Source organism: Lichenostomus cassidix, chromosome 2, assembly GCF_008360975.1.
Source record: "Lichenostomus cassidix isolate B80296 chromosome 2, HeHo_3.0, whole genome shotgun sequence".
In the NCBI taxonomy this organism is placed as follows: Eukaryota; Metazoa; Chordata; class Aves; order Passeriformes; family Meliphagidae; genus Lichenostomus; species Lichenostomus cassidix.
Window position 1 is genome coordinate 97,077,223 of NC_139482.1, and position 144,179 is coordinate 97,221,401.

Here is a 144,179-nt window from a genome sequence, read left to right on the forward strand (position 1 = left end):
TAAGAAAAATGTAATTTGTACCAGAAAAGTGTGACAATGATTCTCTCAGATCAAACTCCGTGATGTCTCACAAGATAGCCATGGAAAATGTCCTAACTGAACAAATTGCTAGTTTAACAAAACTTACTCAGAGCTAATCTGGCAGGCCACGTACAAAAGGGAACATTAGTACTTTCTCTGCGTTGCTACATCTCTGTTTTCTCTTACTGGCATGTTTTTATTGAGTGACAGAAAATTTTTGGTGGAATTGCAATCATTCAGTTTATTTCTTCCTTAGCCTTTATCTTTTTTTTACCTTGAATCTTATATTGACTTGGCCTGCCATGACCCATATTTTCTTGATTACAGCATCTGGGACATTCTAACTTCTCACATGAAATACACTTTCCTCCCTCTTTGATGCTTTTGATGTCTTTTTGAAGGTTTAGTTTCATATGAATAAAATGGTGGTGGGGACAGTTAATATCTTTATTTTTCTCAATTATTTTTAGTTTCTGCCTAAAAATTAACTAAAATATTGAACATTTTATTTTTTTTTTCCTGAAATGATAAATGTAGGAGCTGATTAAAATTCTCATGATCAGGATATTCATCCAGATGAAAATTAAAATTACTTGTAATTGTATCTTATTTATGCACAACCAGTGCAGTGAAAACTTGGTCTTGGTTTAAAATCAGGAAAATGTTATGATTTCTGCTGCAGCTGATAAAAGAAGCAAAATTTCTTAGATAAATATTGTATATAAAAAAAAGCTATACCTCTAATCACACATACTTTAAATTAATTTAAGGTGTCTCATTCACACCTCAATCTATCAAAGTTTTGTGCATCACTTCTCAGCCCAGCATCTCTCAGTCTGTTATCACTTGCTACCATGGCAGCATGTCCACCTGCAATTTGTGGCTAAGTACATTTGTCTTGTGATGTCCCCTAGCTATGCTGCTGGGAAGAAAAACAGTTTTAAGTTTTTGTTGCTTCATCAACAATACCAAATCCCATACTACATAGTTTATCTCTAGTGGAATAACTTAGTTTCTGAAATCATGGCATTGTTTAGTTCCTAATTTAGCAGATCTCTAAACTCTACAGATGCTGGAATTGCCTTGCCAGTGGGAACAGGCAGGAAAGTTTACAGATGACTTAAAGAATGGGTACATCATTGAAGAACAGTCTGGTACTCTTGATTACGCAGAACTGGAGGTTTCCTTCAGACACTTGCTCTTGAAATTCTGATAGACAGAAACTGTCAGAAAGAAAAGATGATCATCAGTAGTTATGAGTGCTGAGCAAGCCTTAAGAACCTGATGTTTGTACGGGGATACCTAATGTGGCATTTAACCTTACACCCTTGTGCCCTTTGACATTCAACGTAAAGTTTAAATATCATCAGAATAAGCATTTTGCTAAGTAATTTCCTTTCCCTTCTTAAAAGTGAGGAGAGAGAAACTGAACTGGCAGAAGATTTTTTTTTTTCACTTTGGCTCTTAATGGTTGTTTCTGTGTCATTGTCAACATAATGAATCTAGATTTCTGTCTTCAGCATACAAGTTTATGATCATTTCAAGAAAAGTCAGGCACTAATTCCTTCACATTCCTAAACACAGTTCTATTTTTCTTTAAAAAAGGCAGTATATATTTAAGATAGCTTTTTTTTCATAGTAGTAGTAGTATTTCCAAGCAATGAAAACTATTTTTCATCTTGCAGAAAAGAGCAATATTTTTTTCCATTTAAACTGCTGTTATCATAGTGATGCCATGAGGACTCAGCTACAGTAGTATTTCTATAAGACATGACTTTCAGAAAATTTTCCTTCTTGCCAAGTTTTATGAGATGTGGAAGATGTAGAGGTACCATGCACTGAAGGATACCACACTGAAGTACATTCACATATATATATATCTACAAAGGAAAAATGATATAAAAACAGTGTATGAATTATGACCAAGGAACTAAAATATATATTGCTCTAGAAAAAAAAAAGAAAAAAGAAAAAAGAAAAAAAACAACTTAATCAAAACATGCATTTAGAATCCAGAATATGCATACATGTATATAGGAGGAAAAAAAAATTGTCTTAGAGGAAAATGCAAACTCTTTTGCCCTAATGATACACTTAAACCTTCAAGATTTACTCCTGTTTGCTTTGGAAGAATACTAATGATTTGACTCTTTTCTTCTCTTTTCCTTCTTTTTTTTACTTCTTTGAATAATGTGATGAAGAAGTTTTTCTGCCACTACAAAGCAATACATGATAGATAAGATACTGTTTTATAAATTCAGGGAGCTCTTTTCAAAAACTCCTACTATAATAGATATTGACCTTTTATCTGTGATAGCCCAAGTGAGTAACTAACAGTCATGTATTACGAACACACAGCCTTGAGTTGCTGGAATTTTCATAATTCATGCCAAATGATTAAACTATACACTGGACTAGATAATCATTACAAGGAACATAATTTAGTCTTGCAGTTCTGATATCCAAGAGAATAGAAGAAAACTGACAGTTGAGTTGCTTATCAGATGGCAAGATTAAGACACAAACACCCTAGAAAAACTGTTGACATTATGTTAAGAGCATACATTTCTTTATTATATTATATATTATCTATAATTTTATATAAATTATAGATAAAATATATAGATCATATATATAATTATATATAATTTATATATAAATGTCTCCACTTTAAATTTCTATTCCAAATTTCATTTCAAAGACAGTTTTTTAAGTTACATATTTCTCTCTTTGAGTGAAGTTGTGGATATGTAAAGAATATTTTAACAGAATATTTTCACAGACGTTCATCTTGACCCTGCATGCTATATGCTAAGAAAAATGTTTCGCAGTAAGTGAAGTTCCTGACTGCCTTTACTTACCTTTAGATGCATATATGTACAAAAAAGCACTCCATGAGTGAGATATTGTCTTTAGCAAAGCAGAAAAAGGGCTGTCAGAATAATGCAGCATGAATATATATAAAGTTTTGTATGTATTCTGTCTAGAGTGTTTTATCTCTAATGTTGCAAACACAAGGACAGCAAGCTTGCCCCTTACAATAAAATAGGGTATGCCTCCACCTCCTTTTTTTTCTGAGAAAAATAGCAGGAAAGATTCTGATGGCTTTATGTCATTTCAGTGTTTCACTTTGATTAAGAAAAAAATCCCACAGTCAAGGAAAACAACTTTTATACGAGCTTTGCGTCAACACATAAGCACAGCACTCCACAAATGTGAGGTCTTGGACACTCTATTATCTACTGTTATTCTTTTCAGGTGATTAAAAAGAAAATTTTTTTACAGTTCTGACATTGTGTCAAAGAAAAATTGCTAAGTTTTGTGGGTTTCTTTGTTTAAAGCCAGTAATAATTATGAGCATTTTTATTTTTATTTAAGTAAAATAAAAGGAGATTAACTTCCAACTACTATTTTCTTGTTCTTTCTTTTGGTGTTCGTGGCAGGCATTAAAAACAAAATATAAAGTTCTGATAATAGGCATAAATTTTTAAAAATATTTTTCTAAAATAAAAAATAACAATAATAATAATTTATTATAAATAATCACTATTATTAGTATTAGTATTAGTATTGGAATAATTTTTATTACTGCTACTGTTGATGAAAGGAACAAGGCTGTAATTTCCTACCTGCTTATCTCACCCTTAAATCAAACATTTCCTTTTTAAAAACAAAATTATTATTCCCTCGATATTTGTATTCACAGCACAAGTGACTATAAAGCCATTGTTAGCTGTATGATTTAAAATATAATAACAGGAAAACACTGGAACTCAGAGTGTTTTGTCCATATGTTACAGAGAAGCAAATGACATTGGATATAGCCCTCACAGTATCACCCTCACAATAATGGAATTGACTGATTGCTTATTGTCATGCTCTTGACTGCACATAGAATGTAATTATCTACACAAAGCTTCTGGGATTTGAAGGTGCAAGCAGAATAAACAATATTTTTTTATAGGAATGAGTCATAGAACTGACTGACAAAAAGTTTTAGCACCAAGGCTTAATATTCACTTTCTAAAAGAAATTAGACCAAATAACTGCACCTTGCCCTCTCACCTAAATAACAGGATAAGAGTCAAGGGAAAGTTTCTGTAACAAAACCCACCATATGTCTGCTGGGAATATAATACAGCAGAGAGGAAAATGTCTAGGCATTTCCTGAAGTGTGTGGACAATTTGTGACACAGCTGGTGAAGTAGCCCACTAGGCAAAACTCCCCTCTGGACCTACTGTTTGTGATCAGAGAAGGACTGATGGATGATGTGATGGTTGGAAGCCAACTTGGGCACAGCAATCGTGAAATTATCATTTTTGATTCTTGGAATAGTCAGCAGAAGTCCAGACTTGGAAGTCACCTTGGACTTCCAGAGGGCAGACTGGTTGAGAGAGTCCCTTGGGAGGCAGTCCTGAAAGGGAATGGAGAACAGGAAGGCTGGATGTGCCTTAAGAAGGAAAATTTAGTTACAGGGACAGGCCATCCTCATGTACCTGAAGACAAGCCAGTAGAGAAGACCAGTCTGGCTAAACAGAGACCTAGGGTTGCAACATTCTATTTTAGTTTCTGTTATAGATTATTTTGAAATTATTCTTACCCTGGTACAATACAATTCTAATATACAGTCTGATTTTTTTTTTTTTTTAGACAATATTCAGAAGCAAATATGAGGATGATTCTTGGAGAAATCTGTAAGTAGTGCTAACACACATTCAAGATATATCTTAAAATCCTCAAATATTGTGACATTATGAATACTCTTCGAGAAAGCCATGGCCTTCTTTTAGTATTCTACAATAACTTTTGCTTTCATTGATAGATGACTGCTCACTTTTGGGTTTATATCTGAGCAACTTGAAGTCCAAGACCTATGTTAAATCACCCATTTTTAACTGTCTTTTAATAAGATATTCCAAGTAATCAGTACCACAATTTAATAGGTAGTTATTCATTGCCATGTACACAATGTGGCTGAGATGGCTGGCTCAGAACATTAAGTTTTGAAAACCATTTTTAGAGTAAAATTTAATTTAAAAATATTTACATGGTACAGGCACAACAAAAATATTTATTTCAGCCAATAATCATCATAGAGTTATAGCATGATTTGGGTGGGAAGGGACCGTAAAGATCACTTAGTTGCAATCCCCTGCCATGGGTACAGACACCTTCCATTAGACCAGGTTGCTCAATGTCCCATCCACTCTGGCCTTGAATGCTTCCAGGGATAGGGCATCCACAACTTCTCTGGGCAGCCTGTTCCAGTGCTTCATCACACTCCCAGGAGAGAATTAATTCTTAATATCCAATCTAAACCTACTCTCTCCTAGATTGAAGCCATTCCCTGTTGTCATATCACTACACATGCTCTTATAAAAAGTACCTCTCCAGCTCTCCTTATGTACTGGAAAGCTCCTCTAAGGTCTTCTGGAGCCTTCTCTCCTCCAGACTGAGCAACCCCAGCCCTATCAGCCTGTGTTTGTAGTAGTGGTGCTCCACCCCTCTGTTCATCTTTGTGGTCCTTGTCTGGACTCACTCCAACAGTTCCATGTCCTACTTATGTTGAGATACCCAGTCTGGATGCAGCACTTCAGGTGGGGTACCATGAGGACAGCAAAAAGGGGCAGAATTACCTCTGTGAACCTGCTGGTCATGCTGCTTTTGATGCAGTCCAAGATGCAGTTGGCTTTCTGAGCTTCAAGTATGCACTACTAATCTCCATGTAATGCAAAATATACTCCCACCTTTTTTTTTTTTTAAATACTTATGAAAAATATATGGGTTCTGCAGAATGTCCTAAAGATGCACAAATTGAGGAGGCTAATGACTAAGAAAAAGAAGGTCTGAAAAGGAGATTATATGAAACAAGCAATGTACCATAAATTGTGATAATTTTAGTGCTAGATATTGTGAAAGAGTAATTTCTTTTAAAAAATCATATTAAATTATTGAGGAAGAGAGTTCAAAAGGGTCAAGGAACAGACACCTATTTTCTGTTGAAAGGCAACAGGTTCTTTTACTCATTTTCTTGGATTCAAAAATCTACACTTCTGGGAGAACTGGGTCAAAACCAATTAACTTGTAAAAACTCCATAGAAACTAAGTTAAATAAGTGTGGATGAAAGAACACAAGTATAATCCCTTAATAAATTACAGCAGCTAATAACTAACCTTTCTGAATTTGAACAGCTACATTTTTCTAAAAAGCATTGAAATCCATCTTGCGTAGGTCATTAACCCAGAAATAAGGTGGGCAAACATGACTGTAGCAAGATCTTTATCATAAAGTAATTCTCATTTCAGACAGGTAAATGAAAGGAAAAAGAGAACGAAAAGGGAAAAAAAAAAAAAAAGAACACTTGACCAGTACCAAGCACTAGGCAGAAATCTAACCAGTTTTCTACATTTCATTTTTAAGTAAATTTGCACACCCTCATCCAGCTGTGAGGCAAATGCTTTGATTCCCTGAACATCTTTTTCCTTCTACCACCCCTTAGATAACACTCAAAGAGCTCTATCTACCAGCTGTGCATCAACTCACACTTGACAATGGATGACAATGTCAACAGCACCAAATGAACATGATGAAAGAGAGGCATTCAGTGTGAAGGTCCTTTCCTTTGGAAATGCAATGAAGATGTGACCAAGAAACTGGTGAAGGAGGAAGAAGGGCAAGAAGGATGTTTATGGGTGGCCATGCAGGAGGTTCCTGAGTGAAGAAAACCAGCCACCAACTTGCATGTCAGAGAAATTTCTGTCTTTTAAAATGAATGAGGGCACAACCAAACTTCTGAGTAGCTCTTTATGCAGAAATTAAATGAATAAAGACTATTTCCACTGTAATAGGCATATCTGAATCATCTTGATTGTCAGTTGTTATCTACATGAAAAATAAAAAGATTTTTCACCACTGGCCCAAACTTCTGACATCTGAGGAATCATCTGCCATGAATTGTAACAATTGCCAATGTCAAAGGACCAAAATTCAAATGATCATTTAATGTTGCTTGACATGAATGAAAACATAATTGAATTCCAAATAAGTAATGTCACATTCTGTGAAATTGCTGCTGCCTGGATGTCAGCAATAACCCCCCAAAGAGTTACTGCATTTCATACAGAAAAATGAGCTGGCAAATAAATTATATGTATTTTTGTTTAAATATTGCATTAAAAAAGCCAAAACAACAATTTTAAAAAACCTTCTTTCTTTTCTTGTGCCTTTTTTCTTCCTTTTTTTTACAGAGAAAAAAAAATTAAATGTATGGGCTGAAAAACAGGCAATTACATACCTGTAACCTCCCTGAATATTTAAAATTTTAAAACAAATCAAGAGATCAAGAGGTCTCTTCTTTTATACGGGAGGTCTCTCTAGGATAATAGTAAGATCTTGACTCACATAGCAACGTTATTAAGAACTATGACACTATTCAGGCCAAATAAGTATGTAAAATGATGCTACACTGCTTAAGGTCTTTGGTATAACCCAAGTGTTGAGATCCTTTGCTTTGCATTAGAGTAAAATTACACTGAACTCCTGCTGTGAACAATCTGATAATTTATAGGTAAACCAGGCAGCCAAAAATACATTGATTTTTGAGGCTGATAATTTGTAAATATCCATTATAACAAAGGTGAGGCCATCTATTTTTTGTAATATCCCAAAAAAAGAGAGGAAAAAGAAATAAGAAACTTAGATGGAAAAAACCCAAAAACATTCAAGCATGTAGAATTTATTAGGAAAAGACTAATTTACAGTAAATTCAATATAAATATCCCTTGCATTGGCTAAACATGATCATACATAATGTTTTACTTTCTATGAATTTCCTTATTTAATTAAACCTGGTCTTTCCTTCCATATCTCTTTTTCATATTATTTTTGTTATGATGGACAAGAAGGGATAATCCAAGGTTAATGTGAAGGAATAATTTAAAGGGTTATGCTTGCAGTTTTAGACGGATTATGTTTTAATGGCTTGAATGACAAGCTATCTTAAAACTAGAAATTTTTGTGTCATCATCATGACTTTTTGACCATTGCAGTTCTGCATCAGCTTTTCAGCTCAATATGTCTTAGTGGTGACTTCAATTAAAGTTAATATGTTCTCATTATGCTTAGAACAAAACTATCAGAGACAGTTTCTGTTGTATCAAGATAAAATTTACTTCAGAATTTTGCTTGATCTGAAAACTATCTATGAAGAAAAAAATGGATTTTTAACCAAAAATCATACAGTTAAATGGATCATCATCCTCAGGACATATTATGGCACTGACTCTGAAAAGAATCTGGAAAGCACATAAATTGACATGCACTCAAATCAGTTTAAGGAATAAAGAAGTCAAATGCTAAATATAAGTTTCACACCCTGTATTTTCTGAGATGCCAAATCCAAAAGACCATTCTCAAAGCATTATGGCTGTGTACAGATTCAATGCTGCATTGCATTAGAAGGAAATGTACCTTTTATGGAATGGTCTATTGACTGGAATATGGTGGTTTGTCTTCCACAGAAAAAGAGAAAATATGATGATCTACTCTGTTCTCTGCTGGTTTCTGCCAGATGAGTAATGACACAAAATTCACTTCTGGGAGACTTATCTGCTTATCAAAATTTATATATATTTAAAAAAAAAATTACATGATAATAGAAAACTTAGAAAACTTAGAAAAACAAGTAAACAGAGAAAAACTAAAACAAAACCACAAACTAGGCCACCTTCACCACATCTTTAGAACAAAGACTGCAGGTGGTTGAGACACATTCAACAAATTATTCAGGGTTATAGATAATTCTTCCTGAGCCTCGAGAACACGTGTATTGATCCACACAGGGTACCCAGTATTTTGTGCACACCCTGCTGCAAATTCTGCTCTGGGGTTGGGTTCAGCAATGATGAGCAATGATGTGCTTAGGAGTCTGACAAAGTCCTGGACTATGCTCCTGTGTGGACTTATTCTGAAGCATCAATATATTCATTGACTAATATTAGGGAGATATTTTTGTCCTGTTTTGAATCCAGGTGCTTTCCTAAACCATGAAAATATTAATATATTATTATTAATATACTAGGGAATATTGATTTATTAATATCATAAGAAGTCTCCACACGTAAGCAAAGAAAATATTATGATCTTGAATACCATAGTCATCTTCCTACACTTAGGCACAACTATTCACTTGTATACAATTAATCACATTTATAAATGCCTTCAGAGTTTAATATAGAAATGGTAATACTCTTTCTAAATAAATTATTGGTGAATATCCCATGGGATGTATAACTCAAAAAAGAGCCTCTTTGCATTTCACACTCTCCTGCCTTGAAATATCTATTGTCCTCAGATTTTAATAATTTCCCTTTGAGTTTTTGCTTAGGATTCATTTCTATGGAATTTATTTTTTCATATATACATCCCAATGTCTTTTAGTCCAAATCCCAGTATGATATGCAAAAAGACTGTCTCCCATGCCAAACACTCCATAAATCAAAAACCAACTGTATATTTTTATGGAAATGATTTATGCAAAGCAGCTATTTGATTCATAATAATAGTCACATGAGAAAGAAACAATGGAGAAAGAGGCCTAAGAACACATGGCAGCAACACAAATGTAATTACAATCAGCTTTTATTTGTCAGACAGAAATACAAAATGTACATTCACAAAAATAATCATAAAACAAAATGTCCCAGGGTTCCACTCAATTTTATCCCATTTGTTTCTGAGGAACACACAGATATGAAGAAAAAACTAATTTGAATCAAGAAAAAAAAATTGTGTAAAATATAAATCATGTATTTGAAACATTCTATTGTTGACCCAGTCAGATTTATTTAAAGCAAAACACCACCTCCTGCATATCCAATTAATGGTTGCCATGGCAAATAAGAGTTCCCACTGCACTGTCTTATTGCAATATGCATGACAATTGCAAGTATATCACTCAGAAATTTCCATAATGATATTAGCTGATCTATCCAGCATCAGACAATTAATTTTGTGAAGCATCAGGTGTTCAATATTTATCCTCATAAAAATTAAATGCAAACATTCACATATCATATGGAAATGGATTCCTTTATAATCACCATCCTGCCTTCTCTCATTAACTATCTTTCTTAAAATTTAGATTAGGATGGGAGACAGATTTCTGGTAAGTTGCCTGTATGAAATGGCCGTGGCCAGCTCAATATTTTAAGCTTTGAACAACAGCTAGTTTTAAAATATAATCCCTCAAAATGAGTTCAGGTAAAGAATACATTTTGTAAAAAATGTTTCATCAGTGAACTATACTGGTTTGTAAACGTGTTTCTTGGTGGAATACAAGTTCATGCTATCTGGTTTTTGTAAGGATTTTTTTGGATGATAATGGCTGGATGAGACAGATCCAACACTTAGCACAGCCAGATTTGTAAGGCCGTCCTAGCACTACCAGATTTTGTAAGAAATGAGCAGAAAGAGTTTGTTGTCCCCCCAAAAATTACATGTTAATAAGGAATACATGTAACAGAAAAGAAAGGACTAGCCTAAATTTCCTCTTCTTTGAATATGGGTATCTTTAACCTGTTGTGAGACAGCACTCAGAGCTTCCCTTTGAGAAATTGTGGAATAGCCTTGTTTTAAGCAGCTCATTGTGGTGTTTTATACAATCACCATCTGACTCGTGCAGTCTGACAGGTCATTGCTCTCTTCTCTAGACTATAATCTCATCTTTTAGTGGGACTCATTTTCTATCCCTGTGAAGGTGAGTTTTGTGCTCAAATAACTGCTGGAAGTAATCTACCCCAAAGAGACACAAAAAATAAGAGCAGTCAAGAAACCCTCTGGTTCAGGGAATCTGGGACTAGGGAGTTCTAGGTTATGTGCATAGAAAGGTTTCCAGGTTTCTGCACGGTCATAGTTTGAATCTCTTAGTAATTCTGAGAGAAGATGCAGAATATTTAGGCAATTTCTTCTCTTTGAAATGGGGAGTTTTCTTATTATTATAATTATGCTTAACAACATACACAACATTGTGAAGCTCCTTCAATTTAACCTTTTGCTAATAATGCCTTCTCACAAGAAACCTTCGCCTTTGAAACTTCAGCCTCCAGCAGGTGAATAAGGAATCTAATTAGGGAGAAAAAGTAGAGTGATGTTGGTAAAGAACTGAGCATAGGAATGAATTCTTACTGAAGGACCAATAATGAAAGTGAAGGACTGGTAAAGCTAGAGAGGGCAAAATTATTATAATTATTAGCACCACTGGTAGTAATGCCAATCCTGCTATTTTGGCTATTTGCTTTCAAAAAAATTCAAGAAACAGCTGTGTGTAGCAAAGAAATCATGTGGTCTATGAAAACAAACTTCAGAGCTCCTCATTTTTACTCCTTTGAGAATGTATCTTTATGTCTAGATTTTGGTTTGGCTTGGTTGGTTTTTTTCCTAGAGCATTGTTTTGTCTGAGTTTCTTTGGTTTTTTCCCTCTTCTTATCCACAGGATCATTTTGGTAGACAGCTTAAAATGTAGTTTTACATGAGAATATGAACTTTTTGGCATATTTAAGGACATCCTATGAAAAAATTTAAAATCAAGAAAAAGACCTTGAAACAGTTCTCTTTGAACTGGTATGAAATGGTTATTAATAGTACAACAAATCCATTAAATAATCATGATCTCTTTGCAGGGAAGAAACAAAGAGTTAATTAAAGACAGAGTACACAGTTTGGTTTTTGATAGGTTTCTGACTGTATTTGGCATCTGTAAAAATAAAACAAGCCAGAGAGCAAAATGAAGGTTCATTGCACATATTCAGATTCACAGCACTGACCCTCAGTGCACCAAAATCTGAAGCTAGCTGTAGGCAACAAAAGTAGCTGGAAAATCTGGACTCCTTCTCAGCATTTTTAATGCAGAATTTTTCAATGCTTTTGTTTTTAGACTTTTGGCACACACAGTAACCAATAGCTTCATTTAGCAATATTCAGCAGTTGGATGGATCACAATATTTTTTAAATGAATGAAACTAATTTTGGTTGCAGTAACTTCTACCACACCAGCTGTTACTGTTATCACTGCTGCCATCATCATCATCATCATCATTATCAGCATAACTATAATTACTTTTAAGAAGATAAATCAAGGAAATGCAGCAGTGGAAAGACAAAGTGTAAGGACATAGGGTTATCCTTTGTTTGTAAGTCTTAACAGTATTGCTTTATTGCAGTCTGCATTGTGACAAGTTTACTGCAGCAGATTATTTACTGCCCTTTGATTAGATTTGCTGGAATTATTGTTGATTTCTTCTGTTTTTCTTATGAAAGGTGTAAATAAATGAAATTATATTATCTGTTGACATTTTCTACATAAAGCAGAAAATCAGTTTTGATTATATGATAAATAGTCTAATTGAATTTGCTTCTTTCATTTAAAAGGGAACGCCAGCAACTCAACAGATCCTCCTATAATTTCCATCTAATTTGTCTAGGTATTTACACATTAAAAGCCAAGAATAGAAATAGAGACACTCCATTCCACAGAATATTAATTAGGTACTTCTGAATAAATGATATGGTCAGATGTCCATTAGAGTTCAGGTATCAATATAATATGATCAAACTACATTGGGGTGAAACTGTGGAAAGGGAAAGGGGAAAATGTAGCTAATATCATATTCTGCTATTTATCTCACATTCAGTAACTCTATGCATATAATCAGCTGTCTATTTATAGCTGAGTAGTGTGAGAAGAGCTACAAAACAAAAGTGTCCTTCAAATTGACTTCTCTGAAACCTTAGCTTTAAATGTCACCACAAATATGAATTTAGCAGCACTTAAACTCTAACTTCCTGATTCTTAATATATCCTGGGGCATCACAAATAGGACCGGGAGATTTTGCCATCTGAAATGAAAGCCCACAAGCCATGAAATCCAATACCTTGGATTACTTCAAATGATCTCCCTGCCATTGATTTAATTTAAAAAAATCTATTCTAATATTCAACTAACCTTTCATAAATACAATTGCCATAGTAGTGTCCAGTCAAACCACCCAAACACTATGGAAATACACATGTTTTTCTAGAGATAGGGCTAAATTTCTGGTTTATGACACTTCAAGATTCAGTGTGCAGTCTTTCATAAGTCTGAAGACCGAATCACCTATTCACATATTGTTTAGACCTCAGGGATAAGAGGGTTATAAAGAGGCATTCTATATTCCAACACTTTAATCTTCCATTCCCAGATTCAGATTGCTAAGACAACTATTTAAAGTTGTTTTGGGCCTAGAACAATTGATAGTTGTCTTCATGATCTCCTAGAGCAAGACTTAACTTGAAAATAAATGTTTTTCATGATAAGTGGTGTTGTTCTCAAGTCAAAACATCCCTCATTACTCTCATAAGGCTTCTCTTCATGTCATAACTTTGAGACCAAATACATTCCTTTCCTAGCACTCTGCAGTTCTGTAATATGAATCTTGGATACATAATTTTAGTTATTTCCTCTTGCATTTTAATAACTGCTTAATACATACTCACATTTCCCTTAAAAAAAGGCTGAACTTAAAAAGCCTTAATATTATGATAAACTACTAACATGTCACTTCATTTTGGATGTAAAAGTAATTTTAGTGGGAAAGGAATTTCACGTTAACCACTGACAGCTATAAATATGCAGAAAGGTTGCCAAAATTATACCAAAGAACATTAATTAGAAAACTGAATAGCTTTTAATCTGGTGAAGTCTTTGTTTCTACAGATTGACAAAGTCACTCTTTGAATGTTAAAGATTACAATTTCTGAGAAGGACATGCATGTCTGATCTTCATCTGAAAACCAGAAAATATTTCTGAATTATTACCAAGGCTTTTATTTAGTAATGCATTTAATATAAATTTAACATATAAAGTGCTCAAGTGCTAAGGAGTTTGAATTATATGTTTACACACACATCTTGTCCAAAAGGGATTAATTTATGTAAGTAGCCATTATTAAATATTTTATTGTTGACCCTAGCTTTCCAGAAATTTTGGATAGCAAATCACCTGGTACACTTGTGCTCTTTTTGTGCTCACTTCCCTATAAAGAAGCAGCACTAAAAGCTGTCTTAAGTCTGTTCACAATAAGATATTGAATATAGTGCAAGAGAACATGAGGATCATAAGCCATTGCAGTATGAAATGAAACTAGATCTGTTACTCTAAGAATAAAGTAATAAATGAAAAATGCACAAAGTTTCCCCCACTGACTGGAAGTCTTGCTTCTCTTCTTTTAAATTTTTCCTTGCCCTTTGTTTGATTATACCCTTTCAGTCTTCAGGGCTTTTCCCACCATCAAAAATTAAAATATACCATTATTTATAGCACTGGGAGGAGGATAAAATGAGATAGGAATTCCTGGACATACTAATGTATTTTTTCTTTTTCATTTGAGCATTTACAGACCCTAACATCAAATTTAGCCACATGAGTTAATGCCTCACTAATATGAGGAATGTCTTCTACATCACTACAGTGCTTTCACTTTGTGAATTGTCTGGTCTACAGAGAACTCTTTTGCGGATGCTTTTTTATTCTGTTAATAGGCAGTAAAGAATCATTTAAAGATGAATTAAAAATAAATCCAGTAAATCTACTGAAAAGAATTAAAAGGTTTTCTTTAAAAATTAAAAAAATTAAATTGATGGAAAGGTGACTGGCCTGAGTAGATCATACATCTATTAACATCTGGATAATACCCCAAATGGGTCCACAAATTGATTTGCCAGCAATGACTTCCCAAAGTAATCTGATGGAATTCAAAGAGGGAAAAATTAAAATGAATGAAGGAAGAAGTGAACTATCTGTGTTTAATCTTCAGTTTCATCAGAAATCGATTAACTAGCTGACTTTGGGTCCAAAAGAATTAATTATACTCAGTCTCCGGTATAATTAACAACACTATGGCCATCTCCCAAAATATTCATTAAACAGTCAGGAACAATATGAAATTCAAATTAAAATTGGAGAAGAGATTAAATAGAAGTAGTCATCTCTAAAAAGAATCATACTACATCTGAGATGAAATCATTTAAGCAATACAAAATATGGAAATACATTTTGTGTTACATTCGATTATCATTAATTCCAACACTGCAAGCTGGCAGTTATTTTAGGCTCATTACAAAGACTAAAATGGCCTGGAATTTTAATAGAAATCAATCCTCATTGGAATAATGGGAATATGATTCAAACTTACAAGAAGTTTAGTTCTAAAATTCAAGTTTTCTTTTTAATTCTAAGTTTAACTGAGGAAATTTGCATTCTGATATAGATCTACCATTACTGTGAATTACTAAGAAATATGCACTTAGATGGGAATGGAAAGAGAGAGTAGAGGGAAGAGAAAAGATGTTGCTTAAATATATGTTTTGGAATCCCTATTTTTCAAATTTCCCAAACCTAGTGTTAGTATCCTGTGGAACTGAATAATGCTGCCATGTGCAATAGGGAATTTACTTTCACTTTTTAAAAATTCACTTTACATGTGAATTTGTTTCACCCCCTGCAATTTTACCTTGCTATATTTGGTATGTTATTCTTCTGAATTTCAATACCTTTTTGCCAGGAAAAAACAGGCTAGTTTTGCTTTCTATTGGTTTTTAGTTTTTGTTTTTTTTGGTTTTTTTTAAGTCAAGTATCACAAATCCTCTAATTTCAACGATTTATGCAGAAAGTAATTACAGCAGAGCAAAAGTTACTTTATTTAAAGTAAGCCATCTTGGAGGGGTTTTATGGGTTACACCAAAGGTTCTATAAAGGAAAATACTCATGAGCAAATCAGTTAGAAAACAAAAAGTCCCATATGCAGGTCATTAATTATCAAAATTTAATCTTCTATTATTTTATAATTTTATTTTAAAGTTGGGATTTTTATCAAAGACACAGAAGGAAGCTATTTTACTTATTGATTCCTTATGCAGATCTCATTTTTGCTTACTACTGACACCTTTAATAAGGTTGTTTAATAAAACTGTATCAAAAAATTTGCACTCAGAGAAAAAAAAGTGTTGGATTATTTAATAGTTTGGTATAATGTCATCATTCTGCATGTAAGCCTTTCTCTTCTTCTGTCCTCTAGCTGGCTTGACTAGGAACTAATCCACTGGCAGAATTTTGCCATTGCATGCAACTTTGATCTTTGGTTCTGTGGTGTGCTGCTGCTGGCTGGACATCATATGGCCACCAAAGCTGCTCTGTCACTCCCCTCCTCAGCTGGACAGGGAGATAAAAAATAATGAAAGGCTCGTGGGTTGACATCCAGACAGGGAGACATTAGTCACCAGGTTACAGTCACAGATGGAAATAGACCTGACTTGGAGAAAAATAATTTAATATATTACCAATCAAGTCAGAGTAGGATGAGAAGCAGAACTGAATCTTAAATAAACACGTTCCCCCATGCCTCGCTTCTTCGCAGGCTCAGCTTCACTCCTGAATCCTTAACCTTCTTCCATCCAGCAGTGCAGGAGGATGGGCAATGAGGGTCGCAGTCAGTGCATTACATGTTGATTCTGCAGTTCTTTCCCCTTCAGTGGGAGGACTTGTCATACTTTTCCCCTGCTGCAGCATGGGGTCCCTCCCATGAAAGACAGTCCTTCAACAACTTGTCCAGCATAAGTCTTTCCATTGGGCTGCAGTTTTTAACAAAATGTTTCAGCATGGTCCCTTTCAAGGGGTGCAGTGTTTCAGGAACCAACTGCTCAACCTAACAGACCATTTCAACCATCTGGATGTCTGCTGGAAAAGTAATACAGCTGGCTGGATTGAAAAGTAATCCAGGGAGCTCCTGAAGTGCATCAAGGATAAATTTCTGGTCCAATTGCTACACAAATCAACCTGAGATAAAGCGTTACCTGACCTGGTGCTCACTAATTCTTCTGAGGTCATTGAAGAGATTTAGGTTGGTGGCAGCCTGGGCTGTAGCAACTGTGTCCTGGTTGAGTTCATGATCTTAAGGAACATGGATCTGGCAAATAGCAAAGTCAGAACCCACAACTTTAAGCCACTTCTCTTAGAGCAAGAGATCTCTTCATCTCAATGTTTAGAAAGTAAGACAAGGCAAGCCATAACTCAGTGTGGTTGAGCAATGATCTGCTTCTCACACAGAGGAGTAAGAAGGAAATGCATGGCCAGTGGAAATACGGATATGTGACCCAGGAAGAGAATAGGAATATCATTTGAATGTGTAGGGATGGGATCAGGAAAGGTAAGACACCATTGGAATGGGACTTGTTAAGGGATGTGAAGAATAATAAGAAGGGGTTCTCTAAATACATGGGTCAGAAACAAAAAGCCTAAGGAATATCCAAGTCATGTGAAAGAGTGAACCTGCATGAGTCAGAAGGCAGAACTGGTAATGACAGCTATGGAGAAGGCTGAGGTACTCATTGAGTTCTTCTCCTCAGTCTTCACTGACAATCAGCTTTCCCATGTCTCTCAAGTACCTGAACCTCTAGCTGGGAGTTGGGGGAGCAAAGCTCCTCTCACTGTAAACAAAGAACAGGTTTGGGTCCTCCTGATGAAAGTGAATATTCACAAGCCTATGGGGTCTGATGAGATGCATCCCAAGTTTCCAAGGGAGGTGACTAATGTTGTTGCTCAGAAACTCTTCATATTTGAAAAGTCATGGCAGTCAGGTGAAGTCCCTGGTTACTGGAAAAAGGGAAACATCACTGTGATTTTTAAAAGGGGATAAATAAATACCCAGGGAACTACAAATGAGTAAACGTCATGTTTTTGTCTGGAAAGTTCATAGAGCAAATCCTCATAGAAGAGCTGTTAAAACTCACACAAGACAGGGAGATGATCTGAGACAGCCAGCATGGCTTCACTAAGGGCAAATCGTTCCTGACCAAAATGGTGGTCTTCTATAGTGGGCTGACTGCAATGGTCAAAAAGGGAAAACTGATTGATGTCATCTACCTATATTTCTGTAAGGCCTTTGACACAGACCCACAAGACCCTAAGGAGCAGCAACGATGATGTGTGATACACAACCCCCATTTCTGTCTCTTGGTGTCACTAGGGGGAAGAAGTAGAGAAATTTGGAGTGAAGTTGAGACCTGGAAGAAGGGAGGAGTGGAGGGAAGGTGTTAGTTTAAGGCTTTGTTGTATTTCTCATTACCTACCCCTGATTTGATTGGTAGTATATAAAATTGTTTTCCCCCAAGCTGAGTCTTTTTTGCCCATGACCATAACTAATGAGTGATCTCTCCCTGTCTTTATCTCAACCCATGAGACTGTCCTTATATTATTTTCTCTCTTCTTCTCCAGCTGAGGAGGGAAGTGATAGAGCAATTTAGAGAAACACCTGGTGTCCAGCTAGAGTTAACCCATCACAAGGAATCAGGAAATTACATCAAGAAGTCTGCTCTCAAAAGAAAAGTATTCTCTACCATGCTATTGCAGTGGTTCTGTGCAAGGACTTTTCCATTCAAATCTTATGCATAATTCATTGCAACATTTGAGAAACTTTCCCTGATTAAAGATAGAGCCTGCAACACTAAACAATAAGAAACTTACTGGACCTCTGGAAACCTTTTAAAAATGCTTATTTCACAGAAATTTAATTAGATTGATTAGGATTATTGAGCTGTGCATGTGATATTCCCCTAGAGGCCATTTCTTCTCATGAGTTTTCTGCAATAATTAAACTGTAGTAGGACACTCAACTGTAACTTTTAATAGTTACCCTTGCCAAGTAACTACTGGGAGGGAAAAATGGAAGATATACCTCCTGAAAGCCACACAAGCAGAGAAAAACATTCTTTGAAAGAAAGAGATGACCCAGGAAAATATAAAAGGTACACTGATTTTTTAAATATTGGAATCTTCTCCACAAATAAGTATGCTCCACAGAGGTTAATTAATTATCCAGATTGTCCTCAGGGAAGACTTATTTGAATTTTTAGTGAATGTCACAAAAAAACCCAAAACAAATAAACAATGAAGAACTAATCTTTTCCTCATTATATTTCTGCATTTAAGCTACTTTATAAAATAGATTCAAAATGAAATAAAATCACGCACAGATACAGAGATCTAAAAATGTATCAGAAAATATTTCTAGGATGTCTCAAGACAGCTTCAGATTTTTAAAAATTATTTCTGGTTTAGGGTTTGTGAAGACAGTTGTGTTATTCACTCAGCATTCACTTGTGTTCACGTCTATCTGATTCTAAGAATATGCAACTCTCTTCAGATATGGTGTGAGATTTTTATGTAGTCTTTGTCTCACTATTCTAAGAGTAATCTAGATATGCATGTCTTGAGTACAGTCATTAAATTGACATAACTACCAGATGATTAGTACACTCCATTATGACTGGTCTGTATCAGAATTGGTTGCATGAATTAGGTAGTAGCTCCTAATTTCCAAAGAAGGGCATCTTTTTAGAGGAGGTCTAAATGGTGAAAACATGGCTTCATTTAGTGCATTAGCAAAACTGACAAAGCATTTTGTCAGTCTATGCTTAGAATTCTTGAATTGGAAGCACTGACCATAACATTGGACTTTTTTGATTTTATATTATAAAAAACAAGAAGTATTACTCATGAATACTTACACCAAGAAATGCAGATTTCAATTAAATAGATTGCCCTTTCTTTTTGGAAGCATATTTTAAAATTAGTAGGATATACATTCTCTCATTATTCTAATTTTACTTTCAGACAGAGTTATTTTCCTTACATTATTATTAATCACATGAAATAAATCTATCAATAGAATAAGAAAATTAATTGTTGTCTAATCAACAGCCTGAAGCAGTAAGGCAGTAATTTCACAGTATCATACAACCTACTTAGAGGTGCTTCACCAGTGTACATCCCCTTTAATACGTGACAGTTAATATGTTCCACTTAATCTTTTCCATTTCATACTTCTTTCAACACCAGATAAAAGTAACCACATCTTCATGGACACAATTCTGGATTAAGAGAAAATCAAGACATCTCAGATTTTTACTGTGGGGGAGATAGTCCAGTATGAGCTAGTATGGCCCAGAAAATTATTTTCTAACATTAGAAGTAATATTTCCCATATCCTATTTAACCACAGACTTACTGCATTAAAATGTCTTTAGGGCAACATAACAGAATTTTTCAGTAGGTTGTCATTCTGATGTAACAGAGGACTTACAAATGTAGTATGCAGCTCCAGGGTCTGAAGTAATCACAGTAAAAATGCTTTGTTGGCTAATTTTCTGTTCATCTTGAACAGAAAAGCAGAGGTATGAAATACATTTGAATTTTTTTTTTTCACCCCTAATATATCATTTGAATGATCATGTTAAAAAGTAAATTTTCAAGTAGATTGAATTTCAAGAACAGTCAGCTTTGTACATTACAAAGCATATATGACAATCATTAAGAAAGGGCATAGAAAATATTTTCATTGTGCCAGCTTTCTTTTTTTTGAGGAGATAGGTTAATATTTGCTTAATTTATTTTTTCTTTTTCTTTAAAAAAAGTATCTCTACATTTTAATAAATAGTATGTCCACAAGATCATGTCAATATAGCAACCATAAAATATAACTAAACCAGCCACATTTACTACAAGTAGAGATGGAAGCCCAGAAAAATTTCAAGCAGCCTACCAGGAGCCCAGTAGAGTATTTGCAAGGTAGTACAGTGCAAGGTAGTCTGGTTATCTAATGCCAACAGATATTTTAAAGCCATTTTTGATACATGTTGGTCTTGTGTGCACAAGCATGAACAGGCTTGTCAAGGGGATGTTCATGTACTTCAAAGGCTTTAAAATAGGGTTCTCTCTGGACCACGTCCACAAGTGGTTGGAAGAATTTATAGGTGATGTTCCTGCCCTGCTAGATAATTCTATACTTTTTAATAATCTGGTTGTCTTAGTGGGTGAGAAATGGGATCAAAAGGGAAAGATTGACAAGGAGAGCCTATTCATTATGGATTTCAGAATGCTACAGATCCCTGGTAATAGCATACCTTCCTTGATCATCCCCAGCACACCAGTCTCCCTGGAGTTTAGCAAGACCATGACTTCTGGGTGTGATGTGTTATGTGTATCATGACCCTGAAATCCTACTATGTTATTATAATATGCAAAATATATATTGTTAAGCCCTACTTGGTGTGGGAACTGGGAGCATTCCACAACCTCAGATTTTCCCCTCAATTGTTAGGCAATGGGCCCTCCATTGCAAAGGCAGTTTACCTTTTAACCACCTGGGGACAAGTATAAAGGTATAAAGTAATTTTCAAAGCTGGGGTTAGCATAAATTGATTGACTCATCTGTGGGTGTTGCAAAAAATCTTAGGCCCTGCTCTGATAATATAGGGAGAGCCACACAAACCCCCTGGTTTGTCTGATTGCAAAGATGTGCAAACCCCAAAATTAATTCCCTGGCAAGGTTTGTAGAGTTATAATTTGTATTCCCTGAAGCTGGCTTCCAGGTCCTGGCAGTGGGCACACATAGCCACACATATAAAAAGAACAACACATATATATCAAAGCTGCAATTATTCCTACAAGTAAAACAACAAAACCTCATGTTGTATAAATTGTGTGAACTGTTTCCTCTTCTTCCTTTCAGTTTTAGATTTCCACCTTTAGAAGGTCAGAATAGAAACTATTCAGTCTTTTTACTGTTCACTGACTGACAACTGCTCAATGGTTTGTTCAATTTAAACAACTCAACAACCTTTGTCTTAGTCATGAATATGAGGCATTACATTTCTTCTAAGTTGTTATGGTTTGCCATACTTATTTACGATATATTCACATTAACAAAGATCTTTGGTATTCTTGCTATTGTCTCTATGATTGTCCTAAACCTATAAAGTAACAGTTCCTTCTGTAGTTTGATAGTAATTATCTCTACCTCCCTGATGGATTCTAATGTTTAAAAGGACTTTATCTCCTACCTCACCACCCTGTCCCGACCATATTCAGCAGAGGAAAGTGCAATCTGTCCTTTTCTCCATGAGTTCCCCTTGATCTGCTTACTATCTTTTCAAAGTAATGTAATGATCTGCTGCAAAACATGAAAAAAAAAGGCAAAGTTGGCATCAACTGGACCTGTGACAATGAGTTTCACATTTAATTAAACAAAAAATCCCTTCTGCTTGCTTTGAACCCATGATCTAACTTTACTAGATGTCTCTGAGTTTATTATGAGTAAAAGAGTGAAGTGGTTGTTTCTTAATCATTTTCATTAAGCTCGTCAAGATTTTTGGATCTCTTTCATATTCCTCCTAAGTCATATCATCTCTATCATATACAGAAACTATCCTGTGTCATTATCTATATTGTCCTTGTCTGTGCTTTGACATTAACGGGAAGGATGTAAAAAGGAAGGAGTTCAGAACTACATTCATATTCAAGGTGTGAAGGCACCAATTAAACATAGATAAAGGAGAAATAAATTACAATGGCTGATGATTAGGCAGACAGTATGACAAGAAAATTTAAGCAGGGAAAAGTGTTAAGGAGCATTTATGTTGTGGAATACCCAGGCATTAAATGTTCTATCCTCAATGCTATGAAAATTCAAACACAAAAAATTTGGAAAATTTATAACATTTCTAAAATGAGAATGCAATTACTTAAGAAATATTTTCTAATTTTAAGACACTTTTCCTAATCTTATTTAGATAGCTTGGTTCCTTACCTGCTGTTTGGATTAACTCTTTTCTTCTTTCTGTCCCCTTCTTCTTATAAACTGAAAAAACCCCAAAAACTAAATACAAAAACATAACAAAAATCCTACATTTTTAACCAGAAGAATCCCAGAATTTTTACCCTGTACCATAATACTTTATATCAACATCAGGTTAATATAAAAAGTTGACCTCCAGGTTATATGTGGGAAGAATTATGTTATTAAATGCCATCTTATATCCAGAATGATACTCAGTTTTTTGAGCTAGAGCACAGCCAGATGCTAAAAACTATAACCATGAGCTTGGTGATATGGATTTTGTTATTCTACAGGGCTCAGGACCAAAATTTTTCATTCAATTGTTCTGCATCAAAAAGATTTCAATAGAGCTCAACATATTGTCACTCGCACTGCAATGCTTATGGCCAAACTTTGAAAAAACCACCACAGCTACTGAAGTAAGGCCTTTCAAAAATCTGGCAAATACTAATGTTCTGAAAAGCTGAAAATTACAGATGATGACTTTGCAGTTGTTTTATTTTAGAATTTGTTTGCAATGAAATGAAAAATGCTATTTTCTCCCACATTCTCTTTTTGTTTAGCAAAATAAGCTCTTCTCATATTGCTCTTCTGTTTCTATAAGGGAGTGATAAGTAGGAGCATACATATGTATAAATACTAATAATATCATCAAATCTAGAACTACTTAACTCATAAATATAATTTAATAAAGTTTAAATCTTCACATGTATTGTGTGTAGAGCTGTTCATGTACACTGCAAGATTCCAAGTGCTCCATTCTGAGTGTTTAACATATGGAATAACTTGCTCAGATTTGATATTTCTTTGATAGTTAAATTCTCAGATAAACAGACAGCAACAGACACTGATGCTTCTTTATCCACACTGCAGAAAAAAAAAAGGTATCAGTGTTTGGGTTTATAGACCAAGCATGTGGTACCATTAGCACATATGTTCACAATCAGAATTTCTCTATATCCTGTTTGCAGACATGGGTTAATAATACCTCCATATCTAACAGCATGATGCTGGAGAAGGGTATATTAAAGATTTCATGATGCTCATATGCAGGTTAAATCACTGTCAGAGTTCTTCCATTTCGGGTGGCCACATACTGGGTTTATTTTTATATGTAGGTATGTATGGGTTTGATTATTTACACCTATATGCGAAATAAATGTATCCAAGCTCAATGTCAAGCATTAATGTTGACTGAACACAGAATGGCCCACATCTCTGCCAGCAAATTGTCTAAGGTTTCAATTTCAGGCAGCTGAAGGAATACAGACTATCAGGAATGGTCCATGGACTTTCTCTGAGTACTACTTAGACACAAGCTATAAAGTTAAAAACCTTTTAAGAATTCAAAGATATGTCAGATAACTATACAGTCCTGATAAATTAAAGTTATTTAATAACACCAGTATTGCTTAAATGTTACAGGCTTCACTTACAACTGAAGTGCTCTCACATTATATGTGCTCCTGATTTGATGCAGGGGCACAAATGAACTGGCCTGATCAAGGAATATTTTGTCTGAAGAAAGGAAGATTTACAGAAAGCTTGAAACCATAATACAAAAAGAGATGAGATCCTATTTATGTCTTGAATTCTCAGCTGCCACTGAGAACATAAGCAAATTAAAATAATTTTTAAAAAATATTTATGCATTATTCAGACATTGCTTTAATTTCACCTTCTTTCAGATATAAAAAATCAATCATCTTGTACTTCATCTTTGGCTCTTCAGAGATTTACACATGTTACATATTATGTATTCCTTATTTCCAGTTAGAGAATTTAGAATGCATAGCTTTCAGGAAGGATATGTTAATATACACACGGAAATGAAAGTTTAGCTAAAACGTGAAATGCCAATTTAAATTCCCTTTACATTCACAGTATTTTTCTTATACATTCATATTTTTCTTTCTTTTCTTCCTATTAAATTAAACCTAGGTTTTCAGTTTTAAAAACCCACACAAAACAAACAAGAATTTTAATTTTCATTCTTTGGAATAAAAGAAAAATTAGTATTACATATTCACAAAAAGTTGAAATAGAATTTTCCAGTCACACACAACATATGGCTCCCAGGATCATGCTGGGATGCTTATAAAGCTGTTTTTAGTAGCTGCTTATAGATGATTTAAATATCTGATTATCCCATACTTCATAGTACTAATAATAATCTTAATTTAAAAAAAAATACATTTTCAGAACTTTCCACAACAAAAATGATACAATTATCTTGTGGAGTACTAAGGATTTGTTCCTCTTTCATGTCCATTTTTTTTCCTAAATAGGGAATGCTAAATCATTTAGTCTGATCAGCATGTCACTGGCCAATAATTTCTTCTGGCTGTGTTTTGGTCACTTGTTTATTGATACAATTTTTAAAAAATAGTTTTTATAGACCTTTTTTTCTCTTTAAAAAATATTAAGTCTGGTTTTCCCGTTTGTCCCTTTTTACCACAGAGCAAACACAGCTGCAAAAATTACACCCCCTTCTAATCTTCATAGTTAGCTACTTAGGGGCACAGAAAACACTTTTTTGTGAGACGATTCCCTCCCCCATTTCCCATACTTTCATGTTCCACCATTCACTAAAGCTTTTTAGCCTGCTACAGATCACTGAATTTCAAATGATCAGGAAATGACTTAAATCTTCAGATGTTTTAAACATGAAATATTCTTTTCTTCATTAGAAAAAAAAAAAAAAAAAGGACATTTTGAAACTTACTGCAAAAACTTAGAGAAATCCATAATCTCATGGGTGTTTTTGTTTCCCTGAATAGTGGGAGATCAGACTCCGAATCCTCTTTTCAATATTTTTAAACAAAAATGGAAATGAAGTATTCCAGCAGCAACCTCAAGAGAAAAACTTATTTCATGACAGCCTGAAATAAGACAAAGCAAAAAGAATCTCTGGCACTGTAGTTTACCTTTCCTACTAGTCCCTGGCCCCTGCACTTTTTTAATAGCAGACTGATGATTTCTTTTTCCCAATCACAAGTAGTTCTCACCAGCCAAATTTATTCAACACAGCTGTTATCTTTGTAATTTTTTTTTTAACTTCTCCAGTGCAAATGCAGTACTCTTATACATGCTGGTCACTGGGGGCACTGACTTCCTCTCTTTATGTTGAATCTTTCTAACTATACTTCTACCTACAAAAAACATTTTCTGTGAAACAGAACTCAGGGAATCTCAGAGAAAATACCTTTGAAGATTCCTATCTCATGTCAATGCTTATTTTTCTAACAAATATCTGCTGCTAGGACTTAAAACTTTGCCAGCAGAGATAAACTCCTGAAACTGTAATTAGATTCTACTTTTTGTGTGGGTAAGGGAATTCAGAAAACGCCAACTATTTGAGCTAGACTTTTGTCATCCATGTTGTTTCTAAATTGAAAAACAAACATGAATACATTTTGCTTCTGATGAACCAAGTATTTATCTGTGTTGACAGCCATTGTTACATTTTATCCATAAACCAATGGAATTTACCCTATATAGGCTGAGATGTTAAATATAAACAAGAAAACAAATCAGAGTGTTCACAGCAGAAAGCTTGACTGATTCTTAAATACAGAGATTATCAGGCATCACCATGAAGGAATGGTTCCTATTTTGAAGTCTCAGGATGCTTTGCCTTACATTTAACAGGTTTATTCATTGTCATTTTGGAGCATCTTGAAAATGATTCCATCAACATGATTTTCATGCAGTTTTGATCAAAAAAAAAGTATATCAAGCCATGAAATTGCTGTTGACAAAGAAACTTCCATCACCTCATAACATATTATAATACAAGCTCAATATTTCATGAAAAAAAGAAGATTGAAGGAACATCTGCATTTGGAGATCCAGGTTTATTTCCCCCCCTCTTCTTGTACAGTAAAATACTACAGAATCAAATGTTGAAATAAACTGTTTCTTTCTCTTCATTAACTCCATTAATTCAAAACAAATGAGTAAGGTACCACTGTGCAGAGACAAATTTAAATCAAAGGCCTAAGATGCTCGGCAAGGTATCTCCCTGGAAAAAAAGCTCCTCTGATATGCTAATATTGTAATGAACTATTCACAAGATCTTTGCTACTCAGGACACTAACATTAACACTTGCTGAGTAAATGATTTTCAGCAATTGCAATTTCTTTTTATTTATTTTTCTTACTAAATTGGAATTGTGAAAGTAGAGTTCATTATTATGTTTCTTTTTGGCAAGCAAAGATAAAATCTGCATTATCCCAAGTGGAATCCATATTACTTTAAAATGTTTACTGAGGCAAAAATTTAACGTGTGTTGCAAAAACACTAAGTGAAAGAAATATAACTGTTTCCTGAACTTTGTTTACTACTCCACACATTATCCAGTTATATTGAAACTGTATCAACAGATACTGGAAGTAGCATAATTAAAATTGTTAGCGTACTTTCCTATAACAGTACTGCCTATACATCACTGCTTTTTTCTTCTATTAGTTATAATAAATTTACTATTTTTCTCTGATTTGATTATCAATTTGGTATGACAATCCCTAATGCAAAAATCTCCTGGGATTGTGTATGCTGACTGATCCATGAGGGTGCAAAAGTGCTAGGAAGGACAATTTCCAAGTCACAGCACTATAACAGGGAATTCCAGAAGTAAAACTACCGGCTTATCTACGAAGAATATATAGTTGCACATTCAAAATATAGCTATCCCATGCCATGGTCAGAAGAGGCAGCAGAAATGTCAGAAGAATCAGATGTGACCAGCGTAGGCAGCTATTCCAGCAGACTTCAGAACTGATGGAGTGACATAAGCAAAATTTATGTATCCTACTCCTAATCTGAGTCAAACCTGAGCCCAGCTCTATTCTAGTTTAGGATCTTCTACACATCTGAGATTTGATCACAGCCAGATGATCCTTGTGAACTGATTATGACCATAGTTTGGTAACTGTATTTTTATTCCAGCCCTTATCAGTACTTATCAATTGTCATTTTACTGAATCCCAGTTCAGCTCTTCTCAGACTCAGAGTGTTAACAACAGCTCCTTTGTAGGAATTACTGCTTAAATGAAATCTGAACATGGCCTCATGTTGTGTGCTGACACCAGACCTGTCATTGGGGAAATATAATATTTTAGACCCTAAAATTGGCTTGCTTCACAGTATTTCTCATAGTACAGCTTTGCAATTATCCAGAGCTTTCTGACTTGTATAATTGTAGCATAATCAAGACCTACTAATAAATCATATGTGCAGATCTCATTTTATTAAGGTGAAATGTGATTATTAGCATATTCCTGAAACATGAAGGTTCTAATTGTCCCATTCCAGAAGGGGAAATATGGAAGCCTACATCCCCTAGATGTAACAGTAAAGATGGCTGTCATGTTAGCTTTATCTAGCTGTCATACCAGGATAAAGCAATATAATTTCTACACTGACAGAAAACCAATAACTTATTAAACTACTTTAAAAATACTCTTTTTTTTACAAGTTTCTCCACAGAATATGTACAATAAAAGCATATTTTATTTGGTAAGTACCTTACAAGAAAAAAAGAGATTTAATCAATGAAATGGAGAGCACTAACATGCAAACTGCAAGTGATGTCCATGTCAAATTAAAGCTTAGGGATTGATGTGCTTCAGTGACCTCACACATGGGGAAGGAAGTTAACATACCTTGGGTTAACCACTGATAATGGCAGAATTTATGGCCACAACAACATCTGGCAGGACTCCCAAGATAAGGAAGAAATTAATAAAACCAACTCAGCAATTGTGCTAAAATCAGCTGCAGGTGGGTAAAAGGTACTTCTGACAGGGGGACCTCTGACCACTGACCCACACACCACCGACCCAAGAAACCCACTGACACAAAAGAAGAGAGCAATTGAGCAGGACAACTAATTAGGATGAGAAGTGAGAGAATCATTAACCAATAGAAGATACACTGATTAAGAAGAGAGCTATGTAACTAGCAGCCAATGAGCACTAATCCCTTTGTTTGCTAAAATTTATAAATAGTTAAAAGCTTGATAATTGGTCTACATGAGAGGTGAAGAGTTCCCCCATGTAACTCAGCAGTGAATAGAGTATTGTTGGCTTTCTAACCTAACAAACTGCTTGGATAGTATATTTCCTGGACCTTCAGTGACAGACCTTAGGGAAGTAAGGAACAGCTGCAGCACACCAGGTTGGGCTCTGCTAGCAGCCACCCCATCACCATCACCACCTCTGCCTGCCTTGGGCAGACAGAGCTCTCTCACACAGGAAGAAGTGCCCCACGGGGTAGGGATGTGATCTTACAGGGTCACAGAGAGCAGGATGGGTACAGGCAGAGCCACAGCAGGTGTCCAAGCACTCCCCAACAGGAATGTGCACATCTGTAACCCACACAGCCTGGGTCTGTGCAAAAGGAGTGCACATAATTGTGCAGAATTATACCTTTGAGGAATTGGGTATAAAAGACTGCTTAGAAATTTGTAGGGATTTATTAACATTTTGTAATGTCTGGTCTTGTGATTTATCCATTCTGCTAGTGATATTGATCCTGGATGTATCATTCAATGTTTGCAAGTTAATTGCATGTCATTAGCAAATCAATAAGCCATTTCAGATATGATTTGCTTAAAACTGTATGAACTGAGCAGTTTTGCTTTGTGATAGCAGCTGTATTCATTACCATAAGGCATTCTGAGATAATATCAGAAAAGACTCTCTCTCTAATATACTGGAGTGTTTCTGCTGGAGCATAGGAAATCCTCAAGGATAGAAATGAGATTTGCATCAAAATGACCTGTGGATATCTGGATAGATCTGTAGACACAATAAACAGCCCAGCACTCACACTGCCTTGCAGAACTTAATCAACCAGTACTTTACCAGAGGAGGGTGTTTATGAAACTCTTTGCTAAAATAATATCCCCACAAATATTCTGTGCCACCCTTCTTTTTGTTTCTACAAAACTGCTACTGCTTAAGTTACATTAGTGACAATGAATATGTGACAGTACTTCAAACTGATTCATTCTTGACTGCAAGATTATCTATCATTTACAGTGGGATCTCTGCAGTAACAACTCCAAACTGCACCATCTAATGACCTATCTGGTTCAGTGTGAAATGTTTTTAGACTACGTGTTGGGTTTTGTTTTGCTTTGTTTGTTTTTTTAATGGTAGTGGGAGAGAAACCCCCTTATATTCATTGCAAGCAGGGACCCTGGAGCTGTGTCCTTTTCCCCCCAGAGGTATTTGGCATTTTATTGTAACAAATAGCTAAAGATACCTTCTATAATATGCATGAATTAGATATGGATTTGTATTTCATATTTCCTAAATCCAACTAGGCTTTAAAATTGCTTTACAGAAGTAATTTTCTTTTGGTTGTATCCAAAAAACCTCCTGATAACTACCTTGGAGTGCTGAGGGCAGAGTAGGACACAGCTATGTTAAGTTAGTTATATTCAGAGTTACTGTTGCATGTAAGTAGATTCCACACAAAAAAACCCCACAGCAACTGTAAAATAAAGGATTAGTCTACTATTAACTTTAAACCCATTGGTTTGTTTTTATTCATTATTCATGATTTCTTGTATTATACTCCTTTTTGTACATTTTGTGCCCTGGCAAGAAATTTAAAAATAAGACTTTTTCTAATAACCCCAGAGAGGAAAAAAAAAAAATTACTTACTAGCGTTATATTAACCAATGTCTCTCTTGGCATGATATTTCTTTAATCTTCTAATGAGACAAGCATGATTTTAAATAATTTAAACTGAAAAGATGTCATCTGGAAACTACTACAGGTGGAAAAAGAATCCTTGCAGTAAGCATTGGAGAAGTAAAATGGCACTTAATTCTTAAGTTAGTTTCTAATTGATTGCTTTCTAATAAAGATAGTTAAGACCTAAGATAATAAAACTAACCCCGTTTTATCATACGATATGACACATGACTAGTACCTTTGGCCAACCAGTGGAAATAATGGATTTTTCATCACTTGAAAATAAAAAAAAATATATAAAATGCTGTTTTAAATCAGATAGCTTTTTTTCCCTAAAAAAAAAGGGAGGCAAAAAACCCTACAAATCAAGAAATCCAAAATTTAAGCCTAAAGTTAATTGAAAATATACTTTTTAAAGAAAGGCCCTAGTAATTGCTTTCTCTTTTGTTTCTTTTCAGGCTTTGTATGTTCTCAAATCTGGTAATTACAAACCTTTTCTCATGTGGAACTGCACTGTTTTGAGTACAACCAGTGCCAAAAAAGTTCCATTCAACTCTGATTCTTTTTGTTTGCATATTCTGTTATGGAAACAAAAAATAGTAGAATTCCTGAGAGTAGAGTCAATCAATTACATTTTACCAATCTAGATTTTACCAATTCAGAAGCCTGAAAAATTTTTAGCTGATGAATTTTTAAAAGTTTATTCTGAAGCAAAAAGTGGCTACAGTTTCTTGCTTTGACAACCTGTGGTTACTAACACTGACAATGAAGTTACCAGCATTAAACTTAAATCAGATGAATGAGATTTTTCAAAACCAAAAGGATTCAGAGTATGGGTACCAATTGAAAAAAGGGAAAATTTAGGCTGAATATTAGGATAATTTTTTTTTACTGTGAGGGTGGTGAGATACTAGAACAGGTCGTCCAGGCACCTTGGGGATGTCCCAGCGCTGGCAAGTGTTCAAAGCCAGGCTGGATGAGACCTTGAGCAACCTGATCTAGTGGGAGATGTCCCTGTCCATGGCAGGGAGAACTGGGACTAGATGATCTTTAAGGTCCATTCCAATCTCTTAACATTCTATAATATTATAATTCACATTCACTTAGACCCACAGATACATCAGCTGCTAGGGACAATCCCATTGACTACATTTATGTGACTTTGCTTTGCATCAAGTTGGGCTCTTGTTCAATTTAACCCTACACAGTGTTTTTGTGGTCAGATTTTATCCTTGAATAACCCTACAAATTAGGAAAATGCAAATGATGAATTAAGCATAAGAAATCCTGTGATTTGTCCAAATCCTCATAGTAAGTGCTGATTACAAATAGTGATGAGTTTCCTGAGGCTTATCTAATGTTCTTGTTATTGGAACACTTTTTCTGTAAAAATGCATCAAGAACTTCAGTGCTTTTTATTTATTCCAGCCTTTTTTTAGGATCCTACTATGATGTAAAAAAAAAAAAATCTGCCTTTTGTTCAACTTGTAAGAGCTATTAGACTTTTGTTGTCCTCATAGGTTTTCTGGCTGAGATTAGGACAGGAGATGCCTCGAGAATGTTGTCTTTCTTGCAGAGATACATTCACTCACTTCCTCCTAATCTGTCTTCATAAAAATATCTTCTACCAGACATCTTGTTCCCTTTCCTATTTTCTAATATTTTGCCCTTCCAAAGCATTCTAAAGAAGAGAGCATTAGTTCAACCTTTTACCAAAGTCCTTACAATCTTTCTTCATGTTTTTCAAGTCCATGCCCTTTCTCCTCTGCAGACAGATCTTGCATGAGTCATTTGTCTCCTTTGATGCTAATATTCTCTTTTAAATAAAAATCCTCCATGGTAGCAGTATGAAAAAACAAAAGTTGCTTGCACAACTGGATAGGCTCCAAGAAATGATTTCACAGCTAATAAGAAGTCACTCAACTAGTGTGGCTAGCACAGGTCTTTCCCATGAGAATTTTCTCCTGTGTTTTATAAACAAAGATAAAGTTTGGATGTTATTAAAAACAGTGTCTCGAGATTTGGACAGTTCAGGCCTGGCCAGTCAGGCCTAGGGGGAGGTTTCTGACTGACCAATCTGAGTGACCTCTGAAAAATCTACATAAGTCGGAATTAAATAATAGAAGCTCTCTTTTTATGCCACACTGAGAATCTGGGTCTTCTTTCTCTGCTAGCGGCTCAACAGCGACAAACTAGGATTTCACTGGCTATGGCTTTCCTTTAACACAGCTCTATTTTTAAATATCAGAGGTAAGTAAAATGTACTAGTAGAGTTGATCTCTCTGTATTCCTTGCATGAATGGTTTGATGTCTGAGCTCCACTATAGCAGATACTTCTCAAGAATGGAGTCCACTGAGGCAGCTGTTTTGATATATAGGCTTTCCTTACCCTGCTATTCCTTTACACAGCACATGCAAATAAACAGTACCCTTGGCACAGGGACCTACAGCCATGGCAGACTGCACAGACAGCTCTAGCAACACATCAGAGCACAGATCCTTCATTGGAGTTTAGCAAAAAGGATCTCTGCTTCCGGGGCGCAGCTGCCGGCCTGGGAGAAGCTGTAACACTATTTTGAAAGAGATACTTAAAATATTCATGCTGGATGCTACCATCGTGAGAGATGGCTCAACAAATGCAATGTTACTGGAAAAAAAACAGTTTCATGGAATGGATTGGATGCCTGATCTTAACAAGAAAAAAAGGTGTTTGCTGTCTTTTGTTGCAAAAGATGTCGAGAAAAGGTCTTTCAATATACAATAAAGAAAAAATTACAGATTTTTTATTTTCTAAGCAGTTTCAAAAAGAACACATTGCTGTAATAAAGAATTTTAAAGTTATGGGGCCAAACGGAAATTCAGTTGATGCAATCATGGCACCAAAATTGACAGTGTTCAGAAAGTGTTTGGACAACACTCTCAGGCACATGGTGTGATTCTTGGGGTTGGACTGTGCAGGGCCAGGAGCTGGACTTTGTGGACTCTTTTGGGTCCCTTCCAACTGAGCATTTTCTGTGATTCTATGGCTCTCAAATTAAATTATACTACCAGTTTATACAGGAATGAAAATTTCTGATTTTATGCACAATACACCGAGGTTTTCACTCCTCTTTAAGAAAGTCAAATTTTGATAATGCTTGAGAATCCTAAAGGCACTAAGCCTACTGAATTTAAGTATAGCAGAACTCATGAACTATTCATGTGAGATGATTATATATTTAATATCAGCATTGATTAAAGCAAGTATCTTAATATATGCAATTGCAAAGATAAATTTATTGCCCATCAACCTTCTGGTATCCAATCATATTCTGAAGAGGAACTACGATTTTGTTCTTTATTTTAAGACATGGTAAGGAGGACAACTGAAGAGATTTAGTTCACCTACTGCTTTTTGAAGACACATAGGAGTGAACATGTGGGTTTTCCTCATAAAAGGAATACCTCACCATAGATTTATACAAAGCTTGATTCATTTTCAGAATGACTCAATGAAGTTGATAGCTTTAAAATAGATTTTATCATAATGGTTTGCTGTTTTCAAAAAAAAAAAAGTTATTTATCACTATCCATATTGGAGACACTTTAGGTCAATATTAAGAACCTGGAGGTAATCTAATTACAAATCCTCTTGCATAGCCTTCTTTGCAAATTGGCAGCATTTTCCCTACTGTAAGGCCTGTTATTCTTTTATTGATTTAATGAAGTAGCATGCTTTATTTATGTAACCCACTTCCTGAATGTGTGCTCATCTGTAATGGTAATTTGAGGTTAATAGAACCTGTACGTTCGTGTTGGTTCAACTCAGCCAATTGCTATTACTCTTTTGAGGTAATAATTTACTCAGGCAAGCAATACTCAGCTCTCCCACCTGAGGAGCTAAAGTACCTCTTCAGACACTTATCCAGGGAATTTTCTAATTCAGCCATCATAACTCAGAGGGCATAAAGCATAAATTAAAAATTAAAAGGCTGGTATTGCAGTTTTTGGTGAGAGTATAATTTAGGCTGAAAAAACAACCCAGGGTGAAATTAATAAAAATTAGAGGTTGGGGGTTAACAGGGACCAGGTAACATCAGGGAGCAAAAGCAGGACTTATTACAGTGGACACAATCAGATGTGGGGCATATGCTTGTAAGGAGTGGAAAGGCAAAGCAAAGACTGAGATGTCACTACTAAAATACAAAAGATAGTAAGAATTTGCTCTGCAAGTGTATTTAGTGTCCAAGAGACTGAGGAAGGGATTGCTTTGTTACTCAACACACAAAAACAGTGACAAAGGAATGTTATCAGGAATATAGTATTTACTGCCTTTTCTGTTTCATTCCTCAGGAACAGATCAACTGAGACTAAATGATTGCTAGAAAGCTTGTAGCTTCAAGTGCCGAAGAAACAAGAAAGTATTTCCTTGTGACCTTACTTTTTTTACATAGAGTTACACCCCTAAGAATAGCAGAGTGAACAAATTACTTATCTTGGTTTTCCTAAAGATTGTATTGGAAATGCATGACATTCTGATAATCAAACATGAAACAGAAGGAACTACAAGTGTGGGTGGAGAACCAGTAAGAAAAAATAATCCCAAAGAGTAATTATCCATAACTTGTTATTATGGAAGGATTTATTTATTGCTGTTCCATATGGCAAAGAGAATGGAAGAGAATGTATATTATTGAATTTACAAATAAAAAAGAAAATGTGGGAGGGACTACAGGGTCACTAGAGGACAAGATCCAAGTTTTCAATAAGCCCAAATTTGTGAAGGGTTTGAAAAACAAAGTCATTAAGGGAAATAAAAAGTGCTGTGCTTGTGCAGGAACAACTAACTACAGAAATACAAGAAGAGGACAGCAAAGTGGAATAAGATTGTTTATAATGGAGCACTAATTGAAGAAGAGACAATAAATTCACATACTTACTAAAGAAGGCATGTGCCATATTGGGATGTATTAATACCTATATTTACAACTTTGTTCAGCCCTGGCCATTGTACTTCAGAAAATGTGTAAGTCAATGTGAGAAAGTCTAGAAGAGAGAAGTGAGGTTAATTACAAGTTTTAAAAATGTGATTGACCTTGGCAGAAAAGTTGAAAAAATTAGGTCTGGTTTGCCTTTCATTTAGACTTTAAATTACCTGGCAATTCTTTGAAGAATGTCTGTTCTGATCAAATGATGATAAACGGGCTTATATTGCAAGGTAGATGCAAGGTATTTAGATTTTAAATAGTTGTATGGCAAGGAGCCTGAAATACTTTTTACACCTCTCCTGTTGATTACTTATTCATCAAGGCTTTGTTACAGTTGAATTTGATTTCCTTTATTATGGAAAAGAAATTTTATTTTTAAAATCCCTTCCAGATTATATTTAGCTTTAGTGTAGTCCTAGAAATGTAGCTTGTTATTGAGAAGCTGGAGTCAGCAACAAAAAAGACAAAAAAGACAGGCTGAAAAAGCATAACTGCTTATATGAGGCCAAGATATATCTGGGAGGTTGCCACATGAGATGATGAGTGAAAAACAAGTGGTGGAAATGTTGTAAGAGTTACAGTTTTAGTGAAAGTGGTATGAAACATTGAAACAGCATGAAGGGGTATAAGGAAAACAATCAACATGGTGGGTTTGCTCCTCATATTTACTTGAGTTTGATACTACCCACATGCAAATTATGCCATAGAAATACCAACCAGAGTCAGAGGATACAAGACTAACATAGTGATTTTACTGCTCACACAAATGATGGGGAAATGAAATGAAAGTATGTGAGTACATCAGCTTCATACTGTCATGCACAACGGGAAAGTAGGCAGGAGGGCAATAATAAATATGTTGCACAGATTCTCATTTGTCCAAATGTCAGATTATCCTGAAAACTTTTAGATCACAACATCAATTGAGATCAAGGTGGATGTATAAAACTGGCGGTTTAGATTTGCCTCAGGTAAAATAGTGTAAAGGAACTCTTATTTTCAGACTCTGCTAATTAGATATCAGTTTTGGGGATTACAAACATCTAAACAATTTAAAAAGGCCTGCATTTTTTCTAAAAATGAAATATCTCCGTTAGGTTTCAACAAGAGGAGGGCCTGTAGCATCTTCAGAACAATACTCATTTCAACATTACCTACAAAGAGTTGGATTTCATTCATTACAGGTAGAGTACCTCTTGGAAGAAAATGCCATTTAGTAAAAAAAAAAAAAAGGGTAAGTGGGGATTGTTACATAAGTCAAAAAAATGGCTGTAGAATTTTGTATATGCAAGACCAGAAAATCACCTTCCATTCAGACATCATTCAATAATAGATGATTTTACTTCCCTTTACCTCTCCCCTTCTTTATGCTAAGAGCTGGACAACTACATTAGATGCAAGTGTCTGAAGGATAATTCCGAGGCTGAACCTCAAATCACAGTGCAATTCCAACTGGGGCACATTACATTGCTGCTCTCAGAAATATCTACATTGGCAGATGTGCATTTAAGTGAAAAAATAGTCTTGTTCTCTTCAGTCTTGATCTACTGATCTCAATGGACTTTATTCTCAATAAATATTTCTCAGTTTTTAGAGTACCACTGCACAAAAAAAAGGCAATGGGAATGAAATAAATTTGTTCCACTTACAGTCACCTAATTTCCTGAGATATTATTCCACCTTGGGAAATTTCATTTTCAGAACTTAAATGAGTGCCTGTAGTACAGGACACAGAACTGGAAAGGTAGTTTTGTATGTTTTCCATAGCTTCGTATTTCAAAAGTATTTGTAAACAATTCTAAAGATCTTAAAAAAAAATGTTGAAAGGCATAACATACAACAGCTGGTAGGAAGAAGAGTGCTCTTCATAAAACAAAGAAAAAAACAAACAAATAGTGCATCCATACAGAAAGTATTGAACCATGGCTCTTCTTCCTCTGAAAAACAGGAGGTCAGTTATGTTTTAAAATGGTAAATTAGAAAATTTCAAACCCTAATTTCATTTTCAGAACCTTTTTCTTTCATGTATGTCTAATAAACTTAGCAAGTACAAAGAGAAGAGTCATAACTGTATTGTGATAAAATTTCCTTGTATATGGGGTTTATCCTCTGCTCCTGGACCTGATTAAAGTGGCTGTGATATTTCTGTTTTCAGCTTGGGTGATACTTCACACCCTGCCAGATTCCCTTTTTGGAAATGAAGTTCCTGTTGCAACTGCATTTTCTTTTACATTCGTCAGTAAAGATAATTGCAGCTTCTGTTACTAAATCAGTCGCCAAAGAGATCAAGTTGTCCTTATCCAGCTTCTCAGAGTTGAGAAAACATTATTTGTTATTAACTCTATCTTGAACCCTTCTATCTTATGCTCCACTACTGGCAAACTGAAGCAGCTTATATCATGGAACATTTTATGAGTCATTCAAGCCATTAAATGAAAATATGGCCTTTTTGTTTCATAAATCTGTTACAGGAAGCACGATATCGTGATTCATGGACAGTATTTTCTGATTTTATGTGCAGAAAATATGCAGTATCCCAATTTATCTGCCTATGTGATTAGTTTCTTTCTTCCCTGAGTTTTTCAGTTCGACTTGACTCATCACCTAGATTAAATTTAGGAGATATTATATAATAAATAAATAAACTCTTATAAAGGCTTAGATCTAAGTCTATGTAAAATGGCTAGTATTTTTTTACGACAGTTTGAATACATCATATATATTTTAACTTTAGTCTGCTCTTATTTACCATCTCTCGTTGAATATTTCTCACAGAATTGAAGGCTAAAACCAGAGGTATAGATTTTGCTAGTATAAATTTGAGGAAAACCCTGTGGAAAATATTTATACAGAGAACATCAGAAGTTTATTATTCAGGGGAAAAGCTGGGTATAATTATGGGATCAATTAGTAGCAAATTGCAAAACCTATCTCTAAATATACAATAATGAATTTTGTTTAATTTGGAATCAGAGAAATTTGAATTCTCATCTGTATATTTCTTAGCATAACCATGAAGGTGGGTGGTTTTTGGTTTTGGTAGGAAGAGGATTTCACTATTGTTTTATGTATATACACAGTAATTAAGGAAATCTCCCATCTCCAGATCATGAAATGAATGTTAAATAAAAACTGTTTGGAAGGCAGTTTGGAAGGAATTTCCTGCTCTGTGTAGACATAGCGTGAACATACTCTGCAAACCTTCCCTTCAGTTTAGTGTATCATTTTTCCATCAAAATGTTCAAATATTGAGCCAGACATATTTTGTTCCAGACATCTTTGTTTCAGTTAGTATTCACTGAAGCTTAAAAGAACCCTAAGAAAGACCATATGGCTAGATACATTTCCTTATTTCCAAAAAGAGAAAAAGAAAGCCTCATGCTGGCTTGCAACATGCCCTGCCTCAGGCTTTTGATTCCAGAGCCTGTGTCCCCTGCTCCTCATTTTCTCAGTACTGTGTGGTTCTTCATATAAGCTAGATCATTCTGCTCATTTCTCAATTTCTCACAGTTTGATCTTTGACAATTACTGGATCATAGCCTTCCCCTCTCTCCAACCATATTTTCATGGAAACACAAAAAGAGTGAATACAAAGGCACAGGAAAAGGACTCCTGCTTTTTGTCCTCATTTGCCAGTGAAACCTTTTAACGTCATAACACTGTGGAAGAAAATGAAATTTCATCCCTGGAAACCCACAGATGACCAGGATATCTGAAACTAAAGGATACAAAAACAAAGGGGGAAGGGGAAGGGCCTCTGTTCCCTTTCCTCACTATTAAGATTTCTGCAGAAATGAAGATATTATTAGCATTTGCATGTTTATTTTAAGTTTTGTGCCTCAAAGTCTGATCACAGAGGTGACTCCCTGGACAGCAGATATTATATGTAAGAACCTATTTAATTTCTATGTATAAAATGAGAGGTTAGAGAAAGTGAATATTTTAAATAGGAAAGTACAAGAGCACTACATCTGTAGAAAAATTGCTACTAGACAGTTCTTTTTACTTCCCAGGCAAAAGATGAGGAAATTACTATCCACAGGTATACAATATAGCAGACCTCATCTTTCCAGGATCCAGGAATCATCTGGTTCCCTATCAGAACATCAAAAATACTATTCAAATTACTGTGAGAAAGAAGATATGAAGTCATGGCCCTTTGGAGAAAACTGAAGGGAAGTTTGTTCACTGGAAAAACCTAATTACTTTAAAAAGAGGTAGTACTTTGGGAAAGCATTAAAACACCCTCAGAAAGACTACCACATAGAGTACATTCCTTCCAATAAACACCAAACTAGCCAAAAGCACACCAGAAGTCAGTCTAAGAAGATGGGGAAATACGAAGAACAGCAGTAAGGAAGAAAGAAAGACAAAACCACTCAAAGAAACTAAGCGATTAAAATGCAACACAAGTTAAAAAAAAAAACCAAACTATCACCAAGAACAACAAAATCCCAAACCAACAAAACTGCACAGAAATCCCAAAGAAAAACACAATGGAATAAAAAAATTAAAAAGATTTGTTTCATCCTGCCAACAAAATATTTCTTTTTTTCTTTTAATGCGAATAGGAGAAAGTCCAGGACTACTTGGTACCTTAACACAAAGAAGGGAAGTAGAAATGAAAGGGCAGCTTCTGGGTTCTGATCTAATTGGGAGGATTGCAATGTGGTATCGTGCTTTAGGAAAGATTGCTGTAATACAAGCACCAAATATTATCTTAAATTTATTTAAAAACCCTTGTTGAACATCTATACTACCGTGTCTGTGGTCTTTTCAATAAATTTCTGAGAATTCTGCCAAGCGTCTGTGGTTTCTTGGATTATGACACTGAGCAGTTCAAACTACTACCATGTGCTTCAATTTTTGCATTTCAGACACGGCAGTCTCCTCCCTCTCTTGAGAAATGGGTTAACTGCTTTTGGGTGCAATATTAAAGCACTTATCTGGCACCCCACTTCAGAAAAGCATTGTCCCTCCATCAGAATGCGCGTCCTACAGATTGGCAGGGGTTAGAAAGGTTCATTCAGCAAGCAGAAGACCAGTTATTTACAAAACATATGAAAAAAACCACTTCCATCTCTGTCTCATCTTATTTAGATGTCTTTTTTTGTGCTTTGATTTTCTCTTCTGCAGTTGCTGAAGTACAGTTCTGTAGAGCTGTAGAGTTGCTAAGGAAAATTCCCAGTCTGTCCAGTCAAGAGGCTCTGTCCATCACACTCCCGAGGTCAGGGAATTTCACTGCTGGGAATGAAGCCTCTTCCCACTGGGTGGCTCCAGTACCCCCCTTGACTCCCCACACTTCCCACTCTCACACAGTCAAGCCAGGTTTCCTCACCAGATCGACCCCATATTTCCCATGTCAGAGTCTCAGATGTCTTGTTCCATAAAGCATTTTATTCGTGGTGTGTGGATATTGAAAAGCTGCAAGCAGAAGCTTTTCCCTGAGAACTTCTCCCTTCCCATGCGAGCTATGAAAAACAATGAGATGAATATTGTGAATAATAATTGGACACCTGCTTTTTTCCTGATCTGTTTTGGGTTTAAGGCAGAGAGTGTTTGGAATTGGGTGTTGTAGGACTTCAGCCAATCACCCTGGGAGGTGGGTGACCACTGACCAATCACCTATGGAATTTTAGCTCGTAGAAGCAGAAGTTGTAACAATAGATGCTCTCTCTGCTGCAGCTGGGTTCCTGTGTGCCTGCTGCATTCTCTCTGGGTGTTACAGCAATAATAGTGCAGTAGCACAGAAACAGCCCCAGCTGGTGCCTCTGAGGAGGGACCCCAAACAGAGGAACCCCTGGGCTTTTATAGCCTCACCTCTAACCACGCCCAAATATTCTTCCTTTGAGTCTTTGCTCCTGTTCTGTCCCTCGATCACCATTCACTTGGCTGGCACCACCCTCTTTGTGCCCTTTATTAACCAAAAGGTTTGCAGTTCTCAGCCTCTTGTCTCTCTGGGCTTCCCACCCAGAGCTCAGTCTGCATCTCAATCTTCAGTTTTGCAAACCAAGCTACCTGCTCCAGATGTATTCCTCAACAGTGTTTTCTTGAATTAGAATTTCCCATTCTAGCCAACCCAAGGAACTGATTATTAGGGTAAAGATGAATTGTATAATATGCCAGAATGGCAATATTATTCTTAACAAATAACTTCTTTATAACACTTGAATCTCAAGCAAAAATTGGACAGGAAAATAGTTTCCTCATACTTCCAAACCTCTACACTGAAACTATTCCTGAAATCAAGTGGTAGCAAACTCAGGTGGCTAGAAAAGTAGTTTCCATGACTACCAGGGAAGCATGTTGCCAGTGAGTCCTGGACCACAAGAGAAAATTAAAACCAAAAAATTATCAGGGTTTGTCCTGAGACTTTAGCCAGAAAGAAGCATGTTACATAGAAGACAAACTTCTCATACAACAAAATGATGTCAAGACATTCCATCAAAAATTGTTAGCCGAAGGTGACTGGGTCCATGCCCCTAACATTTATGAATAATAAACATTGAATTATACACAAAGATAGTCCAAAATAGCTGTATCACAGAAAGGAAAGATTTTATAGCAAAATCTGAACAGAAGTGATAGAGCTTTTTGACAGAAAAGGGATAAGTAAAATATGTTTCACCCATTCAAGTATCAGTGAAAATATGTTGTCTCCTCGATTAAGAATGAGGTGAATTAGGGCAACATTCCTCACATCTTTAGTCAATCTGCTTTTGTTTAAGGAAGTCATTCCATTACAACTTCAGTCAAAACCAATTTTCTATGTTTTTGTTTTTCAGGATAAAATCAATGGCTGTGAAAATCAACTTCCACTTGTATCCTCTTCATATATTCAATTAAGCTCCTTGAAAGACCTGAGCTAAAGCTGATTGCTTAAATCTGCCTTTTAAGACATAACATCTAAAAATATCTTTCATAAGTTATATGTGTTTCAATAGAAGATAAATTAAAACTGTCATAATACAGAACAAGACAATTGTTTTCCAACATAGTCCATTCTTTTGGTAGGTTTTTTTTGGTTTTTTTTTTTCTGGCATATAGCACCATTTTTATTAAAACAAATATTTAAGAAAGGAAAAAGGTAGTGGAGAAAGGACTCAAAACTTCTTTAATGTAGTCAGAGGAAATTAATTTTTGGTTTTGTTTCAGATTTCATTTAAAGCATTGGCTTTTTCTTTCCTTCCGAGATAGTGGTTAATAGAAGGATGTTGACATGACTGCAAATGGTTACATCTGAACACTTGTATTTCACATATAAACACCATTATACTTTTATTAGCGTGAAAGAGCCTATTGGGCCACCCCTGACAAATGAAGTGTGAAGAGGCCTCTTAATTTGCAATGAGTAGAGAGAAGCCTTGGGGAGAGAAGGAGGAGAGAAGCACACAAGGTTGGGCAGTGCCTGCAAACCTCCCAGGGGCGTCACCACCTCCCCCTGCAGCAGGGATGCAGTGCATCCCATGGGATGGGCACTGCAGGCAGCCAGTGTCCCACTATTTGTTGGTGTTCCCTAATAATAATCTCTGGGCTCATGCTTATCTGTTGTACTCCTGGTATTGATTCTGCACACATACTTCACTGAGTCTCAATTAATAAAGTGCCATTACTAAATCAATAAACTGTTTCAGTTCTGATTTTGTTTCAACTAACTAAATGGAGCAGTTTATCTCCCAGAACATTCAGTTGTTTAGTTTTGATTTGTGGTTTTTTTTGGTTTTTTTCTATTGTGTCCAAGAATTCCAATCAAAAATACCATTTGTCTAGACATTAAAAAAAGTAGTGGAACAAACATTGTCACTTTGCAAGTGTTTAAGGATTTCAGTATTTCTTAAATTGCTTTGCAATTTCAGAAATGCTGCTTTATTAACATCATTGTGATCAAGGGATGCAAAAGACAGGAAACTTTCTTCTCTATGCGCATTTGATGTTATTCAGATCATTAACTATGCTTTATTTTATTTTCCATTTTCCAGCTGAGTTTATCAATATTTTAAGCGTATTAGAATTTCATAAATATTTTTCACATTACTTTCTACACAAAATTTAAATTCTTTATTAGCTCTATTGAATCACAATAAACACCTCAGAACCTGGCTTAACTTTAATGTTTCATTTACAACATACATTTTCTTAAGTCTTCATTATCAAATTATTATAAACTTTTTAATTTGAGAAAGTAAGTTTAATCAAGAGGCTAGACTAGCCAAGACTTTCTCATACATGTTTAAGAGTAAGCTGCATGCTTGCAGGTTCATTCTACAGAAGCATATTTTTGTTTAACAGAGTGGTAATAGGGGAAAACATGCTTTTACACACTTCCTTGGAGAACAAATTGTAGCCGTGTCAAGGTGTGCTATTGCTTAAGATAATGTAATTTTCTGTTTCTTTCTCTAGCTGTGTGTTTGCACTAAGGAGCCCTGATCAAGATCATTCCATTTTACTTGACATATTAAAAACACAGAGCTAACATTATTGCTACCTCCAGAAGTCTGTCATTTCATTTCTCGTGTCTAAGCAGTCAATTACTTTAAGAAATAAAACACTTAAATCTATTATTCTGAATCATAATTCAGAATTATATCGTCCTACCACACATTCATTGTATTATTATCAGTGGATATGCCTTGAACTCCTTTTGTCCCAAATCAAGACTGTTAAAACTAAGAGAATTTAATTACATGCAATAATAGCCAAACACTGTATTATTTACAATTCAATTATTGTTTCAAACACTTTAATTACAAGCATTCTTCCACTCATCTGGACATGTCTCCTATAAATTACACATCACAGCATGCAATAGTTGATCTTAAATACATGTGTCTTACCTTACACCTTCCCATCTTGATTTTATGCTCATGAAATTTTAATTCTGACACTGTGTCACCACTTCCTAGACAATTATAACACCTGTCCTCCAGGTTACAAACACTGAAGAGCAATAATGTAAGAAGCAAGCCCACACTCAGTTTCTTAACACTTGGTTCATTCTTAGGCCTTTTGTTCATATGTATTTCCATGAACTACAATCAAAAAACCCCACATTTTTTGTCAGCTTCCTCTCTCTGTTTGATTTTGTAAGGATTTTTTTACCTGCCTCTAAACAAGAAACAAGAATAATCAGGTGGCAAAGCCAGGACATCCTCTGTGGTTGTGGAAGTTATATAAAGTATTTACCATGATAACACCACAGCTTCACCTCCCACCATTCTCCCTGTCCCACCCCAGATTTTCAAAACCACTTCACTATGCACTCAAATATGCACATAGTTCCATAATAAAAATTATATGGATTCAATATTCTTGTCTTGTAGTTGCTCTGCTAAAATGATTTTTACACTAGGACCCTCATTCTGAAATTATCAGGATGGGCTGACCACACAGTTCTTCCCGAACATCCAAATTCAGGAGAAGGGGAAAAAGATGATTATTACCTTATCTCCTCCGCAGTGAATGTAGAGTATTCTTGATATACTCTAATCATGCTGCCCTGGAAATCAAGATTTATACTTGAGAGGCAGATGTTTCATGATCTGTTTTTTCACAGCTGAAGCAATAAAACATAAAAAAAAAAAATCAATTAAGCCTCAATACTAACCACAGCCCCATCAACCACAGTCTTATTAAAAAAAGATGTGGAAAAAAAAATCCTTCTGAAATACAAAAGAAAAGATAATAATAAAAAACCCCCACCACAGATGTATTAATTCCTATTGTTTAAGAAATAAAAAAAATCTCCAAAACACTGTTTCTCAGAATACAAACTGTGGCTCTTTGATGTATGGCAAGAACATTGTACAAGTGGAGGGAGAATTTATGTGGGTGTGTTCTGGGTGACACACAGTAACAAAACTCTTCCTGCCCCTGCTGAACATAAGTGTTGAATTACTCACTTATATATTTGCAAAATCTACCAAATATTCTGTGTGGGATGCAGGTGCCCAGATGCTGGCAGTGGGAGAACAGCTGCTTCCAGAAGGTTCCAACCATAGAGCATTGCTGAGCCATGCAGCCAAGAGGGTGACACCTCCAGGAAAGGGGATTTGAGAAAGGTCAACAAGACACGCAGGACAGCACGGAGTGACAAAGAAAAAAAAAAAAAAAAATTACTCTGACAAACCACTGCAGAAAGTCAGGCCTGAATAGAAAAGGGGAGGAGGTACTTTATGAGCATTACAGAGATTACCCTGCAGACCATGGTGCAGGCAACCTGTCCACCAGCAGTCCGTGCAGGATGTGGGGAATCAGAGATCTGCCTGTAGCCTGTGGAGGAGCCCATTTGGAGCAAGTGGATGTGTCCTCAAGGAACCTGCAGCCTGTGGAGGGTGAACGCTGGGGGCAGCTTGTGAAGGTTTCTATCCCATGGGAGGGAGACCTGGCTGAAGCAGGGGAAGAAGGTGGGGAGGAGGAACAAGTGGCAGGGAGAAGCTGCTATGGACTGACCAGGACATCCATTCCCCTTACCCCTGCCCTGCTCGGGGATTGGAGGAGACAGAGGAGTCAGAAATGGAAGAGTGAGGTTGAGCCTTGGAAGCAGGGAGTTGGGGGGAAGCATTTCAGGTTTTGACATTGTTTCTCACAATTCTGCCCTGTTTTTAATTGACAATAAACTACGTTAACAATCTTCTCCAAATCAAATCTGCTTTTCCTGTGATGGTGATTGGTAAGTGGTCTCCTTGTCCCTATCTACATCTGTAAGATTTCTGTCTTACCTTCCACTCTGTCCTGTTGAGGAGAGAGTGAGTGAGCATCTGGGTGGGAATGTGGCAGTGAGTCATCCTTAACCCACCACATATTCTTATGTCTTTTGTCTGGATAAGGAAGAAAAATACAGTCCCACGCTTTTTTTTTTTTTGTGTAGATTTGGGAGCAGAAGCTGTCCTTTCACACAGATCCTCCAAGACTATGAAGAGAGATCTCTGTAAATTTCATCTTGCATTCAGCAGAAAAAAGCCAGTCGGTATATTTTGTATTTTAAATGCTTTATTGGATAAACATTGGATTTTATCTCTGTTATCTAGTATATTAAAATTGTATATATTTTGTCTAACATGCACAAGTCATAAATATATTTAATGGGATAAAGAGCATCTTATGCTTGAGTCTTATTCACATGTGAATGTTACAAGACAGAAGAAAAAGTATAGCAACAGAAGATGATTGCGGAGGGAGCATGGTTCTAGTTTAAGAGATGAAAACCAGCAGTGTTACTGTGCCCCCATGAACATACGGATTCAGAAGCTCAGAAAGAGCCAAAAACTTTTCTACTGCACCTTGGATATCTCAGAACAACAGAAAATTTCTACCTCAACAGAAAACATGAAGCAAATGCCTGTATGATTTTATTTACTTCACAATATTTAGCATACTAAGCTGGACAATATATGTGATGAATAACATAATGGTTTCAAGTTAATGTTGCAAAACATTGTGAATCAGTTTCCAAGGCACTGAGGCAGAAGGTGTATTTCTGTTAACAGCAGAAATGGGCATTAACTGAAGATGAATATAGGGAAGGATTCATTTGAAACTTAAACGATAAACCAAAATCAATAGTAAAATGCATTCACATATTTTCCTCATTGTGTATTGATTATAAAATCTAAGCTGTTGCTGCTCAACACAAATTATCTTCCATTTAGAAATGTAAAATAAATACAGCAAATAAGGGTATTGAAAAGAAAATTTTCAGTGATAAGTGTGGCTCTTATATAGCTTTTTCAAAAGAGTTTGTTAGACCAGCTGCACACTGGATTACAAAATCTGAAACTAAAGCTGAGCAAATTACATTCAGTTATCCAAGAATATGGAAACTGAAACAAACCTGTGAGACAGAATAACTGCACATTGAAAGATACAATTTAAATCCCTGGATGATACTGTAGATAAACATGTAACAATAGAGTGAGTTTATTTCCTCTGTACATATAATCTTATTTAATTTTTGTCAATTCACTTTCTAGAAACGCTGATACAGAACATTTTCTAGATTTTTCAGTCTTTCAGTTAACTTGTACTGTTAAGTGTGGTTTAAATTTGAGACTTTTTTTTTTTGGTGATATTTGAGCAAGTGGCACTATAGAGATTTCACAGAACTCTAGTAAGAGCATTGAACTGTACAAAGCACAGAACTGCTTTATAGATCACCTGCTTGGTGAAATATTTCAGGCTTTTAATTATTGTAATTTCACAGATTATAAAAACAAATGTGGGCTAAAATAAGGTGTCTAGAACGAAATCTAAGACCATGATTCATATCATCTATGCTTTTATTGATGGGGAATAAAAATTTAAGGTAATTGTTCTAAGATACCATCACAGTAAATATAAAGGAGCACAGGAATGCAGAAAGCCAACCTTAAATGTCTTGTTCATGCTTTACTTTTTACCCAACTTTTAGTTGACTGAGTTAGATGGGATAAAGCCTATCAAGAATGAGTTCAAAGAAGAAATTCTAAAAATTAGGAATTCAGAATAAGACAGAGCTTAAAATAATGCAAAATTAGGTGGGGAAAAATATTAAATATTAAACAAATGGTGCTTAACAGAACAAGCCAGTCACTAGGAAGAAGTAATGCAAATAGACTGAATCGGTGATGGGATTGCAATACAGAAATTCTTTCATCAAAAGGCAATAACAGCATTCACAGTAGGATAATGATGCTCGAAACTGGAAATTAAACACTAATGGCCTGCATACCTAATCTTTGACCTCTCCTGCCACTGAAGCCAAAGCTCATATTTATGTACTCTATTATCATGTGTATTCTGTGGTCAAAGAGACATTGCTTTGATATTGTACAGTGCAATGTTAGCTTTCATCTGTTCTGTATAATCACAGAGTTCTCCCTAATGATGTATTTACATAAAACATATTTCTAGCCTAATTTCAATAGTGAAGTCAAGGAAAACTCTCAGAGAACCCATGCAAAACCTTAGAAGTTATTTTTGCTGATGATGGTAATGAATGTTTCATAATACAAATCTTGGATATTTTTGATTGTCTGGCTTTCCAAAATTGAAATGAATATGTATATGCATCTCTATTTCATGCTGTGCTGTTCATACACTAATTGCATTTCTACTTTGACTTGGTTTCTATTTCTGAAAGCACTTAATAAAAAAAGTGCATATATATCTATATACGTATATATATATATGCATTTTTCATACCAAAAGTTTTAGATAAACTGAGTTTTAGGAGAAAAATATTTTTGATCCCTCACAACTCACAATTTAAAAAATACCAACAAAAGGAATCACACAAACCAACAACTGTTAATGGCCTGTGTCAAAAAAAATATGAGGGTTCAATCATGTGTATATAAAAATAAATTTACAGTTGATTTTTCATAGATTTCTAAATTTTGCTATTTGTTTAAAAATGATTAAGTTATTTCATTTCCATAGAAATTTTATGAACAAAATATGAAATCTAGAGCTTTATAAGAAATCAGGAAGCAGAAGACCTGTTAGTGATAGCAACTAAAGAGAGAGAGATATTATGCATTTAATAGATCCATAGTTCTAAAGAACTCTATTCCTCAGGAGAAGATACATACATAAGATTCAAGGTTTTTAATACTAGCAAATATTTATGGTTGTAAAACTCTTTTGGAATAAAAAGGCAAAACCTAAATCTTACCTTGTTCATTTCAGTTTCAGAATGACTAAAAAGTGCTTTGGAAATCACAGATTTTAGACAAAAAAATAAGGAATATCATTAGAGCTTGAAAAAGTAAAAGAACAGGATGCTAGACAGACAAGACCACAGAACAGAATTAAAGAAAAAAAGGAGATAATCCGTAAAACATGTCTAATTAATGATGGTGCTTCTCTTAATCTATTGTTACGATGTTGCAAGATGGAACAATTCCTTATTGGTTTAGAGAAAAAAAAAAAAACAGTAACAAATTAGTTGTATTAAACAAATAAATTCTTTCAACTATTTTTTCTTATTTAAAAATAGCTTAAACTGTATATCTCCTCTCAGTGAATGAAGTTAACTACATATATGCAATCACACAAATCCTATTGAAATTTTCAAATTTATTTTTTCCCCGTTAGTCTAGAATCATGAATTTAAAATAGAGCATTTCAATATCTGTGCAAACCATCTGTTTTTAAAGTAATTTCTGTAATACTGTACAGAATTAATTATTTGCTTATCATTCAAAGGATGAAGCAGCTTTAACTTTGTGTATGAAAATTCTGTGGAGAACCCTTTATAACTCCTTAAATTTGTAATTCCTGTAGACCAGCAATAAACCAGACTATGCAACAGGTGTTCTTTGACTGGAAAATAGCAATTATTTTATAACATTTCTCATTTCAGAGGAAAAAATCAAAACTGCTAATGAAGCAAACAGTTCTTTTTCTTTTCCACTCTCTTATTTTTCTTCTGAGTTGGATGTCAAAGAAGTAGAAGTGGGTCATACAGAAAATTTAATAAAAGTTTAAGTGTTGAGGATTGAGCTTTACATCATTTCACTGAAAAAGAGCAGAAGAATTTTAGGCATGAAGATGCAATAGACATTACTCTGTCCATCATAAAACTCTAAAAGTGCATTGAAGTAAAAAAAATATATAATATGGCTAAAACAGAATGAAAGTGGTTTGCTGTATTTTCAGTTCATACCTTCAATTAAGATTGTACAGTTGGTAATTTTTTTGCCAGTGACACAAAGAAGACTATTCATAAATATACATGCACACACATATGTGTACATAATTGCACACTTATATCCTATATATATATATATATATATACACACAATACAAAGTGTTTTTAGTGTAGCATTCAGGTAGATATATATTGAGTTTATGGTATGAAAATAAGCCTCTTTACATGAACACACCAACTAAACATCAGATGTAAAATCTCTACTGTTTCCTTATACAAATTACTAGGAAAAAGGTATTTTTGAGATGACTCCTCATCTCATTTCTGAGATGACTATAAGAAAAACTGAGAAAAATAAGAAAAACAGAGAAGGACAAGAGAGAAGAAGAAATTTCAATGCACAATGAAATTTAAAATTCAAAATATTTTTGTGCTTAATTTAATAAAGCAGTTCATTTGAGACACAGAGTAGAGCCAGTGGTGCTTATGAGAACAGATTAAATCACTTTTCCGATTTAGAGGGTAGTTAGAGAAACAGTCAATACTATTGAAATGAAAACATCTTTCTTCTTAGAAACACAACTCATTACTAATTATTAGATATAATATTTCACCTGCTGTGAAGCTCCTAGTGACCTTAGTGAGATAAGGCTTTTGTGTCTATTTTCACAACTGTTTATAAAGCTTCCTTTGCCTGCTACTCAGATTCACTTTGCATCATCTGAAATGGGCATTATTAACATTGACACATAGGAAAAACTGTTGCATCAAACTTCTTTCAAAGAACCAGCCCAAATAAATTATACTTGCTATCACTTAGTAACTATGCAAAAAGTCTTTTTTTCCCATATGCATATTCAGTGCTTCAAAACCAAAATTTGTTAATTAGTAGATACGATTATATAACTAAACTGTATCTTTAGTCACATCATTCAGTAATGATTCATGATAAAGAAATATTTTAACCAATACCATCATTACTGAAGGATCTATAAAGCTCAATCATGATCAGAACTCCTTTATATTACTTATAATCACAAGTTCCTCTCACCTGTCCTTAGACATCTATGAGTATGCTAACAGCAACTTTTAAAGAAGCTCTTCCTTTCCTATTCCATCATGTCATATTTATTTAATTTGTTAGAACACACTATCTTCTTCCTCTAGGAAGTAGTCCAAAAGCCCAGATGACTACAGAAGTCTAGATATTTAAATGGTTAAATGTCAATGAATGAGTCCTACCTCCAAACACATTCTTTTCTCAAGAGGATTTATATGCAAGTAAATCATATCAATAAATTCCTACTACAGAATGGCCCCAGTAGGCATTATACCTCGTGTTGATGACAATATTATAGTAGTCACAGATATTATAGTAGTCACAGCTAGGGGAAGTGGTAACTTGAGAGAGTTCCCAGAGCTTACCCTCTGAAACCGTCTCCAATTCGGATGGGTACTGTGATTGAGTGTAGGGAAAACAGTCCCATGCTACTGTAATCTTTTCAATCCAGCTGCACCTGCACTGTTGGACCCTTGAAGAAAAGGGACTTCACATATCCTCACCTTGCAGTAGCTAGTCAACCTGAAACTGAGATAATAGAAATCATTACTGTGCTTTATTTTCACCTCAAGCTCTAAATATAACTGAAAATGTGTTTGATCCGAAAAACACTCAAGAGACATACAGAGTTTAGTCTCATCTGATTTAAGCCACTGGGATTCTTCTCTAAAGAAAACATCTGAATGCTTTGGTTGTGTTGAATAAAGTGTCTGCTATTTGAGGAGCTAAATTTGAAATGCAGACTTTAATGTGCAGTTGCATAACCTATAAATACATGAATACAGGAAATCCACACCCACTGATATGCACAAACAATGAAGTTATACCACAGAGTTAATCTTTGAGCTACTAAAACTTGTAGAAAACAGTTAGATTCAATTCACAAATCATTGATGTAGCACTATACAATAAATAAACAAAAATTCATTTCATGGTATTTCAATTTTTATGGTATTGTATCATAAAGACTGTGTCTGTAGATTGATATTACTTCTACTATAAAATTTGTAATATTACAGTGGTGACTGGTAGTGTGGATCTAGTTAAAGGTCTGCCAGTTTTTCCATTATAAACCTCTATTTAAAAGGCTTGGAACTCCACTATAAAATCTTCTTCAGATCAGCATATTGTGAACAACTAACACACACACAGAAACACAGACACTTAATGCACATACCTCAGATTTTCAATGATAAATCTAAAAAAAAAATAATAAATAGTGAGAGAAGAGAACAAATGACCTGTATTCACTAGGAAACACATCTTGTTAAAGCAACATTAAAATCCTGGAAACATGTAGTTAAACTCATGCTACAAAATATTTTAGAAAATCAAATTTTTTTTTTTTTTTGTCTGTGTAGAACAATCAGAACAAGTTGGTACTAACAGCACTGGTTGTCTAACAAACCTTTAGGGAGGCATCAGTAGATAAAGATCATCCCAAAATACTTCTCATCCATCTTTCACCTATTCCATTAGGAAAGGGAAGTGGTGTTGATCTTTTCCACAGTATTTTTATTAATTATCATAACTTTCTCAATCTAGTCTTCCCACACTCATTGCTCTTGTACATATATAATGAGATAGAGGAAAAAAGAAATAAATGTTAAAACAATAGGTTTAAAACAATGAGATCAGGAACCAAAATTCCTTAGGGAATTCTGAACCTATTTCTTAAAATGTGGAATTCTGAACATTATTCTGCTTCAACAATTTAGAAGCAGAAAACCTAAGCTATTTTACTGAGACAAATAAAAGACAAAGTACTAGTTTAATATTCTTCCTGGCACAACTGCTGTAAAAATAAAGATAGCACTGCTAATATTTTTTTTCCAACTATGGTGTTAATATATTGTTGGATTTTGTAATATGCAAGGACATGGAGGCTTTTATCCTCTGAATTTCTTTACTTTATTGCAGATTGTCACAAATACTGCAAAAAAATCACCACTAACAAGTATATTGCCACAAATATTATTCTGACTACCAAGTATATCTATGACTATACATATATATGTATATAATATATTTATATGTGTATGTATGTAGTGTGCTTTCTATTACAAATTACTTTCAGCAAGAAATAATGTATTATTAATAAGGAGTATGTCAGTGAACAATCATAGAGCAACAACTAATAACAGCAACAACCAAGTAGGATCACATTATGACATGTTACTTTGAACTTACATTAGTGGAGATAATTACCAACAATTAAAACTGTAGATATATTTATTATGGATACAGATATGGATATGGATACGGTATTGGGTATATAATACCTGTATCAAACATATTAGACAAATTTCAGAAGGGACATATCCATCCCAGAGAATAAACCAATCCCAAAGAGGGACCAAATCATCTCAAAGGGGGCAGGACAAAATGAACCAACCATGATCCATGTTGCTGAATCTAGTAAATTGGGCATCTGTGGGGAAAATCCACAGTCTCTTGGAACATTCATGTGAAGTTCAGCCTTTTTATGGGGTGCATGGAAAATTTCCAGAGAGAAAGGCTCCATTTTGGACAAAAATTGAGTACCTGTTATATTACAGAGACATAAGGTGAAACTATCACTTGGAGCAGCCAATAGATGCTGTTAAGTTCTATTTTTTAACTGTAACATTCAGAAGCCAATTTTATTTTGTGCTTAACTATATAAGCTCAACTATGTGCTTGGTATTTTCAAAGATACACATGAAGGCCATTTAGAAATGGAGACCACTTCCTTATATTTGTATAGTTTCAATTTTTGCTTACCTGCATATACTAACACATTTCTAAGATTTTTATAAATGTAAGGCTATGATTTATTACTGATTTTAGCTTCTTCATAATCACTGTCCTATCTTTTGTTGAACTAGTTATATCACCATTGGTGGCAGTCACCTGAATTGCACAAATATAAAATACGAAGTTGAAAAAATCACTCTCTACTGTGAAATAAATCATAAAGCAGACACACTAATTTATGAAGAAATAATATTTGGCATTTTAAAGCCAGTGGCTGTACTTAATAGACTAAATATGCTTGACATAATACTCAAGATTTTATGAAAACACCACTGAAAAAGGAGATATGTTAAACATGAATGACAACAAACATCCTAGTAAACAAAACACATAACATTTTGATATAGCCAATGTTCCTACAGATATATGACAAATACCTTGAGTGATTCTTTCCGAGCCTGTCCTAACCAAGATTATTTTGAAGGATAAGAGAAAAAATTTTGTTTTGGGTACACAGGAACTTACTTCATAATCATACTCATAATCGTAATACCAGTAAAGGTAAGATATTTCAACAAGTTGCTTTTTTCCTTTTCTCAGTTTGAAGGAGCTGACCAGTCATACATGAGGTGCATGTCATTTTATATTAAAAAATGCTATAACAGTCTTCCATGCATCCACAAGCTTTGGATGGAATCTGAAAATTACAATTCATTTTAGGGATTTCTCCTGTTACTCTGTGACTGGTTTGTTTGGATTTTTTTCACTGAAATCAGGCAATATTGATGGGCATGGCTGTAGCTTTCATTTGACACAGGTGTGTGTTTGCAGAGCGTATGTGCATAAAAATATCCACCTGTTCATTAACAGGTGATTAAAATATGTTTTTATATTTGTTTTCAGCTAAACAATATAGTTGGAACACAGTACTGATACTCTGCCAGGGTGGTCTGAATGAAATAGTGAACAGATAATACAACTTTTGTTCTTCCCAACTGTGTCAACAGAGTTTATTAATAACCTACTGACTGCTTTGGCACCTAGGCAACTACTCAACAAAAATGGAGATGCAATTATGCCTGAGAGAAGTTTTTACAAGGCAAGATTTTTAACAAGACAATAGTTTTCTTACACAGCTGTGATTGGTACCCTGTTTCAATCACTCTTCTGGAGCTATACAGGAGGCTTTTTTATTCATAATTTTTTTAGACTGTTGTTGGTTTTGTTTTTTCCAATAAGCTTTATATATATATAAATACATTGAAAACCTTGATTTATAATTATTACATATTTTATTTACCATTAAGCCCATTTCCACATATCATCTCTTAACAGTGTGGCTGACAGCAGTTGGCTGTGGATTTATTTCATGCATATTTCAATGTTTCACTTTATGGTTTTCAAGGGAAAAATTACGCTTTAGTTTGGATTGTTAACTCAAACTGAAAATAAGTATGCACAGTACAGAGTTCTTTACTATTCCTGTGAACTAAGTACAGCTGCCATGCTGGCTGGATGGCAGACCTGCATTGGTCTGTTTAAGCTAAAATGCTTCACTGTGAGAAGTTCCACTCATATTCACTTTCTCATGCTGTTTTCTGAACTGAAGGACTGTAAAGAATCTGTATGTTTTTCATTTGCAATTTGACTATCCTCAAATTGTACTTAGATATTTTTCCATTAGAAGTTTTGTATAAATTGACTCCTGGAGGTTGTGTCAGAGGAAGGACAGGTTCAAAGGTGATGACTCAAAAAAATATAAGAGAGAGCTAAAACAAACCTCTGCAATTTCTCTTAGCCCAGGTCAGAAGAATGAAAGAAAATTTAATACAGTTTTACACACCATCATGTAATAGTAGCCTTTTCTTTCAACAGAAATTTCCTATAAGCCATGAGATGATAATGTTCTAATGTGAGGTCTACGTTTAATTCTAATTACAACTTTTATTCCCCCTTTAGAAGCTGTCACTTACATGTGTCTTACTGTGCCATTTCTCCTAACATTTTCCTCCTAAAGCCACTGTTCACCAATGGCCTTAAAATGAATAAAAGACATTGTATATTCAAATGTAGCACCTGTACTTTACAGACAGGTTTTCTGACCTGTTACTTAGACACCAAACAGTTACAGTAATAGCCACTCAGAAAAGCATATCAAACCACTCTCAGTTGTTGTGCTTTCTATCCTGTGGCTAGTGGCCAGAACTGGATACCTTGGAGCATGAAACTGTATAGTGCATTTTGCTTGTTGCCAAAAGTGAGCCTGGATGTTGAGTGAAGGGAAATGAGACCATATTGCTTGAAAATTTTACAGTGAAAACCTGGAAAGGTACACCTTCCAAAAACATTTTGCTTTATCAAAATTTTTATTTGATTTTTCTAGAGAGAGAGGAGCTTCAGCTTTTTGAACATATTGGTAAGATATATCCAGGACCCAGTGAAGTGCCAGAAAGCTCCAGTTTAGCACTCAGTGCTAAATCACTTTGTGATGGCAGATATCTGTGCCTCATTTACAGGCATAATTTTTGTGCTCCTTGCCTCTTGTCTTGCCAGGGCCATTACACAGAACAGTCTGTCTGTGTCTTGCATATTCCCTTCAATCAGGTATTTATAAAAATTGATAAGTTTTCCACTTAGCCTTCTACTGTCCAGGATATGAAGCCCTTGCTCTTTTAGCTCTTCATACGACAAATGCTTCAAGCTCTCAGTCATCTTTGTGGTCTTTTTATAGAGTCAATTCAATAGGAAGGATGCATAACTTCTCTTGGAAGTTATATCACTATCCTGAAACGCCTTCTGGACCAACAGTGTAACTATATAAACTTTTGGATCCATTACTTACCTAGAAATTTCCTCAATTCCTTTTGGGAATACAGCCTTTAATTAGTAGCATAGTCTTTTTGCAATGCAAGATGGGTATATCCAGCAATATTATGCAATGTTCCACTGATGAAGATAATGACCCTGATGAGTTTAATGACTTCCCAAGATTATACAGGTTTGAATGGATGCTAATTCCTGTGCCAGCTCCATTGGAGGTAGGATGTCACGAATACTATAGCTGAACTGCGTATATGCCACGTGTAATTTCTCTCATGTATTCTCATTGGGAGAAAGTTGTACACTTGTGCAACAGACGTGTGGGGTCTTTCTTTTTGTTTACAACATACATATCACATATGCATTATTTTTTATGAAAATGATGTCTTTTGCAACAATCCTAAGATGTCATATTTCTAAATAGTCAGCATTTCCTACAGAAGCTAATTACACAGAATCTGATTTTCTCCTCCTAGACAGTTCTTCCTCTAAAAATTGTTTTCTATTTTTCAATTAAAAATTCAAGTAGGGAAACTTTGTCATCATCTCCTGTATTTGGTATCATCTGTCCAGAAACATATCGAGTTAATTAACTTTAGTCTTGTGCTGGTTTTGCTTAGCCCAGAATATCAGCAAGGTATATTTCGCATCTAAGAGAAATTTAAACCCTTCAAAAGGTGGTGTGGTAGGCCTGAAGAAGTGTCTGAAGGGTTGAGAGAAGGCCTACCCCTGTGTTCATGTGCTGGTTTTGCTAGTGGGTGGGGAGTGGCACAAAGATGGCTCCTGTGTGTTCTGTGTGAAAGTTCTGGAAGTTTTCACCATGTCCAGCAGAGCCAATCTCTGATGGCTCTGAGGGTGATAAACATGCTGCCGGCCAAGCCTGGGCCAATTAGAGATGTTTGTTACGCCTCTGTGAAATCATATTTAAGAAGAAATCAAAACAATGTGAGCACACACTTCTTTTTAGCTAGAGGAGGAGGAGGAGGTGAGAATATGTGAGGGAAAACAACATGGAGACACCAAGGTCAGTGGAGAAGGTGGGGCAGGAGGTGCTCCAGGCGCCAGAGCTGACATTCCTCAGCTGGCCATGATGAAGACCATGGGGGAAGCAGGTTGTCCCCCCTGCAGCCCATGGAGTCCTCAGGGCTGCGCAGATTCACCCACAGCCTGTGGGGAAGTGTCCATAACAGAGCGGGTGGATTCCTGGAGGAAGTTGTGATCCAGTGGGAGTCCCAGCAGAGGGAAAGGCCTTGCTCCTGGGACGGAAACAGCCTGGCCTTGGCTCAGAGGTCTGCACCCTGTAGACAAGAACTCATGAGAGAGCAGATTTGGGTGGGCTGCTGCTCATGAGATTGGACCCATGCTGCCAAGGAAGCTTGCAGAGGACTTGCATGGGAGGGACCCATGGCTACACAGAGGACTCCTCTCCCTAAGCAGCAGAAGAAACTTTGGTGATGGACTGGCCAAAAACCCCCATACCCTGTCCCCCCAGTTCCTTGGGAAGGAGGGAGAGGTATAAGCAGAGAAACGGTGTCTTAAGAACTTATTTTCACTTCTCATTTGCCTCCTCTGACTCTGTTTAGGGTTAGGTTAGCAATAAATCACTTTGCAACTTGAAGTTTTCTTCCCATTTTTTTCCTTCAGTGCATCCTTCTCTGGTTTCTTATCTCAGCTCATGAGTCCTATGTGTGTGTGTGTTAACTTTTTTTCCTCCTCTCCTCTGCACAGCTGTGGCAGGGGAGAGCGGAGAGAGCAGATGTAGGTGCCTGGCACTTGACCAGGGTCAAACCATGACAAGTCTTGAAAATTGCCTTTAAGGAATATTTCTCAGGTGTATAGTCCATCATACCTCAAAGCTAAGAATCAAAACCAAATATACATGCATTATTTCCTGTGCAGCAGAGGAGATTAACATTTTGAATGAGAAAAAAATCCCTTTGAGAAAGAAATTAATATTTATCTTGTTATTTTGTTCATACTGAAAGTAAAAGAAAATGCATCATCTGTTATATGGCATCTGTGTACATGTATCTGGCACCAGCAGTTTTTAATGTTAAGGAGAATAGCTAAAATGAAGGATAAAGAATGGCCAGAGATATAATCGTGAAGGAAAAATGGCTTTTTTTTTTTTCTTTTTAACATTTTCATAAGAAACTCCTGTAAACAAAGTAATAAAATGGGGAAAAAAGTATGATAAACAAGATCCAGCAATGTCCCAACACCTCAGTTATTCTTGCTTTATGACAAATTAAATGTTTATTTTGTCTTCTAGTATGGCTAACCTTGACATTGCTTTATATTTGGAATTCAAAAACATTCCAAGAAAGCTATCCAATTCAAGACACATATAAAATTCAGAAAGAGGATTGATTAGACTACACCATTAAATTCTTGAACGTACCATTCCTGTCATCTTTTAAATAAATCCCATGGAAAATATATCCTACTATCAGAAATTCTAGTAAGATATACATTTCTTACACACACAAGCAAAGGAAAAATACCACAAAAGCCAGATAGTCAACATAATGAAAAACACATTTCACTATGCACTATCAGCAGAAAGTAGAGAAGCAAAATCTACCTGAAATGCACAAGGATATAAAATTATTTCTCACAAACCATTAAATTCTAGGAAACGTCTCTGATGACAGATGCCCAAAATGTTATTTTCAGGTCTTACTTCTTGCTACTTTCAGGTAGCAGATTTATAAGAATAAAAAGCTGGTTTGTAAGACTAAAAAGATAAATTGTTTTGCTTTAGCAGAACTAGCTTTAGACATGTTTTCTTAGCAGGGGGATTAATTTCTTAAGTGGGAATATTGTCTTATTATTTTATCTCCTTTAATTCTTAGTCAAATTGAAGTCCATTAGGTGAATTTATTCCATATGTATGGCAGTGCATGCTGTGAACATGAGTAGCTTTTTATGAGAACAAATTATGTGTAGTCACAATCTAAAATTTTCTCTGGTTAAGAAAGGCGGTGACTTTTTTTGTAAAAAAGGAAGTAAAGCAGGGTCATTTTCATAAAATCAATTTGAAATGGACAACCTGATAGTTGTGGCATGACTAATTGCAAATAACCAAGTAATTAAAAAATGGTAGATCAAGATTGTAAATTATGAACTATTATTTGAGGTATTATGTCAGTTAGCAACATACATGACCAGTAACCGAAATTATATGATACTGCTGTGATGCAAGTGTGTTGTGTGATTTACATCACACCATTGGAATGCATTGATCAACACAGACTTGAGAGACTTTTTCAATTGTTACTTCACGCTGCACAATTTGCCATACTGCAAACAGTTTAGTAGTAAATGTATCCAATATTTCTGATAGCTTTATTTAATTTATCACTATTTCTGGAATTAGAACTCATTTTCTGCCTTGGGAAAGCAAAGGAAGGGAAAGGGAAAGGGGAGGGGAGGTGAGGGAAGGCAAGGCAAGGCAAGGGGAACACAACTTACATATTATATCACTACAAAACTTATGCCACCTTTAAATTTTCTTGACCTACAAAAGTTTGCACAAAGCTGTTAATTCATGCAACAGAAATTGAACCAAGTAAATATTTTGCAATTAGTGATTTTGCTGTAGCTTGAAATAGTTTTTGTTGTTATTGTTGTCTTTCTTCTCAGAATGTAAAGAAGCCTGAGAAGATATAAAGAAGCATATATATCTCCTTAATATTTTAAGATGATTTTTTAGGTTAATATTTTTCAGAAATTTGCATATACACTATTATCAACCAAGATGTCCCACTTAACAAGTCAGTATGAACCATGTATTAGTTTTAATTTTTCAGTGAATGTCAAAACAACAAAAAATTAAAAAAGAGAAAAAAAGGGCCACTGTTTAATATAAAAAGGAGATAATTTGCATTCTTTAAATAACTGTTTTGAAATTGTCTAAAGTAAAAAGCAGATACACATAATGCTGTCTTTCAAAAGAACTCTGTATGATGTTCCTGAAAAATGATGAGATTATTTCTTCCTACCACAGAATCACTGTGATCAAGGAGATTAAAAGAAATAGATGATTAAAAGAAATGCATACATATGTACAGTTCAATATTGATCTTGAAAAATTGTGACCTGCCAGAAAGCTACAGTGTTTCATATTCATAATAAGACAGTTAAAGGCAAATATGCATTTCAGATAGCTTTGGGAAACAACAGACTTAATCTGTGGTACATGAAGGAAGCAAACCTCAGAAGTTAAATATTTGCTCTTCAATGATTGCTAACAACCATTCCTATGTCAAGTGATTAATAACTTGAACTTCCCAGTTTTGCTTACTGTAAATTGTTTTATCTTCCCAGCGTCTAATAATGTCATGAGGATGGATCAAAATCATCACTTTTGAGCGAATGTCAAAACTTAGAGCATGTATTCTGTACAATTATGATGAGTTTGCATTTTGAGATTACAATGATATCTATTAGGAAAACAGCCACAACAAAAACCAAAACCCAACAAATCTTTCAGCACATTAGAAGAATGAAAAGCACTTCTGTTTAGAAAAATATGATCAGTGTAATAAATCTAAAAGGAATGTAAAGGGATTAAACAAAACATTTGGTTTCTCAATGTGCCTTTTGAGTGAAGACTGATCTAGGACCTTCCGATACAATCAGTGCCCAGCTTAAGAAGCGACAAGAAAAAGAAGGGTTAGTGAGCTTACAGCATCAAAAAAACTGTAAAAAAAAGAAGAGAATGATATCTACTGGTTGTGGTTTCATTATGATGTTATTGAGGTATTGAGAGAAACATCAAATCAGTTCCAAATTTACTGAGTGGGTCATGTCTAGTGGTTCGAATACATCCTTCCCAACTGGTTTATAGGCTTCTGTGAGAATGTCCTAGACTAGTGGATCAGAAAAAAAAAAGTTAATTATTTTGTCAACAAGATAAGGCTACGATAACTGATACTGTGGGCTAAGAACTAATGTATTTCTATAACAGTGCTGCTTATTTACAAAGATCTAGAATGGATAGGAAGAGAATATGGGGCTGGTGCAACATAGAGTTCAATCACACTTATAAAGGTAATAAATGGAAATACACAATAGCTGACTGTGAAGTATTTATCCTTACAATTCTACTCCTTGTAACTGTTTATTTGGACATTTTAAAAAAGAACAGGGTTTAATGATAATGCTTTGTGATTTTGGATGAGGATTAGTCTTGTATTCTTTTTGAGTTTCACAGAACCGAGTGCATAAATAGTTAACATTAGAGAATAAGAAATATTAAAGGTGAGAAAAATTTGCATCATTATGTTGGTGTGCTGTATTTATTGACATTTCAGGATTTCACATCTCCAACTGCAAGACCTGGTTTCAGATGACCTAAAAGAAAATTAGACTGCTAAGAAAATTAGAGCTGAACTCTGAAAGCACCTGGAAACATGAAAACACCTTGGTTTTACAAATCAGAGATGTGTTTTCCTCTGGGACACATGGTATTCAGCAGAGATGATAATTTCTGAGTCTTTCATCACGATCACCTGTGCCCTGTCTGCTTTCTTCTCTTTGATTCCACAAACAGTTTCTGGAATCCATGGAAACCTCTAAGCAATGTTAACTTTTGGAGATGAGTTATTCAGTTTACACTGTATAATTCTGGCTGAAATCGATCAGTATTCTGAAGGAGTATAGACTTTCTGCAGTAGCAATACAGTCTCATCATTACTTGATTTTCATTTGCCATAGAATGGAGTTATTTTCTTCTCAGCTACAAATCACTGCATGACATTTTTGTCCTGGAAAGGAGTTAGGAGGGAAACTTTTCTGGACCGTTCATTATAATGAGACTTCCTCTATTGTAAGAACATAACAATCCTTTTGTTTTCAAAATTGCCATTTTGAAATTAGATTGTAAGTATCTTTAGGGAAGAGATAAGCTTTTCAGTTCTGCTGAACCCACAACACAAAACTATGCTTCTGTTTGTGTTTTTATATATGTACACACCTATTTTTAAAATGTTTTAATTGCTGATACTTGTGAATAATGATTCAGAGACATCTTGGTCAGGGACTGTCACTGTTGAGCCACTAGCAGAGAAGAAGACCCGGATTCTCAGCGTGGCATAGAAAAAAGATATTTATTATTTTGATTCCAACCTATATAGACTTTTCAGAGGTCACCCAGATTGGTCAGTCAGCAACCTCCCCCTAGGCCTGACTGGCCAGGCCTGAAATGTCCAAATCTCGAGACACTGTTTTAATAACATCCAAACTTTATCTTTGTTTATAAAACATAGGAGAAAGTTCTCATGGGAAAGACCTGTGCTAGCCACAAGGGACCAATATATTACTGAGGATTTCTAGAATATGGTCAAATGCTCAAGCAATTTCATATTGATGTGTTTCTTCCAAGTTTAGTTGTATACTTTTTGTTTTCCTGCTTGGAAATACCACATATGTATCACATTCGACAAATTATTTGTGCCTTGCTGGTAAAGTGACCAACTTTAGCCTTGACTAATTGTTACATAGCAAATTTTATTTTGCCGTTTTTCTGCACTTCTTCCTCATGTTGGAGTGCATATTTACAACATTTAATTGATTATAAGATTTAATTAGGTAGGACTGGTAGCAGTAATTACTTGATTACAAATAATGTCAGAATAAAAACAGGTTTTTGTATGCCCGTTAATTTGTACCTTGTGAAAAATCAAATTTAAAAATATTAAGTTTTGAGCAGAGATTTGGGCCAAATCCAACTTCATCCAACTAGTTCTCTGAATTTAGATACTTACCTGTCTTACAGAAATATAATATAATAGTGATTAATCATACACTATATCCTAGCCAAAGGCTAATATTTTTTTAAATAGTATGCTCTCATTTGCATAAAAGTGCTTGGTTTAATTTTAGTTCTGAAAAGAAATTTGGGCAATAGATGATCCCTCACATATTTTTTTTCCCCTTTCATGAAAGGTAATAAGAATAACTTAAATCATCCTTCCCTTATGATTAGGGTTGATTTTAAAGAGGAATCCACATGGATGTGAGGATTAGCCCTGGCAGCCCTTTTGGAAGAACTCCCAGGGGTTTGGCTGCCTGAACTCAGGACCTTTGCAAGAATTAAGCCCAACATTGGAGAGAATAGAACAATTTTTTTTTTTTTTTGGGGGGGGTGTGTTTGGTTTTTTAATAACAAATTTAAAAAAAAAGGGGTTTGCATAAAATTGAAAATGTTTTCAAATTTTTAAAATCTGAAAAATCGTTAGGAAAAAATAAGAGGAACAATACGAAAGCACTTCCTAATTTCTAAATTTAATAGTTTTTATGGGAGTGGCCTTTTTTCTTCTGTAGTCACATTTATCATTTACCCATTTAGACAAATTTAAAGAGAAAAGTTTAAAGAAAAAGCTTTAAAACCCCCCAAACCTAAAATATGCTTTAAGTTTAATAAAAATTTTCAGATTGCAGTAACAATTTTGAATTTTCATCTTCACTTGTTCATCAGATTAATTATTTCTTCTGAACAAAACACAGTTTCTGATCTCTCTATTTGGCCATAAACTGAGAATCCGTGCTATGATATTCTGTTGTCTGAACCTGTTCTCCAGACATATTATTTACTCATAATAGAAATGTCATGATTTGATCAAGGTTTATTTCAATGCAAGAGGGAATTCCATTCACACTGAGATTCTCCCATGCACTGAAGACTCAACAATCAGTTGGGACTCAATCAGAAGAAATTTCTGGTTGACTGTGTTTATGTTCTGTTTGAGAACATAAAGCCCCTCTCCTTACTACTTCTCCTGGAAATCTGTTTCATTCCACACCGACCAATATTTTGTGAATGTTAGAAGAAAATTATTTGTGCTAACAGTGTAGATGACCTGAAAAGCTAAAGGAAGCTAAAGCTAAAGAAATATATAAAGCTTTCTGTGTAATATGTAAGTAAAATTTAATAAATTTAATTTTATTTTGTAAATTCACTGAACTTAGTCTACCTTAAGTTTAGGTTACCAGGTATAAATTTATTTTTCAATTACACTCTCTTTGTCTCTTTCATGTTCATATTTACATACTATCTCTTATAATTTTCACAAGAGTGAGAAAAGATACATATCAGTCTGTTGCAGTTAGGATGCCCTCTGAGTGTTGAAGGAAGACATCTTCAGATTTTATGAATAGATCAATTTCTTCCAATTTATCTTAATCTATTTCACTTTAAATCAACAGAACCTGAGTGCCTAAAAATAAAAATCTTGCCTGTAGAAATCTATGAGAAAGTTTAGTGTTCAATTTTCTCTGTAACATGTCACTTTTGCCATCTCTGAGGTGAAAAATGAATAATCTCTGATGTGTAGTTATTTTTAACTAACTATTCAAATAGACCTTTTAGCTAAACACCCAGTTGTGCCAATTTTTAGTTAATTTATGCTGATTTTATGATCTGGGGCACAACAGTGTCACTGAACACTCAGACCTCATTTGCCATCAACCTAGATTAAATTTTTCATTGCAATAATTGACCTTTTGTTTCTATAAAGACCAAATGAGTCTCTAAGGATCTCCACATTTATATTATCTCACAACTGGGAATTATTCTTAAAGCAAGCAAACAATTTTTTGTTTTTTCATGTTTTTTGGTTGACTGGAAATTCAACAGTGATATTGGGTGAAGATCATGTATATAATACTTTACTGCCTCAATAAAAATTGATAGAAAGTTGAAATTCCACAGTGGATCATATGCCACCTGGTTCTGCACCCTTTTCTAAGTACAATCTATCATATACCAATCACTACAGACCCCATCAAGATACTTGTTTACTTTCTACAGTTATTCCCACAATTAACCTCTAAAAATATTTATTTTCTTTGCTCCTTAATAAAATATTATGTATCTTACAATGATTTTCCCTAATATAATAGTGCGTGTGCTTGTCTTCATGTCTTCATTTATTTCAGTGAGAAAACTTTCAGCTTTTCTGCTGGAGGCTTTCAATGCCAATTGCAAAACAATCTAGAAGAAAATTCGTAGAATTGGCACATTTATTTGAAGGTGAAATTTAGCTTATAGTGAGACAATGTGAAGAATACAGGCAAATGTACAATGAAACAATTAGGAACATAAACATAGGGTTTTTCAGTATATAATATCGCAGGTGTGATGAACTTCACAACTGTTGAGATTAAAACCCTTCTTTTGTTAAAAAAAAAAGAAAAGCAACAATGGTAATGAAAAACAGTGAAGTTGGGAAATTTACCTATATTTTAGAGTAGCTGTAAGTTGAATTACCATAAGCTTACATGCAATTAAAAACAAGACTAAAAGTAAGTACACAGACAGAGCACAAGTCTGAAAGCTTTATGTGAGAGCAATATGCTCAAGTTTACACTCCAAATCTCACCCATTCTTGATTCAGTGCCTTTTTATTGCAGACCAGCACACTTAATACTGGGACAATCCCATCATTCTCCAAAATATCTATGAGAAGGAAAAGTGTGGCAATAGGAAAAATGACACTTCTTAGGAATTGCTTTACCACATAGTTTTGGACCACAATAGAAGAGAGGTACTTTATTTCTGGTAATTTGCATTTTAATAAAAAAATTTTTTAGACATTTAATGGAAGGAGGCCAACCAACGAACAGCATTTGGAACTACATTATGAAATCAATAAGATTTCATTCTACCTCCTTCTCCTTTCACATTTCCACCAAGAATTTGCTTGGAGAAGTTAGAAGTTTCAAGGGGACAACTCCAAACCACTGACATTTTAGTTGCTATTCAAATTGGGAAATAAGCATGCTTCTTATTTATGACCTTTACAAATTGAAACAAATATATGATAAATATCACTGAATTCCTTGCATATGAATAAATGCTTTATTTTAAAAGACATATCAGTTTATTGTCTGTGACCCAATACAATTCAGCATCTGCTACACTACCCTGACTGTAATGTGACTCAACTCAACACGCAAGAGTTTAAATTGTGTAGTGTAGATTAATGGTTGGGGTAGTAATGAAATGTTCTCAAACACTTTTATCCAACAAAACTTTCTATTTCTATTATTCTGAAATATAACATCAATAGCATCCTGAGGGTTCTACATTTTTTTCCAGCTGCCTCTAGCTTTTTATCTCACAGAAAACTAGGACTGTAAACTAGACTAATGCCGTCCTTACTTTCTAGTGCATAAGATATAGAAACTTCTATTCTGTTGCAGAGAATGGAGCCAGGCTGGAGATCAGAACAGAAACACTGCAGCTGTTTTAATATGCTGTAGGTTAGAAAGACAGAAAAGATAAAGAAACATGTTTTTTACCTTCCTGACCTCTCCGCTCCTTCCTAAAAATATGTAAGTGACAATTTTAGGTAGAACCAACTTCCCCGTCACTTAAAGGTCCCTCACATCCCAATTCATCTTCACACTATTCTCAGTCAGAATGCTGACTTTAGAGACTGACCTGTGACTTCTGTCTATATTTTTATGCTCTTGTGGAAACCAGCCTATTCTAAACTGAAACATACCCTTCCTTCTATAAAGCCACCACCAGATTTATATAGAAAATAGGTTTCGAGTGTGATGTTTCCAGCCGATTTTCTCCTAAATTCATTGAGTACATGGAAAAATTTTTGTAAGTTTCCAAGCAAGAATCCATATTAGTTGAGTAAAGGAGAAATGTGGGCAGACATTAACACTACTAAGAAAAGCAGTACCTAAAAGATATAAGGACATAAGGGAAAGGGAAATAACTATTTGATTGCAAGAAAGTAAATATTAAAAATTATCCATTATTAATATGAAAGTTTCTAAAGAAGGTAAGTATTTGCTAAACAAAAGAGTTGGTATGTACGTATGAAGATTTCAATAACTTATTTTAAAAGACAGGTGGCAAATTTTTCACAGAAAAATTCCACCATTTCTATAAGCATGACTACCCCTGAAAGAATTTTTGTAATTGTTGCCATTTCCTCATAGTCTTCAAAATATTGTCATATATATTGTACCTCAGCTGCTTTTGTTATGAAATCTTAATGTGCAGCACTATACAGAAATTGCTATTTCTATATACTGTATAACATACTTAGAAATAACTTTTATCTTTCATAAATTTGCTGCTTTTCTTCCAAGACTGAATGACATTTTGTAAAGCTGATTATAATTAGCCAGATTTTGGGCAATTAGTATGCATTTGATATGAGATGGAAATAGATATTTCAGGTGAATATAAGTTCCTTGCAAATCTCCACACATGCAATATATCTAAATTGTGTAAAACACCAGGGAAGATATAGCAAAATATTTTTTATTTACAGGAACAACCGAAAATTTCAGGATTTGAATTTGACTTTCATATGCTAAATACAGCAGCAACATTTTTGACAATAACAGCATTTACAGTCCCCAAGTGCTCTGCACTAGATAACAATGTGTAGTGCAATCTTCTTGGATATATCTGTCATAACCCTTGGTATTTCTATCTGCATTGCACCTGTAAATTGACTTATTACCTAGTCTCACTGAGTCTAATCATTGTGCCTGATACCATGTAATCTGTGCAGCTCTAGACACAAATACCAGCTGTTACAACACCAAAAGTTTAATAGTTAAGGTTCAAGAAGGAAATCAAATGTTATAGCCTTTACCTTGGCCCATATCTTGGTCCCATACCACCTCTGTGCTGCTGACTACTTATTAAGGTAATGATAAAAAAGGTATGTAAATAAAAATATCTATACATTCAATTTGTGTCACTCCTAGTTCCAACCATGGCTCACCCACAGGATTCCACAGAGCATAGTCCTCTGGGCAACAAACCTTTCATCTTCCAGTGCTACTTATAATATCTCTGCCTGAGGGTATGGCATCATCAGCAGCAAACTGCCTGGAGAAAAGGAGGTGCTCTCTGGTGGCATTACTGGAATTCTACAGTGCTGGAGTTGGGCAGGACTAAACTCTGTTCAACCAACTGAAAATTACATTCTGGTCACAAGATTGGGGCAGAGACCTAATTTTTGTCTATCTATTAACTTCTCACTAAGACAGTAAGAAAAGTTACAATCAGCAGCAGTATTTATGTACGTATGTATGTATCTATGTATGTATGTATGTATCTATCTATCTATCTATCTATCTATCTATCTATCTATCTATCTACCTATCTGTCTAATTTTGCCCTGGAGTAGCCTAACCATGCAAATATCCTCAGTCAGGCAAAGATGTTTTAGTTACTCTTGCAGCTTCATCTGGCCTTGTAGCCAGGCCCATGAGTGAGTTCTTAACGAATTAATTATTACATTTCATAAATAAAATAGCATGTATTTCATACCATGATCAAAATCTATTCAATATTTCATATAACTGCTCTTTAATTTACAGATTAATTTACAGTGGTCCAGATACTGCCAGTCTAATTCAAATTGATGGTATTCAAAGGCTGACCCTATTTTTACTTTATTTTGAAAATAGCTGTAGATAAAATTTATTCTGAAATAGAATCATAGCTTATATTAATTCTTTAGCTTGTAGTGTTCTTAATATGAATTTCATTTTTTTGCTTTTCTTACTGAAGTAGATATACAGACCATGATCTTTCTATTTAACTTTTTTCCTTTTCCTCTCAACAAATTATACTGTGAAAACAGAAAGCATGCATAACTGTGCAGTCTTAGAAACTTAATTCCTGTTTCTTTGAAAACTTTCCAACAGATCAGTCATATTTGTGATATAGCAGAGAAATTCACCAGTAATATTCAAACACCTTAACACCCTTGATGACATCAAACATAATATTTATCTCTGCAGCCACAAGTGTGTGCTTTATTACTGGCCTGCACAGGTGACCATAAAACTCTTCTGAAGACCTTCTTAAATTTCGTAGCTTTCTGATGCATAAACAAGATATTTATCATTAGAATTACTGTGGGATGTTTATTGTTTTATTAGTATGGTGTCAAAATTGTTTAAATTAAGTAAATATATGCATGGGAATATCCACTGAACTGGTTTAAGCAGGGATATACAGAAAACAATCATGAGTTAAGAAAGATTACAGTAAAATTTTGAGTGTACAGTCCAATGCAATTAGGCAATGCCATGCTTATAAAAGCAAAGAGAACAGAATACAAAATGCCAATCTTTTCAACTACATATGACTTACATCACGAAAATGAAAACTCGACAGTTTAAAATTGCGAAAATTGAATTCAGCTGATACCGATTTGTTAAAACATTGTGTTAGGCAGCAATAGAAAGAAATTGACTTTGTTGAAATAAGGATTTTGCCAAAACCACTGTAAATGGATTTGTTAAAAAAAAACCCCACAAGCCATTATTAGCATGAGTGAGGATAAATTGGAGGTGTACGACCACTAACACGGGTATTGATCTTAGTTGAAAGCATATTCATTATTCTCTGAAGTTTCACTTACTGACATAGAGGCTTTCAAAAGTCAAACATAAGCACTCTAACTGCCACATGTAATCAAAAGGGGAGAGAAATATAATCTCCAATGGTTTTTGAGGATTTTTGAGAATATTGCCTGTTTCTAACTAAAAATCAGTGCAATGCACCTAAGAATTAACCTGCTTATATAGACTTGGAACCAGTATGCTTAATAATAAAGAAATCCCTTTAATGTATGTATCGCATGTAATGGGAACAAAGAGAGTATTTGTGGTATGTTCATGAAAGGAAAACCATGTTCTCTTCCAATCAGTTACCAGCTATTCTGTGCCCTAAAGCTTGTTGTTGTATTCCTATTATCTAAATTTCTCTGGGGGGAAAAAATACCTGTCCCTCTATACTTATATAACCATTTTGGCTGAAATTTTCCAAAGAGCCTAAGGGAGTTGAATTCAATCAGAGATGGGTGTCTAATGCTTTTAAATCCCTTTGTAAACCCTATTTTTAAATGTCTAATCCTCTTGTTGAATAGAATTTGTGACTTACTGGTATCCTTTGGCAAGCATTTTTCATAGCTTCTTCATCAACTTTATCAAAATATTGTAACACATCTATGTACTTATACTATACACATATAATAAATTCTAGGAGAAGAGGAGGAGGAAAAAGAAAAGATTTCCATGGCAAACAAAAGGGAAAAAAAGGAAATTCGGTACCAGTTATTTTCTGTTTATATTTGTGTCTAATGGACAATGTTTCCTATATCAAGGCAAGAAAAGAAACAGCTAAGAAAATACGATAAAGGCAAAATGACATATGTTTTGCTCCTTCTTATTAAGGTTAGGGATACAAAGTTGCCATGGCGACCTCTTCACTTTTGCATAAAGTGTGATAGATTTGGATGTAACAGAAAGTAGATGACAACAGCCAAAGCAGTTGTCAGGTATTCAGGTGAGGTAACCTCATTTGGGAACAGTTACCGTATATGGCACAGATACATACTTCATTCCTCCTGACAAGACCTGCTGACAGGAACAACCCATCCTTCGATTGACAAACTGGAACTGAGCGCTGTTTCCCAGCCTCAGAGCTGAAATGACAGTGAGCTTTTTAAGAAGAGCATAAAGAACACACATTATTTAAGAGGTTTCACATGGATACGTACGTCCGTATACAGACATAAAGACTTTCCAACCCAGGAACACACTGGTACTTTTCAAATTGGCATGCCAAATTAGCTTCTGTTTTGACCTTGTTCATTCCTATTAGCTGGGTATTAGACAAGAATCCCATGCCACCTTGACAAGGGCTTTTGTTTCTATTATACTGTTATTCAATCCTATACAAGTGATGGATGAGAACGGTGCATGTCTGAATAAGCAGAGGGAATCACCCTAATGAATTATGTTCTGCATTGCAATATGCCGTGGATGAAATGACTTATCCATTCTCTATTAACTGATGTGACCACTTCATCTCAACTACTTTTCATAGCTGCCATCACCCAGAAAGGCTGGTGTTTACAGCTCTCACAGGAGGAATATTTATCTGACAGACTGTGTTAGAGGTATGAAACCTAATGGTAGCAAAGCAGAGGCATAAAAATGCACACATCAGTAAAATGCAGCCCTGGGATCTTATTAAGATTCCACCTTTTCTTTACATTCAAATTTATTTCTTTCTGTTGTATATTTCCTCAGGTCAAGACAGCTCTCTGCAGCATCTTATTAACAATCAGAGCCTATTATATTTAGTCAGGTAGTCTAATTGGACTAATTTTTAATCTCTCAAAGATTTTCTGGTCACCTTAATAGTGAGGCTCCTTTTGTCATAGAGTACAAGTATAGAATTATAAAAAAGCTTGTGAGCGTTTTTTGGGTTTTGTTTGTTTATTTTGTTTTTTCTTTAAAATCATGTTTGTTTACATCCAAATTATTCTGCAAACACATTTTGTTTCCTGTGATCTAAGTCTAGCTTTCCCTGTGTTTGCAGTCTGTTTTTCAATATGCTGTCCCTGTTTGCACATTTCCATCTTTGTTGACAACTAACTTTGTTGTCAACAAAGTAGAATAGTTCTTTTGAAGTAAATTATTTACAAATCTCAGTTAAACCCAAAATAATCACTCACGTCTTGTCAACAATGTATGAGGTTTAGAAGAAGAAAATTATTTGAAAAATATTCAGAAAAATAAATTAAATGGGTTTTAAATGGAAGGTAACAGTGAGTTTAGGAATGATTGGTGTATTTAATGAACAGTTGGAAATAATAAGGAAAATTGGCAATATGCCCTAGATTGTGTATAGCCTTTTTATTATATTTTAGATCTCACCAGAGTCTGAGGTAGGCTGTCTCAAGGCAATGCTGGGCACCCCAGCTAAAAACAGACAAGGAAGTAATTGGTTAAATCCTCAGCTGACATAAGATGGCACAGCTCCATCGACTTTGATGAGACTTCACCCTTCACATTGACTGAACTTACAGTTTACTTGAGAAGAGTCAATCATTTCTGGATAAGAAGGAATACAATATTTAGTTCTCATGTATGTTCACCATGTCCTTATTGGGAACAGTTTGAGGGACAGTATAAAGCAGGAATTGAGTCAATAGATCCTTACAGATAATGTTTTTAAATTATGCCAAGGACAAGGACTTTTGGCATAGCTTTTTAAGAAGGTCTTGAAAATATTCTATACTAAGAAATTCACTCTTTCTGTGATAAGATTATAAGATGATAAAAAACCTGTTCAAACATTTTCTTAGAAATTATGCAGAACTGCTGCTCATGGGAGACATGTCATAAGGATGTTGTGGACATTAATGTTACTCAGGCACACTGTTCATGCAGCTAGTCATAATTACAGTCAGAGGAATTCCACTTTTCATCTCCTACCAATGGGAAAAAAAATTCTTGGTACAAGGGCATAAGTCTTATTTGTTCTACTTTTTTCATTATGCACTATTTTCTTCTTATTACATTTTATTCAGTGCATCAAGAGAAATTAATGCATCTCATGAATTTGTTATTTCAATTTTTTTCCCTGTGAGGGAAGGAGTGCTGAGGGAAGGAGTGCTGCTTCTAGGCCAGCATTTTTATGTTCTGAACTTGAATTGATCCTTGTCTACTTTACACCCACATAAGTCTCAGTGCTGTGAAAAACTGTGTGGATAAGTAACTGTGGCTTATGTTTAAACTGTAGGAGAGTTCTTTTAGTGCATTCATTAGGAAATTTCTTGGACATAAACATCTCACCATTTTACTGGATACTGCCTACCTTGAAATCCCTCTTCCTTCAGACACCGAGTATTAAAAATAACATGTGAAAGCTTTCAACATCTATTTGATGTTAATTTGTATGTGATAGCCTGATGAGTTGGAAATGCTTCCACACAATAGTCAAGACCTTAGAATTATTCATCTAACATTGACTTGACATGTAGATAAGACAGCCCAGTAGGAGGAATTCTAGCCCTGATTAATTGAAAAACTTAATATTACCAGTTACACCTAGATTTTAAAACCTATATCCATTCAATTGAGAAAAGACTTTAGCAATATCACAATAAGTATAATATTTTAATGGAGGCATAAATGCCCTTATCTGAACTTTCCTTATAAGTGAGAAAGAAAAAACCAATAACTCTGTCAGTACTAGATAAACTATAGCAGAAGGTGAAGTTACAGTACTGATTTGGAGAGAAAATGCAATTATGAGTAGATACATTTTTGAAACCTGCTGTTATAGCAGTGCTCTTACAAGAATTTTTTGTTGGCTGCCAAGCATGAAAAACACTAAAGATTTAGATTCTGTCCTGTCCTGAAGGCTACTGTGGAGTCATGGAAAGGAAATGAAAATGCTCTAATTGCTGACAAGATGTGCCAGTGGAATAAAAAGATGGCTACTTAGAGCCTGAAAACAAAAAAGCAATGTCATTTGTAGGTAATGATAGCCAGTATGCAAGTATATTGTGGAAAATTTAAGTAATATTCATAAGGATTTGAACACCTTGTTATACAATCATTTTGGAAACTTGTCCATTTCTAACATTCTTCAACTTTGTGCTGTCAATTTCTTGAAAATTAAACTATTTGTCAAGCCATGTATTCTATGACAGCTATGTCAAACTCCACAGAAGCCACATGCTGTAAAATTATATTACAATGGTGAAAATGTCACTGATTACAGGTGGGACCAGTAAAATACTACAATTCACATACACTTGGTCTTAATGTATTATTACAAAGTGTTTCAATGTTCACACAACCCCCTTCCTAGTTAGTTAGGTTTGGAGAGCTATTATAGCCCAATAATAAAATATTACCAGGATAATTTACTGTTCTCCTCCCTCCGACTTCTTGCTTGTCTTCCTGGTGGAAACAGAGAGAATAACAACCTCAAAATCCACATACAGCGCAGAAATGGAAAACTGACAAATCTTAATTCTGGGGGATAAAAAATAAATAACAGTGAGAGAGAAAATATATTTTATATTTACCTGAGAAGGAATTTTGCTTTGATATTGCTGACTTCTCGACCATTTAGAAATTATTCCTTAATTAAAATGTAAATTGGTGTTGCTAGGGTTTTAATGTCTATATTGAATCAAACTAGAATTTAATAAGGGTTTTAAAAGGTGAAATTTGACTTCCTAGTAGGAAGATCATATTTGCTAATATTTTAGCTTCAACTAGAAATTATTATTGGCATTCGCTTAAAGGCATATTTGTCCATTTTAAGTTTATTGATTTCAGCTTAGCATGCACTGGCTTTCGTATGACCTGAAAGAACCTGCAAAGGACAAAACCATAGTATTTCAGGATATGACACACACCAATGTATCCAGATATTTCAGTACAGAAGGCTTTTAATTCAAAGCTAAAAAAGTACTTAGACTATTGATTAAATACTACAAGAAAAACAAAAACATACAAAGAAAGCACATAACCAAAGAACGTTCTCTAAGCTTTCCCTTTGCTTTTTGATCAACTACCTGGAGAATTCACTCTGTTTTCAAAATTAATATTCTTTCTTTTTTTTAACTGTTATTTCAATTTTTTTTCTTTTTCAATGGAATGAAATTAAATATATTGACTTCTGCAAACAACCTTTATTTGCAATTATCTGAGTTTACTATTTCATAGTAATCATGAGGTAAATACAATTAGATGATGGGAGCATTACCTACAGTATTTTCATTATACTGTAACAAGAAATGAGAAGTTTAGGACAGAAAAGTATCTTGTCTTCTTTATTTTAGTCTTTGGCTATATTAGCTGTGTCCAAAGAACTTTCATGCAAAGTAACCCTTAGCTGCTCAGCATTAAAACTTTTCCCAGAGCGTGTGAAAATTTTGAGTTGCAGTAATGGACATAGCTGTAATAACTTCTTAGAAATCAATATGTAGAGTTCAAATAAGAAGAAAAAACAAACAACAGTGTTTATTTCTATCATCATAGAAACTTATTGTTTCCCAAGCTTCAGGGGTATTCCACACTCAAGAAGCATTTGACTGGAAGCTTTGTTAAACTTGTTATTCATCAAGTCTAGATCAAAAACAAAATACAGATACAGAGAAGCTCATTCTTATGAGTCATAATATATTTTTGCAAGACATAACAAAAGAGAATGCTCTAAGTTACCTTTGTCTCTCTTCATAGCAGCTCAGATATATTCTAATTCACAGGAAACAACATCACACCTGGTGAATTTTCACCAGATGTAATCTCATAGGGAGATTAAGATAATTTTTAGTAGACTAAAGCCTGAAGTGAAACATTGTATGGGCATATACATATGTTTTTAACATGCCTGTGCAGTGCAATTATAGAAACCATATTTACTTATGGTGACAGTCTAGTGCGTGTGTTGACAATTTGAGCTAAATTGCTTGTGTTGTGAGAACTGAAATCTTTGAGCAGTAGCTGTGTTTTGAATATCAACCCCCCCCCAAAAAAATCAGTGAAGGGCCACCTGCTCTCGTTGAACCATCCACAGTAGGAAGAAGGCAGCCAGTCAGGAATAGTGCATTTTTCATCTGATGATCTTTCTGACTAAATGAGTAGGGCTACAGCTGCAGAAAAGAAGAGCACAGATTCTAAGCTAAGAGTAATTGAAAAAAAAATGTTTTCCTCTGAAAGTCTATTCTTCTCCGTACCTGATCTCCCTTGAATGCCTAATATTCTTTTTCCTATTACCTTTCCAGCAACATTGGAGAAGCACAACAATCCAGAGAAAACACAGCAATGGAGGTTTCCACTTACTTTTCTGATTCCACTGTTCTGATGTCAGGGCTAGGCTTTGTGTTGCAAAAAAGACACACATTTCATTCAGTCATGCCCATTCCCATAGCCCTGAGGAAAAGATTTTGTGATGGAACTTCCAGCAAAAGAAGAATCCTGCTCAAAATTCTGCACTTCCCTGTTTACAATTCTTAGGGCTTTTGTATCCCATAATACTTTCCCTTGAATCCCTTGGGATATGAGCAAAGGTTGCAGCTACAATGATGATTACCATAATTTGTCTAAAAGAATTGGCTGTTCATATTGTGTCAAGGGGTATCTCCACTCAGTGAAAATTTGGAAGAAAATGCAAAGATGCTTTGGGAGATGAGGGAAAGCAATAAGTTTATTTCACATGTTAAACTTGACTAAAACTATTACTGTTCTCTGAAAGAAATTTAAGTGCAGTAAAATGTCATACAAGACTGAATTGCAAACATTATCCATTATTCTATGCTTTATATTCATATGAATTAATTATTTTCAGCTTGATCTGTGAGCTAATTCCAGAACCAAATCACTAGGGAAATATGATGTTAATGTGTACATGTTAATAGACATATTTAATCAATTACTTGGTGAGTGTTTTATTACAAGTATAAGCTTGAAAACAAAATGTTCTACAGGACCAAGCTGTTCTTAACTAACACTATAAAAAGTGATGCAAATGTAAATCTGTCTGCCTTTGGCTTGCAATACTTTTTTTCCTTTTTTTTCTATTTTGTTCTACTTTTTATAAACCAAGAAATCAAATTTCAGTTGAGAAGTGCTTCATCAAGCATGAGTTATTCTGAAATTCTTTTCAGTAATATAAGGTAATACAAAGACAATATATTGTAGAGCAAGAAGACATAACTTTTCAGCAAAACTATTGTGCAGCTAAACCCAGAAAATTTGTCTTTATACTTTTGTGTTTCCAGATTTTTTTATGTTTCTCAACTACCTTTCGAAAATTCTTAATAAAGTACGTACTGTGTAGGACTAGGGAATACAAAATAAGCCTATGTTATTTCATTTTGTCACTTTATCTATTCATTCCAGTAGTGATATTCTCAGTATTATCAGGACATTTTTATACAATATTTCCCCCAATTTACCATTGCCCATCTGTAAACTTTTTCTAGATTGCTGGGTGGACAGCCTTCACAGCTTCCATATGTTCTCTGTATGCAATTTAAAAGCAAATTTTATAGCCAAAGTAGAACTGATACACCACTACTGTTAATACCATACCTGCTGGCATCAAAATTGCCTGTACTATGACTATTACACACTTGAAACATCAGTGAGATTAAATTATGTTTCTATCAACAGTACTGATAGAAACTTGGCAGAATGTTGCATTTTTATAACACAGTATGATTTAATATCAGTATGACCCCTACAGAGATTTGGTTGGCCACACTGAACTACTCTCAAAATATTATCTAATACTAAAAATTAAAAAGCTAAAAAATAAAAATTAAATAAGGAATACAGAAAGCTGTATGTCTGAAGTGAACCATATACAACATACTACTATACATATCTGCAAATTTGCAGACGACACCGCATTGGGGGAAGTGTTGACCTACTGGAGGGTAAGAGGTCTCTGCAAAGGGTTCTGGACAGGCTGGATAGATGGGCCAAATCCAATGATATGAGGTTTAACAATACCAAGTGCCAGGCCCTGCACTTTGGCCACAATAACCCCCTGCAGCACTAGAGGCTGGGGCCAGAGTGGCTGGACAGTGGCCAGGCAGAAAGGGACCTGGAGGAACTGATTGATGGCAAACTGAACACAATCTAATGTAGGCCTAGATGGCCAAGGAGGCCAATGGCATCCTGGCCTGGACCAGGAATAGTGTGGCCAACAGGACCAGGGGAGTGATTCTTCCCCTGTGCTTGGGACTGGTGAGGCCACACCTTGAGTGCTGCATCCAGTGCTGGGCCTCATAAATTAGGAAAGATGTCAGGATGCGGGAGCGTATCCAGAGAAGGGCAACAAGGGTGGTGAAGGGTCTGGAACACAAGTCCTATAAGGAGGGGCTGATGGAGCTGGATTGTTTAGCCTGAAGAAGAGGAGACTCAAGGGAGACCTTATCACCCTGTACAACTCCCTGAAAAGTGTTTGTAACCACTTGGGGTCATTCTCTTCTTGCAGGCAAGCAACATTAGGACAAGATGACACAGCCTTAAGCTGCACCAGGGAAGGTTTAGGTTGGATGTTTGGAAGAAATTTTCCACAGCAATGGTGATTGGGCACTGGAATGGGCTGCCCAGGGAGGTGGTAGAGTCACTGTCCCCTGGAGGTGTTTAAGGAAAGACTGGATGTGACACTTAGTGCCAGGGTCTAATTGATAAGGTGGCATTAGTTCACAGGTTGGACTCAATAACCTCAAAGTTCTTTGCCAACCTAGCTGATTCTGTGATTCTATGATATTTTGGAGACATCAAAAAGAAGTTTCTTAACCTGATTATCAGATTTCTGTCAATTTTTCTGATATTTCAGACTCAAAAAGAGAAAAACAAGTAGAGCTTCAATTTTTGCTCTTACATTCATCAATGTAAGATTTTGCTTAAACAACATTAGGGCCCAGACCTCAGAGGAGTAAAGACAGCTGCTTTTACAATTTTAATTTTTGAATTGCCATTTCTTCTCATTCTTTTCTCCTTTCTCTTCTGAGATAACATGCAGTGTGCCACTCCCAGATTCCCTGGTGTTTCTTAATTAACAACTCAACCTCATTCATATAAGATTATTCTTTTTTTTAGTTTGGGTGGGTTTTTTGTTCTGCGCTTAAAAATTGCTGTGATTTTACAAAGGTAGGCAGCTCAGCCCCACACAGATTTGCACTCACTCCATCCATGGAATGGAGAAGAGAATTGTAAGGGTAAATGCAAGAAAACCCATGGATTGAGATAAATACAGTTTAATAGGTAAAGTAAAACCTGTGTGTGAAAGCAAACACAAGGAATTAATTCACCTCTTCCTATTGCCAGGCATCTATTCAGCCATCCCCAGGAAAGCCAGGCTCCATCAAATGTCATGGTAACTTGGGAAAAGAAACACTGTCACTCCAAATATCCTCCCCTTTCTCCTTCTTCTCCACAGCCTTTCCTGCCTTATGGCACAGAATGTCCCTCCAGTTGCAGCCAGCTGTCCCAGCTGTGTCCTCTGCTTGTGCACCTCCAGCCTCCTCACTGGAGGGTCAGTGTGGGAATCAGAAAAGTCCATGACTCTGTGTAAACACTGATAGGCAATAACTAAAACATCCTGGCTTTATCGACAGTATTTTCATTACAAATACAAAGTATAGCACCATAAAAGCTACCAGGAAAAAATTAACTCTATCCCAGGAAGAACCAGCAGGCAATTGCAGTCATATTTAAAATGCCACATAAAAAAATACAGCGCATATGCATTCTCCTTTTACTGTCAGTTTAACAGTAGATGTCACAGTAAATGTGTAGTTGTGTGTGGGCAAGCATACTGCATGATGCTAGGCTGAGCATGCATCAATTTAGCACATGTTGGCCTACCTTCTTTGCATCCCATAAAATCTCACATACCTTTAGAATTTCACCTATTAATAATTCTCTGCAGTATTTTATTCACCCAGAAACTAAAACAGTGATTATAGCCAATACTGACCCTCTTCCAAGCCCCAAGGTACTTATTATTTTGAACTTTTTTTTTTCCAATTCTGGCACTAGATGGCAGTAAAAGCGCAACTCTGAATATTTCATCCAACCTGGCTAAATATACAGAGAACTCTGAGGCAGGAGAAAGGCTATCACTGTAAGTCAGCTTGCCTTCAAAGGTTAGCTAGAAGCAGGATATGGAATATCGTGCACAATCACTAGAAAATATAAAAAAATAAATCCAATAGCTAAAAAAAAAAAAAAAAAGCATTAAAGAGGGCAGAGTAATGGGGAGCTTTAAGTAATTTGAAATACCAGAAAAAACTGACTTCATATGGTTTGCTAAAATCTGCCAAAACAGCAGATCAGTGATCTGCAAAAGTAAGATATAAAGGCAAGTGTCCTACCAGTGTGCCAAAAATATGATTCATCTTCAAGAAAAGCTCTAAGAAAGGAGGAGGAGAAAAGCAATCTGCACAAGATTTTTTTTATCCATTACTGAATTGAATTTTGTTAAATCTCTGAAATTAATGGAGTTGTATTTCTTTACTTATAAAGTCACTGAGATCATACATACAGTAAGAATGCACAGCTAAAAAGAGGAACAAATTTTCTGCCTTCCTTTGTTTTGAGGGTGAAAAATTTTATCTCCTCCAGCAGAATATATATCCTGTGACATCAATCTGATAGTACCCACTCACAGAGTCTAGCTTCTTGCTGCCTTGCTGAAGTAGCTGAATTCTTGTAATAGTCATACCTTTGTAAACACCTGCATCTGTAATGGACAGAGAGGAAATAAAACCTAAAATTAGAATTATACAGAAAAATTTATGTTTAAGATCTTCTTGAGGACACTTCCAAACTATTTATTGGATGTACTCAAAAAAAGAATCCCTAGCAGTGACATCCAATTCAAGTAAGCTTAAGCTGAAGGCTTAATGGCTTTCATGTTGTTGCACATTAAATCAACAGAGTGAATTTGATTTAGAACTGCAAACTAAAACTGATTCAGGCTTTTATAACAGTTTTACAATAGTTATTTTTAGTCACCTAAGTGGATGCATTCTATTCTGGGGTACTTATTACAGAAAAGGTAAGCACATTTTCCCTCAATCCTATTCAAGTTTTACAAAATCTCATAGAAGACATTCCAAAACATTTATTACTTCAGGATACAGCCACTTAGACGCTGAAGGTATGAAGAACTTCTTGATATCATGATGACTGTAAACTGAAGCAATAGATAAAAATCAGAAAGCTCAAAATTAAATCCTCGTAGGACAGTTTGGGTTTATTTTTTGTTCTGTAAATCCTGTTGTCTTAGAAACTTCTCTTAAAGCAAGTACCACTTTTTATTACTTCAGTTAAAATTATTCTTTGTTTGAATATGATGTCAATTTTTGTTAGGATATGTTTACACTCTGTAACAATATGTGGATCTGGGTTTCACAGGAGCAAACCTGCAAAACTTAAAGTCTTGAAGTTTTTAAGTATTGGATTATCTAAAGGTCTAAACACAAGAAAATACCCTGCATGTTTATGTCATCTTTTCTAGGAAGAAAAACTCCTTGTTCTATCAGAGGTTAGACAACAGAAGCTGTGCTATCAGCATGCTTTGAATCACCTTTTCCATCTTCCTCTTACACATCATTCCTCTATGATGCCAAAAATAATGCCACGAACAGAACTTGTTTTATTTTCTACCCAACACTCAACACATATTGTTTCCTTAGGGGAATACCTTAAGTAGCCGAAGAGAATGCCAGCTTTCCTTGTTGCCTATATCACCAAATTGATGTACGACCTTTGGATCTTACTGGATACACTCTCACCCCCGCCACAAAAACAACAATATTGGTGAAAATACCTCCTTCCATCATCTTCTAGGCAGGTGAATGGAACCATTCATTTCTGAGAGCAGAACTTAAGTGACTCATCCATCACCACCAAATCACTTCTATGTATTCTGTGTGGTGAAAGCTAAGTAGATGTATGTGTGATGGGACTCTTTGGACAAGAAAAGCTTTATAAAAAAAAAAGTTTATTCTGGGTCTAGGAATTCTTCCCTCTATTTTATTTTATTGTTTGTGATTTAGGGAGGGGCAGTATTCCACACATACTGTAAAATCAAATAACTTTCAAAAGGCAGGGGATTCTCATTTATGACCTGTTGCTACATAAAAGTCTTCTAGATAGTCTAGTCCAAGAGAATTCTGAATAAATGTGGACCCTGAATGGAACTGATCACAAAAAAAGAAATAGCCTCTAAGGTCTGGAGCATAGGATACAAGATTATTTAGGAAACACACTTTATTAGTTTATATTTTGTCTTAGTACTGTTTCCTGTTGGACATGTGGAAATAGACTCATCAGGCATGAAAAGTGAAAATGAGGTCTGGACTTGATTAATCTTAATCTCCCTTCTGCAGGACTCCATTTTGCCAAAGAAATCAGGTTTCTCATTTGTCCACCAAAACATTTTACAAGCCTTCATTCTCTCTAAGCTGAGCCATTTCTACAATTTCCATGAAGTGCCACCCTTTCTGGGTACTACACGTCTTCCTAGGCAAATCTGTATCACTTCCTTAAAAACTATTCCATGAAAATTCAGGCCTTAAGCTGCAAACCTGTATCCTGAACATGAGGGATTTCTTTTTTTAAGGCAGTGAATGTATGAGCATTTCGTAGCATTTAGAGCTCGTTGTAGCCAATATTGAATTTGGTATTCACTTGTTATCACGTCTCCTCTTCTGTGTATAAAACCTAAGTGTTACCACCCCATGTTGAAAATATACACTATTTTAAAAAAAGAAAAAAAAAAAAACCCTCAACATTTAAATCGACTGTTTGGTTTGTTAGTTTAAATCTTCTACATTTAGAATTATTAGTAGAAGAAAATTCAGCTTATCATTTGGGAAACTGGGAATTTTGTCCATGAAGTAGAGTTTGTTTGCAGAAAAATGTGATCCATTTTTCTTGGTTGCTTCTCCAAGACTGAGTGAAATAATAAATATAAATGCTGAGCTTTGACTTCTAGAGTACTGCTGATAACTTTTGATTATTAAACCCAAGCTTCAAACATCCCCCAAATTAGCCTTCTCCTTCTTCCCCTACTTCTCCTCCTCTACCTTCCAGCCGTTGGTGGCATTTTGTTATTTCTTCTAAAGTGCAATACCCCCCTTTCAGAGCTTTACGTTATCCAGATGCTGTGATCATTGACTGCATTTGCAGCAGCATATACATAAATAAATGTTTAATCAGACAGGGGCACCCTCACCCTGTGCAGAAGAAACTGGAGGATTTTCACGGCACACTCCCTATGGTGAGATACGATTCCTGTCACAGGAGATCACTCTCCATTAAATGTAGTTTACAAAAGCTAAGTAAACACAGACGACCCAAATGACTGCCATCCTTGTGTGCTCAATAAATTACTGGCTTTACTGACTGGATTAACATAAGCCTTCAGGTACAGGAAAAAAGTCCTTGAATCTCCCTGAAAATCTGGCATTGCAGGGATTTTACATTTGAGCCTAAGATCTTCTGCAAAAGATTTTTACCCTTTATGGAGAAAGAACTTTTTACTCATTTTAGTGGATGTATAGTCCTATTCTTTCTCCAGTAAAACTTTTGTAAACATAAGATTTCACAATAGAAAGGCATTCTTGATCTCCACAGACTTCTGAATATCATCTGCAGGTTTTAGTTTTATTCATCATTGATATATTTTCATCCAAGCCACTTCAAAGACTTTATTAACAATTTACCCCTACCTCTAGGTAACTATGAATATTAATGTCAATTATTAAGGCTAAAAAAGTGATTTTCTTGATTTTTGTGTGGTTTTGGTTGTTATTTTGTTGTTGGTTGTGGTCTTCTGGTTTTTTCAAGCCATACTCTGGCAGAAAAGGGTTTGACTGACATGCCTTTGGAATTAGGATTTTCTTGTTTCAAAAATAGCACTTGTACAAAGCAGAGCAGAATGAACAGCTGGTATAATACTAATTTGAACTTCCATATTCTTCCAGAAAACTGCTAACTTCACATTTGAAACAAATAAAATATGACTTATCAGGTAAAATTTGGGCTATGACACCATGGCAATGAAAACATTTTGAAAAAGGCATCTTCCACAACATGAATTTTCACATGTATTGCAGATCTGCTTTGACAGATCTTTTATCTGTCATTATTCTAAGGTTTTCTAGGATAAGATGTTTTTTAAGCTACAGTAGACCAAGTGATGGGCATCATATACCTCTGCCTATGTTACGTCTAGAGCACTGAGGCAGCAATAAAACCAGAATAGACAAAAAAAAAGGATAAAATACAATCAGTGTGTTCAGATAATTCAAACTTTATCCTACTTTTACTGTGAGTATAAGGACATTTTTTTACCTTTTGAAAAGCTGAGGTGTAGCCATCAAGACCAGTTTTGGAATGCCTCCATTTTGATTTAACTGCCAAGGCCAAAATGGTCTTTAAGAACATGTATATATGCAGAAATTGCTACAATGAATCAAGGCTCTCTCTATTTATTTCAACTTCAATAGTCAGGATTGAATGCATCAGAAAAAGATACTAAAATCTCTATAGAAAAATCTGCCTAAAGGGAAAATTTTTTTCTGAATTATTATTAGATAGTTTCTAGCTTATATCTGAATCCATGAAGATTTATAGCCCTCACTTTTTAATCCAAACTAATGTAACTTGACTCCTATTTAACTCTTGGCCTTGCTTATGCCTTGGAGCAATAAGATCAATGGGTTTATTATGCACTAGGTAAATTTTTTTCCCTCTTACATTTTTTAGATATTTTTAAATAGAAAATGAAAGTGTTTCTATGAAACCTCATTTTTCCTACTCTGACTTCCTCATATTTACATTTATATGGTCACTAGCTAGTTTTACAGTAATACTATTTGTGCAAAAATATAAATTTCATGAATTTCACAACTCTCTATAAAGAATAATGAAATATTACTTATTTATAACCTTCATTATATTTAAGGGAGTTCAATGCTGAAGAAAAGGACAAACAGTGTCACTATAAAAAGAGGTATGATAACATCTTTTCTCTGTAGGTTCAAAACTCAGAACTAAACCTGGTTCAGAACTTGAAAGACTAAAGCGACAAGTAAGAGTCTCCATAATCAAGGCTTATTAGCTAGACTGTCTTTTAGATTAATTTAAAGACCAGAAATCTGACATTAAAAGTATTATACTTCCTAAAAGAGCTAAGAAAATCTGGGCACATTTTTCTTAAATTAATACCTACTGACAGTTTGAAATGCTGTCATATACAAGTCCAGGAACATAATTTCTCTCTAATAATTCCAAATATTTTAGAGGTCCTTTAACTTTTTCTATAAGAAATCCAGAAAGTTTAAACAATAAGTAAAGAAGATTTGTTTGTACTTCACTACCTGGAAATTCTACTAGCTACTCTTGCATGAATAATGTGTTTATATCACTTTCTGGCTCAAGTTGTCAGACAAGGTTTGCAAGTCTCTTTTAAAGAAAGATGGGAGCAATTCTTTTTGCAACTGATTTAAGGAAAAAACTTAGCACTGTACTTCTTCCATGCACACAAATAATAAAAGCTTTCCCAGTCAAGCTCAGTGATAAGCTCCCTGCCCACCACCTCTTCTAGACAACATCATCACTGTCGCTGTCTCTAGGAGATGTACATCACTTTTGCGCTCTCTGAGTTTTCTGCTCTCTGGTATTTCAAAGAAGACAAATATCAGCCAAACACTGCAGCTGAACACTTTATCCACTGCATGTCTGCTACCAAAGCCACTATTTTTCAGTAGTTACCAAAGCAATATGTAAATAATTTTATTTTGTTTCAATGCTGAAAATGTAAGATATGCTTATGTCACAGCCAAAATAAGAACAATATGTTGTTTCTGAGTATATTCATCTGCTGTTTTTTCTTGAATTGTTGTCTTTTCACTAAAACATCCTTGATTTGTTTGTACAACTGTAGCAAAGAGGGATCTTAATGACTGCAGTAAGCCAAACTGAGAATATAATTGCTACCCAAATCAGTGCAGGATAAAAATTTAGTTCCCAGCTTCTATAGCTTCACTCCTCAGTATATGATGAAATGTAGGGTAAAGAAACACTATAACTAAGTCTTCAATATTTTAACTACGAACACTATTGACTCCAATGGACCATAAAACCTGTAATAGTAGCATTGTTCAGTAATACAGTATCCTTCAAAACCAAAATTTTGAATTTATTTTTTCCCATTCACTTTGACAAGTCTTCAGTAATTTCAGTTTGCATTTACACACATGCATGTGCACTTAGTTAACAAAGACAGAAAGCCCAGTGTGGGGTGATTGAAAATAAGTTGGGTTTTTTTTTCTGCCATTTACCAGAAGCTGTAGCAGGTGGTGCTAAAATTTGCAATACTTCCTCCCCTGTCTCAGATGGGTGTTGAGCAGATTAATTAGTTCATGTCTGTACAACACTCTCAAAGCAGTCAGTGCTATATAATTAGTCCTATATATTACTGGAATAGCCTTAAATATCTTCCTTCAGTGACTCTGCTTCAACAATTTCCCTTACATCACTCTCTAACTGACCTTGGTCTTTACAGAATTTTCTTAATGTTTAATTTAATTTTCACATTTTATGGATTTTGTTCACAAATTAATGGTTGGCTGAAAATTTTCACCTGTTTGAAAGATATTTTTCAAATGACAAACCCACAGAAAAACTTGTTAACCTTAGCCAGCAGGAACTTAAATAGCAAATAAAAAAATTTCCTTTTATTACAAGCATCAAAGTCATCTCAAATATAGATTTTAAGATGTAGACACAGGAGATACTCTATATAATTTTTAAAAAATCTAACACTTGACATTCCAAGTTTGTCACACTTTTAGCAAACTGTTCACAAGTTATAGATTAGCTTCAATTCCATATTTTGACATACTTCCCCAATGCTTTTTTTTTACCTTTCTCAATGTACTTATTAATCCTCTTACTATGTAAGTATTTAATCACTCTCACCTTACTTTTGATAACTTGAGGCATTCTTTTGGTGGAAATGTCTTTATGATCCTTACATATAGGGCATATACGTATGCAAATATGAATGTAAATATTTACAGAGTCAAATAGGTTTACAATAATTTAGCATTGGATTAAAGAAATGTGATGATTTTTCCCTAAAAATGTGGCTGGCAGTAAAGTAAGAAATATAGAAAGAAGAGCCACAGACTGAAATAGAAAATAAAGAAGGGGCAAAGACATGGCTTCCACCTTTATTTCATGTCTTGTCCTTGGTGCAAGGGTGTGTAAAACCCTTGATACATGTGAACACAAGGAGCAGCAGACAGAATATCCATGGCTCTCTGGTCTATTTTCAGGACATCTGACCTGGAAAGTATCTTCCTCCATTTCCAGGGTGAAGAGCTTCTGGGGCCAGCAGAGGCAGGCAGGAAGGCAAGCAGGCCAGGGGTTTTTTGATGGACATACAGTCTGGCAGTGCAGCTGTCACATGAGTATTTATTTCCTCTTACGTGCTGACTGCTGCTCTGATTGAAAATCCTCTACATGAGCTTTCTACAATCCTATACTCTCTTCTCAGCTTTTTCACTAGCAATATTTCCTGTCAATCTTTTCTACATTTCTTCAACTAACCACTTTCTGTCAAAATCTCAATAGGAACTAAAGGTAAAATTAGTAAACATAAGCATTAACACTTTTTTCCACCATGCAATTACTATGGTTTGTTTTTGTTTTTTTCCTTACTTCTCTTTGGTTTTAGAATAATTTTTTAGGACTTGTTTCCATAGGTTTTTTATTTTGCCACATTTGCAATCATGCATACCACAAAGAGAAATTTCATCACTAGCCTCAGGCAAATTGAAAGTAGAAATGCTAAAGAACTGCAGTGTGGTAAAATCATCAACTGTACAAAACATGCAGAGACTTTTGATCTAAATACAATGATGAGGTAAAAGTCAATACTTTGATCCAGGGAAAGTACCACAGTCTTCCAGGAATTTCTTCACATCCTTTTCCATTTTAATAAAATTCTGGAATATATTGCAGAAAATAGTACCATCATCCTAAGCCTTTTTCCAGTCCTCTAAATGACCTACACTGAATAAAAAATATATTTTCAAATTCAGTTTAGTTAAAGGTTTCTACTGCAACTGCAAATAGTGTCTCTCATAGTATAGACAATCTGCATTTGCCAGCAGTTGTGGTTCTCACATGTTACTGAGGTTGTGGGCAGAGAAGAGATCTAGGTCCTTCTAATAGACCAGTTGTACTGCTCTGCTGTTTCACTAATAAAGCAGTTGTACTGCCTTATTTCTCAACTTTCTCAAGTGCTGCTAAAATAGAAAGCCAGTGAAACTGTAACTGATAAGCTCATATTTAATCAAATTTGATGGGGCTTTTCAAAAGATAATGAAACAAAAAATGTTACCACAAATTTACACTCTAAATGGAGAAAAAAAAGTCCAATAATAGATTTTTTTTTCTTTTTTTGCCATTTCCAGGAATTGCTTGATGTGTGATCTAGTATTCACAAATGTAAGCAGCTGATTTTGCTAAATTACACCTCCCAAATGTAAGAGATTTTGCTTGTGTGGGGTTTGCTTGGTTTTGGATTTTTTTTCCAAATATTTTGTTTTAATGTTTTCCTCTTTCTTTTTTTTTTTTTTTTCTCCCCAGGTGCTTTAATTATGGTGAAGTTTTGATTTATGGTCCCACAGAATAGCACTGATTGCAGGAGAGTTGGCTCTCGACCTGACATCTTCCAGATACTCATTCCTTTCTCTGTCTCTCAGTTCTCATCTTGCACTCTAGCATGCTGACACTGTTTTTTACTGTCTTCTTGTTTCAGATATTTGAGGTCACTTGCTAAGTCATGCTGAGCATTGCATTGTCTCTGTTTTAGGTAGCTACACAAGTGTTTGTTTTTAAACATAAACTCCCAGACATTGCATCCTTAACAGTCCCTTTAACAGAAATTATATTTGCTTTGTTGCTTTACTCTGTGAAAAGATGGTTTCCTTGTAGAAATCATTATTTGCAAGCTCTTTCTCCCATGCTCAGTCATGCATCTCCTCTTCCAAATACGTATTCAGTATAATCTCAAACAGATCAAGTTCCAAAATCACTTTAGTAGAAAAATAATGTTAGAAAAATATATAGATTTCATGAAAAAAATAACACAAAAATAATGACATAAGAACCAAAACCAAGCATGCTTTGGATAGCAGCTTACTTTGAAATTTCTTCCTCTGGAAATATATTATGAACAAATGGGGAGGGGTGGAAGTGGGGGATTATATGGAGTTATGAGTGTATTTAATAGCTGTGGTGAACCACTACCAGGAGGATTTCAGAGAGCTATGGAAATAAGAGTCGCTGCTAGATTTCCCAGCAGTGCAGGAATGCTCCCTAGAGTACAGTGTCTACTGCTTTCCTCAGATAAGTTTTATGTTTTTTCAGAGCATGTCATACTGTGGCACTAAGCTTCGTCTAATTATGTCTATAAAGTGGCAGTTTGCAGCCTCCAGCTCAAAAGTTGGAAGAGGCCCAGGTGGGAATATTGCTTCCAAGCAGTATAATGTTTGGAGGTAGAGTCCCCTGTGATCAATGAACTTGTCCAACCCATCTCTACTCCTGATTCCAGGGCAGTTTGGCTGTGCCCAGTGGAATGACATATGTCTTCAGACCTACCAGAAGTTATCCACTCTCAGCAGTTATGACAGGGAAAAGGTGCCGTTTTCCATGCTTGCCTCAATGCCTCATCTCAGTCCATTCATGTCAGGATTGATGGCTTTGAGAAAGAGTGCAAAGATCAAACTGTTTCAATACTGCTGTGTCAGCCAGTTCTCAAACTTCAGTGCACTATCCTGAGCTGGGGATGTGCCCTTGGTGATTGTCCCCACTCAAATGAAAACCAAACAGAGCCCTACACATTCCTCCATTATTTACTTCAACCTTCTCTGTGGGGGAAAGGAAACAGAGACATATCTTCAAAAACCTCTCTGAATTCAGCATCTATAAAACTTATGTCTAAGGATGACATTACAACTAAACTGTTAGATTATCTGGTAAGATTTGTTTCATTGGTCCTTAGACACTTAACGTTTCATATAGGAAATGGTAATTAGAGCAAAGATAGCCTCTAGTCCCATGAAAAGGTGTTGGCCTTCACATAACCAATAGCTATGCCAAGCAATGTGGTTATTTATTGCACTTCTTTCTGCCTTCAGTAGGGTTTTACTCAATAAAAATTAACAAGATAACTTTTCCCGGTATGTATTTTACATCTTGAAATAAATTAATTGAAAATACATGGTAAGTTTTCTGCCTCAGACTTTCTTACCTCAAGGTATATATTCTGCATTGCAGTGTACAGAGATTGTTTAAAGCACTAAATATGTTGCTTACCCTGCAATACTGCTCAGCCAAAATTGCTTGGGACCTAAGAGTAGCAGAAAGGGCTAATTACATACCACTCTATTGCCCACTGCTTGAATGCTGGCTCTCAAGCTTTTCTTTTGAGCATACTCTACAGTTGTTCATAGAGGGTAGAAGTGGAAGAAGGGGAGATGAAAGATTCTTCAGTAAAATTAAGTGCTCAAACATGGGCAAACAGGCACTTTTATTTTTTGCTGTTTACCTGTGTGGGACTAATCTGGGCTATCACATCTTTTGGGGTTTTCACTCATTTTCCATAGGGACACGTGGTGTGTCTTGGTATATCTATGTATAAAATCCGTAGATTTTAATGATTATCTTGTGAAGGTACGTACCTTACTGGGGTTGTCATCAAAATAAGTCCAAGAAATTTATATTTGCTGGTTTAGACATACAAACTCTGTTTGCTGTGTGCTGACCCATGGAAAAAAAGCCCAAACACACAGCATCCAAAAACTGAGATTATTAAATACTTCAGGTTGGCTGAAAAAATTATTTCCAGGTGTGATTGTGTTTCAACATCAGTTGAGTTCTTAAATTTTCTGATTTTCTGCCAGGTGACAATAAGATGAACAACAAAGATTTTGGACTCATGCCCTCATTTTTGCACTGGAGTGTTTATCAACCAGATTGGTGTGCTTTAGCTGGTTGCTAGTTTTGAGAATATAAATGTCATGGAAACTTCCAGCAATTTGAAGTCAATATCTTCAATTCAGCTATATCAGGCAAAAAATTAAACAAATTGAGCATAGAAATATGTGAAATGGCATAAACATTCAGAATATTTTAAGTGGTTGTCAATCATAGTGTGTTTGGAAATGATTCAATTATTTATACTTTAATTTCACTGATGTTGCAACAAATAATTTTCTACACTTGTAATTGTCATTTCTTCTTTTAAAATATATTTTTAGAATGTCAGTCTATGTGAGAGGGAAGGATCAATATGTACATATACAATTTTTTTCAGTTGTACTCTAAATTTTACCACAAATTTCACTGTTCATATCATGATTCCAAAGTTCAATTCAGGTCCAACATACAAAATGAAGAAATACTACTGCTGCTAGAAGTTACTAAGTTTTAAGTAAACTAGGTTTGTATTTTCTGTTGCTTACAATTTCAGGAAAGGAATTAGAATATAAGAGTTTGATAACTGCCTCTTATAAAACCCATGATGTGCAAGGGAAAAGAGGTGAAAAAATGAAGGAAAAGATCATAACTGCTGAACTCTGTCAATTCCGTCAGAAAGTTAAAGCACTTATTCCAAAAACCTATCTGTTCTGTTGAGCCAGTTCATGGTGCAGAATGAAGTAATTTAGTCATGCACAGCAGTGTTATTCTTCTTTAATAGCGCTGTAATTGATTGGAATAAAACCATACAATATTCATCTAATAAGAGTTATCAATCAACTATTCCTGCAAAAAGTGAGGATAAATATTATTCATTCTTGGAAATAAAACTAAGAGTAAATTAACATGTTTTAATTAGAAAATAAATCAAGATCCAGTCTAAAGTAATAAAGCCTAGATATAAGTATTCATCTATTTCTTTTTTAATATGTCTTATTTGAATTCCATACTTGTGAAAGAACTTTCATCTTCTAACATTCACAAAGAAAGTAACACTTTTATGGTATTTTACATCTATAATTTGAACCCAAACAAAAATATCTAGGACAGTACAGGCAAAAGATAGATAAATAGATAGATAGATAGATAGTAACTACTCATTAATTCCACCTTGCCCAAATTTTTAATGTAAAATATTCATGCATATATTATAAATGCATTTATTTGTATGAAAGCATACTAAAAAATAGCATTCAGTTCCTGAGCACTTCTTTGAATCTAAAGGGTTCAATCTTTCACACCATCTTTCTAACACACATATCTGTAGTATCTGTCAAACTATTGTAGCACACAACAGAATATTCCAACAATCTAAGACTATTCCTTTAAAAGGTAAAAAATTACAATAAAAATCCCTAGAAGAAATTACAAATAGGTCAGTTGATTCTGACTTAATCCAATGATATGTGGACAGCAAAATAAATATTCATTTCCAATTAGTCTCTAATTATAAATATTACCTGCACATCACAGATACCCGGACCACTAATCTGTAAACTAATTAAGTAGCAGCATCTACATACAAATGAGGATGCGTGCTGTAGGAAACAAGGAAAGAAAACATTAGCCAATTTCTGTAATGTTCAGTGAATAAATATAAAATTATGAAAGAAGTTTTATTTGATATTTATTTTCAGATCAACAGAGAATTGCATGTGTATGAACACCTATGTTGATACATCTCTACAAGACAATAGAAATAACATTCATATGATTGTTTAAATAAATGTGATATGTTTCACATTCTTGTTGTGGCATACAAATATGTCAGATGTTGGGAACTTCACACATATAGCTTAGCCAGACTACAGGAAGGACCAATTCACCAAGAAAATAATGCAACACTCCCACAAATGTTGGAAATTTCATTATGTCCTTGAGGAAATTTATTGAATTTTTGTTGCTCTGAAGTAGGAACTCCAAAATAGATACTCATGCAGGGGCTTAGCAGGTTCTACACACACTTTTACTTATAAATAAATAAACAAACTTCGAGTAACTAAAACATAAGGATTAATTGACTTTCAGCAAAGTCCCATTACTTAATGCAAGGTCAATCAATAGTAAATAAATCCAACACCACAGCTACCCAGTGACACATCTCCTTCCACTTGAACTATTTGTCTGGTGGAAACTCCCAAGTGACTAGAGGGAATAATCCGTCATGCATTCAACTCAATCAAACTTTAATGATGGACACATCTATTAGATGCAAGTGCAGCACTCCTCATGGAGCACAAGCCTTCCTTCAGAAGCAATTAATTTTCTTCAGTGACTATCATGGGGATCACCCAAAACTTGCCTGATTTAACATATTCATGACTGTGATACTTCCCTTTGCATTTTTGTGAATTTCAAAATCAACTTGTAATTTTCTAATGGCTTCAAAAAAAACAATTTCTACAAGATTTGAAGTTTGTTATCGTTTGCGGTTTGTTTGTTTCTTTTTATTTAGATGCTGAAACCATTTGTTGAAGCCAACGCTTTCAGATGTCAAACTAGATAAATATGCTGTATGTCCTTTTAAATCTTTATGAAGGTCATTCTTCCCTGCTCCAGGAAATTATATTTTTGATAAAAACACATTTCTGTTTCCAGTTAGCAAGCGTGTCATCCTGTTTATTCGCTACTAAGACCTATTTTTTGAGGCTCACTTTTATTCTTGTTTGGGAAAATACATGTAATGAAGCTCTATAGCAAAAAAATGTTGGATGTTTGTGACCATTTCCACATATAAGAGGAAATGGTATTACTCTTGCTCATGCATTTATCATAAAACAATGTATTTGGCTTGTAAATTGATATGCTTAGAACAAGCTATGTATGTTGCTGAATCCTTTTAAGCTAGGTATGTTGCTGAATACATTTGTTCCTTTCCAATATCTGTAGGAGCAACATTGCACATATATAGAGCTCTACTCAACTGCATCTGAAACTCTCTCACATGAGAAATTATTTACACAGGCTACAGGAGTCAATCAGCTGAGCCATTAAAACTGACAGGAAGAGGAAAGCCTACATACAAACTAATGCTCCACAGAATGGTGATGATGAAAGCCATCATACATTTGGGATGGCAAAACTTTTTGTACTTCGAAGGGTTGACACTAGCTTTAAATAACTGTTTAAATTGTCTTTGAGAGTTGTCTTGAACCCTCACCTCAAGGTTTTAACTTGAAGTTATATCGGAGAAAGACCAATTCATAAGGTCCTCTTTGCAATATTTCTCTATCCTTATTCAGAATCTTATTTCTTACACTGTGCCTTACATATAAAAATAGGCACTTGATATCTTTCTCAAAATATGTCAGGTGCATGAATGGCAGTGCCCTACATGCCTACCCTACGTAAGGTTCTCCCAAAAGTTACCTAAATTCTTCTTTGTTCTGCTGGGAGGTATGTTTTGGAAGTTGAGACTGTATATTATTAGTTAGAGGAAGAAGTTAGCCAGACAATAGTGAGAGCAGATATCAGCCATAGCTTCTTGACATGCATCAAGGATGTGAGGAGGAAACCTGTGACTCTGGGGTCTTCTGGGAACAGATTCCTCAAGGGAGAGTCACTGGAGCATTTCTTCAGTGCACTGACAGCTTAGAAAACTTCTATGTTGATCACAAATACCATCTCATATAGCTTTTATGCTATTCAGAGGCCACAAAATCTCTATTTTCCCCAGGCTTATGATGCTTTCTGTTAACTTGTTTATGACTACCACAGATTCTCCTTTTCACAAATTTGCCTTTTACAGATATCAGTTCCACACACTAAACCAGATTATATCCTCCTGTACGATTTTACTGTCATGGTTATCTTGATCTGTAAAGTTCATTTTGTAATGGAAATTTGAAACTATTACACTTGAGATTTTAATGAAATCATTATGGTCAATGTCGCTGTTGAGCCGCTAGCAGAGAAGTAGAAACCCAGGTTCTCAGGCAAGAAAAGGGAGACTTTATTATTTTGATTTCCATATATATAGACTTTTCACAGGTCACCCAGATTGGTCAGTCAAAAACCTCCCCCTAGGCCTGATTGGCCAGGCCTGAACTGCCCAAATCTTGAGACCCTGTTTGCAAAAACATCCAAACTTTATCTTTGTTTATAAAACACAGCAAAATGTTCTCACGAGAAAGACCTGTGCTAGTCACAGGTCAAAAGGAACTTTAGAGACTGATTAGGTATGACTACTAGTTTTCAATTATTTAAAAAAGAGTAAATAATTTGGCTATGTCAGAATATTTTTTTCATATCGCCAAAACTAGTTTTTAATTTTATATTAAACCAGTCATGTTATAAAATATTTTTTCTACTGTTCTTTGAGCATGAATAGTGATTTAAAAGTTTTGAAACATTTTGTTTATTTTGGGGTTATCCATATTCTTTGAGTGGATTGAAAATGATATATTTTTTGCATTTTTTGTAAATTTAATGAAAAGTAGTTATTCCTGAACTTGATTAACCTTTACAGCCATTCTTTGGATTACCCAAAGAGTATTTACTTTTTTCCTATGTGTAATCAAAATATTTATGTTACTTTATGCACACTCTGTGAAGTACAATAACAAAAGAGTGGCCAAGATCAGCATTAACAATTCCACCCTCCCAATGAAACCTTCAAAATTTAAGAAAGCTCTCTAAGCATACATTGAAAATCATTAAAATAAAAGAAAGTGTGTTGAAAAACTATTGCCAGAGTAGATTTTTCATGGGGTTGAAGGAATTTGGTTTTCCACTTTCAAAGTGGTTTGATACACCTGCTACAAGGATTAATATAAATTTGTTAAAAACTATTTTAAAAAACAATACTTTTTTTATTTTCTTCACATTGAAAAATACATATTTAACATATATACAGTTATATGTATATAAAAATGGGTTTATTCCTACATGTAGAGAATATTGATTCCTAGATTTTATTAATCTAAATTTAGAGTTCTTTATTTCAACTCTATATTTAGTTCAGCTTTCAGTCCATCCCATTGGATTTTTTAGTACTTCATGTCTTTTCTTTAACAAAGCCCCACTCTTTGTTATTAATTATTTATTGTAAATTGATTTTTTCTTCATCTTTTAGATTTAAAATATTAATAAAAAGTAATAATTTTATTTATTTTACCTTTTTTATCACTATAACTGTCACTTAAAAAAACTCCCAACATCAGAACACACAACCATTTTGCAAAGATTAAATAACCAGTTTTCACGTATTTAGCCCCTTTGTTTCTCATTGAACACTCTGTGGGTTTGTTTTTATTTATGCAAGACTTCGTTCTTAAAATTTTACACTATTTCCAGCAAGTAAATGCTACTATTATTGTGATGGTAAGAGCCATAAATAAGCTTAAAGATACATTGATGTGATTTTTTAAAGAATTTAAGTATTCTGACTGTAGTTAAGAGCTGTTAGATCACTCACTGGATGATACCTGTCAAACATCAGCCTTTTCTACAGGACTTTTGCTTGTACTCTTAATTCCCCTCTCTTTTCCATTAAGCTCCTCAAGGCTTAAATTATTGTGTATCCATCCTCTGTAGGGCAGATGGAAGGAAGCTATCAGTTCTGAGTAGTGCTCAAATCCCTTGGTTTGGATAGAGCAACCTTGACCTTCAGAAATAAAGCTGGTTATAAATAACTCTGTTTCTCCATGGCTTTGGGGAAAGGACTTCTTTCTATTCCTCTCAGAAATACTGAATGAGAGCAATAAGTACAGGGATTACTGATCTGTCAATTAATATCTATGCCAATTTAGCTATAATTTATGTAATTGCTATCCGCTCCTTTCACCTCTGAGATCTCTGGGCCCAGAATTCTTTCTCTGCTCTTGGAATAGTGGAATCTGATTAATAAAGCAGTGTTGTGCTGAGGCTGGTGACTAATGAGATAAGGTCCCAGTCAGTCAGAGGAAGACTTGGCTACAGTTGGTATTAGGAGCATCAAGCATACAGGCTGGGGTGAGCAGTAGTGGGTGAAGGACTTGAAAAGTTCCAATAATCGTCTGTAGGAAACAGATCTGAAAACGTTCAGATAATGTGCATAATTTATTATCTCCCAGATGAGAAATAAATCTTTCATGGAGTAGATTTGTTTTCAATTATAGCTCCACAAAGATGAAAGTCCAGCAGGAGATGCTCAAGAAGGTAGTCAATTTTGGTTTGATTATTTCCAGATTAACACAAGTGCCTGGCTTGGGAACAACTTTCACCTCCTTCCCTCAATCTCTGAGGCTGCAGATGGTGCTTGTAGTTAGATTTTGAGACAAGGACTGAAAAAGGGGCCAAAAAAGCAGACACTTACAATCTTAACAGTTCTTTTGTTTGTCTTGCACATTACCATTAAATTGCTTCTAAGCCTGGAAAAATATGCAGTTCTGACTGGAAAAGGAGATAAAGTGCAATTGTTGCTAACTTCAAGATCAGAGAGTATGAACATTACAAATCATTGTTTTTAGTCAACATGAAAAGCCATGATAAACCACGCCTAGTATTATTGAAATCTGATAACTACTGTGAAATTATTCAGCAATAATATCAGTGATACTATAACTATGACTTAGATGATTCTGATGGTGGCATCCAGCAATAGAAATACATTCTTTTAGCAGTTACTGAGCTTAAAATATATATCTGTTCTTTCAAAAGGAAACTTACTTCTTGATAAATTATCTGCGTAATTACATTATCTAGAAGGTAATTTAAAGGTCATCAGTTAGTTTGCTAACTGACAACAGACATTCCTCAGCAAGTTTTTTATAATTAATATACTTAAGGATATGCAACCTTTTGCAATGATTTCTCTTACGTTTTCTGAATTCTTACCACATTGTACATCTACAGATTCTTCCTGTTTGAGGTTTCTGTAAATAACCTTTCTGTTTATTGGTTGAGGTTTTTAAATTTGGTTGAGGTTTTTTTTCAGTTGGGGTGGTTTGGGGTTTTTTGGTGGTTTTTAAGTTATTTTTATGTAATATATATCTCATGCAGAATGGTCTTAAGACTCTGTATCACAAGAAAAAATATTCTAATGACATATTGCTATCTCTTAATTACACATTTGTTCAAGTCTAAATTTTGCTGGTTTATGACAACAAGGCTCTACCATAGAAAATGGAAAAACAATTTAGGAAACCAATGCTCAGGAATGCCAGCTGTGAAAATCCCATAGACTTGACGGGTGTAGATGAAAACAAAGCATGGGTTCAGGCGATGCATGGGAATACTGGCATTTATGCATTATCTGCTTAGGTAGGTGGTTTACTTCTCCAAAACTAATGCAGCACAACTATTGTTCTGTTTCTTTTGTAATGAGGAGAAATATTTCTTAATCAGGAACAGCTCTGCAGTAGATTGTCACAGCACTGCCACGGAGAAAGAAATACTATCACAGCAAGAGATTCCAGAAGTTCTGTGTCTAACAAAAAGCTGTTATCAGGGATGTCATGGATGAGCTGTGGAGGAATGATGATGGATATGAAGATGAGGGATGCAGCTGAACAAGACCAGTGCCCTTTCAGTAAGTTACTTTCACTATTTAAGGTAGACTGATGAAACAGCTTCTAAAGTCTCTGAAAAATTGGTGTAGCTCTGCTCATTCAATGGACTAGATGACATGTAAGCACATAAAGAGACAAGTGAACTCATTAAATTCTGTGTAGAGAATTGTGATTTTCTAAAAGAGAAGGATTTTTCTTTGACTTCCTTTACTTCTACGTGCTTGAATGTAATTTGAAACAAAGGTACAGCAGTTAAAAATACTTTTTCTTCTTAAATAAGAAAATACGTAAAAACTCATACCATGTAAAGTTATATTGTGTCTTTTTTACTCAAAGTTGAACATTTGTTTTCCAGCATCTGTCCAACCAAAACAATGAGTCTGAAAATCGTTATCTGAGCTGTAACTATAGTAGAATCCAAATCAGTTAAATAAAAATTTAATTTATGCTTGTTTTCACAGTCCTTTTGCATATGTTATGACCCTGCAAAATTACTTTAAAGGTTACCTACATAACCATATCTATCATGATAATACAGAAAATAAACTAAAATTATAATAAATGTACTCCTCACAAAAATCCCCAGTACTGTGATGCAATCATATTTAGCTCTTTGGTAAATGACAGTATTTTTCTTTGTTTTATTTTGTTTTTTTTAATTCAGACCATCAAAATGGTTAATACTTCATAAAAGGGTAAAACATACAGGAAAAAAAAAAGTAGTTTTTAGAATAATTGGAAGTTGGCTGCAAGCAACAAACTATATAAAAGATGTTATGGTTGAGTACAGATACAACATTCCTTAAAAGCATCAATAAAACTAAGATCCTTCAGCTCTCACCTTGTGTCCCTGGAGATTCATGGGGGGGTACTTTTGCTTTTACTCTGTTTAATCTCTGATTTTTCTGCTTAAATTTGATAGTTCAGACACCCAGTCTGTCAACAATCCTCCATTATTTGAATGATTTTCCTTTTCTTGCTACAGAGTGCCAGAAAGCACATCCATAAATCAAGACTCCCTTTGAGCACAAGAAAGCAAATAATTTAAAAGTTTCTCTAGAAAGCAAAGATATTGCTGATGTTAACGCACAGAAATGGGGAGTCAGGATGTGGCTACAGGTGCTATTTATAGCTCAACTCACAATCCATGAGTAATGTAGTATACAGTCCCTCAGGAGCTCAGTTTTCATCTAAGCATCACAAGGATAAAAATAACAGAAGGATTTATTGAGGCTTGGGGAGATCAAACCCATGAATGTTGATAGCACCTATGGGCTACAGTGGTAAAGGAAATAGGGAAATCGGAAGAGGTGAATAAAAATGGAGGAACAATTTATTTGCTGCAGAGAACACCTCTGCAAAGGCTCCTGTTCCATACTCTTGACATACCATTCAGGCCTCCAGAATGAAGTTTTGCAACACAGCTTTTAAAAAGACAACTTCTTAAAATGGGAGAAATCAATTATTCACTGAATATCAGTACACTGTCAGTGCCTAATTTTAGACTTCTTGGAAAATGTAATCTCAAATGCTTCACTTTTTAAAGAGTGAATGGTTTGTTGTCATGGATCTCCCCTGGCTGCTTGAAATAAAAGCTGTAGGTGATTTCTTACTGTAAGTAAATTCCATGCAGATAGTACGTTACAGCTGATCTATGCTTGCATTTTTTTCACTTTCATGAGATGGAGTTTTAGGGACTATACAGCTTAATTCTGAACCATTTCTCCATCTTAAGCATTCAGCTTGATTTGATATGTCTTTTTCCTTATTTTTCCCCTGAGGTTCATGACTGACATACAGACAAAAAAAGGCAGTGTTAGCTTCTTCAAATATGCATCCATAGGATAAAGACTTTGGTGTAACTACTGCCTATTTTTTTGAGTTCTGCCCTTATTAGTCCTCATATAAATGAATGGTGTAAAGAACCACAACAGTAGTGTTTCAGCAGTTTTCAGCAGGATATTACCCAAAGTATTCTGTTAATTCCATCTCCTTAGTCCAAAAACTAAAGAACACAGCCTAGACATGAAGTTAAAAGAAAGACTTGTGGATTTAAGGAACTATTTTTTCACTGAAAAACTCCTTGAGAAACGACCTTGAGCAAGTCATTTAATCTCTTTGTTGCAGATCCTCAAAGGTGCTTAGGTGTATAATTTCCATTAATTTCTGTCAGACCAGTGAGGATCTATGTGCCCCAGTCCTCTCTGTGAAACAAAGACACTCTGCTTCTGTACATCACAGAGGCCTTCTGTGTATCTCATCAAAACGTGTTCATTAATGTACTTAGTAACTCTGGTGATGATGGTTCTGCCTAAGATGAAGTGATTTAATTCACTAATTGCCACATAATACCACTGAGACCAAGAGCTGGAAATTATTCAAAAGGTGGGAATATACATAGACAAAAAAAAAAAAAAAGAGAAGACAACTGGACAACTGACAACCTAAGAATTTTATCAGGAAAAAAAATGCTTTTATTTCAAATTTTGAGAACAATTTTTCATGTCAGAAAGTGCAAGACAACATCTAGCTGTAGAGAAAAGGTAAGGTGTTTCTTCTGGGTAGTTTATTCCATAACTACTGTCTTCAGAGGATAATGCATCTTCCTGTGAAGAATCTCATCTCTAATATTCACTGTTACAACCAGAGTATTAATCCCTACAGAATCCACCTAAAATAAATGCTCTTTTTTCCCCACAGATATCAAGTAGCACTCGAAATTATAATTGGTCCCCAGGTTTTTTTTTAATGGAAAGTATTTAAGATGGCTTTTTTCAAGAAATACAAGAGAGTTAGGTACTGAGAATTTATTGGCATTCAACAGAAATCAGATTTTGTACTCCCCTAAAGTGTCTTAGAGGATTTCAGTTGCAGAAACAATTTTGAAGCCCTTGCTGATGCAAAATACACAGAGAAAAGTTTGATGGTTAAGGTTATAAAGGATTGTATAACTTTAAACAGCTTGAGTTGACCTGAGAACTGTGTCATGCATGAAAACACAGTAGATTTTATTGGAGGCACAGTGGGCTCTGCTCCACTTCAAAGTGGGGGTTAATACTGAATACTGATTCCAATATTTAGAAAAGACAAGTCTAACAGTATGTGTGCTGTTCACTCTTAGCATGAATCAATAGTCAGTTTTGAACACTACTTGAAAGTATTCAGAAGACAATTATGTGATTGCAGAAAGGTGGGAGATTACTGCAGGCAACTTAGTGTGACTGCTCTTTAGCTGAAGATCTTGGAGAGTTTCAGGCAATAACAGGTAGTCAGAAAATTTAAGTGCAGTAGCTAAAAAAAAGAATACTACTGTTCTTATGAGTTTGCTTTTGAGTCGGAAAAAAACCCCTAATTGTACCATACTGCTTTGAATTAAATTCCACATAATTACTGGGGGTTTAGCAGAATTCTTGGGGTCTAACAACATGCAGCTGAAAGAGCTAGACTAAGTTAGAGAAGAAGCCAGATGGCTGGTGTCTTAGTATTTTCCTGAAAACTTTTACTGAAAGCATGAGAATGGATGCATAGACCAATATTTGAACAGTAATTACTCAGCCAGATCAGAGTACTGATTATGTGAAATAACACAGCTTTTCAAAAAGAGCAAGAATCCTACATCTTAAATAATTTCAATCTCTGATTGTTTTCGACTGAAAACTCTACATTATTTATATAAATTCACAGCCTTGATGAAGAAAGAGTGCAAGCAATATCTTCTATCCTTTTAAGGATAGGTGACCTAACTAGGAGTTGAAGTTGTTTTGGCAAAAATTTACTAAGAGAACAGTTTCTGGACCATACTGAAAAGTAATGTGGGGGGGGGTGTTTGTTTCAAATGAACGATTAAAGTCCTATGTATTTCTTTCTTCCAACTGACATTGATTTTGTTAGTACGCTTTGAATGTGATACCAAATTTTATAAACCTAATGCTTTATATTCAACTTCAAAAGTACATGGCGAAGTTTATCTCCAAATTTCATTCAAGAACTTGAACAGAATTCATCAAGCTTCAGGTAGTGGAAGCACATATTGGTCAACTTTTTCATGAACACTAATTTTGAAATAAATTATAGTGAAGATGATTCTTCAGCTGTCTGTGAGTGAAAAAGGAGTATGGGAATGGAAGGTTATTAAAAAAAAAGAAAACTCAACAGTGTGGTGTTATTAACTTCTTTTCATTACTATTTATCATTATTATTTTGACTTGTGGGATTAAGGAGTGGCCTTCACTTTCGATAAATCATAAAGATGTAAGCTAATAGCTTCAAAGCTCTCATTTAAAGGATGAAGAATTTTAAACAAAGCACTCACATACTTCATTCTCCTCGAAATTCCTACCTAATTTAATGCAACTTCTGTACTCTACAAAAAGAGCTACATATCCAGATTTTTTTTCCCCTAGGACAACTTCTTTTCCAATGAAGAAACTTTCCAATAGCTGTATTTTTTCTCCTTGCTGTCTTGATTTTCTGTAAAATGATAGAAAAGTACAAAAGTGTAACTCATTTCTTAAGCAAGACATGTTTGTGATTATTCATTTATCAAACAACTTAATTTCAAATATATCTATTCTGAGTGTTTAAGTGAATATCCAAAGGAAATCTAAAGGTACCATTTAGCAAAACTTTTATGAATAAATACAAAATCTGATCTATAAAGATAAATTGTATATGAATTACATTAAAAAAGAAAAAGAGAAAGAAACATCAAATTCCAATTTGAAAATTGTGAAAATACAATCATATTGCTGTTTGTGGATCTGCTATTGTTGCACCTGATATTAAATTTTAAATCTACCATTATTTTCATGACTGCTTTGACTTTCTTGTTGGTTTTTATAAACATATATTTGCAAATAATGCAAAAATTATTTATTTTTGGACTTGTGATTGAGCACTCTTCCAGTAATGTCTGCAGGAAGTCTACGCATGCAATCTTTAATCTCAACATTTTGATAAGATTAAAAAAAAGATGAGAAGTTTATATTACCTAAACATTGTAAGGCATCATGTTGCTAATTTTATTTAAATCATACTAAACCAGTATTTAATTTGGTTTCTCAGAGTCTGGGAATGTTGTTAAGTTATTAACACTTTTAAATTTTACCAATTATTTAAGCACATTATCCTTCTGAAAACCAAAGCAAAACTAACACGGCACTCTGATCATCTTCTTATGTTTTCAAACAAATTGAGATTGTTTTATTTAAAAATCTGATTACTAATAACAAATTTTTGTAAAATTACCCTTCAGGAGCTGAAAACGGCCTTACACTACAAGATAGTTTCTGCTGTTCTATTGCAAAGAATTCAACAGTCAACCAATGGTGGCAGGCACTTTTACTAGAAGAATGGTTTCTATTTTTTCAAAAAGGAATCTTTTTGACACAGCTGAAGGGAACTATCCCTCTTCTGTTGATTTAAGGAGTAACAAACCAACTGGAGCTGTTTTATTACCAACGTGCAATATTTGCTATATCTGAGAAAAATTATTTTTGTTCTATGCAGCAAACACAGGAAAACAAACAGTTTAAAGCTCCTCTAGATAAAAAATAACATGTTAGAGTCCAATGTCACGTGCAACATCCTGCAGCAGTTTTCTTTTCACAACAGCAAGGCTATGCATAGTAGGGAATATATATGTATCAAAATTCACTGTCCCACAGCCTATTTTGGAGGAGAAACAATGATCCTATAAAGAAGCTGATACTCAGTCAGACTCAATATCCCACATACTTGGCATAAGAAACAGAAAAATGTGCATGGAATAAATCTAGAATGGTTTCTCAAGCAAATTTTCAAAATGGCATAATCAGAACTCCTTTGGAGTGGATCCCTTGACAAAGAATTAAATATTCTAATTAGTTCCAGAAAGAAAAGATAATAAAATTTTTCTTTTTTTTTTTTTTTTCCTTGATAAAGCCTCCTTTAAACAGAAGTTGATAACATTTGATACACAAAAAGTCCAATCTGGCATCTCTGACTCACAGAAACACGTGAGATTTCACTAGTGGATGTCACACAATTGCTACTCAGAACCTCCTACTTGAATCCACTTCCTCATTCTCCAGACTGCACTACAATACTCAAGTCTCAATTTGTCTTTTGTCATGTACTGCAGCACACCTCCCAAGTAATCCAAATTTTCTTGTTTTAAGTGCACAGCAGCTCTGCCTGTGTTACTCTCCAAATCTTGTTTCCTGCTGGAGGAAAGGAAAAGGGAACACAGACTTAAATCTCACTCTGTACTTTGGAGAAAATGGAGCTATCAAAATTTACATCTAGATCCCTGCTGCCCAAATTCCATAGATTATAATTATTTCTTTTGGATTTTTTAATATGACTCTTTCATTTTTCTATTATTATGTGTTAATTACAGCAGTTTAGAGCATATTGTGTTTTCACTTTGGACACCAGGAACCAGCTCAAATCCAAGTATGTTAACTGTTGACCCTGTTAGTCAAGTTTCAGTTACAATTGCATTTTGTTCTGCATCAAATTCAGCCTATAGCTATTGTTAGTACTATAAAAAAGGAAACATTTTAAATAACAAGGTTAATTCATTCTCAAGCTGTAGCTTTGCACGGGGTTAAAGTCAAGTACCTGAGAGATTAAGTTCTTTCACATTTGTATTTTTTTTTCTGTTTTTGCTGTCACTGCCATGTATCCTTGAGGCTGGTTTCCATTAATGGTGTGGCTTTTTGCCTGAAGTCTATATTTGTGCACTGTTAATTGTATATACCATTTCCATTGAGATTACAATACAGGAAAACTAAGAAAAAGAACCCTACAAACTAACAAAACGAAAAAAAAACACTTGACAACTTTGATAATGAGAAATTAGAAGTACCGTAGCATTGATTCTATGCTTTTTTAAAAATTTGCTCTATTCATTGAAAACTCCTTTCCTTCAAATGAAAGCAGAGAAATAGGAATCGCACCCTAGCTAAAGGAAAAGGTAAATAGGATTTTAGTTATGCATTTCTTAGACCCTCATTCATATAGACTATTATAAACCAAGAGTTCCCTCTCCTTCACATCCAGCAGTCGGGGATTTAAAAGCAATTCTACTTAATGCAAAAAAACCAAACAAAACCAAAACCACAGCAAAAAAATTATCCCAAATTCCGAAAAGCTTTTGCTCCAAAAGACTCCTGCCTCCAATTTGGTGTCAAAATAAAAATGTCCTCCATATGAAATTCTTTTTACAATTTCTTGACCTTACTAACTCCAGGTGCTGCTGACTGCAGCTTACTGCCTCAGCCCATCTGACACTGGAACAATGTAATTCCCACTCTTTCAGTCCTCTCTATCTTTTTTATCTGTCTTCCCCAAGTCCTAAGAGAATCTGATCAAAATGAAACTACTGATAAATTTGTGACAATATGATGGATTGTGATTCCAAGTTTAAACACTCACAGGCCCATGAGAAAAAAAAAAAAAAAGTAATAGCTGAAGAATTTTGGAGGTAACTAAAAAGTGGAAATTTATTTACTGAAAATTAAATCCTGACTAATATTCTTTATTTGCTTTATGTGGTGAAATGCTGCATATATGTAAAATACTAGAGAGAGAGGGAGGACAAAACAGATGCATGTAGAGCAAAAGGAGGCACATAACCCTGAAAATGCAGAAAGAAAAGCTCATTACGCACTTTTGCTATTTATATCTGATGCAGTGCTGCAACTTCCATACATTTTCTTTCACAATTGTTTGAAAATTATGGCACACAGATCAAAAAATAATAACAAATGTTGCCCAATACCTGTAGCCTCAGCCCTGTAAAGTACCCTTACATTAGAGATACTAATGTATGACCAAAGTGGGAGGAGACCATCATCTCAGGATGTACAAATGCCCTTGAATTTATCATGGGACTGTGTTGCTCTGGGTTTTTTATTAACTCAAAAATCTTTTTTGTATGGGCAGAATTCTCTGATTAATAAAGAGAATAAGCTGTTTTTCTGAATCCATATTGAGGACAAAGGGGACAAAGACAAGAAAACAGAAGGGAGAAAGGTAACCTGAATGATATTTTTAGCCCTGTCTCTAGGTCTTTATAGCAACTTATGTTACAATACTTTTTCCCCTAGCATCCATCACTAGAAATAAACATGTTGAAGGTTAACCCAAGAATTTTATTCTGCTTTTCCTTTCTCCTTTCCCTTCACAAGGGTATCCATTTTTATGCTTGTATTTAGTCATATAACATAACACTATATTCTAGACTTGGCCTCCCTAGGAGCTGTAGTTCACCCTTGGAAGTTGTTGCCTAAGGTACTCACTGTCACTGGACTCCAGGACTGTTTATTTAATTACTCTTCCTTGGTGTACTGCCAGTACACAACAAACAATAATGTAGTTTGTCTTTGACTTTGCTTCATGCTCCTTCTGTCTCTTAACTAACAAGCTGAAGGAAACTAATAAAAAACATAAAAACAAAAACAGCCCACCCAAAACAAAACCAACAAAAAACAAAAACAAAAAAGCCACAAAAAAAAAAGACTTTCAATTAGAAATGGAGGAAATCTATGACTCTTTTGGGAAGAGACCAAAATACATGTTCTGCAGAAGAAAAAAGAAAATAAAATTAAAAAGTTGAGTAGATAAAGCCATATTTTGGCTGGAACTATGATTATCTGAAACTAAGGTTTAGTCAATACAAATCAAAATTTAAATCACATAGTTTCAGTAGCGTAATCCAAAACCTCTTCGTTAAATATTGTCTCCCTTATTAAGATGCCTTGAGCCAACATTGCTTGATTGAAGTTTTGCCTTTACCTAATCTTGCCTTTCTGCATGTCTCAGAAACCTCCCCTACTTCAGAAGTGTAGGGTTTAGGTAAATTTTAAGCTTAGTCGGGAGCTTACACCTTTTCCACAGGGAACCCTAAGGACCTCAGTCTAACACATAGCTGCAAAAGACTATTTGGAAAAGTGTAGATGAGACTAGTCATTTATTATAGAAATGTTAAAGGAAGAGATTGTGGCTAGAAAATACATCCAAACTAATGTGTAATGCTCTGTTTTTTATGAAGCAGCTTAAATATTAGCATGGTATTCAGTCCCTGAGAATTCAAACCCATCCTATACATGAGGATTTGAATATATATCTCCTATCTATTGAGACAGAGTCTTATTGTAATGGAGCTCTTCTAATCTGTCCAACAAAAAACATTTCTGTCTAAAATTTTTTATGTCAAAGAGAGAGCTTAGCAGTAATCCTATATCTCTATGATTAAATCGCTCTTTGAATGAGAGACTTAGCAATCCATGTTTCTTTTAATGCTGACATTTTTATATGAAATGCACAGCCAGGTCTTGAAGTCCTTTTTATGATTTAGGACCTATTGAAACATGCAACAGAAATGGCAGTGCTGTTATAAAACTAGTAGGAGGAATCATTTCCTACTGTTCAAATTCATGAGCTTGGTCTAGGGGAGTCTTTCTGTTAATGCTTCCTACTGTTACACATAATGCACTGAAAAACAGTAGGCATTAGCTTAGTAAAGCTATTGTGAGGTATTGCCAATGACTAAATGGAAACAGGTATAGATCTTTGCTCATAATGGCATTACACCAAGTTCTATATTGCTTTATTCCTTTGCATGACCTCCTTAAATTCAGTGGAGCTCTCCAGATATAAATATAGGGAAAGGCTTGTGTATAGTAACAGTGCCCTATGAAAGTGCAGCTACTGGAGCTGAATGCCAAGCATTTGCAAGCATTGAGAGCCACTGAATTAAAGGTTATTTAGTTCTTTAAGGGACAGAAAAATAGAGTAAAATTGTTTTATTGTTACTGACTTTTTCCTCTCCACCACCCATTCTGAATCCAATTTTAAAGCGTATGAATTTCCTTAGAATACCCCCAGATGCTGCTATACTGTAAGAGATTAAAAATGTATGTGACTAATTGGTAGAAAGCTCTTAATTAAAATAAGTTTCTGCCAGACTGACACAAACAAAGGTCAGAATGCCCTGCCAATTTCTAAGCTTTAATCAAAAATGACAGCAAATGCACTATACACAGGAATGAAAGAGCACAGAACAGATGTGGGGACAACTAAGGCATTGTCTAGATCGTGATCTGTAGGACTTGGTGGGAGGGGCTGGCTGCTAAGCCAATGTAGAAAAAACAAATATCATCCTTAAGGAAAAATGCCACTGAAATATCAGGAGCACTAGCTTAGACATCAGTGTCAACATCTGCTATTGATAATGACGCCTGACCAGTACAGTCTTTTGCAAAAAAAAGGTGCAGGGACTTCTAGGAGATGCAATGCCTTTGAGAGCTGAGGTACAGAGTGATGCTGTGAAGAGCTGTATGCCCTCGATTCCTTTTGACAGCAGACACTTCATCAGACAGGGACCAGAGGTGTTACACTTGAAGGATAAGCTACGAAAACAGCATTTTGTTTATAGCAAGAGATATAAAACACAGATGAAATAGAGAAAGATAGCAAAGACTGTATGGAAAGAATAGGTAAATAAATCAGCTTATGAATACATAGGTCAAGACAATGAATATGGCTGGAGCTGAATATGAAAATACTCCCCATCAATGCAAATTGTATATTCAGGATGGAATTTAGGGCCAAGGATTTAGACAAAAAATATTCATGTGATTTTAAGGAATTTCCTGATCTTTCATGAAAGGTCATTGAAAGATGATCTCCTAATTTCTGAAGCCGCATCTTACCTACCCATGGTGGGATTTTAATAACTTATTCCCTAAAACACTTGTTTGTCCAACTCTGATGCTGGCTTTCAGGTTATTGAATAGATTTTTGTTTTAGCCAAATTGGAAATTGTTACAAGATATGATCCATGATAAATATTAAAAACACATCAGTGCAGGTGCTGATCGTCAAAGAAAATGAGTAGCGATTTACTTTTTGAATAGGTTCACCAAAAAAACAAAAAAAAAATGGTAGAAAAGACACTAAAAGTGAAGTATTGGGGTTTCGTTTTGCATTGTGAACCAGACACAGATTTGGAAACACGTAAAAAACAAGGTGTAGATTTTCATTCCAGTCTGATTTTTTGATGGAAAAATGAATTTTTTTACTAAATTAAAATTTTAAATGCTTTCTGTTTATGTTCATTTTATCTTTCCTGTAGTCCTTGATATACTTTCTGGTAAACAGTGATGAAAATCTCTACCCTTACTCCGCTCTTACTAGGAGAGGAGTTTGCCAGAAATTGTAATACAAATGAGATGCTGGACCCTGCAGGAGAACATGGGATATGTGAACTACAACTATCTTGAAACACTGTAGTAGTGGTTTGGTCATAAAATTCCCTAATTTAGTAGAGTTGTATATGATTTTTTATCAAATCACACATTTATTTGCATTAAGGGTGAAGAAATATATAGCTTTTGTTAATTTTGTTGTCTTTCCTCAGCATTCTGTAAAGTGCAAAGATTTTATTTGCATGTTTTATTTGTTTTCCCAAGTGGAGGCTTGCTCTTGATATCTATCATTGAATATTAAGTTAATCACTAGGCAAAAATTATTTCCTCCACATCTTCAAAAATCACCTAAAACTTAAAACTTTCAGCCCATAGTGTACCCAAATTAACCCAAATCAGTTTGGTAGCCAGTATTCTAGAGATTTGGGGTCGTTTTTTCAAAACTATGCATTTTTTGTTCCAGGGATAAAGTCAATGTATGTGCATGTGCACCTTGGTCAAAGTAGCCCAGACGGGAATGGAGATATGTATCCACTTTTACACTTTTACTGCAATGGGTTTTCTGGCCACATCAGACACCTAGTATTTTGCACTCCTGAAAAAGTGAGTACTGCAGCCACGGTGAAGAGAAAGATCCCCATCTTAATATTTGCTTATGGCTGAGTGAAGCCTGAGGAAGACTTATTTCACTACCAAAGGGAGGAAAAGAGATGATGTCTAGACTTTGAGTATGCAGAGGATAATAATATTGTCTGTAAGCAGACCTGTCATACAGACAGCATTGTGAATTTATTTCCACATGAATATGTTATTCAATATTCTTAGCAACTCTACAATATCATATAAATTTAATTCCCCTAAAATGGGAACCTTTTTTTCTTTTTCTCATCTGTATATCTGCAATTACAGGATATTGCAATAGTAGAGAGACTTTGGCAACCATGCTAAGAGAGATCAATAGTATATCAAGCTCTTGTGGTATAAAAACTAATTGGAAGTGTGAACATGTTTCTTGCAAATGCTTCTTACCATTAATCTTGGAAGTCAGACAAAAAGTTGACATCTGAAATATCAGATGAGTACTAGCTATGCTAGATTATAACATACTTAATTTATGTAATTTTAATTGGAAAGGAATAATAATGAATTAATTTTTAAGAAGGATATTAACACCAAGGCAAAAATCTGCTACATTATAAAGACACCATAACATCAATACTTGCAGAATAATCTCAGCTGTTATGGATGCCACTAGGAAATTAAAGATTTAACACCTGCCAGGAGACACTGAAAGCATTGTAGCATCAAACATGGTAGAAACATCTCTAATGTCAAGTAAAAATGAACCTGAGATATGACCCAATCACAGAGGTCAAGTGACATATACTGACATGTGTCCATGCTGTTCAAACTTTCTCCTCAGTACTGTATAAAATTCTGGAAGATGATGGACAGTGGAGGAAGCCAAACCTGCTCAATGTTTTGCATATTTAATTTGGAATAACTGTCTCCAAGCTGATGATTTCAGAGTGTAGAGATAAGATGCCAGAGGAGCATGAGATATAAGGTGGATGGTGCACCAGCCCAAAGAGAGAGTAAACTCAAGTGCAACAGCTGGATGAGCTGTCAAAGTGGAGAGACAGCTGCTTAGAACTGCAGATGACTGGAAGATCATTCCTGGTCCATTTTTTTCTTTTGCTGTATCCTATCCTTTGGCAGAGCCCAAGCACAAATTCTATGTATCCCACAGAAGTCAAACCTTAAAGACACATTTAATGTAAATAAATATATTACTTTCTACACAACCAAAAGACCCAGAGGACTTTATCAGACATAATGTAGGAAAAATTGAACGTGAAGAGGCTTTTGCAGACTCACATAATAAAGATCAAAATTTAGTTTGTACTCCACAATCAAGCTTTAGTTTTTCACCTTTAAAATGATAATCTAAATAATTAAAATTACACACTGATTTCTTCATTATTTTTACTTTTGGAGACATAAATGTAGAGATAGAACAGGAAACAAAGAATGAGAAAGGGAAGTATTACTAGCATATGATACATTCTACAGAGCATATTTATAGAAATGCTATTCCATTTCAAATGAGGTGTCACTCTCCCACCTCTCTACCAGCAGTCTGTAGTTCCTATATTCTGAATTCTTTATACAGAAAAGTACTGGAGGGTGCAAGGAAGAGCTACCTTCACCTGTGTATTCTTTTTTACAGAGATAAATTATTGGCTAATTTTTTTCTTAGTTGTTGATGACTTTTCAAACACAGATTTATATTTTATTTTAGTCTTTTCTGTCATAAAATAAGAGAGATTGGCAGCAAAGGATTCAAATAGAGTAATAATTAAACAAAAATATATAACATTCTATAAGCATTACTCAAAATTTAAATGAATCACTTGTGATAAGGATGTGCCAAATAAAACCGGTTTTCAAAATTTTTCATATTGGTACTGAAGGATCCTGAAGAACTACCTTTCTCTGAATTTTGACAATTGAGAATTTAATAGCCTTCACTTTCTCCCTTAATCCTCTTGAAATAGTCAAGTGTCATTTAGGAAATAAAATATTTTCTAATTTAGAATATGCTGTTTATGAAGTTACTATGTTTTAGCCTAGTCAAGGAAGCATACAATCCTATGGAGAAAAGAAAAAGATAAGAGGATTCAGTAAAAGAGAATTTCTTAGATAACCTTGGGCTTGGAATACAGAAGTGGAAAATATTAGTCTCAATGCTTGAAAATAACAAGCAGAGAAGAAGAGGAGAATATGCTTTGGCATACATTTCAGTAGATATTGGTGAGAAATCTCAAGTTTTATGAATCTAAACACTGGTTTAATGTAAACTGATACTTGACTAAGATCTACAAATTGCATTGTAGAAAACAGGTTTTTACCATATGTGACTATAACATTCAGTGGAAAACATCAACAGGCTTGTTTGTTTGTTTTGGTATGTGGTTGGGGTTTTTTTTGGTGGGCTGTTTTGCTTTATTGGTTTGGTTTTTTGTTTAAATTGTGTATTTGAATTTCTTCTTTGAATTGACTATTGTTTTGAGTAATCAAATCACCGTAAACAACTGTGCATTCTGCTCAGAGGCAGTCCTGGCTCCCTCACTGAAGTATTGGATCCAGCAACAAAAGTCCCAAAACTATATAGCTTGAGTTGCACAGAACTTTTTATTTCAAGCTTAAATATTCCTGTTTATACTTCTACACTGGCTCTCTAGCACTTTCTAGTTCTGTTGTTCTCTCAGTTCTAGCAAAAAAAGACCAGTAGCCACACATTACAGGAGTCATGCATTTAGTTCATGGTGCCAATATTTCTACTTTCAGGGCACTCGTAGTGGGTTGATGCTGGCTGGATGCCAGGTGTTGTGGGGCATATCTGCAAGTTCTAGTGCTCAAGAGACCAGCTGCAGGGGGCTGTGACAGCCTGGACCGTTTAGGTCATGGAGACCTGTGGAAACCAACCATGAGCTGTGGCAGTTGCCCTGGCGCATCTGGATACCCCTCATCCTTGGGCAGACAATTACCCAGGGACACAGCCATGGGAGTGAGAGAGGATGTTTCTAAGCCGCCTTGCTCCCAGCACCAGGAGTTCCACCAGACGGTCGCTGATTGGTTCTGCTCCTCTCCCCTCCCTGGTTCCATTTATGGTTATGTTCCAGATTGTTCTCCTTTGTCTGTACCCCTGTTAATTCCCGATTTGTTGCCCGAAAAAGTTTCCCCTCCTAACCCTCTTCCCGATTGCTCAAGACTGATGGCATTCCCGAATTCCGTCGCCCTTATTGGTCCCTTTGAGTTTCTCCTCCCCCTTTCCCAGTTCCCTTAAAACCACCTGCCTGAGAAAGTTCAGGGCCATTTGGTCACTGCTCCTACCCCCTTGCCAACTGCCATTTTTCCTAATAAACTCTCTGGAACTGTGACTGAACGGACTATATTTCTTGTTGTGTTGTGGACCGGACTTTGGGCGCTCCCTCCAGCCTTGGGGCTCCGCCTGCCTTGCACTGCCTGCCCGGCAGTGGGCTCCCACCTCTCCGAGCTCAGACCGTAGGGAGCAGAGAGCGCTCCTACAATGAGCCTCTGCGGTTGAAGAAATTATTTCTAGAGACTTCTCCTTTGTTCCCTCTTGAGTTGTGTACCATTGGTTCATTTGAATTGTGTCCCTATCCCTCTTCCCTCTGACTGTCCCGGTTGGTCTGCGCACCAAACCACTCCCCTTTCCCTTCCCCACATAACCCTTTGTCACTGGCTGTTCGGGGCTTGCAGCCTCTGGACTTCCAGCCTTCAGCCCGTCCCCGTCTCTCCATCCCTTCTCGCCGTCCCTGGACCCTCACCCGAAGACCCTCAAATAAATCCCTGGAAGCCTGCAGACTGCGTGTCGTACATTCTTCTGTCCCACCTCGGTTCCCGCTTGCCTCTGTCCCCCAGGGACTCCGCAGACCGGTCAGTGAGCCTCTCTACCAGGGCACACCCGGCAAGTGCGGCGGCGTGGCCGCTCGTCCTTTCTGTGTGGCTTCGGGGCGTGCCGCCTGAACTCGAAAGTGAGAAGCCACAGCCAGGCATCCATCAAAGCTTCTCTGTCACTCCCCTCCACAGCTGGACAGAGGAGAGAAAACATAACAAATTATTCATTAGTTGAGAGCACCTCCCCCCCGTCTTTCTCCACTCACCTTGATCTCTGCAGAATTGTTCCTCTCACATGTTCTCACCCTGCTTTTCTCTGGCCACAATTATGTCCTTAAATCTATTATCACAGAAGCACTGCCACCATTTTGAATTGTCTCAACCTTGGCCAGCAGCATGTCCATCTTAGAGCCAGCTGGCATTGGCTCTGCTGGACATGGTGGAAGCTTCTGGCAGCTTCTCAAAGGAGCATCCCTTGTAGCCCCTGGCTACCCAAATGTGGCCGCGCAAAACAATACCACAAAAAATACAGGACTAAATGTTGGGATACTGAAATAGCTGCCTTTCAGTCACTGTTCAGACATGTTCCTTACTGTACAAGGCTTTAGCAACTGCCATTGCTCCGAGTTAAAACCCAGGTCTGACAAAATTCAACAGCCATGACATTTCATTAGTTTCAAGCACTTGTATGAGGCAGTGCTTAAGTTAAAGTGAGGTACACTAAAGGCAAATGGGAAAAATTAACACATACAGCCTGATGGTAAGCTTGTTTAAAGACTTGCCTTCTGAGTCTGCAAATGTTTACTGACAATATTGTCATTATTTACTGGCAATAATGAATCTTTATTATACAGTAAGTGAAATTTTGTTTCTGTTACATTTCTGACACTGAAATCACTGCAATGAAGTCATATGGGTGTATGTGAATGAAATACATGAACAGCTGTTTTTATGAGCACACCTGTACAATTGCAGTGATTAGGTGCCACGCACAAATTATCTATCTTCTGAACCAATAAACAATATAATTTACACTGCATTCAGAAAAGCAACAAAAGCTCATATAAACCCCAGCTTCTCAAAAGTACAGGAACACAAATTTGTATACAAAAAATTAAATAAATTGTATGAAATCATTTAGCTTTCACACTTAAAAATTTTAAGAAAAAAGGAAATTATTAAAAATAAGTGGATTGCATAAATTGAACTCACTTAGCAAAATCCTTGTACTACTCTGTCTGATAAGACGTAAGCTCAGCAACAGTTAATCATGTTTTGTTTTGTTTAATGTGATTTATGTCATCTCCCAGGAACATGTCTTTGCGACTAAGTCAATATCAGGTTCAGATCAGAGTAATGAAAAACTTCCTATATTTGTGCTATGAAGCATAAAGGTATTACCAGCTGCCATTGATAAAGGTAACTGCCATTGATAAAGGTAACTGCCATTGATAAAAGTAACTGCCATTGATAAAGGTAACTGCCATTGCCAAGTTGCCATGCTGATTACACTTGAGCAAGAAAAAAGCAATGAAATTAAAGTGATCTTCTGCCTTCTGAAATGTGTTTGACAAGTTTGGAATGGCAATATTTTCTCCAAGGAGATTGTGTTTCCTCATTTCATATTATGATCTTCAACTGTAACTTTATACATCTTGATAAAGGGTTTTTTTGAAAATGTTCATTATTTTAATGTGAAGTAATTTGCTCTTTTTTATATATCACTCCACCCACCCCTTCCTGTAGGGATATCTTTGCATTTGTAAAATTGCAACTTTTCTTAGAATCGAGAATTTGACATTAGAAGGGTGATCTATTCATTTTCATGTCAGTGATAGAGACTTGTTTCAGCCCTCTTCCTCTGTAATTTGTATCCCTAGTGTGAACTACAGTGCCAGTAATGCAGTAGAAATAGCTAAGTACATTTGAAGCTTGTGCAGAATTCATGTTATAAAGATGATAAGAGCCTTCAAGGGAATAATTGCCTCACTACAGGGAGTGCAAATTGTTTGGCAACTGGTCTTTGTGTTGTCCTTTTCTTTCTTGCAACTGGTTGACATCAGTGCATATTAACAGAAAGCTGATCAGCTGCAGAGACAACAGTTTCATAGACATTATTTTTTTTTCCCCTAAAGATATTTATAGCAAAGGAATTGAATGTCTCACAGAGTGCTAATGAGATATAGAGCATTTGCATTTAAGTACTCAATACAAATTCTAATCTAGTTTCTAGGAATATGTTTAGAGTATTCCTTTATACAATTTGTATTATTCCAGTAAATGTTTTTCTCATAATCAACTGTATTAAAATAGTGCACCAGAACAACACACAATAATCCTTGAAACATATTTTGGAAATTATAAGCAACTTTTTACCAAAAAATAATAATTTATGAAATAAAAACAAAAAAAAAGGAAGGGGAGAGGAGAGGAGAGGAGAGGAGAGGAGAGGAGAGGAGAGGAGAGGAGAGGAGAGGAGAGGAGAGGAGAGGAGAGGAGAGGAGAGGAGAGGAGAGGGTACGACCTGTTGGCTGTCCTTGACTGTTATTAAATGATATTAATGCAATGCAGCTGAATGACTCCTGCAATGAGATTATCTTCTGTAACCTTTAAAAGTCCGATTGTCCTATTTATAATTTTGCTTGATAAAGCAACTTATGTTTTAATTGAAAATACTTTAAGCATTGTAAATAATGTGTATATGCATGTAAGTGTGTAGGTTTAGTGACCTCTGAATATGAAAATAATTTTACCCATCCAAAACATAATAGTTTTTTTAAATCTTTTCACTCCCCTGAAATGTAGGCTATTTCTACCAAAAAACCTCCTGCCTCAGGAATGGGTTCCAGCAATTGTTTTATAGTGACAGATTTCTACCAAGACATAAATCTCACTGAAAATATCTACTTTTAAACACTGATGTCGTGCAACAAGACCAAATCTGAAATTTCAGTGAAAAGTTGTATGAAAGATATAATCTTCACTGATTTTTCCATTGTCTGCCATATGACGATGTTTATGATGTGCATCCTCAAATGGGTACACCATTTCTGTGAACACAAAGTGAGTGTTATGCCACCAAATGAGATGACTGGATAATATCCCACTCTACTAGCACAGTTAAATCCCAATGAAGTGTAGTTACTTTACCCTAATTTATGGATACACCTCAGAAATAGAAATCTGAGATTGAATCAGAGTTTAATCAACAACTGTATTTCTGACAAGATATATTACATTATTGCGACTGTGATAATAACTTAAACTAGCAATTCAGAAAGTATTGTCAGCTAATGATATTTTAATTCACTAGCAACTGCAGGGTAACAGATGCATTAAAAGAAATAATAAAATTTGTGTCAATTTAATTTAACCAGACATTTGAGTACTCAAGATTTCAGTTTCCAAAAGCTTGGAGTTTGAACCAACATCTAGTTTTTTCCAGTTCTCTTGCTTTATTTTTCACTCATGCCCCCTTACCAAGACACCAGTATGCTCAAATTCTGTCAGGAGAAGAGCTTCTTCTGTAGATTATCTCTCTGCATTGAAACCCATAAAAACCAAAATAAAACCAAAACACAGACAGACTGGATATTGCTAGATATTGACCTGTGTAAATGGTATGGGATCTGATCATTACACCATTTATCAGTATTTATGTGTACTGAATAAATTGTAACCAATAGCTGTTGCCATTTCTCTTTAATGAATTGCTATGCAACAGACAACATAGAATTAGGAAGGAAGGAAGGAAAAGAAACAGAAGGAGAGGAAGAGAAAGAAAGAAAGAAAGAAAGAAAGAAAGAAAGAAAGAAAGAAAGAAAGAAAGAAAGAAAAAAAAAGAAAGAAAGAAAGAAAGATGGTAAAGGAAATGAAACCAAATGTGACGGAAATATTTTAGGTATTTTCATAATCTTTAATAGACAGACCACAATGGGGGGTAATCAGAGAAAACTCAAGCAACAAAGCCTTATTCCACATATTAAGCTACAGTTTCCTTCAGTGACAACCATATTTACCAGTCTGTGTAGCAGTCGAGTACAGGCTCTGAGTGATCAGCTCTGCACACCAAAGTATTAAGTGATATCAGCACAACCAGCTCTTTTCAGTGCAGAACTTTTTGTACTTTTAAAGCCATTTCCTTTAGGCTGGCAGATGTGAGAAGCTTTGTTATCTCATTACACAGTTCTGCACCAGTGGCTGGTCATCTGCATAAACAAATGGCATCTAGGCTGACCTTGTTCCTATAGAGTCTCAATTTTTTTTTTATATTATACAATGGAGGGGTGCAGGTGTTATTACTATGATTCACCTTCACACAATTCTATTTCCAAAGTCCTTGATGTGTTATTGGTATGGGTTAGGGTTTTGTTCTTTACAAGTTTTAATAAATCTTTGCATTCAATAATATATTAATTATTTCTGCTTTTAGAAAAAAAAAACATTAATATTAGTGCTAGCATTTTCCTACCATTCCAGCACCTAATTTAAACTTCTACTAAATTAAAAGTCTACTAAGATGTTGATGACTAAGTGCTTGAGTAATTTGATAGCTTTTGGATTATCCTATGAATGTTGGTAAAACTGAAAACTAAGAGTCCTTTGCAGGAAAAACAGGAAAGGAAAAACCTTGCCATGTTGAAGAACTGTAAGAAAAAATGTCAGCTTAAACATGTAAGATTGTTGGAGAATAATTGAACAGTCCTAGAGTGCAGCTAACAGAGGAGTCAACAGATACAGCAGTTTGTGCCACAGTCTTTGGGTTCTGCCTTGGGAGTTTCTGGACACTCAGGGGACAAGGTCCAGGATCGTTGGAATATGCCTGGAAAACTGAGAAACCTGAAAGGATGTCTGATGCTGCTAAGCAGTGATGTGGCAGGTGGGCCTACACGGGTGTGAGGCAGAGGGAGCTCCAGCAGCTCCTACCAAACTCAATCAGCTGACCTCAACCCAGGGTGACTGGAGCCTTCCTTGCCTCTGGGTGCTTTAACAGGGAGGGTCAAGTGCTCTTTCAGGCAGTGCTCAGGTGCAACCTACATAAGAGTCAGATCCAGAGCACAGCCACCAACCCAGGTATTTGAATTTACTAGTATAATAAAAAGAGTTCTGTATATCTCTACACATGAATTCCAAGCTGGCAGATTCAAGTAAGTTCTCATAAAAGATTTTATGCTAGAATGAGCACAGTGCTTAGCCCATGATAAATAATCCTGCCTCTTATCTAATATACCCAATGTTATGAGGGTACTTTGGTTTTGCATGGTTCATAGTGTGCTCTGTCAGCAAATATGCAAGAAGTGTTTCAGAGTTATGATTTGTTTCAAAAAGTCCTGTTTGAAGACATTTATTTTGAAGTAAATCTTACAGCTGTATGCTATTTTGTATACAGAGCATTACATTTTTTGGTACTTTTTTTCCATTAAAGGAATGACACTACATCAGTTATTCAAAGGCATTTATTTTCTGTATCATGCAATCCTTTATATAGCGATCTAATATTTTTTTCCCCAATTCCTAAATAATGAACAGAAACCGATTCATCATTTATTTTCATGGAAATGTGAAACTTCAGAAAGTGAAGAAAGATGTTTCTTGGATACTTCATAAGTCTTTTCAGAAAAGTTACAAGCTTTTAGTGCTTTCACTTTAAACAAAAGTGCCATAACAAATTTGAATTTATATTGAATAATTCATTAGCTGTGAATCAATATGTATCTAACTGTAGAATTTTAAAGTTCAAAATGTACAATTATTAATTTTTTCCTATGCCTTAATTTCTCATAGGATTTAGGAAAAATATGTTTGTGTTAAGAAACAGATTCACTGAGAATATAAGTGGTGAAAATAAAAAAAAAAAAGGAAGAATGTAAAGACATCCTAAAATTGTGATTTTATGTAAGTCAGCACTGCAGAATTATAATCACATTCCATAGGTACACCATTGAATAAAGAATATGGAAAAGCTTTTCAGTAAATGGATACAATCCTTACTTAAGCATTACTCAACAATGGACTATTTTTCAAGGGTTTAGTTCACGCAATTCAATTACTGTACACTACATTTCATTATAAATGCAAGTCTAATTTATAAACTTCTAAAGATCCTCTGATTGAATACACAGAAAAAGAGGTTAAAAATAATTTCTAGCTCGAGTCTTTTATGCAAGTATTTTAGTAATATTTTTCAAGGTGATTTGCATCTGAATGTTGTTTCATCAGTGTTGCTACTCAGCCCAGCAACACAAAGTATTTAGGGAGAGTTGTAAATTAGAAAACACCTCTGGCTCTCTTTAGCCATGTCCTGTGCACTCTGTCTGAAAGTCTTCCAGGTTATTCAACTGAGAAACATTTTGAAAGTCACCCCCTGAAGAAAATGTTGTTCTTATCTTACACCAAACATCCCATTCCTAGCTGATATAAAATTCATTTGCTACTTTTGGAAAATTCAAGGGATTAAGAATAAAATATTATAGATGAAAACACTGATAATTTCTCTCTTAATATGTTGGTTTCACTGAGTTTTTCTATTTCATGTACCAATGTGACACAAACTTATCTAGCCTTCTCCAAGTTTCCTAAATTCAAGCTGATTGCTTTTAATATTTATTCCTCTAAAGATATACCTCTATTCTTTTTCACTAAAATAGTGTCTTCTTGTTGGTCTTCTGTAAACTGCATTTCAGAAGGCTCATGTAAAAGACATAATATTACTTATGTGAAAACCCATCTTAGAATCCCACTTTTAATTCTGAATGTTGGTTTTAGTAACCCAAAAGAACAAAGACTTCAAATTTTTTTTTCATTTCAGATATCACACATACATACACACACATGAAATAAAAAGTATATATATGTTTTTACATACAAGTATGCATTTTTATTGGATTTAGCTGAGATGCTATTCCCCACAGCAGCCCTCACAGCACTGTGCTCTGCATTGGTAGCTAGGAAAGTGTTGGCAACATACCAGTTTTTTGGCTACTGCTGAGCAGTGCTGGCACAACATCAGTTCTATCTCTCCAACTTTCCCCACACACCACTAGGCTGGGGGTGGGCAAGATCTTGGGAGGGGACACAGTCAGGACAGCTGATTTAAACTCACCAAGGGGATACTCCATGCCTTATGGCATCTGCTGAGATATGAAAGCTAAGAAAAGGAGAAGGAAGAGGGGAGCATTTGTTATTTATAGTGTTTGCATTCAAGAGCAAGTGCTATGTGTGATGAAACCCAGCTCCTGGGAAGTGGATAAGCATCACTTGCTGATCAGAAGTACAGAACAAAATTTTTTTGGTTTCTTCCTTTACTCTAGTAAAATGCTTTTGTCTTGATCCAAAAGTTAGGGTTTTTTTTTTTCCATCTTTTTTTCTCCTCTAACCTGTCTGTGAAGGGCAGTGATAGAGCAGCTTGATGGGCACCTGGCATCCAGCCAAGATCAACCCACCACAGCATTTTGATAAATATACATATAATTTCAAATATTAATTTGTGATTAAATTCACAAATTTCATGGCTGAAAAAAGATAATAATTATATAATAGAAGAACTTTTATATTTAGGCATTTGTTTTAATTTCACCTTGTGCAGTCAGTTGTAAAACTATGGACTTATTAACCCCAGTGTTAATAGAAAAATTCCCAAAATGCGGTAACAGTGGAGTGGATATTCCATGACATATATATACTTGAAAATCAGGTCTATAAATAAATCATCATCAGTAAAAAATTAAATTGTTTATGTCAGTGAAGTTATTTTATGGCTTGATTATAAAGTCCATATACGTAGAAGAGTCATAGCAAACTCTGGTGAAGGATATATTTTTTTCATTGATGATAACCATCAAATGGAAATATTTTAATTTATGGTTGCCCAAGTAATTACAAATTATTTTTTTCCATAGTCATAGACATCTCAGATTATCTGATATGGTTTTTTTTTCTGGTTTTGTTTGGTTGTTTTGTTTTTCAACATCTCAAAAGATAATTAGGAAAAATAAAATATATTACAGTACCCTGAAAAAAAAATGCTGTTACATTTATCATAGCCAGTTTTAAAGACCTTGAGACTTCTGAGTATAAGACAGCAGCAAAACTGACCTGCAAAATACAAAGTAGCACGGAACATTTTAATCTCCTGTTTTTAATTTGATCTCAACTTTATTATAGCTTCATTATCTGTAAACGTGCAAGTAAATCTAAGTGCTGCTTTGATGCACAAGCAATGCATTCATATTTCATTTAAAGCAATATTTCCCCACCAAACTGCTCCTTTATTAATAATGCACAGGTTCACTAATTCATCAAAATTTGTAGTGTTATATGCTCAATATCTTTCAGCCGTGTTCATTGAAACAACTTCATGCACAAAGTGTTTTGTCTTGCTGATGTATCAGCTGATTACTCCTGTTGCATTTTATACAGTAATAGGGTAAAAGAGAACACATTTCAAAAAACCCTAACAAGAAACAGAACAGAAGTATTGGCTCGATATATTCACTTAAGGAATAAATAAAATATTTTCTGCATTAAAAAAAAATTAAAAATTTAAAAGAAAGAAAAAAAAAATCCTTACTCTCCATGCTTTAAAATAAGAATGTCACTATTTAGCGATTATTGCATTACTACCATAATACTCCTGAATATTTTATATAATTATTAGATCGTGATAGCTAGCTTTAATTATACTTTTGTTATATCAATTTACCCTAGGACTTTTGACAAGTGCTAAATTCTAACCCTGTTTTTTCAAGATGTTTGTTGTTGTTGTTGTTAAATATATCTTACCTGGAGAAGAAGTTCTTAAGAGCAGTAAGTTTATCTACTTAGTTTTAGACACAGGCATCATGAAGCAGAAGAATTTTATCATTTGTGTGATGAGGAAATGAACTGTATGTATAAAATTATGTTCTTCAGCCTTGACATATTGAGTCTAAAACCAATTTATGTTCATAGGCATCTGAACAGGTAATTATTCTTCTTTTACCGAAAATAATTTACTGTACTGGTCAAAACCAAGGAATTTAAAGGAAAAAATTTAAAAAAAAAAGTACCAACTGAATACATTTGCGAAAAGCCTTTCTTTATATAAAACTTGACACATACTTTACCTTAAAATACCATGCTACAAACATACAAGCCTGTCCATAGTGTTAATAGTTACAGTTCTGGGGTAATAAATAAGATACTTGATGCCTCAAGTGCTCTGCACATTCACAGTCTCTCACCTTGCAGTCACAAGTACCAGTTGCAGTAAAAAGAAATTGCTGTGAATTGTTGTCCTATGGGTAAGCACTTGCCATTTATTAGCACCAGCCTTGCAAAATAGGCTGTGACCCCACATTTTCATGGCAGTTGGTTTCACATGATTTACAGTATTATGGGAAAAGTTTGCTTTTATTCATGTGGAAGGGAAAAAAGGGTCTGACACCCAATCTAGGTGCTTCATAAGTGCCATTAACTAACACATTTTCACTCCAGAAATTTCATTAAGCTTAAAACACACAGGTTGGCTCTCAACCAGTAACACTTAAGATAGTGGTATTGACATAAGGTAAAGACTGAAGTTCTAAACTTGGGATCTAGCTTTACCTACTTTAGATATGATTACTGAGAAATATCAGAAAACAGAATTAAATCTGTTCAGAAGCAAAATGGAAAAAGTAGTTTTTGATTTAAAAATACTGAAGTGCTATGAACTATATGGACAGTAGAACCCATAAACAGAATATTTTTCATTTTAAATTTCAAATTTATTATTGATATGCTGAACATTAAAAATCAAGAATATGAAAAAATACCTTTTAAATAGTAGTTTCTTAAACCTTAAGTTGTAGAATTGTTGGGTGTATGATCACATATTAGTACTATTAAATAAGAAAAGCCAATAATGTAGATTAACCTAAAATGGAATAAGAGACTGATACAAGACAGACCATAAGTCACTACTTGTGACACATTAGGAGCCTAAAATATAGTCAATTTAACTGTATAAAAGGTTCTTTCCATTTTCAGACAACTTTATATGGCTACATTCAGAATGTTCTTTTAGCTGTTTCTCCATGTAAAGTGATCATTGAATTTTTCATGGGCAGGCTATGGACTGTTTCTATAATAAGGAAGACTAAAAGTTGCAAAGCCACATTTGAAGATTCCAACACCATTGGAAAGACAGCAAGGGAATACGAAAACAAGATTAAGAAAGGAAGGTATTTATAATAGGGTTTTGTAGAAATATGAAGGTTAATAGCTGGAAGGGACATGTGTTTCAAACAATGGTCTTGACACAAAGATTTTATGTTACAGTAGCAGCTGAACTGCCCTATCCTAAAAATCTCTATTTAATATTTGAAGAAAATTATTCTGGAAGTTTTTATTTTAAGTCCTTGCCAACTTTGAATGTAGTAGACTTTTGTTTGATCTTTCTTTACAATTCTATATAAAGCTATAACAAGATGTCCTTTCTCACATATGCCATTAGTTTTTGTGGTTTATTACACTGAATATTTAATAATATATTAAGTAGAGATACAGGGGTTTATTTATTATTTTCAAAATGTTGCAGAAAATATCTCTGGGGGGTTTGCAGATGTCCAGGCATTGGCAGCAGGGGGAAAGAAGCACAACCTTTGTGAGGAGAGGCTGGGACTTCCCCGAAACTTTCACAGCCAGTTCCAGCTTGGTCCAACCCAACCACTGCAGGGCACAGCTGAGCCCTACAGACGTGGGGAGAGACTTCTGAGAAAGCACATGTCCAATAAGGTAAAAAATCCCCTAGGAGAAACTGATAAGTGATTTCCCCATCTTTATCTCGACTCATGAGCTCAGTGGAGGAGGGACAGGGAAAGAATGGCTGGTTGGACACCTTTGACAACCAGACAAGGTCAACCCACCACAATATCATAATATAAACATGGATGATGAAGCTTCAGATTAATGAAATGTGTCTTCCCTGTAAAATAAGACATCTGTACAAAAACCCTCAATAAAAAGGAGTACCAGGTATAGGATACCCTGAATGAGACTTCTTCCCATGGACTATTCTAACACATTGCTAGGAACTCATATTTAGAATGTTTTCAGCACAATAATTGAAATCCCCCTTCTGCATGCTGCAACTAACAGCATGGTTAACAATATTCAAGGAGGAAAAAACCCCAACAGAATACTTTTCATCTAAAAACAAACTTGCACCTATTTTTTTAAAATCCAATAGAAAAATCAGTGTGGTAAAAGACTCATTGTCTCTTACATAATTATCTGCAAGGCAAATTCAGTTTGTGAAACAAAGGTGGCTATGCTATGTTATGAGATTCTCATGCTTCAGGTATTTTATTGATAGACATGAAAACCATAATGAATTACCAGTCACTTTTCTTATTAGCCGCTTGACTTCAAAATCAGTAGAGAATGTTATTTTCATTCCAATCACAGTTTATCACTCATCTTTTACTTTGTGTGAAGAAAATGCTCTTCCAAATGCTACAAGAAATCCTCTCTATGAACTATGCAGTAAAGGAGTACCTAAGAATGCACTATTCCTCCTTTTTCCCAGTGACATGCAATGATTACAGAAAAATGGGAAAGCAAACGGAGCCACAGATCTATAATAGTCTTTCCTTGAGACAGATAAATGAGCAGCAGCTTTCCCTTTGTCCCATATATATCTGTTCTCTACTATGTCTGTTGTCACCCACTGTATTGAGGTTCAAGCACTTCTGCAAACCCCCTCTGCAGTCTGTTTATACCTTCAGGTTAGAGAGTGATTGGCTGAGTGCCTGGATGGTGATGCCAAACTTGAAATATTTTCTAGGACTGTTAACTGCAGCATATTTCTTTCCACTGCTGGAGGAATGCTTAAATATCGCCAAAAGGCAATGTTTTTAAGCTTTGATTTCAGAGGAAAACCACAATTGTTACATTTTTACAAACCTATGTTATAAGCAAGACTAAAACATAGTTAGATATCTGGAGTCTAACCATTCCTTATTTTGATGAACAACTAAAAGGAAAATAGAAGTATTTCAACAAATTGCCACAGCTTCAGTCACATGAAAAAGAATGAACTATGAGACTAAGTGCACCACACTCCCTAATTAATATACCCTAGATATTTCTAATATAAACCACTTCACTGTGTAAAATATTACTTATTAATGTGCAAAAGACTGTTTTAAAAACAAAGATGTCCCTGAATGAGTATAATCATTGACATTCAAAAGCATGCCCAGACATTTTTTTTAAATACCCTGCTTACACCGGGTGGAAATGAAATTGTTCTTGTCCTATAACATTCTCAGTAGACCAAATGTCACTTAAACCACTCCAAAAATAGCTCAGGATTTCAGTGTGAATTTAATTCTCTTCTTCTTACCCAAAAATTAGCCTCTGCTGCTTAAGTTCTCTCCTTTTCATCTTTCTTTTTTTTATCAACATTCTTTTGTTTTGTTTTTCTTCCCCCCAGTTCCTTTGAATGGAGAAGCTGTGACCTTTGAAAAGAGAGCTACTCTGTCTTTCAAAATATGCTAATAGCACATGATTGGAGAAAGTTTCCAGTAGTAATGCAGTGCTGAAAATATTACTGATAGTATTATACAATTCAAGGTCGAATTTAAAATTATTTACATGATTCTTGGATGCAATTTCCTTTAAAAAGTAAAAGACCTTTAAAATAAATGAAGAAATCATACCAGAGTATGATTTTTATTTGGAAATGGTGCTCAGAGGAGATTGTATTTTGTTAGAGAGCTTTGTCTGTCAGAAAATGAATGTAGGATCTCACGACTTTGCAATCAGTTACAGGTGTAGGTGAGAGTATGCCAAATGAGAAACAAAACCCAAAACATATTTTTGCCCATACTCTTCTTGTTTTATCTTCATATAATCCTATTTTCCCTCAACCCCTTCTTCTGTCATGCTCTTGAACCCTGGGATAATAATTTTCCTATTGTCCAATACTAATGCATCTCTGAATTCCCTATCAGCAAATAGCTTCCCTCCCTACTGATTCAGCCATTCTGCTTCTATCTCATATAGCACAGCTCTCCTTATACCTGCTTCTGATTCACTACATTTTCATTTGTCCCACAACTTCTCTATCATCTATATTTTCATTCACTCCTCACTCTCCCGAAGCTTTCAGGAAAGGGAATAAATCACTAAGAAAGGTATGTCCCATTCTTCAGGTTTGTGCTCATTATTCCATCATGTGGAGCAGTACAAGTTCAGGTCAGTTCTGGCTGTGGCTGATTACTTCTTTGGGGGCTCAGAGTTGTTCAGAAAATAGAAACGGTGTGTCCTCTCTGGGTGAAATGCAACTCTGCTTGAGTTCAGCAGTAAATCTTTAACAGGTCTCTCCTGAATGGATGTCAATAATGTCACTGGATTTGAAATTTTTTAAGGAAGTGTGGTCTGCCATTTTTTCTTGATAAACAGAAGTGGCAGAAAGTTGAAAAACTGTTTACTGACACCCTTGTCCAAAATTATAGACATGTTACTGTCTCTGAAGAAGAAGCATTCTTTGCCCCACTTTTTTACACATTTTTTTTAATTTGTTATTTTTTTTTATTTTCTGTTTTGCTTCTGTTTTCCCCTCTATATAAATTTTTGTAGCCTGTGGATCCTTTTATGTCAAAACTTGTAATCAAGGTGGTGCAGCATGCACAATTCATTCCAGATGCCTAAAGTTTTGCAAAATAATCAGCAACTGAGAACAGCTTTAGAACTGGAAACCTTAGCCAGCATTAGTCTGCGCTTTCTGTGTTTGTATCTGCCCAAACTGTAATTACAATTTGTAGCATGTAAATTTTATATGAAGCACCATCAGGGGCTATATGACCTTCTAGAGACCTTTTTTCAAATCCAATTATTTCCATACTGTGCCCTTCACATACCCACAAATATGACTAAGTATTCTATTTTGAGCACTCCTATATTAGCCAGGGCCAAAATGTGTATTAAGAAAAGCCATTTATAATATCAAATGCCTGTCTACACGTTGCAGGGAATATTTTGGATGGAAAGGAATAATTTGCCTGCAACTTACACTTTCTGGTTTTTTTCAATTGTTAGCTGAATTCATAGGCCCCAGAAGTATTCTGATACATGACAAGGGTAATGATATAGGAAAATTGAAAATTGTGATAGTGATTAGGCAAATGAAAAAACATATCTCTACTCTGCATGAATCATTACAAGAAAGGTTTGCTAATGTACTCAAAGCGTTATTTAGTGGCAGAAATGGACATTTAGAAGGATAAAAATAGAAGAAAAAACAGAGCTCATAATTTTATAAAAATGATGGTAAGTTTCATACTGAAGCAATAATAATGGAAATAAATCTGCCATCTTGAAATCTCATTGAAGTGGATAACTCTTTCATTGAAGGAAAATGAAAATTATATTTATACTGAAGAAGCTGGAAGTTTAAAAGATTAAAATGAAAACTGTGATAATATTTATTACCCCTTTGGTAATAACTTCACCAGAGTCAACATCTTTGTCCACCACTGCTGCCTGTAGTTAGCTAGCTACCTGCAGCTAACTAGCTGCAAAATAAGAAAAAGTAATTGAGCAACTTGTGAAGAATGGAAGGATTCCGGTATTATCAAATACGTGACCAGTTTACCCAATTGTAGACAGCATTGCTGCAGATTTTTCTTTCTTGCTTCTAGGAGCCTGAGGGAAAGAGCGCTACAGAAAAAGATAGGATAGGGAACATAGTGTGTATAAAGTAACATCTTGAAAAAGAGATGGCGTGGAAAAGATCCACTAATTTAGGAAAAACAATTATTTAAATGTAAGTGGAACAAAATACATGATCAATGAATCAGGTTTAGGATAATGTAATTATAGACCATATGAGCTTCTAATAACATTAAAACATGACAAGGTCACGTCACTAGCAGTAAGCTATGTCTTTAAAAATTACATTAATTTATCTTTGAGACCCCTTACTACTTCAAGTCTACCCTTTTCTGTTATCAACTCACCTTCTGTGAGATTCAGTATAATTCTGTAGCAAATGCATTAACATTGTTGTCACATCTAGATTTTGCCTTCCAGCTTCAAATGGTGATTGCCTAAGCAATTCTGTGAGGAAAATGTTTCTTTTGAAACTTGTAGCTCTGTGAGCACTGTCTTTGACAGTGTTGTTGCATTCAAAGTACTGAAAGCAAAGTATATTGCTGTTTCAGAAATAGTTATTTAGGATGTATTTCTAAAAACTTGTTTTATTATGACAGGAGGACAGCTAAAAGCAAAGGTAGGGGTGCAGAATCTAGGCATTCCTACAACTCATTATCCTGCAAATACATGGATTGCCACAGCACGAAAGCAGTGACTGTATTCAAGAACAGTCAACAAATCTCTCACAGTGAATAGTTGCTGTGAGAGGCTTGAAATGAAAGTTGAAAGCGACTTTTGTTCCGCTCAAAGACTCATTCAGGCATGTAGGGGGTGAAGCTTCATCTCTCCAGTTTAATAAACTGGTTAAATTTAATTAAGCAATAAGGTATGGTGAGGCATAACCTGGACGACATTAATTCATATTTAGTGTGCTACTGTTAGCCATGAGGCTGAAGGATGTCACCATCAATGCAACAAGACATGAATTACCTCCACTGAGAGTTCATTTTGGCATGTCTTATGGCCACTATAAAAATGTTACTATGTAAAAAATATTTTTATTTTTAAAGTTGTATACAAATACAGTCTTGTTTTAAGCAATTCCCCATTTATCCCACTTATTGATTTGAAGTCAATCCATTTATTTATCAAGGAACGATTTCACCTCACCCTGCACACTGCCCATTTACAACGAAATAAGTGACAACAGGGGAAGGGAACAGTTGGTGTTTTTTTCTGTTTGGCTATGCCAGCAACTTCAGCTCTTTTCTGAAGGGTTGGTATGCAGATTTATCACAAACATATATTAAAAAAAAAAAAAAATCAGTGACTAAAAAAGAGTTTAATCTAAACTTAGAAGCTGAAAATCCCTAGTGTTGAACAGGAGCTCAGACTCTTTTTCCAATTTTGCTACTCTAAATATCAAGTAAATCCCTTGAAGTTCAGCAGAAGAAGTCCACCTACTTCGAGGAGCAGCTCTGTATTCAAGTAACAGAATGTTCTGTTCTAATGGCTGTTGCTAGAATCTAGTGAATTTTGCACAACACTTACCTGCTCCATGTCTCTTCAGCAACTGGAGATTTCATGTTTCATGTAGTGGAACCACAAAGAAGCTCCCAGAAGGAGTGCCCCACTCAGGCTCCCACCATACCCACTCTGAGTTAGATCTCACCCAGCTTTGGCCCAACAGCACTGTGCTCCCATCACCATGGGACACAAATGAAAGCTGATATTTAATGATGCAGTAAAAGACATAACATCCTTACTATTCTTTAAAAAAAATCCTTATATTTTATTTTTAAATGTACACATGCTTTATTAAAGCCGGAAATTTAATGTAGATTAATGATGCAGATGGACAGACAAAAGCATACTAATAGGAAAACCAAAAATATTTAGTAAAACTTTAAATATCTTTCATCCATTTTTACAAGTTCCTTACTAATTATCATTCCTTTCATTGCTGTTTTTCTTTACCCCATGTCATTTTTAACACAGTTACTACACAGTGAAAGAATTTTTGCCTTATTTTTCATTTTGAAGAGAGCATGTTAGCACAGGGACAGGTCCTAATAATACATGCTGGCAACATACTCTATGCATATTATCATCAAAAGTCAATTTCTGTCATGATATGAGGCCAAATATATGGAATATCCTGCATTTGGAGCACATTGTATGATTAGATTTCTTTATGCTGGTGAAAATCAATTAACATACAATACGATATAATACAATGCAACTGCTCCATCTTGTAACAAAGTAATTATTGTATCTTTTCCAAACATTAATTCAGGATTTTCTTTTCCATATGGTATATGAAAGAAAGTAATTGGCAGTGTTGAGATGCTATTTTTGCCAAAAGTGCTCTTTGGCAAGCAGTAATTCAATGAGCTAACAAGTTTTATATATAATTAGCTGATGGAATGACCATGTGAAATAGGTAAATTTTATTCATGAATAATTAATATCTGGGAATATATTATTGATATTAGTTTTCTCTAAAGAACTATTTTTGAGATACTTAAGAAAAATGGGTAAAATTTTTATATTAATATTATCAAAATGTAGAAAACAGTATAGAAGAGCAGCAATGTCTACTGGCAATACCAAGGTTTCGTATGGCCGGGAAATGGCACATTGTTGTGTGCAGTCTCAGGGGTTAAGTAATTCATTTTATCTTCACAGAAGATAGCAAATAAGAGTAGGAACTTCATTAAGGTAACAGCTTGCTCATGATCACCTGGGCTGGAAGTGTCACTCATCAATAGAGTTTGCTTTCACATACTGCAAGCTGGATCTGTTGACCCAGTTTTAAGTAAACACTGGATTTTAACTTAGCCATAAATACACTGGACTTTTGAATTATTAAATAACCTCGCAGGGAAGAGGGAGGACATTTGTGCTTTTGTTCTGTCTTCTAAGAAACTTTCACAAAACACTGAGTAAGTGGAAAATTATTTCCCTAGAGTTGGTCAGTGTTAGAGGAGATAACTGAAATATGGTATGTATCAATATTGACATGTTCAGGTTTAAAAGGAATTAATTTTATTACTGATTAAACGTATAGGAAATTTTGTGTCGGTTTACAATTTCTAATGAAGTTGTTTATTTTAAAAAGTAAACAAAAAGATTTTGTTTTGAGCTAAAATCTAAAGTGTTTTTTAAAGATGTATAAGGCACATAAGTAACAGCTAAATGTGTTGAACATAACATTGCCTTTATCTTGATTAGTGGAGGCATTTGAGGCTCTAGAAACTTAACAGCTAAAGGAAAAAATATTAAGAAATAATTTGAAATGAGTATATTTGAAGAAGAGGTTAATAATCTCTAAATCAGCCTACTATACTACTTCATATCTCATTCTAAAAGTTTTTTTATCAAATTCTTTTGCCAGCACCGCTAACATAAAGAAATAACAGTTTTCAGTAGCATATTTATGCCATTATGACAACAAATGTATGGTAGTTGCATCAGCTATATCTCTGGTCTTCTAACTTTGAATTTTTAATAAGCTTGACTGTTGCTCAGGCAATTTCTTTACAGTCATAAACTTTGACTTGGTTTCTTTGTTTGAGAAGCATAACAGTGCGGAGAAAAATAAGCATTGAAAACCAGCCTCATACTGACAATAAATATATATTTGAAAATCTGATCTTCTCTTTGCTTTCTATAGTCATTTTATGACTGACATAGGGTAAAATGCTTATAAAAGAATATTAGATTATTGTAGTACTGAAATTTTCAGATCTCCATGTGCTTCCTTTGTTTCCCTGCTCTGTATACTACTGGTTGATTTTAAAATGTGCACTCTGCTGTACCTGAAAACCTATTGGTGTGTTCCCCCTGTCAATTCTCCCCTCCTCCTCCTAAGACTGGCTCTAAGGGAGACAGTCCCTCCCCTTCCTTTCCCCTTAAAAGCCAGTGTCTGCATCAGAGAGAAGTCCTGCATCTCTGAGCTGGCAGCCACTGACCTACCCCCTTCTCCTTCCCCTGGAACCCCTTTTTTCTTACCCCAAATAAACCTCCCTGGCAGAACAGAGATGGAGTTCCAGTTCGTTTCTTCATCTTACTTCATTTCCTGCTGAATTTCTGTGGTTGGGAGACTCGTGCCATGCCGCAGGACCCCGGGGGCCGCCCGCTCCGGATCCAGTGGAATTATGTAGACCAGGGACCCGGTTCTTGGGGGGAGCCAGCCCGTGCCACCCTCCCGGAGCCTGCAGCAACAGATTATCATAATTTGTGATAGAAAGAAGAGAAAAGTAAGACAGAAGGTGGTAGAACTGAAAGCAAGATAAACTTCAGATTTATGAAGCAGTCACGTGAGTTTTAATAAAGGGCCAGAGAGTCTAATGTGGCAGAGATGCTTCACAGAGTCTTCGCAGATAAATTAGCAAAGGCATGCAGCATGGTACACTTCTGCAAGGCTGCAGAATAGCCACATTAACATCCCAACATCTTTAAAATAAAAGATCTGCAAAATTATTCACTTGCCATGCACACTGAATATTAATGACATTTAATACTGCACTTTATTAACCTTTTACATTAGTGGTCAGAAATGAAACAGGCTGGGAACAAATGCATGGCAGAAGGGAAAAATGTTTCTGATGGCTATTGGGCTCCATTTGACAGTTAATAAAAACCATCAAGTCCGTATTATGTTAGATTAACCAAGATCTGGATTCTACTTGACAAGTCATTATTATTAAAGGCAAGTGGAGGGTATTTTCAAATACACCCTGGAGTGATGCATGTTAAAATATGTATGGCAAACTCTTGAATGTCAAGGACATTTTGTGCAGTGTGTAATGGAAAACTGCATGTAATGTGCAGTTTGGGAGCTATTTTATGTACCTCTGAAGACCTCAAAGCATCACAATGAATGTTTTATTGAAAGCTGTCATACTCAGTACTGGGACCAACTGTATTGCAGATATTTATGAACAGTCATCAGTGCAGCAGCTCAGTGCTTCTACTAAAGGAGAAAGAGAGTAGAATGGCCCATCTCTGCTTTTCTGTTCTCTGTTCACTTCATCACTTGTGTCATTCTAGCATACTAATCTAGGACTGCAACTTTCACCCTAATATTGTTTTTAAATACACTAAAAGCCTTCTAATTTTGATCTCAGTGTTGTACAAGGATGTTATTTTCCAAGAGCCCATCTATTTTCTATTACATCTCCAGGTTTTGTTCTTTTGAAGAGAGTTGGGTTTTTTTTCCACTCCTTTCCACTGCTGTTTAAAGTCAAGTTAGGATTTAGGCATATATTTATTGGGAAATCTAAAATTAAATATGAAAAATATTTTCCAATAATCTAGGATCTTTAATATTGTTAAAACAGAAAAAAAAACCCTAATTCAGTTCATAGTCAGTTTCTATCATAGAATCTCCTTCACAATCAATTCTGTTTTATCAAAAAAAAGAGTATTACACCAAATGTAACTGCTATCAGTATACAGAGTATACAGAAAGTAATTTTACAACACATGATGTCCTATGATGTGCCCACTGCCTCTGACTCCTTCCCTTCTTTGTATAAGTAATGTAATGCCCCAGTATGTGGCAGAATAGGAATTAAAAAAAAATCTACAAATATTATTCTACATCAAAGAAATATTTGATGCAAATGTTTATTTTTTTTATTTCCTTTTCTAAGTCAAAGTGTTTAAAGCTTTGTCTTCAAGTGACTGTAATCTTCCAATGTTTATCAGGAGAAGATGTTCATTTCTGAATGAACTTTTATACTTTTTGGTACGGAATATCATCACTTTACGTTTGGTCAGGACTTACTAAAATTTAAAAAGTGATGAGCAAAAAAAATGCCAGAGGTCAAAATGATAATGAATTAATGCACAACTGGTGAATCTGAAGATATATGCCTGCGAGAAGGAATAAAGGGGGTAAGGCAGAGCACAGAAAAGTGCTTCTTCTGCATGAAAAATGTGAGATAGTAATGATGATCTTTCAATGTGTCCACAGATAATTCTTGTTTTTATCATGTGTAGAGATGAACCATGAAAATGACATTAATATTATTGTCTTTTGTGTATGGTAATATTATCATATCAAAATTTAGGTAATTTCCTGTAATTTGCCACAAATTTTACAAAGCTGTAATACAAAGCTTTTTGAACTCTTCTATCATCATGAAAAGACCACCTTACCTTTGTAATGGGAGAGCAGTTTTAAAAATTACAATTTTATATATTCACTGTTGTGATAACAAAGCAATTCCTTTTTTCTTTATTCAGTGTAGGTTTCACAGTAATCCTTGTAAAATGCAACTTAAACAGATAGGAAAAGGTACCACACTGAGTTCCAGCTCTTCTTGACTGAATTTACTACTTGAAATTTAATTGGTTACATAAAAGACTGTGACATTTATTCGTTAGCCAGTAGAAAATTATGTAACATTTTGGAAATAAATGTGCTTGTGGCAATTTAACAGCATATGAAAGTGCAAAGTTGTGTTGTACTTCATACATAGCTATAATAAAATTATTAGGAATCCTGGGGAATGGGAAGTCCAGTTTCTCTGACTGTGCAAACCTTGTAGATCCAAATTTCTATTTGTATGCATAAGGCTCTTAAACATAAATCCTGCTTTAGCAGGGAGTTGAACTTGATGGTCTCAGTGGTCCCTTCCAACTCTACACATTCTATATGATTCTGTATTATAACCCAGTACTGATAACTTTTAGTAAGACATGAATTTGCTGTTGTCCAGATCTAGAAAAGAATTGAAGGGTGTACTAGGCATGGTGGACACTCACTCTTACCTTTCTTATTTGATTTCCAATCTTTAACTAAGCAGAATTCTCTGTAACCGTGTGTGACATTAGTATTCCTACATAAAAAAAATGTTACCAGTCAGATTGAGATAGGAGAAAGAGTTCAAAAAGTGTTTGAAGAAGATTTATGATTAGCCCCAAGGTAATCTTTATCAATCCAGAAAAATAGTATTCAAGGTTACGACTCTAGGAACAGGTAGACAGAGACAAACCTTTTAGCCTAAGACCTTATCTCCCATAATGACTCATAATAAGAATCTCAGAGAAACAAACAAAGCTGAGAGGAACCCTAGACAGGTCACTCATCTGACTTTACTGATCATTTAGGAATTTTGTCATTCCATCTGGACAGTAATATTTGTTTTCCTGGAAGTATTCCCCATGAATTTTTTTTAACTTCTTTTTTAATGTAAAAAAAGTGAAAAAATCCTATTGTTTGTTTTTAAACCACTGATAAAATTATCTCTTTCCCCCTAGCTTTTCTGTTATGAGAAACAGAAAGTAATCATTCCTTAGTAACCTTTTCCTGATTGACATGGTTTTACACACCTTTCAGAAAGTCTCCTTATGTTCCAAGCTAAAAAACCCTTCTCTTGTGAAAGGTTTATTATACTTTTAATAATCTCTCTTGCTCTTCTCTGTTCCCTGTTCTACTGCATTGTCTTTTGTAGGTGATCAGCCTGCATAAATATGGCTTTCAAGTAATAAACAATATAAACTTGTAAGTGATATAGTGGCATTTTGCAAGTTCTTTCCAAAACATTCCTAGCATTCTTTATCATTATTACTGGAGCTCTCAGCAGTAGTTTTTTTTCAAATGACTTATGCAGAATAGCTCCAAAACATATTTTCTGGGCCTCAGTAATTGAATTAGGCCTCTGATATCTGTCTGTGTCTATAGCCAAAAATTTTAGAGGTTTTTCATATGTGTTTCTTTTCATTAGCTGGCGCTGATTTTTAGGTGCCAGTAGTGTCGTGAGATAGTTTTAATAACATTCTTGTGTTTGCAGAGTTTTTTTAGGTGTTTTTTTTTTTTTTTAAATATTAAAAATTGTATTGTTTCAAGTATTTTTGCATCATTAGAAAATAGTTAGATGTCAGCATTCTCAAATTATTCTGGACCACAAAGATGTTTATTATAAAGCACAGTTTTCACGACAGAATTTTTGATAGTCTGCTGGTGGCATATTTTACACAAAAACACTGACTGAATATTCTGAAAGTTTCTTCTGATCTTTATTTCTTGTACGTAGACAGTTATTAATTCATAAGTATCTTTCTCATTAATTGATGTTATTTTAAATTCTTGAAGACTTTTCAGCAACAAACCTTTGAAAGATTTAAAAAACCCTTTTTTTATGACTGAGTTGGTAGATTTTGAATAATTACAGCCTTTCTAATCTGCATAACTAGTTGGACATTAAAGAGGTATTTGCTAGAGATTGATACCAAGATATCAATATGTGCCCTACATGTATTCAAAATATTTTAACATGAGCTAACAAGTTCCTGATGAGTCATTTTTTCAAAGGACTTGCATCTCTTTTTCCAAACTGTGATAATTACTGAGTGCAGTAGAAGAAACTGTTTCTAAAAGAGATGATTGAAATATATTGCTTTCAGTTAGAGATTAGCTGCTCTGTCAGGTGTTCTGCCTGATCCTCTGAAAGAGAATACTTCTGTCATGACATTACTCAAAGATCAATATAAATCCCCAATGAGTCATTCACTTATTTCTAAAAAATGAATACAAAAATTCATTAATTACACCAAGGGCTGAAAGAACTCTATTTTGACCCCTGCCCATAGGTAAACTAACATACTAATTTTTGTATTCTTTTTCTTTGAAATTTGAGTCACTGACATCCTTCTTTTACTCATCCAACATGTTAATCTTTAAGGTTTTTAGAGTCACACAGTTGTCATAGTTATAATGGGTTCAATATCCAATCACTTTACACTTAAAAGAAGATTATAAAAACTGGACAGGAGATTCAAACTAAATCTTCAAGTTCAATGATAGTATAAATCAAATATAGCACTGTCTCATGACTGTCATCATCAGTTACAAGTGTGAACAGCATGATATCCTACTCAAATAACAAGCAAGAATGATGTTTTGATATTACATCAGAATTTTGGGAAATATAATGATCTGTCTGTGAACTGTATGGAGTGGATGTAATTTAAGGCATTTTATGTAAATATTAAGCGTAATACATTTTCTTCTCAAATATGCAAGGTACCTCTGAGATATACTTTTCCATGCACATTTTCTAGACATGTACTATGTAAGCAGAATAAATTAGTAGATATTCTAAAGATTTTTTACTCCTTGAAAAGGTTTAAGCATTTGTAATTTTCCTGCAAATCATATACTTACAAAATATCCTTGTTTAAGTGGTTCCTGCTAAATTTTTTAGAGTAACTCTTCAGATATAACAAACTGTATCTGATCATAATTCAATTACAGCAGGGTTTTTCCCCCACTAACTCTTAATCACATATATAAACACCTTCATTTTAATGTACCTCAGCATTTTCAATATAGAGTATTCTTAGAACCCTAGAGTCCCAGAATGGTTTGGGTTGTAAGGGACCTTGAAGATCATCGAGTTCCAACTCCTCTGCCATGGGCAGGGACACCTTCCACTAGATCAGGTTGCTCAGGGCCCCATCCAACCTGACCTCAAACACTTCCAGGGATGGGACATGCACAACTTCTCTGGGTAACCTCTTCCAGTAACTCAGCATCCTTGCAGTCAATCATAACTAATCTAAACATATCTAATCTATTCTCTTCCAGGCTGAAGCCATTCCTCCTTTTCCTATCACTACAAATCATCATAAAAATTTCCTCTCCAGCTCTCTGCTTGGCACTCTTCAGCTACAGGAAGTTTGTTTCCAGTCATAAAAGAGGTCTTTCCTGGTCATCGAACAAGTGACCTGCCATTCAGATTGCTTCATTAGCTGGAGGAGTATTGGCTTCCTTTGCAAAACACTGTGCCAAGTGGTGATCAGAAAACTTCAGTCGGCTTGCAATCACTCTTCTAAGTCCATAAAAATGGATCAGAAATTGGCAGCTGCTGAATGAGCACTGTTTTTGTGGAGATGTCCTGACATCAAGCTGGTGAGCTTTCCCATCAACTCTGAAAATGTCACTGAGCTGCTGCAGTTTTGCTCACACCTGTAGTTTACTTCTCCTAAAATAAATGTGTGCCACAAGGCAGCTGATGCAATTACCCCAGAGAAGGCCCTATATCACAACAGCTGCAGTGGGCCCTAGCATATAGTTTGTGCCTGTCTGTTTTTGTGGGTTCTTTGAGCTAACTGGCATTTATGTACAGTTAAGAGCAGGTATTTCCAGATGGAAGCTGATATGATAACTGACTAAGAGTAAAACTACCAGGAGAAGTATTAAGTTACAGTTCAGGCCACTGTGTCTAGTGTTTGCAGTGCTCAATCAGATTGATTGTGTTTAGAATGTATTTTGTATGTGAAATGCTGTCTATTTCCAATCTATTTTTAAATGGGTTTTTTTGGTATCTTGTATAAATACAAAGTGTTAGATGTTTTTACATCTAACACATCATCCAAAACCAGAAAATTACTGACTGTTTATTATTTGCACATACATAGATATGTGGACATACAGATTATATCTTGAAATTTAAATTTTAGTTTCACACAATCCATCTATTAAGTTCTTAATTTTTTTTAATAAATAGTGATTTTATTTCAGTCGGGAGCTTATTCTTTCACATTCTATTTTTTTTTTACATCACCAAAGAATGTTCATTCTTTACTTCAGATTTTTAGTCATAAAAGTATATCTTTTCTCATGGTATTTCAAACTCTTAATTATGTCTTTCATTTCTCAGTCGTATGCAAAAATATCAAAAGGTAGTGTCCATGAAGAATGAAGTATAGACACAGGCAAATATTTTGCTTCACTACTCCACTTATGGACCACACACTGATCATCAAAACTCCTGTGATCTTTTATGTTTTTTAGCTAGGAAACAAAAAATGTTCAGTTTCTCTAAATCCAAAATTCAGAAATTACTCATATTTGCTCTGTGAAACCATGTATCTAGCAATTTGTGGTCTTTGCATACAGCAGAATCCATCTATTATTTATATCCAATTTTCTCTTAATATTCAGATTTGTCATTATGAAAGATTTTGCTTATTAGCATAGGTTAGACACCGAGATTTGAGAAAAAATAATGATTTCAGACAAGTATAACACTAAAAATAACTCCCTTGTGTGTCCTTCAATCATTGCTATCCCTCAGATTTTCCACAGATTTAAATTTGACTCAGCTGCTGCAGTCATGTGCACTTCTATTAACACCTTATTTCTACAAGTTATTTAGTCAGTACTGACCTTTGTAATAAAATTCGTAAGGTGAGAAATATAGCACATATTGAAATTGCAGAGCTGTTTTCTGTAACACTTCAGTTACCTTATTCAGAGATTTGTAAGGAGCATGACAGCCCTTAGATGGTCCAGCATGATTAAATAACACACAAGATTCAGAAATATTAAAAAAGAAAAAAAAAACAAAAGAAAAGAAAAGGTGACAAAATAATATTTTACTTTCATTTGAATGCAGTGGTAAAAGTCTTGAACTTTATAATCATTATAAATAGGATAAGTATCAAAATCAATATGAAGGAATTGAAATATAAAGAAGTGTCAATATAAAGGCAACTATGAAAAGTTTTAGGGTTGACTTTTCATAGGTTTTTTTTAATTTCATAATTAAAAGAATGGCAATTATATGTCAGAAGTAAACTGATTAATTTAGCATAGTCAGTTTTCTCAGAACGTTGAATAATAACCTACTCTAAGCTTCATTAAAATTCTTTTAATGAAGGGAAAAGAGTTGCAGATCCACCTACAATTTAAACTACTCCATTATAATACCTTGTATGTTATGTAATTTTCTTGCCTTTTTATTAAAATCCCTACAAAAAATAACGTCAATAAGTGTTGGACACCAAATAAGGACATCTATATGTCAATTTTCTATATTCTGAGATGGAGTTTTCTAAATCAGCTACCTGTACTGAAAAATCCGTGAAAGTTACATGAGACCAGAACAGAATGTAAAATTATGAAAATATTTCTGAAGCAGCCTGAGACTAGACAACAGAAAACACATGTGAAGATCCTTGCTTTTGAACTCAGCAGTACTGATGAGATTTAATCGGTGCCTTCTGCATGGCTTAAGAATTCCTTATAGGCACTCTTTCAAGTGGGAATACATGCCCAGAATAAATACAAATCATACCAATAGCTCTCTATACAGCACAGACACTGGAGAAGAATAATACAATGTAAAAGCAGAATTTTGGATTAAGACTCAAGTAATGTATGTTTCTCTATAAATTTATATTATAGACTTAGCAAGATTCCTTTTTATAGCATTGCAAAAGCAGGGGGACAAAAGATACGACAAAAGAATTAATGGCTTTTCATTTAGTTGGTCAGATGAAATTGACTGAAAATTAAAAAAAATATGATCCAGACTGGTAGATTATTTTAATTTTAAAACTGCTTGACTTACAATTTCCTGTAATATATGAAAACACTAATTTAAAGTTTTACACTTTAAATTTGTTTATCACATAATAGGCAAAATCAAAACAGAGAGGTGAAAAATGAGCAATTTTCAAGGCTTACTTGCACATATTCTACATAAGAGAAGATCTTGTCTAGAGTTTGTCAGGTAGATACTCAGATATTTTATTAATTCAATTTTTGGTTTCTGGACGTTATTTAAAATTGTTGTCATGAATATTGTCTATATAGAATAGGGGGAAAAGATTCAAATTGCCTCATATAAAAATCCAGACAAAAACTTGATTACTTTGAGCTCAGCATGGGATGAAGTGATAAGATCATGCTGTTTTCAAAGTTACTGAGTGTTTGCACTTAACTTACAGAATTAGTTTTCTATTTTACAGTTAGAAGACAGAAAGAGATAGGAGATCCAGTGATTTTGTTTGCTTTTTGGATTTTTCAGGTTTTTTCCAGTTTAATTTCTCGACAATTTCTACCTACAGGTGACATTTAAGACTCAGAGCAGAATAAGCAGTCTTGGCTCTGTAGCTCAGCTAGTTTAAGAGAAAAAGCCTAGAACTTCCAAGAGGATATTTAAAGCTTCCAGATCCCTGTGCATGCCTTTAGTTGTTGGATCGGGGAGTTTTTTGTTAGGTTTGGTTTCTCAGTTTTTCTCCTCCCCCTGGCATCAAGATTGCTGTATACTGTCATTACTCACTTGTCAGTGCCAGAAATTCTCCTGGCTTTGACTTGACACAAGATGTCAATAAATGGAGACATGTGACAAATGAGCCTTTCTCTTTTTTATATGCTTGGCTATTTTGTTCCAGAATAAACACTATTTTTTTTGGCCAGAGATTTTTACCACCTGAAAATTTTTTGCTGTACAACTAGCACCACTCTTTAGTCACTGAGGATGGATCCTAGGTTGCTTTTCCCATTCAGTAGAGGGAGAACATCTGCTGTGTGGTGGCTTCTGCAGGAATTACTCAGAGCTAAGGAATCTGACAGATCTTACCCTCACTCAGTTCCTGCTTAGCAGAAAAGGCACAAGCACTTGGTTTGATACCAGACATTACAATAAGCCACTTGCAAAGTAAGGTATAATACCTTACTGATCCCTGTGTAATGCTACTAATGTAGTATTTCTGGAAATATATATATATATATATGCACTATATAAACAACAAAACACTCTGATAAGAAGACAGTTAAACTTCTTTTTAACAAGATCTAAACTCCAAGAGTTGGAGTGAAACAAGAGTGCAACAAGATCTAAAACTCCAAAGTTTCCCTGAGAGTAAAGGAAGCCATTCTACTTCAGAAAAACTTCTAGGCAAGGTGCTAAAAGGAAGCATGTTGAATACTCTAAGAAAATTGATGTTTGTCACTGCTAACAACATAATAAGGTATAACAGGAGATTTCCACTTTTATTTATATCCATTTATGACAATATTTAAATGAAGAGGAAGAGAGCAGGGAAAGACAGATAAAATTGTGCAAGCAACCAATATGTCCTTACCAGTCCTGAGAAAAAGACATGTTTACAGCTGAGATTTGTTGCAGCATATTCTCTTATTCAGCAGACCATGGAGGGCTGTAAATATGGAAAGAGAGAACCCAGCAAAGGAAGAAAAGCTGCTAGCAGTTTTTGACTCGATGATAAAAACTAAACACTTGGTTTGATTTTTGCTTAAAAAACCCTCACAACCTTAATGCCAGCTTTCTGGTTTCTGAGATCTGTGACCTATGAAAGTGGTTTCTGAGTGGTGTCACAGACTAAAAGCAAAAATGGAATTCAGATGAACAGCACAGGATCCAAACCTAATCCAGCAGACAACTGCATAATGTCAGGGATGCATAGGCATAGTGTAGCAGCAAAATTCAAGATTCTGGCAAGAACTTCTTAATGGCACTTTTCTATAGCTCCCTTCTTAGGAAGAAATAATAATAACAGCAACATTATTAAAATTGTAATTAATTTAATATTCTAAGAATTTTACTGTCAGCGTTTTAGCATGTCAGATAGTGTTACATAAACCTACCGTGACACACAGAAATATTGCAGCACTGACATCTGATGGCAGCTGGACCATTCTTCCTGACTTTTGCCATGCCCTAGAGCTTTATTTGACTGCCATGGTTGTTTCCTCCCAACTTCCAGCTGATGCAGACTGCCAGGAGTCGGAGAAGACATCTGTAGCTGGAGGGCTGTATTAGATTTCAAAGAGGGGCACAAGTCTGTGCTCAGGTCTGTACTGTGGTCAGATTTCTGACTCTGGCACGAAGCTGTAGGGCTTTGCAGAGATGACTTAGGCTGGAATAACCTCTTGGTTTAATTGGTCTGAAGTCATCATAATTTCTGGTCTCCTGTGTCTGCAAGGTGGGAAGACCTAATTTCATAAGTGCCAGCATCTTGGCTTTTAATGTTAGAATATCTCATAAGTATTGACAAAGTGCTCGAGGTCATTATTCATTCCAGATTTTGCAAAGGTGTCTTTATTTTAGATTTCTCAATTCTTAAATGATCTTTGTGAATGCTTTTTGTTTCAGTGGTCCAAATGATTAATGAATGACCAGGAACAGAAAGGTAGGAATCCACTATTTTCACATTTCAAGGAGAGTTCTTTACTTGTCTGTCTGTGACCTGACCACAACACAAAAAATGAGTTAGATAACACAGCAGTTAATGTCCAGAATTGAAAATAGTATTATAATGACTTGCATTTGAACAAATTCTGGAATGCAGCAAAGCCATTACAACTGATTAATATACTCAATAATACAAGTGAAAAGAATCATTACTATGTTACCCACCATGGGACAATTAGAAACGTACCAGTAACATTTTATATAGACTTTGTTAATCAATCAGTAAAATAGTATTATTTTCCTTAGCCACAGATGGATTAGCAGTAATATCTAGCCACTTGAAAATACTTAAATAAATCCAATATAGAGATGCTGAATTTTTAAAGCAAGGAAAGATTTTCAGAAGTAAGTACCTTATAAGTTAAAAAAATACAGCTA